Source organism: Myotis daubentonii, chromosome 15 (assembly GCF_963259705.1).
Source record: "Myotis daubentonii chromosome 15, mMyoDau2.1, whole genome shotgun sequence".
Taxonomy (NCBI): Eukaryota; Metazoa; Chordata; class Mammalia; order Chiroptera; family Vespertilionidae; genus Myotis; species Myotis daubentonii.
This window is the reverse complement of record NC_081854.1, coordinates 3,094,357-3,216,840: the sequence shown is the minus strand read 5'-3', so window position 1 is coordinate 3,216,840 and position 122,484 is coordinate 3,094,357. Positions and strand designations below refer to the sequence as shown.

The 122,484-nt window shown below is 54.1% G+C and overlaps 8 protein-coding genes across 9 annotated transcripts; all 8 read right to left on the bottom strand.

The window, feature by feature from the left end:
* Positions 1–795: 795 nt before the first annotated feature.
* Positions 796–21,261, bottom strand: LOC132217257 (leukocyte immunoglobulin-like receptor subfamily B member 4). Its single transcript, XM_059667350.1, has 17 exons — positions 21,025–21,261; positions 20,869–20,904; positions 20,398–20,685; positions 19,950–20,252; positions 19,563–19,613; positions 19,382–19,432; positions 18,502–18,618; positions 16,699–16,741; positions 16,561–16,619; positions 16,296–16,348; positions 15,906–16,049; positions 6,828–6,981; positions 6,674–6,709; positions 6,219–6,503; positions 5,768–6,070; positions 2,805–2,855; positions 796–2,660 (listed from the first exon to the last, which is right to left on the bottom strand). Exons 1-17 carry the CDS (start codon positions 21,056–21,058, stop codon positions 2,524–2,526), a joined length of 2,145 nt encoding a protein of 714 aa, XP_059523333.1. The 5' UTR covers positions 21,059–21,261; the 3' UTR covers positions 796–2,523.
* Positions 21,262–34,573: 13,312 nt separating this feature from the next.
* LOC132216501 (leukocyte immunoglobulin-like receptor subfamily B member 4) lies at positions 34,574–44,448 on the bottom strand. Its single transcript, XM_059665745.1, has 5 exons — positions 43,710–44,448; positions 43,277–43,312; positions 37,869–38,186; positions 35,988–36,308; positions 34,574–34,792 (listed from the first exon to the last, which is right to left on the bottom strand). Exons 1-5 carry the CDS (start codon positions 43,741–43,743, stop codon positions 34,656–34,658), a joined length of 846 nt encoding a protein of 281 aa, XP_059521728.1. The 5' UTR covers positions 43,744–44,448; the 3' UTR covers positions 34,574–34,655.
* A 3,227-nt stretch (positions 44,449–47,675) lies between these two features.
* On the bottom strand, positions 47,676–55,365 carry LOC132217256 (leukocyte immunoglobulin-like receptor subfamily A member 4). The gene is made up of 5 exons (XM_059667349.1): positions 55,014–55,365; positions 53,682–53,793; positions 51,852–51,898; positions 49,052–49,372; positions 47,676–47,869 (listed from the first exon to the last, which is right to left on the bottom strand). Exons 1-5 carry the CDS (start codon positions 55,363–55,365, stop codon positions 47,676–47,678), a joined length of 1,026 nt encoding a protein of 341 aa, XP_059523332.1.
* A 4,793-nt stretch (positions 55,366–60,158) lies between these two features.
* On the bottom strand, positions 60,159–72,964 carry LOC132216509 (immunoglobulin superfamily member 1-like). The gene is made up of 5 exons (XM_059665753.1): positions 72,847–72,964; positions 72,407–72,442; positions 70,141–70,314; positions 62,091–62,414; positions 60,159–60,852 (listed from the first exon to the last, which is right to left on the bottom strand). Exons 1-5 carry the CDS (start codon positions 72,878–72,880, stop codon positions 60,761–60,763), a joined length of 660 nt encoding a protein of 219 aa, XP_059521736.1. The 5' UTR covers positions 72,881–72,964; the 3' UTR covers positions 60,159–60,760.
* Positions 72,965–75,388: 2,424 nt separating this feature from the next.
* LOC132217254 (leukocyte-associated immunoglobulin-like receptor 2) lies at positions 75,389–81,771 on the bottom strand. The gene is made up of 5 exons (XM_059667348.1): positions 81,737–81,771; positions 79,741–79,829; positions 79,296–79,331; positions 76,811–77,134; positions 75,389–76,099 (listed from the first exon to the last, which is right to left on the bottom strand). Exons 1-5 carry the CDS (start codon positions 81,769–81,771, stop codon positions 75,963–75,965), a joined length of 621 nt encoding a protein of 206 aa, XP_059523331.1. The 3' UTR covers positions 75,389–75,962.
* A 1,346-nt stretch (positions 81,772–83,117) lies between these two features.
* Positions 83,118–86,776, bottom strand: LOC132216511 (leukocyte-associated immunoglobulin-like receptor 2). Its single transcript, XM_059665755.1, has 4 exons — positions 86,707–86,776; positions 86,266–86,301; positions 84,558–84,875; positions 83,118–83,838 (listed from the first exon to the last, which is right to left on the bottom strand). Exons 1-4 carry the CDS (start codon positions 86,738–86,740, stop codon positions 83,702–83,704), a joined length of 525 nt encoding a protein of 174 aa, XP_059521738.1. The 5' UTR covers positions 86,741–86,776; the 3' UTR covers positions 83,118–83,701.
* A 3,610-nt stretch (positions 86,777–90,386) lies between these two features.
* Positions 90,387–94,699, bottom strand: LOC132216510 (leukocyte-associated immunoglobulin-like receptor 2). Its single transcript, XM_059665754.1, has 4 exons — positions 94,573–94,699; positions 94,132–94,164; positions 92,460–92,783; positions 90,387–90,730 (listed from the first exon to the last, which is right to left on the bottom strand). Exons 1-4 carry the CDS (start codon positions 94,604–94,606, stop codon positions 90,594–90,596), a joined length of 528 nt encoding a protein of 175 aa, XP_059521737.1. The 5' UTR covers positions 94,607–94,699; the 3' UTR covers positions 90,387–90,593.
* A 9,004-nt stretch (positions 94,700–103,703) lies between these two features.
* LAIR1 (leukocyte associated immunoglobulin like receptor 1) lies at positions 103,704–114,238 on the bottom strand. 2 transcript variants are annotated; one of them, XM_059665751.1, is made up of 9 exons: positions 113,941–114,238; positions 113,627–113,777; positions 113,186–113,218; positions 111,021–111,338; positions 107,520–107,630; positions 107,382–107,424; positions 107,246–107,283; positions 106,680–106,732; positions 103,704–105,512 (listed from the first exon to the last, which is right to left on the bottom strand). In XM_059665751.1, exons 2-9 carry the CDS (start codon positions 113,658–113,660, stop codon positions 105,366–105,368), a joined length of 777 nt encoding a protein of 258 aa, XP_059521734.1. In that variant the 5' UTR covers positions 113,661–113,777; positions 113,941–114,238; the 3' UTR covers positions 103,704–105,365. The 2 variants fall into 2 exon arrangements, with proteins under 2 accessions (XP_059521734.1, XP_059521733.1); XM_059665750.1 differs by lacking the exons at positions 111,021–111,338; positions 113,186–113,218; positions 113,627–113,777; positions 113,941–114,238 and having other exon boundaries at positions 107,520–108,561.
* Positions 114,239–122,484: the final 8,246 nt, after the last annotated feature.

Here is a 122,484-nt window from a genome sequence, read left to right as displayed (position 1 = left end):
AGCACTCTACAGAGCAGGACTTGCTTCAGCGGGGCTTTGGTGCTCACTGAGTCTGCCCTTTAATTGCGTCTCTGATGGATCTGTAGAGCTGTAATCTGGTATTGTCTGAAGCTGTTCACTGGGAACAGTGATTCTGGGGCCTCCAGAGAGGTGTAAAGTCAGGCACTGCCTGGGCCACCTGACAGGAGCTACAGCATGATCTGTAGATGGCTGCTACTTGTGTTGGGCTTGGAAGTGCCCAGGAGAGGCCAAGCCGTCAAGTCAGGTAGGGTGCTGCTTGTGGCAGGCCTTGGGTTTCTTATTGAGTGTTATTGGGCACAGGGACACCATCTGCTTCTTGTTTCAGAGACTTTAGGAAAGCCTGAGTCCTGATCCAGGACAGGCCATTCATATGGAAAAGCTGCTGCAAACACCTTAGGTGGGACTGCAAAAAGGGTGGGGTGGGGCTACCAGGAAAACAGTATTTTATGAAGTGTTAAAGGGTCTTCTGGAAGAAGAAGAAGAAGAAGAAGAAGAAGAAGAAGAAGAAGAAGAAGAAGAAGAAGAAGAAGGAGAAGAAGAAGAAGAAGAAGAAGAAGAAGAAGAAGAAGAAGAAGAAGAAGAAGAAGAAGAAAAAGAAGAAGAAGGAGAAGAAGAAGAAGAAGAAGAAGAAGAAGAAGAAGAAGAAGAAGAAGAAGAAGAAGAAGAAATAACTATGAGTGACAAAATGGCAATAAATACATATCCATCAACAATTGAATCTAAATATCAAAATAAATTAACAAGCAGAATGGATACAAACTCATAGATTCAGAGAATAAATTTATTCTCACCAGATGAGAGGGGTATGGGGGCTGGTGAAAAAGGTGAGGGGATTAAGAAGTACAAATTGATTGTTACAGAATAGTCAAAGGATTTATGTACAGCATAAGAAATATAGTCAATAATATTCTAATATCTATGTATGGTGTCAAGATGGGTATAAGATTTATTGGGATGATCCCTTAGAAAGTTATATAATGTCTAATCACCATGGTGTACACCTGAAACTAATATTGAATTGTATATCAACTGTAGTTGAAAAATAAAAAATGATTAAAAATCTTAAAGTTCAAAAGTTACTTAACAAAAAACTCTACTTAAATAAAAGGTGGTAACAATGAAAATGTTTTAAGTTATGACCAAACATTAAAAGATTAATGGCTGGATCAAGGGTTAGATCAAAGGACACCTGCCAATAAAACCAAATGTATGCAGCCATACACTCTTATCCCAAATCATTAAAGGGTATGTTGTATGAATAAAGAATGTATTGTCATCATTTAATAAAATTGGCTGATTGCTATATAAATATTCAACAATATGATGCAATTGTGTGTTATAAAATTCATTTTAGTCTTTCAAATACTATATTAAACAGACACTCATCACATGTCCTTGAAATACATAAAGTCTGTACAAATTTGGAGACTCAACTGAACATTTATAAGATCAATGAAATGGGTGAAAAAAACTTTTAATAAGAGCAAATGACACGAATGCCTGGTCTAATATGTACAAATTATTCATCTCTCCCACAAGTGATATTAAAACATTTCTCTGTGCATCTCATCTGGATGGGTTGGGACTGTGGTCTTGTGTTTTCATGGAAACTGTGCCCCAACCTTGAAGTAGAAACCATCGTTACACATAAACTAGAAAGGACTTCGGAGCACCGTGGGGCTATCAGTGTGGTGTTAAAGGTGTCCCACATCGGCTTGTATTGTTTTGTGAGGGTCAGTTTATGCATCACCTTCCAAGTCTGCGTGAGGACCTTATATGGGCACTTGACCTTGGCCATGAAGGGGGCATATATACCAGAGAAAGTGGCAAATGCAAGGAATCAGTGATTTTTATATTAAATTCATTGGAGTGCAATCGGTGAATAGCAGGACATAGGTTTCAAGTGTGTACATCTGTAACCCATCATCTGTGTCTTGCACTTTTTTGAACAATGGGGGTTTCAGAGGCAGCACAGACCAGGGGACCCCTTCAAACAACCAGGTCTACATCCCAAGGGGTGAGGTTGCTGCAGAAAGCTCACAGGTGGCCTCAAGGGCAGGTGAGGGGCGTGTGGAGTCCATAGAGGCCATTAGGACCTCCTGTGGGTTCATCTTTAGCAGGATGGATTGTGCATCTTGTAGATTGATTACAATAGACGGCAGGCATTGGACTCAGTGCAGACATCAAGGTCCGTGTGGTTAGAAATAAATGAAAACATATTCCATGCAAGTGTAGGGAGGTGTGGACCTGTATTTGCCATGTGGGATAAATACTAATTTTACCAAAATGGGGAAAGTCAGGAACCAGTCACAGGACTCACGGGGGCCGGGAGGGAAAGGACCACAGTCCAAGGGCAGAAGGTCAAGACCTTGTCCCTGCACATGAGCGATGACTCCTCCACCTGCAAGGAGCTGCAGACAGGTCCCTCAGCATATGTCCCACATTATCTTCCAGAACCTTCCCAAGATCCCCCTCTCTGAACCATGCACTTTCCCTCCATGTTCACGTCCAGGCTGCTTCCTGGGTCCTTCTCTGGCTGTTTTGAGACCAAAGTAGCAGCACCCCAAGCACCACCAGGACCAATCCAGCCACGGCCAACCGGATGGAATTCTCCACAGTGTAGTCTTGGAAGTGGGAGGCTGGAAATTGTGGGCAAACAAGTCACAGAGGTCAGGGCAGGACAAACTCACCCAGGACCCTGAATGTCCACCCAGGCACCCCCTCCCTTAACAGGACATGACCGTCTGTGCTGAACCTTATAACATAGAATGTCTCCTACTCACCACTCTTGGGGTCTGAGTTGTTCTGTGAGGGGCTGATGGTGTCAGCTGCTCCTGAGAAGCAGAAAGAAGTGGGCTGTGTAAGGAGTTGATGCCACTCAAGCCCAGCGTTCCCATAACTTTCCCCATTCGCATGACCTAACTGCTATCAGTTCCTCCATGAACCCCTTTTCTGCTGGAGAAGGGTCCTTTCTGCTTTCATGGATTCTTTCAGGCTTCCTGGAAATTTTGAGTTTAGACTTTGCTTCTGAGTCATTTTGGAGCACCTTGGCTTTGCCCAGAGAATTCAGGATGAGAGAGAAATATGTTTTCTCATTATAGACCACTAGAGGCCCAGTGCATGAAATTTGTGCACAGGGGGAGGGTGCCCTCAGCCCATCCTGCACCCTTGCCAATCCAGGACCCCTCAGGGGATATCTGACTGCTGATTCAGGCCAGGATTGGGCCTAAACCAGCAGTCGGACATCCCTCTCACAATCCTGGACCTCTGGCTCCTAGTTGCTCACCTGCCTGCCTGCCTCGTTGCCCCTAACTGCCCCCCCACCTGCCTGATTGCCCCTCACTGCCCCCCCTGCTGGCCTGGTCACCCCTAACTGCCCCTGCTGCCAACCAGGTCATCCACAACTGCTCCCCCTGCTGGCCTGGTCATCCCCTACTGCCCCCCCCCCTCCCGCGCTGACCTGGTCACCCCACACAATGCAGCCTGCTGTTCAGTCGTTTGGTCGTCCCTCACTAACGCACCTGCTGGCCTGGTTGTAGGCAGCCATCTTGTGAGGGCGTGAGTGTTAATTTGCATATTACACCTTTATTATATGGGATAGGTACTGTTTCTTTGTTTATCTATATACTTATTTATTTTAAATCCTCAGTGGAGGATATTTTTTTCATTGATGTTCAGAGAGATTGGAGTGGAGGAAGGCAGTGGGGAGGGGAGAGAGAGAGACATAGAGACAGAGAGATGTGACAGAGACACATCAATTTGTGCCTCCTGCATAAGCCTTGACAGGGGCTGAGGATCAAGCCTGTGACCCTTGACTGGGAATCAAACCCATGGCCCTGTGGTGCATGGGCCAGTGTTCTAACAACTAGACAACCATGGCCAGGGCCATAATTAGTTATTCTAATCTCTCTGCTTATTGTGAAACTCTGTGCAAGGGAAGCTAACTCATCTGGGTATAAAAGCTTATATTTATGCAACAGTTGAGGACCCAGGATCCATGGGTTGGTTTCAAATATGCATACATGTATATATGTAGACCTTGAGCAATTCTTGAGCTATGAGTGAGGACAATTTTATGAATAAAACTGAAAAATGCATCGAAATGCAGAAATTAACATTTTGAGCCCAACCGGTGTAGCTCAGTGGTTGAGCGTCCACCTATGAACCTGCAGGTCATGGTTTGATCCCTGGTCAGGGCACATGCCTAGGTTGTGGGCTCGATCCCCTGTGTGGGGCATGCAGGAGGTAACCGATTAATAATTCTCTCTCATCATTTATGTTTCTGTATCTCTCTCCCTCTCCCTTCCTCCCTGAAATCAATAAAAACTAACTATGTGAAGCATCTTTTATAAGAAACTTCATGTAAAAAAGAAGTTATTCTTCCTAATAAATACATGGATTTAATATAACCCCAATTAAAATAGGAATAAATCCATGTTTTTGAAGTCATAAATGTTTCCAGGTTAAATTGATATATGCAAGTATTACCTACAAGTTCCCAGCAAAAGAGAAAGAATAGAGAGGTATGCATAGAAAATGCAGAGAGCAAACATGAATTTCACACAATGTTGGGGTAGGAGCCCCTAGTTCCTCATGAGCCCTCCATGGTCCTGCCTGTGTCTCAGGTGAGCACAGGGCCTTGCAGAGTGGTGCCTACAGGTGGGGACACTTCTCACGACAGCAGGGTGTCCAGTGGGTATGGCACTGTCACCCACAGCAGGTCCCACCTTGGCCAGAGCAGCCATCTCTCCTGCTCTGAGAAGGCTCAGAGACCCCACCTGTGTGGGTGAGGGCTTCCACTCAAGGGGCTCTGGAAATGAGCAGCGGAGGGAGTGTCCCCTGTCCTCTCTGCAACTCTCCCGGCCTCTCCTCCCCCATCTCCAGCCCAGCCATCTTCCCTGTGCTGCAAGCCAGGCTTGGGCACCAAAGGCTGCCAACCTGGCCCGCTCTCCATCGTCCACTCCACACACTCTCCAACCTGCTTAGGGACCGGATGCCAGGCGAACTATGCAGGGCTGCTGGCTTTTAGTGGAAAACCCCACAGATTCTGTGTGGGACCAGGAGGAGCTGAGATGCTAAGTGGGTGTTTCCAAATATTTGGTTCTTCCTCTTGCTGAGCTGAGCCCCAGGCCTGGTGGGTAATCAGTGTACCTGCCCCCTGACTCCCTCAGCTTTTCAATCCCTACAAGGTCACAATGACTGGGAGCAGCAGGACAGGCCCAGAGAGGCTGCACCCAGAGCAGGTCTAGGACAAACAAGGTGTGAGGTGCCCCAGGAAGTCAGCAATGAAAGCGCCCCTGCAGGTCATGGCAGGCAGCCCCCTTGTTCAGATGGAAAAGGTTCTCAGAGTTCACTTCCCAGGAGAGCTGAGTCCGCACACACTCAGCCCCATTTCCTGGGGTCCTGCCTGTGGGATGTGCCCCTGGGAGCAGCAATGCTCTGCTCTGAGGTGGAGCCACCAGAAGTCAGGGGGTAGGGCTTCTGTCTGGTCACTTCAGTCAAATCTCACTTCCTCTTGGTTTCATGCCAGTAGTGCCACTTCCCTCCTCCCTCAGCCCTGTCTGAGACTGCAAGGCCCGGCTTTCCCAGGGGAGGGAGGTCCTTGCCTGTGTCCACCCTTTCACAGATGACCCTCCTCTGTGAAACCACCCAGTGCTCCACCTACTTCCATCACATCTCAGACGTTGCTGGGAACAGAGACAGAGATGACCTTGGAGCCCAGAGAGGACAGGACAGGGCTGCTCACCTGAGACCAGGAGCTCCAGGGGGTCACTCGGGTGTGACCACACCTGGGGGTTGTACCTGGAACAGCCATAGCATCTGAACGTCCCCCTGTGGCTGGGGGTCACAGGGCCCACAGGGAATAGGGCCTGGTACTGACCACTGGGCTGTGGCTGTGAGTCCAGGGTCCAGGAGAGCCTGTGATCTCCTTCCTTAGTCAGAATGAATCTGTGAAATCTCTGCCTTGAGCCACACTGGAGGGTCACGTTCCCGCCTGAGGTCACGACAGGGCTGGGCAGGGCTGAGAGCCTGGGTTTGCTGTAAAATCCTAGGAGAGGAGGAGGCAGCGTGTTAAATGGGGTTCACATCTCCCTCACGTCCTCCCTGGGCTGGGCTGTGAGAGGGGAGACACGCTGAGAGCAGACCCCCTTCCTGAGGGCAGGGCCTGAGGCTGGGACCCCTGAGTGTCCTCTCACCTGTTACCACCAGCTCCAGGGGGTCACTGCGCTCTGACCAGCCGGTGGGGCTGTGATAGTAACAGTGATATGTCCTTGCATCATACTCTGTCATGTGTGTGATGGAGAAATTGGCCTTGTCCCCGGGCTCCAGTAGCTCCTGTCTTTTCCATGGTCGTGGGCTTCCCTCTTTCTCCAGAAGGTACTCCTCAGCCCCTGGGGTCCCCTGACACCAGATGGTCACGTGGCTCCCCTGGGGCATCACAGGGCCTGGCTCAGCCCAGAGGGTGGGCTTGGGGAGGGGCCCTGGAATAAATCAGAAGCTGGGTCACAGGACATTCTCACATTTGGTCCCCAGTTCTCGGTCCCAGATGGCCCCTGTCTGTTAGACAGATCTGCACCCTTTTCCCTGCTGCCTGGATGGTGGCCCTTGTCCCCAGGGAGGAGTGGGACCTGGAACACGTGGGGAGACTCACCTGCCTGCACTGGGGTCCTGAGGCCCACACTCAGCCCTGGAAGAGAGTCCCTGTGAGAGATTTGCCCTGAACCCTGAGCAGCACCCTCCTCCCCATGAGCCTCCTGAGTCCTGGGGTCCTGACAGACCAGGGTCCCCTCCCCCTTCCATCTCACCGAGGCAGAGCAGGGCTCTGAGGGTGGGAGTCATGGCATCTTCTCCCGGAGGCCTCAGCTGAGCAGATGGAGGAGGCCACAGGGCCAGCGGAATGGACAGACAGACACACAGGTGGTGGTCACTTGGAGGCTGGTCCTTCCCGTCACAGGGTTGTCACATCAGCAGCCTATAGGGGAGGGTACAGCCTCTCTAGCAGCCTGGCTCTCATTTTCATGGTGAAGCAGGTAATAGACCGGGAGCCTCCTGAGATGCCCCTTCCAGCTGAGGTGACCCAGGGCACGTCCTTCCCTGTCAGAGCCTCCCCCACGGGGTCTCCTTCCTCCTCAGCCCGTCCATCAGCACCTCCCTGGGGTCCTCACCATGGACAGTGCCACCTGGGCCCTGGAGACTCTTCAGGAAGCCATGGGTGCCTGGGGCCTGCAGATCTCAGATCAACAGGGACACGCTCACCCTCTCCCTGTGCAGCTCAGGGCGATGTCCCTGTGACAATGAGCACAGAGGGGAAATGCAGGGAAATAAGGGAAGGAAACAGGTCCCTTCTATGACACCAGACTGTGGATCCTCTTTCTAGAACATGTTTCTTCATGAAGTTCCCTTTTTTTCACAAAGACAGCCTCCAGCCCCTCTTTCCTGGAAATAAGCCCCAGCGTCATTTTCCTCTCAGGGACCCTCATTCCTCGGGCAGAGCTGTCCTCCTGGGACCATGGCTTGTCCTAGACATTAAAGGACCATAATTTGGGCTACAGCTTTGATTTGTCGAGAAAATTCATCTTTTGTGTTCTTGTTAATCCTCACCTGAAGGTATTTTTTTTGCATTGCTTTTAGATAGAGTGGAAAGGAAGGAGGCAAGGTGGGAGAAATAGCGATAGAGATAGATAAAGATAGAGATAGAGATAGAGATAGAGATAGATAGAGATAGAGAGAGCATCTGCCCCCTGTTGGTCAGTGCATGTCATAGCAACTGGGAGTTCCCCCGTTTGGTTAATTTGCATATTAGCCTTTTATTATATAGGATTTTTATTGATTTCAGAGATGAAGAGAGAGGGAGCAAGAGATAGAAACATTAGTGATCAGAAAGAATCATTGATGGGCTGCCTCCTGCACACCCCCCTCTAGGTATCAAGCCTGCAACCCAGTCATGTGGCTTGATTGGGAATCAAGCTGTGACTTCCTGGTTCATAGGTCGGCATTCAACCACTGAGCCATGCTAGCCAGGCAAACCTCGGTTCTTAATTTGTTGTGAAAGGCTGTTTGGGAAGTGATTTGTTCAAAAATGGTTCTCCCCCCTCCCCATTATAAGTAATGTAAATTGAATTAATCTGTTTCGGACCCCCCAAGTGATTCCGTTTTAACCTTTCTTAAAAACAGAACATATCTAATGTACTGTTTAATCTATAAACAAACACTTGTCTTCTTAAAGTCATCGAACCACCCTCTATTAGCCTTAAATAAATAACTTTCAGCACACGTCCTAGGGTTGTCTTTTAGGTGCTCACATATCACTGACTCCAAAAGGCTGTCACTGGCTAACTGCTTTTCCTTTATCCAAATCAACACCAGTGTTTCGACCTCTTCCATTGCCCGTGATCATTGTCTCTTTCGCCCCCTCGCAACATCCGCACTCTTGATGGCCTCTTCAAGTTTTAAAATTGTGCTAATGGCCGTTTTGTTTTTTTGTTTTTTTTTTCCAGGAACAAACGCATTCTCTCCTCTGTTTGTTGTCTGAGAGACACCTTTTGTCAGCATGAAGGGGTTGTCGGGTGGAAAACAGAAACTTGGTTCCACAGCTGAGACATTTTCCTCCTGAACAATTTGGTGGAGGATTGAGTTGTTTGAGATGGGAGATCTTGGAGAACTGAGGTTTGACCGTATTGTGAAAAGATTTCATTCTGAAATAGAACTGGAGGGTATGAAATGGAGAGTCTCACACATGGGTTGAGGTAAACTAAATTTACGGACTGAAAGAGTAATTCCCCATAAATGTCTGATCTAAAGGAAACGGAAACATTTTTGGCCAATGAACCTCCATCAAGAGCTTCTCCCCATCCTCAACAATGAACTTTCCCCTTGGACTGTAGTTTCCCACCACCTCCTTGAATTTCTTGCCCATAAATACAGCCTGCCTCAAATCCTTAGAGAACTCACCTGTAGTTTATACAGTTTTCATGTCCCGAATTGCAATTCCTCTGGTGTTCCCAAATCACCTCAATGTTTTGGTCATTGGAGCTTGTATTTAAGTTGACACTAGAGAAGTCTGTGGGATCTGTAGTGATGTCTCATTTCATTACTTATATAGGTTCTCGGTGCCATATCTCTGTCTCTTATTCAGTGCTACTGGATTTTATACATTTTAATAATATTCAATAATAAATGTTTTGGGCATTATCAATGCTATGGACTGAATGCTTGTGTCCCCACAAATTCATATGCTGAAGCCCTAACCCCCACAGCATGACTGTATTTGGGAAAGTGGGGTCTCTAAGAAAGTACGTTAAATAAGGTAATAAGGGTGAGGTCCTGATTTATTAAGATCATTTGCCTTGAAAGCAGATAAACCAGAGAGCTCATTCTGTTTCTCTCCACATTCTCACACCAAGGAAAGCCCATGGTAACACACAGGAGGAAGGGGCCGCCTGGGAGCCCAGGCACAGACCCTATGGGACACTGACCCTTCTGGCTCCTTGATCTGGGATTTCCATTCTCCAGAACGGAAAACAAATAAATATCCATTGCTTAAACCTCTCAGTCTATGATGTTTTGTTAGAGGAGCCTGAGCAGAATAATATAAAATTTGTTACCAAGACCTGGAAGCAGCGTTGGAGCTGGTAATGAGAAAAAGCTGAAGGGGTCTTGAGGTGCATGCGAGAACAAGTCTAGGTACTGTGAACGGACTGCTGGTGGCTACTGTTAGAGTCGCCAAAGGAGGAACGCATGAGGCCAAAAGGGGTAAGGAATTGTGAATTTATTAGGTCCTCTGGAAAATCAGATGGGCTGAGCACCAAAATAGCTCCCACTCCCAGGGAGAAGGAGTCACAGATTTTAAAGGACTCTAGGTGGGCTTTTTCTGGGAGAAGGATTCTCTGGGTGGGTCCGGAGGGGAAAGAGAATGGTCTTAGCAAGTGGAATGTGGTCTTAGCCAGTGAAATGTGGTTTAAGCAAAAGGGAATGTTGGTTGTGAAGTGCTGTAGACCAATTCCAGCATGTCATAATTTCAAGAGTTTCATCAAAAGGTTGATGAGACTTGGGGACTCAACAGGGTTGAGTCACACATGGAGTCACCTGTTGGGAATGGCTGAAGGCATTTCCCCCAACCTGAATAGGAAACTGATTGTGGCTGCCAGACAGTTAAAGGGCATCTTAATCTACATGTTATTGCCTCCTACTGGCCAAACACCTGAACAGCCGTAGGCTATTCCCCCATTCTGAAAATTCCTCTGTACCCTTTGAAACCTTACCCTTTGAAGTGTATTGTCTCCACCTTGCCTTAGAACAAATTGTGTTAATAAAAGCAAGGGTCCTAGGCAAGGAGGTACTCTTCAGTTCCTTTAGCTGAAGATCCTCTGACCCCCAATGCCTTTCAAAACTATATCTCATCTCCAGACTCTTTATTAGTCCCTGGATTCCTATGTCATCTACCCACAGCACCTTTTCCAGATTCCTGAACCCTTCTTGATGCTGGGACAAGAACCCCGGCAGTGAAGTGGTCTCAAGGCCAGTTCCTAGGGGAAGGGGTATGGATTCAATTATTTGATCAGACATAACAGATACATGGACCTTCATGGTCATTCTGGTGATGGCTCAGAGACATGGAGAGAAAGCCCCACCTTCTCAGAGAATGCATGATGAATGGTGAATAGAATGTTGGCACAACCACGGATGGTAATATCCATTTTGGTGAGTCTTCAGACGGAAATGGTAAAGATAGCCTTAGACAATGGAGAAGAGTTTATCATTGTTATAAAGGGGGCAAATAACTTAGATGAATTGTTTCCTAATGCTTCTAGAAGGTAGAATGTGGGACCCTAAAACTGTATATTTAGCTGAAGACATTCCTAAGCAAAATGGTGGCATGTGGCCTGGGTCCTTCCGAATGCTCATGGTCACCTTTGAGAGGAGAGAGACAAGTTGAAGAATGAACTGTGAAGCACATGGACCCACAACTTAGTGATTTGGAAAATTCTTGGCTGTTCCTGTTGCTACACATGAGAGTGGGTTTGGGGGAGAACTGCATAGGCGGGGATGGACTGTCGGTAGGCAAAGAGATGATGGGATTGTAGGAGCAGAAACACTGTTCAGATACTACAGGATGAGATGATACAGTTATCTGTCTGCAAGCGTGTGCTATGGTGGCAGGATAGTAAGAAGCAAGGGAAATTCCTTGACAAGTGGAATGAGGGAAACTGGCACAAAATATTAAACAAGGCCAAAGGATTTGAGCAATTTACAGTCAGCTCAAATCCTCTAAAACCTTGAATCACAAGGTTTTATCTTCTCTAACCAATGACACTTAAGAGCAAATGCTTTACATATTCCAGACCATCCTGGGGCAGAGTGGCCTCAGTCCCTGTCCCCCTTCAATGATGTTCTTAATGACTGTTAGGTCTGATCAAATAATAGAATCGATACCTCCCACCCCTGGGAAATGACCTTTAGACCACTTCACAACCAACATTCCCTTTTGCTTAGACCACATTCCATTTGCTAAGACTAGTATCTTTTCCCTCTGGACTTGGCCAGGATCCGGACCCACCCAGAGAATTCCCCACTGAAAAAGCCCACCTAGAGGCCTTTAAAATCTCCGACTCTGTCCCTGGGTGCTGGTGCCACTATGAGGCTCAGCCCATCTGGTTTACAGATGACCTAGTAAATTCATAATTCTTTACCCATTTTGGACTCCTATGTTCCTCCTTTGGGGACCCTAGCATTTGGTGCTGAAACCCAGGAGGGTTCCACAGATCATCCCAAGTTTGCTACTCCGAGAGCAGTAGGCAGCAGTAGCTTGTCTTGGGCTTACCTCTGAATCCTATGCTGCCTGAGGGACCCCACTCACTCCACAGATGCCCTTGGAGCAGCAGCACCCCCCAGGTGTGGTCGGGGAGGGACCACGGGAGGTAGGCTCCAGGGCATGTCCGGCTTGTCTCACCCAGTCCTGCCCCACTGGCCACCTTCTAATTAATTTCCTTTCAATGTGCATGAATTTTTGCACCGGGTCACTCGTTTTAAAAATAATGTTCTAGAAATTTCAATCTGTTCTAGGAAGGGACTTGCAAAGATTCAGAGCCGAGTTCAAACAGAAAAGTCTCAGGAGTAACAGGTATCCTGTCAGTGACACTGGGCAAGCCTAGAGTAATAGTTCCCCATGGAAGGCATCTGGCAGTAGTTCTCCCAATGTTTGTGACCCACACATTGGGGTGTTTAGGAATTACTTCCAGTGCTCAATACACACTTCAGTGAGCCATGTGCAATGTTTTAAAATCTTGCATATTGTTTGCTCTTTATTTTTAAAAATTCTAAATGGAATCTAAGACCAAACTAAACCCTACATGTATCTAGTTTTCTTAAATATTTGGCTACAGCCCCCCAGTCTAATGTCTCTTTCCTTTCACCAGACCATTTGTCATAATTATTTTTGTTCTAGCTTTTGCCCCAACAATACTAACATTTATAAAACAGATGGTCTCCACCAGGTTACAAGCCCTACTTGTCCTCAGGAAATACCACTCCTAGACACCATCACAACCTCCTTTTGTGCCCAGGCCTCATCGTCCCTCTGACAGAGAGCAAGGACTTTTGGCTCTGAAGGAAAATATCACCCCCTCTCAGCAGGAAGCAGCTATGGAAGAGACCTTGTGCGCCCCCCTCCCTTTTTCCCCCTGAAAGAATTCAGTGCCAAAAATCCTTGAGGAGGGAATTGTTAGACCCTCCCCCCAGAATATTAGACCCCCCCACCCCCTGAGCAAGGATGGTGGTCTAGATACAGAAACTCATCAGGGAAGAAAGCTCCAGATGCCTAGCAAGGGGAAAAACTAGAAAAACAAGAAACTTACCCCCAGGGGTAACCTACCTCCCCTTTCATATCACTAGTCAGGCAGTTTAGACTCCCTGAGTAACATCCCTAGAAGTTATCTCTTCTTCCCTGAAGATAACATCTAGGCCTCAGTTGAATTTCAGCTCCAGGCCCAGAAAAGCAACAAAACCAGACAAGTGACACTTGTGGCTGCCCCAGGACCAGCTTTTACTGGTACCTCCCAAGTCACTCATCAGGACTGTTTTCCGGTCTTCACCAACCAGTCTTCTCAGGGAAATCATACTGCTTCAACCCCACCACTCCAACCATGAGGAGTCTACACAGTGTTCTAGCCGACTATAATCAAAGTCCATCCCGCAACAATCTTGATGTCCCCTCAGCAGGAAGTAACTATGAAAGATATGACCACCATCCCTATTCCATAAAACAAAAAGGCTGGAATGTTAGGTCTGATTAAGTAATTGAATCGATACCTCCTCCCCTGGGAACTGACCTTTAAGACCACACTCCATTTGCTAAGATCAGTATCTTTCCCCTTCAGACTTTCCCGGAATCTGGACCTGCCCAGAGAATTTCCTGCTGAAAGAGCCCACCTAGAGTCCTTTAAAATCTCTGACTCCCCACCCCTGGGTATTGGCACCATTTCGGGGTTCAGCCCATCTGGTTTACAGATTACCTAATCTATAATAATAAAAGCGTAATATGCTAATTAAACCAGATAGTTGAATGACCTTACAGACTCCTTCTTGACGACCTCCCAGATGAAGCTGGGGCTTCAAGGGCTGAGGCAAGCCACCGTGGCTGCTAGGGCCAAGCCCCTTGCATGAATTTCGTGCACTGGACCTCTAATAAATTTATAATTCTTTACCTCTTTGACCTTGTGCATTCCTCCTTCAGTGACCCTAACAACGATGTTCTTTAAAAACGAAACGAACCAGAAAATAACCCCTGACCACCACCACCCCATGCACATTTTGCTGAACCAACATATTGAAGGACACACCTGAAAAGCTAATGAATGTTCTGTTAAGACCTTCCCCTGAGACCTCCCCTAGGAGTCCAGCCTTCCAACGAGATAAAAAGTCTCAATACAAAGGATCCAGCTCATGCTCTCTTGTTAGAGCACACTCACACCTTCTTATCTCTGCTGTTTTTCTCCGAAATTCTAAGGGACCCCAGGAAATGTGAAACCTGGGGAGCTGTGAGCAGTGGCAGCTCATCCTGGGCTTATCCTCTGAACCTGTCTCCAAGACCCCTTAGTCTCTAACTTCCTCTCTCCTGTTGCTTCTTCTGCCTTAAGTCCTGTCTTTATTTCACTGTCCCCAGCTCTAATGAACTTACTCTCAAAAGCACCTAGACTTGTGTTGTGAAATTTTTGCCTACACGGAGTCAAGAACTCACACACTACCAGTCGGCCCAAGGTAGCCTGGCTCTGGTCCCAGACCCCATCCTGTAACACTATTGTTCTTCAAGAAAGGGAAAGAATGACCCCCAAAGGCAATTCAGAGGTGATAAGGGCTGCCCCATTGACTTCAAAGTTAGAATCACTTCCTTGGTTTCAACAGGGCAGAGGGTCCCCACAGGGAGATGAAGGCACCGTGTCACCCAGCTGAGCCATGGAGGTGACGCTGCCACCCCATGTTCTGGAGGGCAGAACATCTAATCTAATCACTATGCTGAAACTCATACAAAATAATACTGAATGTAAACTGTAACTGAAAAATAGAATTTAAAAAAATTGAACCCAAAAGAGACAAAAATGATCTAAGGAAGGGTTGCCTTGCTGGTTGTTGAGCGTGCTTAGAACCCATCACTCTTGTCTTTGTGATGTTTCCCTTTCAGAATAGGAATATCTCTCCGACATCTGCTGCTGTGGTGCGTTTTGGAACTTGTCTCAGTCACAAGTTCATGACTGCAGAGGGATTCTTCCTTAAAAGGAGTCCTATCCTGAGCCTCACTCATGCCTGACGTAGACAATAGGTAGATGAGACTTTGAATTTTCAACTGGATAAGTGATGCTGGAAAGAGTGGAGATTTGGATCACTATAGAGCTGGAATGAATGCATTTTGCGTGGAAGAAGGACGCAAAATTGGGGACCGGGGGCGCTCAGAATGTTGTGGACTGAATGTTGATGTCCTCCCCCCCCGTCAAAATTCATGGTAAAGCCCTTAACCCCGCTGTGGCTGTATATGGAGATAAGGCCTATGAGGAAGTAATTAGGCTTCAATGAGATCATAAGGGTGGGACCCTGATCCGATATGTTAGTGTCCTTAACAGTAGAAACACACTGGGTCTCGCTCTCTCTCCCGCTCCCCTTCACACACACGCCAAGGAAAGACCATGTAAGCTGAAGCAATAAGGCAGCCATTCCTACCCAAGGAGAGAGGCAGTAGAGGACACCAACCCTCCTGGCACCTTGATCTCAGACTTGCAACCTCCAGAACAGCGGGAGAATGGATTTCCGTTGTTTTCTGCTCTGCCCAGACTGTGGTCCTTTGTTATGGCAGCCCGGGAAGACAAACACAATGGATTTTCTCTCTTTTTTTATTCTTTTCCATATAAATATATGTTCTTATAATTTTTATATCCTTCCATCCACTGCGGTGGGATGCATTTGTTATTCTTTAACTTTAAATGCTCACCTAGATGTCTGGGTGTCAGGCTTTCTTCTCTTTCTAGTAACTCCATTTAGGTACTTAATTTTCCCAGTTGATGTGTAACAGCTGCATTTCCATTCAAGTAAGAATATGAGTCACATTATCTTTTAAGTAAAAAAAAAAAAAAAGGTTTTATCTTCATATGTGATTTTCTTCTCTCGATCACTGGTTATGTAGCAGTGTATTGCTCTGTTTCTAAAGATATAGAGCTCATCTTTATCTTCTTCTGCAGAATTAGGTGACGTCTAAGGTCTCATGACATCCTGCTTGCTTACATAACGTCCTCAGGCTCAGGTCAGTAGCTGAGTGTCCATGGGGGCAGCTCCTACACCTTCTGGGGTCCCTGCATTTCCTCTCTCTGGAGTGTGAGGTCTGAGTCCCTCCTGGGTTAGTGGATGGCCAGAGAAGCATACACGCTGGGCTCAACTTGGAGCTGGTCTGACGGGGGAGAAGGGGGTGCAGTTGTCTGTCGTTTGAGGGTCAAGTGATTCAGCTGGGCGTAGGTCACATCCTGGGCATCCTCAGATGGAGTGTCCTGGAGGGGGCAGAGCAAGAGGCAGGTGGGTGGTTGGGGTGGCGAGAAGTCAGGGCACTGGGAGCAGAAAGGACCCACGTGACTGTCCATCTACTTGTCCTCTCCCACTTATCTGTCCTCTACATCCAGAAATTCCTCTGACAGGACGGAAGGCAAGGTGGCCACCCCCTGCCTGAGCCTGGAGTGATTCCCCTGGGGGTATTAACAAGCCTTTGCTGGGTGTCCTGGACAGGGCAGGGATCTTACCTGGCTGTTCATCTTTCTGTCCTCCTCAGGTTGGGATTCTCTTATGGGAGCATCTAAAGAATGAGAAGATCCTATCTCATGCAAGATTCCTGAAATCCCCCAATCCCACACTCTCCTTGAAATTTAGGTGGGAAAACCGAGGTTCCTTGAGGGGCGAGGATGTGCCTGGGATCACACATATTTGGGACTTTCATGCTTCCTCACCCCTAAGCCCAGAAGCCTTCCCAAGAACTCCTCCTGCCCCAATGCCCCACCAGGACCTCACCTCCTCCATGATTACCGTCACACTGGTTCTGGTCCTGGACATCAGCCATGGAGCTGGAGCTGAGCAAGGAGGGCAAGAGCATTAGACAGTGTGGAAGGATCTACAGCTAGAGGTGGGAGGGGTTTGGGAAGAAATTACCTTTTCTGCAGTGCTCTGGTCTTCACTTCAAGGTTCGAAGCACCTGTACAAAGTTGGAAATTAGCTTCCAAACTAGCCCAGAACCTGGCCCCCGGGGCTCCACTATACCTCAGAGGCTGTGATCCCCACCTTGGTTCATTTGGAATTCAACATAAACAAAGTTAAAAGGTAGTGCCTCCAACTTGCATGGTTGTTTTAAATAAAATTGTATGAACCCGAAAAAACATGTTTACAGTCTAAGTCTGTTCTTATTACATCTCTGCTCTCTCATAGAGGATCGGTGTGCTTATTTCTAGTGGGCTGTCACTATGTCTAGGTCTGAGCTAGTACACACAGTGCAAACACTTATACCTCTAACTATTTTTATGTCAAATACACACACACACACACACACACACACACACACACACACTGAGTGGCCAGATTATTATGATCACCTGACACTTGTAGGCAGGGGAGAGCAGTTAGGGGCAACCAGGCTGGCAGGGGAGGGCAGTTGGGGGCAATCAGGCGGGCAGAGAAGCAGTTAAGCATCGATTAGGCTGGCAGGGGAGTGCTTAGGGGGTGATCAGGCAGGCAGGCAGGTGAGCGGTTGGGAGCCAGCAGTCCCGGATTGTGAGAGGGATCCCAGATTGGAGAGGGTGCAGGCTGGGCTGAGGGACACCCCCCCACCCCCACCACCCAGTGCACAAATTTTGTAGGCAAATTAGTGGTGGTCATAAAAATCTGGCCACTCAGTATATATATAATTTGTCATTAGGTCACACTGTAACAGAATGAAAAGCATATAATCTTTATGCAATATTGTACTAACCAGAATTAACTGGGCTAACCAATAAACAAACCAGTCTGTTGAAACAAAAACAGGAACAACCTTTTTTCCCCCCTAACAACCTCTGTTTTAGCTTCTATTTTAGTACATTGCATCAGTTCCAGTTCCTGTTAAGAAAGGAGCAGGGTGACTGGTACTGAAAGAGTCAGCATGCTGCTACCAAGATCTTTGTTGGAACCAGCAAGAACGCTGCCTACATGTCCACACTTCCCTTCCTTCTTCTTTAAAAAGTCACCGACTTGACCAGAGATGTTAAGATGTGGGTTTTTTAAAATATATATTTTATTGATTTTTCACAGAGAGGAAGGGAGAGGGATAGAGAGTTAGAAACATCGATGAGAGAGAAACATCCATCAGCTGCCTCCTGCACACCTCCCACTGGGGATGTGGCCGCAACCAAGATACATGTCCTTGGCCGGAATCGAACCTGGGACCTTTCAGTCCGCAGGCCGACGCTCTATCCACTGAGCCAAGCTGGTTAGGGCAAGATGGTTTTTTAGGACAGGAGTCCTCCAACTTCTCAGATCGTCTGCACATGAATAAAACGTCTATCCTTTCCACCAGCACCTGTCTCACCTGCCTCAGCTTCCGTCACAGCAGGCAGCCAAACTTGTATTCAGTAACAATACTGACATCTTCAATTCCAATGGAACGCCTCCAATTTTTTCTAGCCAACTGTCTGCACATTTTTAAATTCTTCACGGGCATTTCACCCCATACCTTTACGTATTTCCTCAAAGCAATGAAGCTCCCAACCACTTCAACGCCACCCCCATTCCTCACCACCATGCCCACTCCCCACTGCTCTCGACTGCAAACTGACAAAGACACCTTCTCATGGCTCCCTCACCAGCATGGTCCCTCAGGTTCCGGGTGCACCCCTGCTACCTCCACGCAGGACCCCACCTGTCACAACTGTACTTACATGGGAATCCTCTCAGGGAGACAAGGTCTCCCCATCCTCTACTCACCTGACCTGCTGCGTTTGTTCCGATGCTTGAGGAGGAAGAAGAGGAGGAGGAGGAGGAAGAGCAGCAGGATGAAGGCCACAGAGACTCCGATCAGAATTTCATGGAAGTTTTGAAGACCTTGGACACAATGATGTCATGAATGAGCCAATGATGCCACTTAATTGAGCACCTACTGTGCGTTAGGCACGTTTTGGGGGTCTGTGAATGAATCACCTCTCACCCTCATAACAATCAAGCAACATGTGAATGCCAATCCCCCTTCCATTCATTTCACAAATGAGGAAACCAAGGCTCAGAGAGATAAATCGGATTGATTGCCTACTGCATGTGCCCCGACCAGGGCCCCGGCCAGGTAGGCGCCTGCAACTGAGGTAGAATTCAACTCAAGACCCTTCAGTGCACAGGCCGAGGCTCTATCCACCGAGTCAAACCAGGTAGGGGTGAGCATGTCTTTTTAAAAGGAAAGAAAAAGAAAGGTTCTAAAATTAGATAGTGGTGATTATTAAATTGTACAACTCTGAATGCAATAAAAACCACTGAATTGTACATTAAAAAAAATAATAATTAAAAATAATAAAATCACCATCCCAGGGAACACTGAGACCCCCGCCCCGACAGTGATGCCCACCTGTTTGAGCATCATAAGCCAAGGATGGGGAGGTGAGTCCTGGCCCTGCCTTCTCCCCATTGAAACCCAGCCGCTGCTCCCCTAAGCTGGGCCCCACATTTCCCTCCGTTTTGACTGCCACACCAGCCTCAGTCCCCAGAACACAAGCTTATCCCTGAATATGTGAGGGGCTGCTAGATCCTCTGAGAGGCTCTCTGAGCTGCCCTGGGTTGGTCTGTGCACCCCCAGAACAAAGAGGCCCCAGTGACTCACCAGTCGTGGAGGTGAGCTTTGGGGGTAGGGAGCTGGGGTCCCCAGAGGATCCTGGGAAAAAGACCAGAGAAGGGTGAGGGGTAGAGCCTATGTGAGGGGGTGCTAGATCCTCTGAGAGGCTCTCAGAGCTGCCCTGGGTTGGTCTGTGCTCCCCCAGAACAAAGAGGCCCCAGTGACTCACCAGTGGTGGAGGTGAGCTCTGGGGGTAGGGTGTTTGGGTCCACAGAGGATCCTGGGAAAAAGACCAGAGAAGGGTGAGGGGCAGAGCGCCCCCCACCCCCGGCCAGAGATGCTGTCTTTGTTCATACTTGTCTCCTGATCTTCCCGGTGGCCCTGGCAAGGTGCTCCCTCCCAGGCCCTGGGGTCCCCTGGAGAATCTGGTGATGGCCATGAGGAAGGGGCAGGGGCAGAAGGGCCCTTTGTGCTCCATCCATCACTTTGAGGGGTGGATTCCCCTGTGGATGACCCTCCCCTGAAGCCTTCACTCCTGTCCTAGGTTGGGGACCTCCTGGGAAGGATCTTTAACCAAACATAGAGACATGGAGGGGACAGGACTCGGGCTCCTTACCTGAGACCAGGAGCTCCAGGGTGTCACTGGGGTGTGACCACACCTGGGGCTTGTTCCTGTAACAGCCATAGCATCTGAACATCCAGCTGTGGCCAGGGGTCACGGGGCCCACAGGGAACAGGGCCTGGAACCGCCCACTGTGCTGTCGCTGTGAGTCCTGGGTCCAGGAGAGCCTGTGATCTCCTTCCTTAGTCAGAATGAACCTGCCAAATCCCTGCCCTGAGCCACACTGGAGGGTCACGTTCCCTCCTGAGGTCACGACAGGGCTGGGCAGGGCTGAGAGGCTGGGTTTGCTGTAGGATCCTAGGAGAGGAGGAGGCAGCGTGTTAAATGGACTCACACCTCCCTCATGTCCCCCAGGGCTGGGCTGTGAGAGGGAGACACCCTGAGAGCCAACCCCCTTCCTGAGGGCAGGGCCTGAGGCTGGGACCCCTGTGTGTTCTCTCACCTGTCACCACCACCAGCTCCAGGGGGTCACTGCGCTCTGACCAGACGTCAGGGATGTAATAGTAACAGTGAAATATCCCAGCATCACGCTCTGTCATGTGTGGGATGGAGAACATCACCTTGTCCCCGGGCTCCAGTGGCTTCTCTATTTTCCATGGTGCTGGGCTTCCCTCTTTATATAGACCATACTTCTCAGTCCTTGGGGTCCCCTGACAGGAGATGGTCACCAAGCTCCCCCAGGCGATCACAGGGCCTGGCTCAGCCCAGATGGTGGGTTTGGGGAGGGGCCCTGTAAGGAATCAGAGGCTGGGTCACAGGACATTCCCACCCCTGGTCCCAGCTCTCAGCCCTGAGCTTTTCAGATGTCCTTCATCCATCAGCCCAGAACTGCTCTCCTCCATCCCCAACTTCCCATGGGGTGGCCCCTTGTCCCCAGGGAGGAGTGAGACCTGGGACACCTGGGGAGACTCACCTGCCTGCACTGGGGTCCTGAGGCCCACACTCAGCCCTGGAAGAGAGTCCCTGTGAGAGATTCGCCCTGAACCCTGAGCAGCACCCTCCTCCCCATGAGCCTCCTGAGTCCTGGGGTCCTGACAATCCAGGGCCCCCCTCCCCACTCCCATCTCACCGAGGCAGAGCAGGGCCGTGAGGGTGGGGGTCATGGCGTCTTCTCGATCTGGTCCCGAGTGTGCAGATGGAGCCCATGGCGCTGTAAGTACTGACGCACAGGGTGTGGCCACTGAGAGGCTGGCCCTGCCGGTCTCATGGTTGTCACGGCGGCCACGTCAGCAGCCCCAAGGAAGGGGAACAACGTCTTCCCGGCAGCCTGGCTGTGGCTTCTATGACGAATCAGGAAACAGACCCGCAGCCTCCTGAGACGCCCCTGGCAGGTGAGGTGACCCAGGGCACGTCCTTCCCTGTCAGAGCCTCCCCCACGGGGTCTCCCTCCTCCTCAGCCCGTCCATCAGCACCTCCCTGGGGTCCTCACCATGGACAGTGCCACCCGGGCCTGGAGACTCGTCAGGAAGACGTGGGTCCCTGTGGCCTGCAGAGCTCAGATCAGCAGGGACATGCTCACCCTCTCCCTGTGCAGCTCAGGGCGATGTCACCTGACAATGAGCTCAGAGGGGAATGAGAAAGGAAATGTGATTCTTCTCCTGGGTGCACTTATCGTTTTTGTGGGTGGGCACTGGACTAGCCTTTTTTTTTTACAACAACATCTACCCCGCCTTGCTGGGGAAAAAGCCTCACTCATTGCTGCTCCTCATGCCTCGGACAGCATTCTCTTCCTCATTCTGGGGTCCTGCATGTAACATTTAGGGGACTTTTTTGGGAGGTCAGAGGTTTATTTTTTAAGAAAAAGATGACCTTTATGTAAATATTCGCCTCCCATCCCCTGCCTGTGTGCCCTGGACGATAGCATCTTATCTGTAGGGTGTGTTCCCCAAATGTGTACGCACGCTTTGGATAATTATGAAGGTGGCGTTGATGAAAACACGTCCTCTCATTTTCAGGATTGAGCCATCCGCTGTTGCAGTGTGAGTGCTTTTGGGGGCAGACCCTGTGTTTCTGTCCTTGTTGGGGTCAGAGGGGTTGCTGGTGGTCTGGTTCCTGATTCGTGGGAGGAAACCAGTCCCTGTTCACGTTCAGGCCAGGTGACGACGTGAGGGGCCCGTGGTGTCAGGCCCTGCGGTGAAGACATATGCTCGTCGCAGACCAATCAATGCTACTAATAATGTTTCTTGTTTTAAATATATTTTTATTGATTTCAGAGAGGGAGGGAAAGAGAGAGAAAAACATCCATGATGAGAGAGAATCATGGATCGGCTGCCTCCTGCATGCCCCACACTGGGGATGGAGCCCACAACCCAGGCATGTGCCCTTGACCGGAATCGAATCATAGCCTCCTAGTTCATAGGTCGATGCTCAACCACTGAGCCATGCTTGCTGGGCCACTGATAATATTTCTGAAATACAGGGTGTCCCCCAAAATGCATGCACACTGTACCGGCTGATAGCTCCCTTTTGAAAATGAAATGTATTTTAGCCCTAGCCAATTTGGCTCAGTGGATAGAGTGTCGGCCTGCAGACAGAAGGGCCCCGGGTTCGAGTCTAGTCAAGGGCTCATGCTTGGGTTGCGGGCTCGATCCCCAGTTGGGGGCGTGCAGGAAGCAGCCGATCCATGATTCTCTCTCATCATTGATGTTTCTGTCTCTTTCTCTCTCTCCTCTCTGAAATCAATAAAAATATATTTTTAGAAAGAAATGCATTTTAATAAACACTGCCTTCATCATGATTCTAAATGTGTGTACACATTTCTGGGGGACACCCTCTACATAGAAACAGTCATTTTCAGAAAAAGAGAAATGAAAGTTCCCCAAACAGACAGGAAACCACAAGAAAGAACGGACAGTGAGCAGCAGCCGGTGCCCGGGAACAGCAGCGGGTTGTTGACGGAGGTTCCCACTCACGCGGACACAGAGAGAGGCCCCAGGTTCTCACAGGAAGAGAGGGGGAGTCGGGGCCTCGGGAAAGGTTGGAAGCTGTGGTGCCCCCCACTTGTGTTTGTGGGTGGGCGCGGGGCTAGCTCTGCTCACTGACACCCCCTCCATGGTCAGCCCTGAGTCACCTCCCCGCGCCTGTGCGTAAGAAACAGACTGATCGCTGCTTTTGTGTGACACGAGTGTGGGTCCCACAGGTGAGCAGAGGCCAGCGCTCGCCATCCCCGCCTCGCCCAGCCCCGAGCAGGTGCTAGGTCTGACAGGGTGGGTGCCAAGGAGCGGGGGAGGCCGCAAGGATCCCCAACCCCACGCACGCACGCTGTCAGCCTGACTCCCAGGTGAGTCCGGGAGAAGCCTGTGGAAGGAAGGTCGGGTGTGCGAGGGAAGAGCCTGCCAGCAAGAACGGATGCCCCAGGAGGTAAGCCAGTCAGAGTGGTCACATGATCTCACTTCCATGTGGGATCTCATGGGCAAAATAGACAGACAGACAAAATAGGTCCAGAGACATGGCAGCACAGGACAGACTGACAGAACTCGGGGGGAAGGGGTGGGCTAGGGGGGAGAGATTAACCCAAGAACTTACATGCATCTATGCATAACCCATGGACACAGACAACAGTGCAGTGAAGGCCTTGGGCGGGGACAGGTGTGGGGTGGAGGGGGTCAGTGGGGAGGAAAGGGGGAAATCTGTAATACTTTCAACAATAAAGGAAAATTTAAAAAAAATTTTGATCCTCATCTGAGGATATTTTTTCCATTGATTTCTGGAGTGGAAGGGAGGGAGGAGGGGGAGAGAGAGGTGGGAGGGAGGGAGGAGGAGGGGAGAGCATGTGTGAAAGAGAAACGTTGATGTGAGAAAGACACATCGATTGGTTGCCTCCCGCACTTGGTTGCCTCCTGCATGAGCCCTGACCGACCGGGGACGGGGATCAAACGAACAACCCAGGTTCACTCCCTGGATCAGGAATCGAACCCGAGGCCCTTCAGTCCACAGACCGACGCTCTATCCACTGAGCCAGACCAGCTGGGGCATCATTGATGTGTCTATCTCTCTCCATCTCCCTTTCTCTCTCTGAAGTCAATATAAACATATAAAATATTTCTTTAAAAAGAAAGATAAAATAACATTATGTGTGTGTTTACTTATTCCCACATGTTCCTCGTTCACTGTGAAAACCAGAAACCGACAAAAACAGTCACCTCCGGTTCATGGGGGTCCAGGGTGAAGGGGACAGAAGGAAGAGCCCAATCGGAACGTGCCATCCCAGGCCGTTTAACTTCTGAAACCTACAGGTAGCCTACAGAGTCCAAGACCCAGTTCCGTCAGAGACGATGGGAAAAGCACACTCTGATATGAATGTGAACAAATGAAAATGCAGACAAGCTTATGTTCAACCACCACAGCCATGGGGTAAAGAAGGAAGGAAGGAAGGAAGGAAGGAAGAGAGAGAGAGAGAGAGAGAGAGAGAGAGAGAGAGAGAGAGAGAGAGAGAAAGAAAGAAAAGAAGAGGCATCTACAGGAATTAGTTAGGAACTGGCTTTTCATATGAGAAATACAAGCACAACATAAATGACCCTGTGATGTAACACGGGTGGGGGCTCCCTGTGTGGACGGACACTGTGCATCCTCCCTGATACTAAGTGGTCCCCATGGAACAAAACCCCGGTAGCCCTGGGTTCGCCTACCCCCAGGCCTTGCTGCCTAAGTATTATTCCCACTAAAAGGACCCCAAGAACTAGGAGAGGAGCTGGTCTCCTGGTCCAGGGCAGGAAGGACACAGATAAGCGAGGAGAGGAGGTGGAGAGACAAACATCGATTGGTTGCCTCCCACATGTGCCCCAAATCGGGGGTGGAACCTGCAAACCAGGAACGTGCCCTTGATGGACTGAGGGTATGAGGGTACGAGCGGAGGGACCCTGATAGGGGGACCTATAACCTGATAGATAGAGCGCCTGGATTAATCTGGAAAATAATCACAGTATTTTAAATCTTAGAACACTTATACTTAGGTGAAGAGGGGGTTCAGTTTTTCTTAAGTTTCCTTTCCAAGGCCTGTGCGAAGCGATGGGGGAGGTGACTCAGGGGTGAATCCAGCCAGCAGACCCGATAAGCAGGGTCAGGCCAGCCCACCAGGAGTCAAAACATCGTATCAGCAACATCATCGCATCAACATCATCTCATCTGCATCATCGCAGCGCCTGAGGACTAAGGGTAATAGCTGACATCTGCAGTCCCCCAGGCCTGCACGTAGCTGCCTGCCGGTCCCAGCCCCACCCCAGCCCCCTCCCCTTAATAATCCTGCCCCTGCACCCGCTGGGAGGCAGGACTTGATGCTTGCAAGCGCCCTGTCTTCTTGGCGGGCTGGCCTTCTCCATAAACGTCTATATGATGCAACCCCGCCTTCGTGATTGGACACAGCGGCAGGCAGCCCGAGCCCATGGTGCGCAGGCCGGCGCTCTGACCACTGAGCACATCCGGCCAGGGCCCCCGGGCTCCGTACAGCGGTTCTCAGCCTGTGGGTCGCCTAAGACCATCGGAAAACACATATATAATTACATATTGTTTTTGTGATGAATCACTATGCTTTCATTATGTTCAATTTGTAACAATGAAATCGGGGGTCACCACAACGTGAGGAACTGTATTAAAGGGTCGCGGCATTAGGAAGGTTGAGAACCACTGATTAGAAGCACGATGGGGCACAGCCAGCCAGTGGGGACCTCTCAGCGAGCGCAGCGGGGAGCTGGAAGGACCTGCCCCAGTGGCCAAGCTGGGGAAGCTGCGCACCAGAGCTCACAGGGAGGGCGCCTGAGCTCCCGGCTCTGAGCTCCGGGCAGGGTGCAGGGACCCCGCAGGCAGCCGGGTGCTGGAAGCGCCCCCCTCCCAGGGACTAACTTGGAGTCCAGCGCAGGGAGGACTCAGAGCGAAGGGAGACTTCCCCTTGGTCTCCCGTCTGTGCGGGTGACCGGGAGGGAGGGCACTAGGGAGGGGACAGGGGAGGAGGCAGGGGAGGGGATAGGAGAGGGGATGGGGAAGGGCTAGGGGAGGGCACTGGGGAGAAAACAGGGGAAGGGACAGGGGAGGGACTAGGGAAGGGCACAGAGGAAGAGATGGGGAGAGAATAGGGGAGGGGCCATGGGGTGGGGACAGGGAGTCGCCCCGCCCACCTCTGCCCTGCGGGAGGTGAGCTGAGCGAGGACTGGTCCTGGGTCCGCATTGCCCGCGGTGCCCAGCGCGGGTACCGCCCAGCCACGCAGCTGTGTCCTGCAGACCCTGAGACCCACGCTCCGCCCGGCTGGCTCCGGCTCTGGCGGTCAGTCTGTCGGTTGGGGTTTGGAGGAACTGTCAGGGGGAGGGGGTGGAGGTCAGAGGCGATAAGGAACTGTCCGCCCCGGTTTGCAGAAGCTTGGGGGCGTCCTGGGACCTCCGGGCGTCCGGTGCCAGGCGCAGGAGACTCCCGGCTCCGCGGTGCCAGGCTGGCACCAGCGTGTGGTTCACAGCAACATGGTGCTGGGCTCCGAAGTCCCAACTGGCCCTAGCCAGTGTGGTTCAGTGGATAGAGCGTCGGCCTGCGGACTGAAGGGTCCCGGGTTCGATTCTGGTCAAGGGCACAGGCCCGGGCTGTGGGCTCGATCCCCAGAGGGGGGCGTGCAGGAGGCAGCCGATCCATGATTCTCTCTCATCATTGGTGTTTCTATCTCTCTCTTCCTCTCCCTTCCTCCTGAAATCCATAAAAAAAATATATTTTTTTAAAAAGAAGAAGAAGTCCGAACCGGGCCTCCCTGGGCTGACATCAGGCTGCGTCCCTTCTGAGCCTCCGGGGCAGAACCCGTTCTGTGTCTGTCTGTCCGGCGCCTGGAGATACCGCGAGCTCTGTGCCTCCGTCTCCGGGCGCCACTGGGGGGGCCTCCCCCCTCCACGTCGGAGGGGCTGGCGCTGACCTGGGGGTTGGGAGTCTTGCAGGTGGACGGGAGGCACAGGGAGAGAAGCCCCGCCTTCATTTCCCCGAATTCGCACCCGAGTCGGTGGCGGGACCGCGGGGTCTCATCCTGTGTTTAACTTTGAGGAACAGCGGCTGCACCATTTGGCATCCCCGCCGAGGGGCCCAAGGGCTCCCCAACCCTCCACATCCTCTTAATCCTTTAAATTTTATTTTTTAATTTATTTCAGAGAGAAGAAGGGAGCGGGGAGAGAGAGATAGAAACATCAATGATGACAGATAAACATTGACCGGCTGCCTCCCGCACACCCCCTACTGGGGATGGAGCCCTCAACCCCGGCCTGTGCCTTGACCGGGAATCGAACCCTGACCTCCTGGTTCATAGGTCGACGCTCAACCACGGCTGGGCTTCCTTTCCTTTTATTTTAAAATTTATTTTTTCCATGACAACTGCCATACAATATATTATTTCAAGTGCGAAGCACAGGGATTAGACATGCATATGCCTTACGGAGTGATTCCCCGACTAGTTTCCTACCATTTCTATGCAAAAACTTTTTTTTAACAGCGGCCGCCCTGATGAGTGTGTGGTGGTACCAGCCGAGGTTTGGGGTTTCGTGTCCTTCCCTGGACTTTGCGGTGCAGTCAGCTGGGGCCCGAGGAGGCAGGGGAGTGGGGTGCGCCGGGCCCAGAGCAGGTGCGGGCCCACAGGTGACAGGTGTGGCTGAGACCAAGGGCCTGGAGCAGAACACGCGTTCCTTCCCGGTTCCCAGAAAGCAGCTGGGAAGTGGGGCTCCTGGAGACGAAATGGGGGTTGGGAGGGGGAGGCAGGAGATCCCAGCGTGTGTGTGGGGGGGGGGGTGGGCTCAGACCTGGGAGAGAACCCAGACACTGAGACCACCAGAGAGAGGGGCGTGAACGCTGAGAAAATGGCCTGAGCCCAGCACCTGCAGCCTCTGAAAAGAGCGGGGGAAGGGGGCGCAAAGAGCTGCAGGGACCTGGGGCCTGTGTAGAACCTGCAGAGAAGGGAGACTCAGGAAGGAGGAAGGGGGGCCGTGAGCCAGGTGAGGGTCAGACCTGGAGCCAACGCTGGAGACCTGAGAGAGGTCACAGAGGAGAGGCCTGGTCACCATTGAGAATCCCGCACTTTTAAAGGGGAAGAGGGAATACAGGCCTAAGGGCAGTCTCCTGGGAGGCAGGGAGAGAGAGGGGGACAGGGCAGGCACTGGTGTCCAGGGCTCCAGCATGAGCCTCGGGGCCATCGGGGATGTCCCTGCAGGGGCCCTGGGACCCCTCTCTCTGGGGGTCTCTGTTGTGTTTATGCCTGTGGTCCCTGTGGGGACCTGCGCTGGCTGAGTCCAGCTTCCACCACAATCGCCACCAGGATCAGCAAGACCACGCCCGCCAGGCCCATGCGGATGCTGTTCTCCACCCTGTAATCCCGGGAGGCGGGGCCTGGAAGCAGAGGGCAGAGGTCACTGAGAGGTGGACAGGGTCAGGCCAGGTCAGGACCTATGAGGCCGGAGCCCACTGCCCAGCAGAGCCCAAGGAAGGGGCGCCCCAGGCTGAGGTCCCTCCTCCCCAGCCCAGGCTCTGGGTGGGGGAGCAGAGAGCTCCAGGGGCTCCACTGTAGGGAACAGGGGAAGGGCTGAGCCCAAGTTTCTCTCTGTCTGCCCAACTCACCTGGTCCTTCCGCTCCAACAGCGCCCTCACCTGGCCTCTTTCTCTGAACTTCCCAGTAGAGAGGACACCCTGACACACACACACACACACACACACACACACACACACACACACACACACACCAGAGAGGGCACAGGGAGACTGATAACACTGGGGTGGCACTCTCTCTCCTTTAACTTGTCTGCGGGGGGATTGGTCACCCCTCAGAACGTCCCACCACCCTCCCTACATTAGCACAGGGCAGCTGGTCCTGGCCCAGGGACACACAGGGTGGGAGCCCCCTGACCTGGCCACAAGGTCACAGGGCCTGGACTCTGAGCTCACCTCACCCAGCCACTGTGCCACCCACAGTCCCCCAGGACAGGGCGGGTCACAGGGTCAGGATCAACTGGGTGGACACCCCAGGCCTGGTGGATGGGAGCCACCCCTGGGCATGTGCTCCCACCCATGGATGTCTGAGTCACTGCAGGATAAAGAGGAGAGAGAAGTCACTCAGATTTAAAGAAAGAATTTTCACTTCTTCCCTCTCCATGTCCTTGCTGGACCCTCAGTTCATCTCAGGGTCTGGCCATACCTGGCCAGGTGCAGCCTCATCCAAAAATGCCCCAAAGCACGGCCGAGCCCTGGTCAGGGACCCCATGGAGCATGGGACTTGCCCCTGGAGCGTGGACCCCAGTGGACACATTGCCTGGGCCCCACTGAGCCTGGCCAGGGGAAAGGGCAGGGCACCGCCATCCTGAGGGGAAGGACTCAGGCCCCTTGAAGGGGTCTGTCCCCACCTGGTGGCTGGAAGCTCAGGCCACACCCAGCCCAGCAGGACAGCTCTGTGTCCCCTCTGATGCGGGGCTCATTTTTCAGGCGATCCTGGTGTCCAGATGGGACCAGCCTCCAGGGCCCTGAGCCAGGGGTGAAGGCCGAGGGTCATGTGTGCAGAAGGAGGGGAGCCCCAGGGCTGGGGGTGAGCAGGAGGGCAGGGAGCCCGGACAGAGACGTGGCTGGGACAGGGTGCAGGGCCCTGGGACCAAGCTGCGGGTGGAGTGGAGTCGTCTTCCTCTGTCACCTGCAGCTCCAGGCTCTCACTGTGCCCAGACCAGATATCAAACACATGTTGGTAGAGACAGCTATAACGCCCAGTAATGTCTTCACTCACAGAGGGGAAGTGGAATCTGGCCTCTGTCCCCTGCGAACCATCCTGAGACACACTCTTCTGATCAGGGCTTACAGTTCTTCCATCTTTCTCCAGGCGGAATGACTTAGCTCCCACTGGGCCCCGGCACAGGAAGGTCACAGGCTGTCCCCTGGGGATGACAGGACCTGGCTCGGCCATGAGGAAGGGTTTGGGCAGGGCCCTGGGAGAAAGCAGAGCAGGATCTCAGGCTCCATCATGAGGAAATCTACACACCTCATTCCTCCCGTATCTTAAGCGTGCAGCCCAATGGTTATTAGCAAACTTGCAGAGCTGTGCAACCCTCACCACAGCACAATTCTAATCACTTGCACCATCCCTTCCCCAAAACCCTGCCACTTCCCCTTCCAGGAAACTGAATTCTCATCACTCCAATGACTTCTGCACGTGAAAAAAGTTCTGGTGACATCCTGGGCTTTTCTCAGGGGAACACGGGAGGTGTCAGAGCAGCCTGGGGCCCCAGGTATGTCTCCCTCCCCACGACCACTCTCCAGGGGGCCAGACAGGGCTGGGAGGGAGGCAGAGGGTGAGGATGAGCAGGACACTCAGTGAACAGGGACGCTGGAGTGGGAGATGGTGGCAATGACCTGGCCGGGTCTGCAGGCAGCTGGGGGAGAATGTGGGGACCAATGGGAGCTGCATGGCCCCATGGGAAGTCTAATGGGGGTGGAGCTCCAGCCCAGCCCAGACCTGCTCACAGGAACCCAATGGGTGAGGGACACCAGACTCCTGGGCACGTCCTCTGAGCAGCACTCACTCAGGTTCCTTCTTCATTTCCCGCCTTCCTCGCAGCCCATTCCCACTTCCTTGTGATTTATGCTCCTGAAACGCCAAGTGTCTAAACTGGACTGGGCAGGGGAAGAGAGGGTGTGCTGGGCTGCATCTCTGGCGCTTCAGCCAGGTGGGGCACGCTGTCCTAAACACATAGATAGGAAGGTACTGACATCAGGCCAGGCCTTGAGATATGGTCTCATGGCCCCTTCCCAGCACGCAGGCCTTCTTTCTCAGAAGGCCCGGAAGTCTCATTCCAAATTTGGGAGACAAAGGACTGGAAAAAGTATGAATGAAGAGAGTTTCCTCCATATTGGGGGCCCAGAATTTGGAAGACACATTTTTCTCTGGGCCTCCACAGAATTCAATAATAAAATGTAACTCCTGTAGTAGGCACTGCAGTTCAGCCTCTGCTTCGGCAGGGTGCTGTAACTGTAGTCGCTGGCCAGCTCAATAAATCCTCACTTGCTGTTTAAGACCTAATTGGAGTCGGTGGTCTTATTCTCGCGAATGTTGGTCCACAGCAAGGGCTCTAGCCCTGAAACAGGAAGAAGGCATCCAAGTTACTCAATCCCTGATAAAGGCAGAGCTGGCTGAGCCCCAGCACTCATTCCCTTGGTCGCTCATTCCCTCATTCCTTCAGCCACAGCTTAGCTCCTATGTCTCCCTTTGCTGATGCCTCCTTGTGCCACTGGCTCCACAAATAGGAGAAACACGGGAGGATCCCTGCCTTCTTGGGGGAAGGGTAGAGGGAGAACAGGGTTGAGGAGGGGAGTGTATAATCCCAGAGACACACTCTGTGATACTCGCCCAGGGATGAGTGTGGGAGGCTCAGGGGTGAGTGTGGGAGGCTCAGGGGTGAGTGTGGGAGGCTCAGGGTGAGTGTGGGAGGCTCAGGGCGAGGGGGAAGACCTGACCTCTCATCAGAGGCAGAGGGGAGAGGCCCTGAGCTGAGACCAGAGGGTCAGGTGGGAATGAGCCAAGCCCAGCACTGGAGCCCTCATCCTGGGAGGAGGCCATTGTACAGTGGGACCATAGTGTTTGTGAAAGTGAAAGACAGGATGGATTTCTGAAGGGAACTTAGCCAGAGGGCATGAGAACAGACAGATCCAGACAAAGAGAGAGGCTCGGGCTAATTCCAGCTGAAGATACACCAGGAGTGAACTCTAAGGAAAAAACAATATTTTGCCTGAACATGAAACTTGTGTGAAAAACTAAATTAAAAATGGCAAACTCACCCTCCTGCATGTGGATCATCTGACCCAGGCAGAGCACTGCAAGGGAAGCCCCAGTGAGACAAGCACTCCCTGCTTGCCAGGTGGCTTCAAACGGGGTCAAGGACTGCAACTCCCACCACCTCCAACCCCCTTGGTCAGCATGGCTCCCATGGGGTAGCTCCCTCCCCTAGAGCAGGTTTCAGACAGGTTCCAAGGAGTCCTCCCCACCAGAGCCCCCTCTGGCCGTCTTTGTTTCTGACCTGTCCCCCTCCCAGTGTCCAGCACTGCTGAGTCCCTCCCCAGCAGCTGGGACCCAGGTGACCCAAAGGAAGCAGGGCCAGCAGGCTGAGTGGGCTCCCAGGGGTTGGGCAGAGGTGGGGCCTGGGTGCCCCCACAGTCCTGCCCCTCTGCCCTGTGGCCCGCCCCCCTGTGTTCTGACTCACCCAGGCCCAGGAGGGTGGTGGGATGGGTATACATAATGGAAGTCTCTCAACAGCTTCTCTGCCCTTGTCCCGGGTGAGGCAAGCCAGGGCCCGGCCAGTCAGGAAGTGTGCAGGGGCCAAGTCAGGGCTCATTTCCATCATCTCTCAGGAAGGGAGTTCTCCTATTTGGAGAACCTGAGAGACCGTGGTTTCCGGGAGGCATTGCTAGTGAGATGTTTCCTCACCAGGCTGAGGCTGTGCCCAGATGAAAGCCACACAGAAGAAATTCATCATTGACAGACACAGACGACAGAAGGATGGATGGATGACACATAGATACTCAGACACAAAGATATACAGTAACACAGATACAGAAACGGATATTGACATAGGTAGATTCATAGATGCATAGATGGATCAAGATAGTCACATAGACCCTTAGACACATAGTTACATAGACAGATACTAACAGACATAGATATATAGGCACTTAGACACATAGAGTTGAATTGATATTTAGTTACATAGATGGATACACGGAGACATAGATATTTAGATACATAGTTACACAGATAGATAGATACATAGAAAATTAGATACATAATTACATAGATAGATATATAGATACAATGATAGATACTGAGATGCATAGAAAGGTAGACAGACAATACAGGCAGGAAAACTTAATGGCTTGTCATCCTCACAGGCTGACTGTCCTCAAACACACATTTCCTTATACATTGATTCATTTCTCACCTGCAAAGGGGAAGCCATAAAACTCTTCTGACACCTCCATGTTATTCCTGGGAGAGCACAGAGCTGAGGGGTACACTAAAAGGAGTCAGCCTGACCCCTAGTGCTCTGCAGGGCAGGCGGCACCCAGCTCAGTCTCGATGCCCATGTCTCTGGGCCCCTATGAACCCTGTTGTGTCACATCAGCATGGCTAAGGTGAACCTGAGGAGGGGCGGTGAAGGATTGAAGAAAAGACAGACAAGAGAATAGAGCTGGGACTCAGTGGATCTCTCATGGCTGGATGAGGACACAAAAGACCCAGCCTGCAAGCTGATGCTTTATTTTATAGTCAGATTAAAACAAGGGTAGATTAACATGTATACAAGTATTCTTGTTTTGGCAACACTTGCTGCACCTCATACAGCCCATTAGCTACTTGGGAAGGAATTAGGGAGGGCTACAAGGTCAGGCTTAATTATGCTAAGAGAGCTCTGCCCTACAGGCTGGGTCTTGTTTGTGGCCCTGCCACAGGTCAGCCCGAAGCTTGACCTTAGAGCCATACCCTACATCTCCCCCTTTTTTGTTTTGAAACTACTACAACTAACGTAAACTTGAACATAATTCTGGCTATTAAAACAATAACAAAACAATGCCAATGCAACACAGCAATAAGAGAGAAATCAAACTACAGACATATTAACATTTTCAGCTACAAAATGAAAGTTATCTACTCAGAATCCTCAGATTTGGCCGAGCAAGAATTTACAGAAAACTGGCAGCTCACCAAAGCTAGTCAGCACCTTGGTCCCTTGCATTTTCTTCTCTCCCATTGCTATCATTGGGTCAACATCCAGTCTTTTGACCAAAGGGACAAGGAGCCTCTCTGGGTCTCCTGCAACTCCTCCAGCTGCCGGTGCAGCTTCTCCATCTCCTTGATGAGGAGGCCCCACAACTGATGCAGGTTGTCGAGCCTCTGGGGGATGGTCTCCCATTCAGGCTTCTGCTGTCAATGACGATTCTCTGGCTCTACTCAACGATGTCGATTCCATCAATACGAAGATGTTGTCAATGCGAGGCTGGTGCTTTCAGATTTCCTTCTGGAGGGTCAGATTTTTCTTTATACTCCTAAGATTTGGAAGGTCTTAACTTCCCATGTTTTACACCAAGCTGCTACTAAAATTCGCTCCTTCCCTTAAATTTTGCTTTCTGCACGTGCTTCACTGGAGCATCCTTTCACCTTGCAATTGTAGTTCCCCCATATCAGGCCCCACGTTGGGCGCTACATGTGCCGCGCTAGTATGGACAAGGGTGAACCTGAGGAGGGGTGGTGAGGGATTGAAAAAAAGGCAGACAAGAGAATACAGCTGGGGCTCTGTGGATCTCCCCTGCCTGGATGAGGATACAAAAGACCCAGCGTGCAAGCTGATGCTTTATTTTATAGTCTGCTTAAAACAAGCCTAGATTAACATGTATACAAATGTTCTTGTTTTGGCAACACTTGCTGCACCTTCCACAGCCCATTAATTACTCAGGAAAGAATTAAGGAGGGCTACAAGGTCAGGCTTAATTATGCTAGGAGAACTCTGTCCTCCAGGCTGGGACTTGTTTGTGGCCCTGCCACGGGGCAGTTTGAGGCTTAAACATAGAGCTTCTCCCTACACCAACCATCATAACCAACATGGGTTCTCTTGTCCTTGAACAAGGGGCAGCTGTGAATCTTTGGGCTCCAGCATGAGCCTCTGGGCCCTCGGGGAGGACCTTGCTGTGGCCCTGCAGCCCCCTATCTTCGGGGGGCTCCTTTGCCTTTATTCCTGTGGTCCCTGTGGGGACCTGCGCTGGCTGAGCCCAGCTTCCACCAGAATCGCCACCAGGATCAGCAAGACCACGCCTGCCAGGCCCAAGCGGATACTGTTCTCCACCGTGTAATCCCGGGAGGCGGGGCCTGGAAGCAGATGGCAAGAGTCAATGACAAGTGGATACAAACAGCCAGATCATGACCTATGAAGCAAGAGCCAACTAACCAGGTGAGCCTGAGGAGTGACAACCCACGCTGAGGTGTGGGGGACACCCGGATGCAGGTGCGTAGGTCTCCAGGGGCTCCTTCGAAGGGGGTGGAGGCAGCACTGAGCCCAAGTTCCACTCTTCTGTGCTACTCACCTGGCCTTTCACCGCCCACAGCGCCCACACCTGGCCTCTTTCTCTGCACCTCCCAGCATAGAGGACATCCCGCACATTCCCCAAAATGGGCACAGGGAGATGAGGATACTGGGGTGGCACCCTCTCTGCTTCCACTTGTCTGAGGGGCTTGCCACCCATCAGAATGTCCCACCACCCTCCCTACATTAGCACAGAGCAGCTGGTCCTGGACTTAGACCCACAGGTTGGGTGACCCCTGACCTGGCCACAGGGTCACAGGGCCTGAACTCTGAGCTCACCTCACCCAGCCACTGTCCCACCCACTGTCCCCCAGGGCAGGGAGAGTCACAGGGTCAGGATCAACTGGGTGGACACCCCCAGGTCTGGTGGATGGGGGCCACCCTGGACATGTGCTCTCAGCCATGGGATATCTGAGTCACAGCAGGATGAAGAGAGGAGAGAGAAGACACTGATTTAAAGGAAGAATTTTCCCTCCTTTCCTTCCTCTCCATGTCCTTGCTGGACCCTCATTTCACCTCTGGGTCTGACCACACCTGGCCAGAGGCTGCCTCATCCAAAAATGCCAAAGCACATCTCAACCCTGGTCAGAGACCACATGCACCATGGAAATTCCCCAAGGAGGGTGGAACCCAGGGGACACATTACCTGGGCCCCAAGAGCCTCGGTAGTGGAAAGGGCAGGGCACCAAAATCATGAGGGAAAGGACGCTGGGCCCCTTGAAGAGGTCTGTTACCACCTGGTGGCTGGAAGCCCAGGCCCCAACAAGCCCAGCAGGGACAGCTCTGTGTCCCCTCTGATGCGGGGCTCAGGATCCAGGCCACCTTGGTGTACAGACCAGACCTCAGGGCCCATGCCAGTGTTGACAGCCGAGGGTCATGTGTATAGAGGGAGGGGAGCTACATGGCTGGGGTTGAGCAGGAGAGCAGGGTGCCCAAGGACAGAGACAGGGCTGGGACAGGGTACAGGGCCCTGGGACCAACCTGAGGGCGGAGTGAAGTCATCCTCTTCTGTCACCTGCAGCTGCAGGGGCTCACTGAGCTCAGACGAGCTGGACTGGGTAAGACAGAAACAGCGATAATGCCCAGCAGTTTCTTCACTCACCACGGGGATGAGGAATCTGGCCTCTGTCCCCTGTGAGCCACCTTGAGGCACACTGTCCTGATAATGGTGTATACGTCTTCCATCCTTCACCAGGTGGCATACCTTAGCCTCAGCGGCGACCTGGCACACGAAGGTCACAGGCCGTCCCTGGGAGATCACAGGGCCTGGCTCGGCCCTGAAGGAGGGTTTGGGCAGGGGCCCTGGGAGGAAGCAGAGCAGGATCCCGGGCTCCATCATGAGGGAATTGCCACACCTCACACCTCACACCTCCCGGGTTTTAAGTGGGTATGTCAATGATTCTTAACGAACTTGCAGAGTTGTGCTACCACAACCTCAGCTCAAATCTAGACCATTTGCACCATCCCTTCCTCAAGTGACCACCCCTCTGCCCCCTCCAGGGGACTGAGTACTCATCCCTTCAGTGACTTCCTCACGTGACACAAGTTCTGGTGACATCATGGACTTTTTCAGGAGGACATGGGAGGAGTCAGAGCAGCCTGGGGCCCTGGGCAGGTCCCCCTCCTCATGGCACTCCCTAAGGGCACAGACCGGGTTGGGAGGGAGGCAGAAGGAGAGGTGATTCATGGGGACAGGGACGCTAGAGTGGGAGATGGTGGGTATGACCTGGCTGGGTCAAAGGCAGCAGAAGGAGATTGTGGGGACCAATGGGGGCTGCAGGGCTCCATGGGAAGTCTAATGGGTTTGGGGGTACAGTTCCAGCCCAGACTTGTGCACAGAACCCGAGTGGCTGAGAACCCCTAACTCCAGGGCACGACCTCTGAGCAGCACTCACTCAGGTTCGCTCTGCATTTCCCACCTTCCTCTCAACCCATTTCCTCTTCCTTCTGATTGAGGCTCCTGAAACCCCAAGTGTCTAAAGTGGGCTGGGGAGGGGAGGAGAGGGCTCTAGCACTGAAGCAGGAAGAAGGCATCCAAGTTATCAAATTCCCACAGAGGCAGGAGCTGGCTGAGCCCCAGCACACATTCCCTCATTCCTTCGGCCACAGCTAAGCTCCCATCTTTCCCTTTAGAGTCGCCTCCTTTTGCCACTGGTTCCACAGTCTCCTAAGACAGTGAGGATCACAGGGTCAGGGTCAACTGGTGGACACCCCCAGGCCTCAATATTGGGGGCCAACTCAGGGCTTGTGCTCCTACTCAGGGCTTATACTCCACTATTGAGATGGCTTAATAATAGAAAGATAGAGGAGAGAGGAGACAGTCAGTGTTAAAGGAAGAATTTTCCGTCTCTCCCTCCCTCCCTCTCGATGTCCTTGTTGGACCCTCAGTGCATCTCACAGTCTGACCACACCTGGCCAGGGGCAGCCTCATCCAAAAATGCCCCAAAGAACCACCCAGCCCTGGTCAGGGACCCATGGGGCACGGGACTTGCCCATGGACGGTGGACCCCAGCGGACACATTGCCTGGGCTCCACAGGGCCTGGCCAGGAGAACGGGCAGGGCACCACCATCCTGAGGGGAAGAACTCAGGCCCCTTGAAGGTGTCTGTCCCCACCTGGTGCCTGGATGCTCAGGCCCCACCCGGCCCAGCAGACAGCTCTGTGTCCCCCCTGATCCTGGGATCAGGATCCAGGTGACCTTGGTGTCCAGATGGGACCAGCCTCCAGGGCCCTGAGCCAGGGGTGAAGGCTGAGGGTCATGTGTGCAGAGGGAGGGCAGCCCAGGGATGGGGGTGAGCAGGAGGGCAGGGAGCAGGAGGACAGAGAAGCAGCTGGGACAGGGTGCAGGGCCCTGGGACCCACCTGAGGACCGAGTGGCATCCTCCTCTGTCACCTGCAGCTGCAGGGGCTCACTGCGCTCAGACAAGCCGAACTGGGTCAGACAGAGGCAGCGGTAACTCCCAGCAGTGTCTTCACTCGCCACAGGGAAGAAGAACCTGGCCTCTGTCTCCTGTGAGCCATCTAGTGGCACACTGTCCTGAAAATTGTGTATACGTCTTCCATCCTTGTCCAGGAGACATACCTTAGCCTCAGCTGGGCCCTGGCACACGAAGGTCACAGGCCGTTTCCAGGGGACCACAGGGCCTGGTTCAGCCCTGAGGGAGGGTTTGGGCAGGGCCCCTGGGAGGAAGCAGAGCAGGATCTCAGGCTCCATCATGAGGAAATCTCCAACCTCACACCTCCCGTGTCTTGTGCGTGCAGCTCAATGGCTCTTAGCAAATTTGCAGATCTGTGCAATCCTCATCACAGCCCAATTCTAGACCATTTACACCATCCCTTCTCCAACAGACCACCCCTTCCCCCTCCAGGAAACTGAATTCTCATCACTCCAATGACCTCATCATGTGACACAAGTTCTGGTGACATCGTGGGCTTTTCTCAGGGGGACACAGGAGGTGTCAGAGCTGCCTGGGGCCCTGGGCATGTCTCCCTCCCCACAGTCACTCTCTAGGGGGACAGGCAGTACTGGGTGTGAGGCAGAGGGTGAGGATGAGCAGGTCACTCGGGGAACAGGGACGCTGGTGTGGAGAGGGTGGAAATGACCTGGCCGGGTCTGAAAGCAGCTGGGGAAGGTTGTGGGGACCAATGGGTGCTGCAGGGCCCCATGGGAAGTCTAATTTGTTTTGGGGTGGAGCACCAGCCCAGACCTGCTCCCAGGACCCCAGTGTGTGAGGACCCCAGACTCCTGGGCACGTCCTCTGAGCAGCACTCACTCAGCTTCCCTCTGCATCTTCCTCCTCCCTCTCAGCCCATTTCCACTTCTTTGTGCCTGAGGCTCCTGAAACCCCAAGTGTCTAAACTGGGCTGGGCAGGGAGAGAGGGCTCTAGCCCTGAAACAGGAAGAAGGCATCCCAGTTACTCAATCCCTGATGGAGGCAGAGCTGGCTGAGCCCCAGCACTCATTCCCTGAATCCTTCGGCCACAGCTCAGCTCCCATCTTTCCCTATAGAGTCACCTCCTTTTGCCACTGGTTCCACAGTCTCCTAAGACACTGAGGATCACAGGGTCAGGATCAACTGGTGGACACCCCCAGGCCTCAATATTGGGGGCCAACTCAGGGCTTGTGCTCCTACTCAGGGCTTATACTCCACTATTGAGATGGCTTAGTCATAGAGAGGTAACGAGGAAAGAGGAGACAATCGGTGTTAAAGGAAGAATTTTCCGTCTCTCCCTTCCTCCCTCTCGATGTCCTTTCTGGACCCTCAGTGCATCTCACGATCTGACCACACCTGGCCAGGGGCAGCCTCATCCAAAAATGCCCCAAAGAATGACCCAGCCCTGGTCAGGGACCCATGGAGCATGGGACTTGCCCATGGAGGGTGGACCCCAGGAGACACATTGCCTGGGCCCCACAGAGCCTGGCCAGGGGAACGGGCAGGGCACCACCATCCTGAGGGGAAGGACTCACGCCTCTTGAAGAGGTCTGTCCCCACCTGGTGGCTGGAAACTCAGGTCCCACCCAGCCCAGCAGGAGAGCTCTGTGTCCCCTCTGATGCGGGCCTCAGGGTCCAGGCCACCTTGGTGTCCAGATGGGACCAGACTCCAGGGCCCTGAGCCAGAGGTGAAGGCTGAGGGTCATGTGTGCAGAGGGAGGGGAGCCCAGGGATGGGGGTGAGCAGGTGGGCAGGGAGCAGGAGGACAGAGAAGCAGCTGGGACCGGGTGCAGGGTCCTGGGACCCACCTGAGGACAGAGTGGCATTCTCCTCTGTCACCTGCAGCTGCAGGGGCTCACTGCGCTCAGACAAGCCGAACTGGGTGAGACAGAGGCAGCGGTAACTCCCAGCAGTGTCTTCACTCGCCACAGGGAAGAAGAACCTGGCCTCTGTCCCCTGTGAGTCTTCTTGAAGCACCCTGTCATGATAACGGCGTACACGTCTTCCATCCTTCTCCAGGAGACATACCTTAACCTCAGCTGGGCCCTGGCACACGAGGGTCACAGGCCGTCCCCGGGGGACCACAGGGCCTGGTTCAGCCCTGAGGGAGGGTTTGGGCTGGGCCCCTGGGAGGAAGCAGAGCAGGATCTCAGGCTCCATCATGAGGAAATCTCCAACCTCACACCTCCCGTGTCTTGTGCGTGCAGCTCAGTGGTTCTTAGCAAATTTGCAGATCTGTGCAATCCTCATCACAGCCCAATTCTAGACCATTTACACCATCCCTTCTCCAACAGACCACCCCTTCCCCCTCCAGGAAACTGAATTCTCATCACTCCAATGACCTCATCATGTGACACAAGTTCCGGTGACATCGTGGGCTTTTCTCAGGGGGACACAGGAGGTGTCAGAGCAGCCTGGGGCCCTGGGCATGTCTCCCTCCCCACAGTCACTCTCTAGGGGGACAGGCAGTACTGGGTGTGAGGCAGAGGGTGAGGATGAGCAGGTCACTCGGGGAACAGGGACGCTGGTGTGGAGAGGGTGGAAATGACCTGGCCGGGTCTGAAAGCAGCTGGGGAAGGTTGTGGGGACCAATGGGTGCTGCAGGGCCCCATGGGAAGTCTAATTTGTTTTGGGGTGGAGCACCAGCCCAGACCTGCTCCCAGGACCCCAGTGTGTGAGGACCCCAGGCTCCTGGGCACGTCCTCTGAGCATCACTCACTCAGGTTCCCTCTGCATTTCCCACCTCCCTCTCAGCCCATTTCCACTTCCCTGTGCCTGAGGCTCCTGAAACCCCAAGTGTCTAAACTGGGCTGGGCAGGGGAAGAGAGGGCTCTAGCCCTGAAACAGGAAGAAGGCATCCCAGTTACTCAATCCCTGATGGAGGCAGAGCTGGCCGAGCCCCAGCACTCATTCCCTCATTCCTTCGGACACAGCTCAGCTCCCATCTTTCCCTTTAGAGTCGCCTCCTTTTGCCACTGGTTCCACAGTCTCCTAAGACACTGAGGATCACAGGGTCAGGATCAACTGGTGGACACCCCCAGGCCTCAATATTGGGGGCCAACTCAGGGCTTGTGCTCCTACTCAGGGCTTATACTCCACTATTGAGATGGCTTAGTCATAGAGAGGTAACGAGGAAAGAGGAGACAATCGGTGTTAAAGGAAGAATTTTCCGTCTCTCCCTTCCTCCCTCTCGATGTCCTTTCTGGACCCTCAGTGCATCTCACGATCTGACCACACCTGGCCAGGGGCAGCCTCATCCAAAAATGCCCCAAAGAATGACCCAGCCCTGGTCAGGGACCCATGGAGCATGGGACTTGCCCGTGGAGGGTGGACCCCAGCGGACACATTGCCTGGGCCCCACAGGGCCTGGCCAGGGGAACGGGCAGGGCACCACCATCCTGAGGGGAAGGACTCACACCTCTTGAAGAGGTCTGTCCCCACCTGGTGGCTGGAAACTCAGGCCCCACCCAGCCCAGCAGACAGCTCTGTGTCCCCTCTGATGCGGGCCTCAGGGTCCAGGCCACCTTGGTGTCCAGATGGGACCAGCCTCCAGGGCCCTGAGCCAGGGGTGAAGGCTGAGGGTCATGTGTGCAGGGGGAGGGGAGGCCCAGGGCTGGGGGTGAGCAGGAGGGCAGGGAGACCTAGGACAGAGACGGGGCTGGGACAGGGTGCAGGGCCCTGGGACCCACCTGAGGACAGAGTGGCATTCTCCTCTGTCACCTGCAGCTGCAGGGGCTCACTGCGCTCAGACAAGCCGAACTGGGTGAGACAGAAGCAACGGTAACTCCCAGCAATGTCTTCACTCGCCACAGGGAAGAAGAACCTGGCCTCTGTCCCCTGTGAGTCTTCTTGAAGCACCCTGTCATGATAACGGCTTACACGTCTTCCATCCTTGTCCAGGAGACATACCTTAACCTCAGCTGGGCCCTGGCACACGAGGGTCACAGGCCGTCCCCGGGGGACCACAGGGCCTGGTTCAGCCCTGAGGGAGGGTTTGGGCTGGGCCCCTGGGAGGAAGCAGAGCAGGATCTCAGGCTCCATCATGAGGAAATCTCCAACCTCACACCTCCCGTGCCTTGTGCGTGCAGCTCAATGGTTCTTAGCAAATTAGCAGATCTGTGCAACCCTCACCACAGCCCAATTCTAGACCATTTGCACCATCCCTCCTCCAACAGACCACCTCTTCCCCCTCCAGGAAACTGAATTCTCATCACTCCAATGACCTCATCATGTGACACAAGTTCTGGTGACATCGTGGGCTTTTCTCAGGGGGACACAGGAGGTGTCAGAGCAGCCTGGGGCCCTGGGCATGTCTCCCTCCCCACAGTCACTCTCTAGGGGGACAGACAGTACTGGGTGTGAGGCAGAGGGTGAGAATGAGCAGGTCACTCGGGGGACAGGGACGCTGGTGTGGAGAGGGTGGAAATGACCTGGCCGGGTCTGAAAGCAGCTGGGGAAGGTTGTGGGGACCAATGGGTGCTGCAGGGCCCCATGGGAAGTCTAATTTGTTTTGGGGTGGAGCACCAGCCCAGACCTGCTCCCAGGACCCCAGTGGGTGAGGACCCCAGACTCCTGGGCACATCCTTGAGCATCACTCACTCAGGTTCCCTCTGCATTTCCCACCTCCCTCTCAGCCCATTTCCTCTTCCCTGTGCCTGAGGCTCCTGAAACCCCAAGTGTCTAAACTGGGCTGGGCAGGGGAAGAGAGGGCTCTAGCCCTGAAACAGGAAGAAGGCATCCCAGTTACCCAATCCCTGATGGAGGCAGAGCTGGCCGAGCCCCAGCACTCATTCCCTCCTTCCTTCAGCCACAGCTCAGCTCCCATCTCTCCCTTATCAGAGGCCTCCTTGTGCCACTGGCTCCACAAATAGGAGACACACATGAGGGTCCCTGCCTTTTTGGGGGAAGGGTAGAGGGAGCACAGGGCTGAGGAGGGAGTGTGCAAACCACATACACACGCTCTGATACTCTCCCAGTGTTTACTGTGGGAGGCTCAGGGTGAGGGGGGCAGACCCGACCTCTCATCAGAGGCAGACGGGGGAGGCCCTGAGCTGAGACCAGAGGGTCAGGTGGGAATGAGCCAAGCCCAGCACAGGAGCCCTCAGCCTGGGAGGAGGCCATGGTACATTGGGAAATTAGTGTTTGTGAAAGTGAAAGACACGCTGGATTTCTGAAGGGAACTTAGCCAGAGGGCATGAAAGCTGACAGCTGCAGAAAAAGAGAGGCTCAGGGCTCATCCCAGGTGAAGATACACCAGGTGCGGGCTCTAAGGAAAAAACAATATTTTGCCTGAACATGAAACTTTTGTGAAAAACTAAATTAAAAAGACAAACTCACCCTCCTGCATGTGGATCACCTGGCCCAGACAGAGCCCTGCAAGGGAAGCCCCAGTGAGACAAGTGCCCTCCTGCTCTCGCGGTGACCTTAAATAGAGTCAAGGACTGCATTTCCCACCACCTCCAACACCCCTGGTCAGCATGGCTCCCATGGGGTAGCTCCCTCTCCTATAGCGGGTTCCAGACAGCTTCCCAGGAGGCCTCCCCACCAGAGCACGCCCCCCCCCCCCGGCCGTGTTTGTGTCTGACCTGTCCCCCTCCCAGTGTCTAGAACAGCCTGGGACCCTCCCCTGGAGCTGGGGCCCAGGTGACACAAAGGAAGCAGGGCCAGCAGGCTGAGTGGGCTCCCAGGCACTGGGTGGAGGTGGGGCCTGGGCGCCCCCCACAGTCCCGCCCCTCTGCCCCGTGGCCCTCCCCCCTGCGTTCTGACTCACCCAGGCCCAGGAGGGTGGTGAGATGGGGGTACATGAGCGCCAGCCTCTCAACCGCTTCTCTGCCCTTGTGCCCGGTGAGGCAAGCCAGGGCTCGGCCAGTCAGGAAGTGTGCAGGGGCCAGGTCAGGGGCTCATTTCCGTGGTCTGCCAGGAAGGGAGTGTGGCTGCTCCCAGGCCCATGTTCCCCAATTTGAAGAACCTGAGAGGCCATCATTTCCGGGAGGCATTGCTAGTGAGATGTTTCCTCACCAGGCTGAGGCCGTGCCCAGATGAAAGCCACATACAAGTAATTCATCATTGACAGACACAGACGACAGAATGATGGATGGATGACATATAGATACTCAGAAATATAGAAGTACAGTAGCACAGATACACAAACAGATATTGTCATAGGTAGATACATAGATGCATAGATGGATATCAAGATAGTCACATAGACACTTAGAGACATAGAGACATACACAGATACTAACATACATAGATATATAGATGCTTAAACATATAGAGTTGAATTGATACTTAGTTACATAGATGGATACATAGATAGCTAGATAGTTACATATATAGATGGATACATAGATAAATACGTAGTTACATAGATAGATGGATACAATGGTAGAGACATAGAAACGTGGATAGACAATATGACATGGAATCTTCTTGCCTTGTCATGTGGTCCTCACAGGCTGACTCTCCCCAAACACACATTTCCTCATGCAAATGCTTCAGTTTCTCACCTACAAATGGAAAACCATAGAACTCTTCTGACACCTCCATGTTATTCCAGGGAGAGCACAGAGCAGAAGGGAACACTGGAAGGACTCAGCCTGCCCCTCCGCCCCCCACTGCTGGGATCCAACCCCAGCAGGTCCAGGGGTCCCCAAAGGTGTGGACGGAGTCGGCGAAGAAGGAATGACACGGAGACAGCGTTCAGTTGATCAGCAGCCTAGCCAGGATCTCTAGCCAAGTTCTGTTCAGGATCTACAGTGAAGTTCTGGTTAGGATCTCCAGCCAGGTTCTGTGTCCATGTTCTCTCGCTAGGTTCTCCAGCCAGGTTCTCCAGGTTCTCCAGCCAGGTTCTGTAGCCATGTTCCCTCGCTAGGTTCTCCAGCCAGGTTCTGTCCAGGTTCTCCAGCCAGGTTCAGTCACCAGGTTCTAGTCAGGTTCTCTTGCCATGTTCTATCCAGGTTCTGTCTCTAGGTTCTGTGGCCAGTTTCTGTCCAGGATCTTTTGCCATGTTCTCTCCAGCGAAGTTCTTCTGTCTCTTGGTTCTGTGTCTAGGTTCTGTCCCCAGTTGTCTTGTTACATCTGTATTTATACCAGTTGATTCCAATCCTATCAATCTCTATTCCGAAGGTTAGGGCGTTTCTTATCTCCATTCCAGGGAGTAAAGATTATGTAGCTTAAGCATGGTTGTTCATAGTTAAAGTGATTAATTACCCGCCTGGCACTTAGTTAAGGGGTTTTATTCCCTCCCTAACTTCAGGGGAAAATCCCTACCTGGGGAAACAACCTTTCTCAGAGAGGTGACCTTAGTTAAAACACATAGTGCCAAGAAGGTGAGCAAACATATTGAGAACAGTATGCCATATATGCCAGGTCCCTTGAAACAGCAAGGATGGACCAGCTCCCGGCACCCCACCTCATGCTCTGCATAGCAGGCAGCATCCAGCTCAGGATCCATACCTCTGTCTCTAGGCCCCTCTGGGCCCTGTAACCCTGGGCTGCAATCTGCACACTCCCCCCGCCTCCCAGCTGCCTCTGGCTATTTCTAAACTGAAAGCCCTTGAGACCATAGAAGCAAATGCACTAAAGAAAGAGTCAAGTTGGTGGGCGGGGCATCTGGGAAGGTGGAGAATGCACAGAAGGGTCTTGGCTGGTGATTGGATTCCCTTCCAGATGCCGATAGGCCTTCGTGCATCCATTTAGGGCACAGAACACAGACACTGTCCTAGGGAAGGTGGTCCCATAGCCTCCCCCCTCACAACACTGAGGTGCATCCTCGTGACCTCCCAGGGGAGGGGCCATCCCAGGAGGAGGAGACAGAGGAGAGTCAGGACCTGCAGGGAAAGGCCTGAGACTCCTCAGCTCCCAGCCAAGGGAGGGCTGTGGAGGCTGCAGCCCCAGGCAGGCCCCAGGCAGAGCTGTGCCATCAGGAGGGCAAAGGAAGGGGAGCAGAGGATGGAAAACTTCTCTAATAGTGTCAACAATACAGACAAGATCAGCAGAAGGGGGAAACGTGTACTATTCAGTGTGATTTCATACATTCACCATCTTCTGCGACCGTTGCTTCTACCTTGTTCCAAATTATTTTCATCACCCTCCAAACCCCCAAAGAAATGGTGTACCCACTGTATGCAGGCTGGTCTGTCACAGACACAGGACCAGCAGGACGCATATATACAGAGAGATGTCTGTGGCAGGATTGGCTCGCACAATCCAGGAGTCTGGCAAGTGCAAAATCTGCAGGGAGGGCTGGTGGCTGGAGACCAGGGGAGCTGCTGTTGCAGCTCAAGCCCCAGGGAGCCTGCCCCCAGCATCCAGGGTCAGTCCTGTTCTCCTCAGCCCATGTGAGGAGGCCCACCCACCTGATGGAGGGCGGTTTGGTTCCCTCCATGTCTTAGCGGCCCTGGGTGGCTGGGCTGGGGATCATGGTGATACGCTGAACAGCGAGCTGAGGTTTGTCTCCCCCCCCCCCCCCCAGATTGTATCTAATGACCCTGAACAATGAAATCTTGCACCACAAGATTGAAACAAAAGCATGGAAACTTTATTGCAAGCAGATTCAGACTCCCATGTGGGAAGAGGCTCAGTCATGGCTGCCACTGAAGCCTGAGGTCTAGGGGTACATATTTGCTACAAACCTGCTCTCTGTCTCCCCCTGTGGCCGCCTGATGGATTCTCTCAATTGTTCTTGCCCAGAAGCAGACCTGACCCTTCCTGGTTCCTATGCCTCAGCTCACCTTCCTGTTGCAGCCCCTCCCTAGTTTCACGTGTCTCCCCTCTGCGTCTAAATCATCCTGTTATTTCTGCGCGGGTGGCTACCGTGGTTAGGCTGGCTCACGTGGCCGTGTCTGCTCTGCCTTCATTCGACCTGCCTTTGTTTCCCATGTGCACTGCCCTGTCTGCCTGCTTGTCAATCAAGCTCAGTCCTCTCAATGGGCCTGGTGTTATACTGGAATTCAGCGAGTCAAACAGAAGATGCCATAGCCAGAGGGTCGAATTTGAAGTCTTTATTTCAAAAGCTGGTGGCTGTGAAGGGCTCATGCCTCTCCAAACCTCGCGGCCTCAAAATGAAGTTAAGGGTTAGCTTATAAAGGCGAAAAGAAAACACACACAGAAACTCTGGGATTGGTGCAGTGAGACCGTAGCTCAAAGCCTGGCTGGGTACCAGCACTGACAACTCTGTCTGGGGGTTATATGTTTTATGGCCTTTCCAACATGGGAGCAGTGCTCAAGTAAACGGGTCCCGCAAGATGGACGATTAAGAGGGAGCAGTGACCAGACCGTAGACTGATAAGGATGTACATTGGATTACCTTCACAGACTCCGATTGCCCGACCCCAACCCCCAATCCCACCACTACCCTGCAATTTCCAAAAATGTCTTATTTTCCCATTATTTAAGCAAGCTAAATATAACACTACAGAAGCTAAAAATAACATCGTTACTTATCTGGTTTAGTTACATCCTGGAATTAACAGAAGAAAGGACCATCTGTGCTCGTAGGAAAACCCTAAAAGGCAGTTCTTACAAAATTTATGGAAATAAAATGGAGTGCCGGTGGGTCAGTTAGAGGGCAGGAGACAGGATGGACTCAGTTCTTTCAAGGTTCATTTTTCACTGGGAGGATGAGGGGGTTGAGGACAAGCATCCTAACCTGCATAGGCCTTCGTTATCTTGTCCTTGCACAACCATGGGGGTGGCTCTGGTCTCCTGGGCTCCAGCATGAGCCTCGGGACCCTCAGGCAGCTCCCATCTGGGGCCATGGAGTCCCTCTCTCTGGGGGGCTCCCTTGTGTATATTCCTGTGGTCCCTGTGGGGCCCTGCGCTGGCTGAGCCCAGCTTCCACCAGGATTGCCACCAGGATCAGCAAGACCACGCCCGCCAGGCCCATGCGGATGCTGTTCTCCACCGTGTAATCCCGGGAGGCGGGCCCTGGAAGCAGAGGGCAGAGGTCACTGAGAGGTGGACACGACCCGGTCAGGCCATGACCTATGAGGCTGGATCCCAATGCTCAGCAGAGCCCGAGGAGGGGACGCCCCAGGCTGAGGTATGGGGCACACCTGGGTGGGGGAGCGGAGGTCCCCAGTGTCTCCTGTGAAGGGGGTGGGGATGCACTGAGCCCAAGTTCCACTAAGTCTGCCGGACACACCTGGCCCTTCCCCGCCCACAGCGCCCACACCAGGCCTCTTTCTCTGCACCTCCCAGTAGAAAGGACGCCCCAATACTCCCAGAAGGGCAGAAGGAGACAGAAGGGCAGAAGGACACCGGGTGGCACCCTCTCTGCTTCCACTGGTCTGCGGGGCTGGTCACCCCTCAGAACGTCCCGCCGCCCTCCCTACATTAGCACAGGGCAGCTGGTCCTGGCCCATGGACACAGAGGGTGGGAGCCCCCTGACCAGGCCACAGGGTCAAAGGGCCTGGACTCTGAGCTCACCTCACCCAGACACTGTGCCACCCACAGTCCCCCAGAGCAGGGAGGGTCACAGGGTCAGGATGAACTGGGTGGACACGCCCAGGCCTGGTGGATGGGGGTCACCACAGGGTATGTGCTCCCACCCATGGGATTCCCGAGTCACAGCAGGATGGAGAGAGAGCAGAGAGAAGTCACTTGGTGTTAAAGGAAGAATTTATCCTCCCTCTCTTCTATGTTTTGGCTGGACCCTGAATCCTGTTTTTTTCAGGGTCTGTCCACACCAGGCCATGGGCAGCCTTATCCAAAAAGTGCCCCTAAGCACCATCCCGTTATGGTCAGGACTCCAAGGAGACCAAGGCACTTGGAGGGTGGACCCCAGGGCCCCACAGAGCCTGGCCAGGGGAAGGGGCAGGGTACCACCATCGGGAGGGGAAAGACTCAGGCCCCTTGAAGGGCTCTGTCCGCACCTGGAGACTAGAAGCTCACTGTGTCCCCTCTGATGCGGGGATCAGTGTCCAGGCCAGCGTGGTGTCCAGATGGGACTAGACCTATCTCTTCCTTCCAGGGCCCTGAGCCAGGGGTGAAGGCAGAGGGCCATGTGTGCAGAGGGAGGTGAGCCCCAGGGCTGGGGGTGAGCAGGAGGGCAGGGAGCCCCAGGTCAGAGACGTGGCTGGGACAGGGTGCAGGGCCCTGGGACCCACCTGAGGATGAAGTGAAGTCCTCCTCTCTCACCTTCAGCTCCAGGGGCTCACTGCGCTCAGACCAGCTATTAGGCGCTTGTTCATAGAGGCAGCGGTAACTCCCCGCAGTGACCTCACTCGCCACAGGGAAGAGGAATCTGGCCTCTGTTCCCTTCATACCCCCTGGAGATGCACGTTTCTCATAAGGGTATACAGGTCTTCCATCCTTCTCCAGGTAGAATGAATGAACCCCAGCTGGGCCCTGGCACACGAGTGTCACAGGCCGTCCCCAAGGGATCACAGGGCCTGGCATAGCAAAGAAGGAGGGTTTGGGCAGGGGCCCTGGGAGGAAGCAGAGCAGGATCTCAGGCTCCATCATGAGGAAATCTCTACACCTCACACCTCCCGTGTCTTGTGCGTGCAGCTCTATGGTTCTTAGCAAACTCACAGAGCTGTGCAACCCTCAACACAGCCCAATTCTAGACCATTGCCACCATCCCTTCCCCAAAACCTTGCATCTTCCCCCTCCAGGAAACTGAATTGTCATCACTCCGATGACTTCTCCACGTGACACAAGTTCTGGTGACATCGTGCGCTTTTCTCAGGGGGACACGGGAGGTGTCAGAGAGCATGGGGCCCTGGGAATGTCTCCATCTCCACGGCCACTCTCCAGGAGGGCAGACAGGCTGGGTGCGAGGCAGGGGGTGAGGATGAGCAGGTCACTCGGGGGACAGGGACGCTGGGGTGGGAGAGGGTGGGAACGACCTGGCTGGGTCTGAAGGCAGCAGGGAGAGACTGTGGGGACCAGTGAGGGCTGAAGCCCCCCATGGGAGGTCTAGTGGGGGTGGGGGTGAGGGTGGGGGTGGACACCAGCCAGGACCTGGTCCCAGGACCCCAGTGGGTGAGGACCCCAGACTCCTGAGCATGTCCTCTGAGCAGCACTCACTCAGGTTCCCTCTGCATCTTCCACCTCCCTCTCAGCCCATTTCCTCTTCCCTGTGCCTGAGGCTCCTGAAACCCCAAGTGTCTAAACTGGGCTGGGCAGGGGAAGAGAGGGCTCTAGCCCTGAAACAGGAAGAAGGCATCCAAGTTACTCAATCCCTGATGGAGACAGAGCTGGCCGAGCCCCAGCACTCATTCCCTCCTTCCTTCAGCCACAGCTCAGCTCCCATCTCTCCCTTTATAGTCGCCTCCTTGTGCCACTGGCTCCACAAATAGGAGACACACAGGAGGGTCCCTGACTTCTTGGGGGAAGGGTAGAGGGAGCACAGGGCTGAGGAAGGAGTGTGCAAACCACAGCCACGCGCTGTGATACTCGCCCAGGGCTGAGAGTGGGAGGCTCAGGGCGAGGAGGGCAGACCCGACCTCTCATCAGAGGCAGAGGGGGGAGGCCCTGAGCTGGGACCAGAGGGTCAGGTGGGAATGAGCCAAGCCCAGCACAGGAGCCCTCAGCCTGGGAGGAGGCCGTGGTACATCGGGAAAATAGTGTTTGTGAAAGTGAAAGACAGGATGGATTTCTGAAGGGAACTTAGCCAGAGGGCGTCAAAACAGACACATCCAGAAAAACAGAGAGGCTCGGGCTCATCCCAGGTGAAGATACACCAGGTGCGGACTCTAAGGAAAAAACAATATTTTGCCTGAACACGAAACTTGTGTGAAAAACTAAATTAAAAAAGGCAAACTCACCCTCCTGCATGTGGATCACCTGGCACAGGCAGAGCCCTGCAAGGGAAGCCCCAGTGAGACAAGTGCCCTCCTGCTCTCGCGTTCACCTTAAACGGGGTCAAGGACTGCATTTCCCACCACCTCCAACACCCCTGGCTCCCATGGGGTAGCTCCCTCCCTTATAGAGGGTTCCAGACAGGTTCACAGGAGGCCTCCCCACCAGAGTACCCCCCCCCTGGCCGTGTTTGTGTCTGACCTGTCCCCCTCCCAGTGTCTAGAACAGCCTGGGACCCTCCCCTGGAGCTGGGGCCCAGGTGACACAAGGAAGCAGGGCCTGCAGGCTGAGTGGGCTCCCAGGCACTGGGTGGAGGTGGTGCCTGGGCGCCCCCCACAGTCCCGCCCCTCTGCCCAGTGGCCCTCCCCACTGCATTCTGACTCACCCAGGCCCAGGAGGGTGGTGAGATGGGGGTACATGAGCGCCAGCCTCTCAACCATTGCTCTGCCCTTGTCCCGGGTGAGGCAGGCACGGCTCGGCCAGTCAGGAAGTGTGCAGGGGCCAGGTCAGGGGCTCATTTCCGTGGTCTCTCAGGAAGGGAGTGTGGCGGCTCCCAGACCCACATTCTCCTATTTGGAGAACCTGAGAGGCCGTGGTTTCCGGGAGGCATTGCTAGTGAGATGTTTCCTCACCAGGTTGAGGCCGTGTCCAGATGAAAGCCACACAGAAGTAATTCATCAGAGACAGACACAGATGACAGAAGGATGAATGGATGCCACGTAGATACTCAGACACATAGATATATAGCAACACAGTAGATATGTGCACAGTAGATGCATAGATGGATATGGAGATAGTCACATAGACAGAGACATCGATACATAGACAGATACTAACATACATAGATATATAGACACTTAGACACATAGAGTTGAATTGATACTTAGTTACATTGATAGATGGATACATAGATATACAGATAGATAGATAAATAGATAATTAGATAGGTACATAGTTACATAGATAGATATATAGATACAATGATATAGATAGTGAGATGCATAGAAACGTGGACAGACAATACAGGCTTGTCAACTGGTCATCAGAGGCTGATTGTCCCCAAACACACATTTTTTTTATGCAAATGTTTCAGTTTCTCACCGGCAAACAGGAAACTGTAAAACTCTTCTGACACCTCCATGTTATTACTGGGAGAACAAAGAGCTGAGGGGGACACTAAAGGACTAAGCCTGCCCCTTCATGCTCTCCAGGGTAGGTGGCACCCAGCTCAGGCTCAAAGCCCATGTCTCTGGGCGCCTCTGGGCCCTGTTGTGCCACGCAAGCATGGCCAAGGGTGAACCTGAGCAGGGGTGGTGAAGTATTGAAGAAAAGACAGAGAAGAGAATACAGCTGGGGCTCAGTTGATCTCTTATGCCTGGATGAGGACACAAAAGACCCAGCCTGCAAGCTGATGCTTCATTTTATAGTCTGATAAAAACAAGGGTAGATTAACATATATACAAATGTTCTTGTTTTGGCAATACTTGCTGCACCTCCCACAGACCATTAGCTACTTAGGAAGGAATTAGACAGGCTACAAGGTCAGGCTTAATTATGCTAGGAGAGCTCTGCCCTCCAGGCTGGGACTTGTTTGTAACCCTGTCACAGGTCAGCCCAAGGCTTGACCCTAGAGCCGCTCCCTGCATCTCACCCTTTTTTGTTTTTAGCTACTACAATAAAAGTGAACTTGAACATAACTCTGGCTATTAAAACAATAACAAAACAATGCCGACGCAACATAGCAATACGAGAATAACCAAACTACAGACATGTTAACATTTTCAGCTACAAAATAAAAATTTCAGCTGCAAAATGAAGGTTATCTACTCAGAGTCCTCAGATTTGGCCATGCAAGACTTTACAGAAAACTGACAGATCACCAAAGCTGCCCTTGCGTAGCCTTCATTTATTTTCTTCTCCTCCATTGCTATCATCGGAACAATGCTCAGACTTTTGACCGAAGGGACAAGGAGCTCCTCTGGGTCCCCTGTACCTCTTCCAGCTGCTAGTGCAGCTTCTCCATCTCCTTGATGAGAAGGCCCCACAGCTAATGCAGGTTGGCGAGCCTCTGGGGGATGGTCTCAGCATTCAGGCTTCTGCTGACAGTGACGATACTCTGGCTCCTCTCAAAGATGCCGATGCCCTTGATGCGAAGATGTTGTCAATGTGAGGCGGGCTCTGTCGGATTTCCATCTGGAGGGTCTGATTTTTCTTTATACTCCTAAGATTTGGAAGGTCTTAACATCCCATGTTTTACACCAAGCTGCTACCTAAATTCACTCCTTGCCTTAATTTTTGCTTTCTGCACATGCTTCACTGGAGCATCCTTTCACCTTGCAATTGTAGTTCCCCCATATCAGGCCCCAAGTTGGGCGCCACATGTGCTGCACCAGTATGGACAAGGGTGAACCTGAGTAGGTCCGGTGAAGGATTGAAGAAAAGACAAACAAGAGAATACAACTGTGGCTCTGTGGATCTCCCCTGCCTGGATGAGGATACAAAAGACCCAGCGTGCAAGCTGATGCTTTATTTTATAATCTGCTTAAAATAAGCGTAGATTAACATGTATACAAATGTTCTTGTTTTGGCAACACTAGCTGCACCTTCCACAGCCCATTCATTACTCGGGAAAGAATTAAGGAGGGCTACAAGGTCAGACTTAATTATGCTAGGAGAGCTCTTACCTCCAGGCTGGGACTTGTCTGTGGCCCTGCCATTGGGAAGTCCAAGGCTTAACCACAAAGCCGCTCCCTACACCAAGCATCATAACCCACGTGGATTCTCTTGTCCTTGAACAACAGCAGGAGTGGCTGTGAACCTCTTGGGCTCCAGCGTGAGCCTCTGGCTCCTCGGGGAGGTCCCTGCTGTGGCCCTCGGGCCCCCTATCTCTGGTGGCTCCATTGTCTTTATTCCTGTGGTCCCTGTGGGGACCTGCGCTGGCTGAGCCCAGCTTCCATCAGAATCGCCACCAGGATCAGCAAGACCACGCCCGCCAGGCCCAAGCGGATACTGTTCTCCACAGTGTAATCCCGGGAGGCGGGGCCTGGAAGCAGAAGGCAGAAGTCACTGATAGGTGGATATGACCCCGCCAGATCATGACCTATGATAGGCAGGAGCCACTGCCCAGGTGAGCCCGAGAAGGGGACATCCCAAGCTGAGGCATGGGAGACACCCGGGTGGGGGAGCAGAGGTCTCCAGGGGCTCCTTTGCAGGGGGTGAGAGCAGCACTGAGCCCAAGTTCTAAACCTCTGCGCCACTCACCTGGCCCTTCACCGTCCACAGCGCCCACACCTGGCCTCTTTCTGTGCATCTCCCAGCATAGAGGACATCCCCCACATGACCCAGAATGGGCTCAAGGAGATAAGGATACTGGGGTGGCACCCACTCTGCTTCCACTTGTCTGAGGGGCTGGCCACCCCTCTGAATGTCCCACCACCCTCCATACATTAGCACAGAGCAGCTGGTCCTGGTCCATGGACCAATAGGGTGGGAGCCCCCTGACCTGGTCACAGGGTCACAGGGCCTGGACTCAGCTCACCTCACCTGGCCACTGTGTCACCCACAGTCCCCCGGGACAGGGAGGGTCACAGGGTCAGGATCCACTGGGTGGACACCCCCAGGCCTCGTGGATGGGGGCCACCACAGGGCATGTGCTCCCACCCATGGATGTCTGAGTCCCAACAGGATGAAGAGAGAGGAGAGAGAAGACACTCGGATTTAAAGGAAGAATTTTCCCTCCTTTTCTCCTTCCCACCCTCTCCATGTCCTTGCTGGACCCTCACTCCACTGCATCTCAGGGTCTGACCACAATAGGCCAGGGACAGCCTCATCCTAAAATGCCCCAAAACACTGTCCAGCCCTGGTCCGGTACCCTAAGGACCACAGCACTTGCCTATGGAGGGTGCTCCCCAGGGGACATATTGCCTGGGCCCCACTGAGCCTGGCCAGGGGAAAGGGCAGAGCACCACCATCCTGAGGAACATGAGTCGGAGCTCCTCAAAGGCATCTGTCCCCACCTGATGGCTGGGAGCTCAGGACCCACCCAGTCTAGCAGGACAGCTCCGTGTCCCCTCTGATGCTGGGCTCAGGTTCCAGACCATCTTGGTGTCCAGGTGGACTAGACTCCAGGGCCCTGAGCCAGGGTGAAGGCCGAGGGTGACGTGTGCAGAGGGAGGGGAGCCCCAGGGCTGGGGGTGACCAGGAGCGCACGGAGCCCGAGGACAGAGACGGGGCTGGGACAGGGCGCAGGACACTGGGACCCACCTGAGGGTGGTGTGGCATCCTCCTCTGTCACCTGCAGCTCCAGGGGCTCACTGCGCTCAGACCAGCCATACACATGTCGATAGACGCAGGTATAATTCCCGGCAGTGTCTTCACTCACCGCGGGGATGTTGAATGTGGCCTGCGTCCTCTGGGAACCATCTTGAGGCCCACTTATCTGATCAGGGTGTACAGGTCTTCCATCCTTCTCCAGGAGGAATGACTGAGCCCAAACTACGGAACTGCACAGGAAGGTCACAGGCCGTCCCCGGGGGAGCAGAGGGCCAGGTTCGGCCCTGAGGGAGGGTTTGGGCAGGGCCCCTGGGAGGAAGCAGAGCAGGATCTCAGGCTCCATCATGAGGAAATCTCCACACCTCACACCTCACACCTCCCGTGTTTCAAGTGTGTATGTCAATGATTCTTCAGAAGCTTGCGGAGTTGTGCAACCACCACCACAGCCCAAATCTAGACCATTTGCACCATCCTTTCCTCAAGAGACCACCCCTCTGCCCCCTCCAGGGGACTGAGTACTCATCCCTCCAGGGACTTCCTCACGTGACACAAGTTCTGGTGACATCATGGCTCTTCTCAGGGGGACATGGGAGGAGTCAGAGCAGCCTGGGGCCCTGGGCAGGTCCCCCTCCCCATGGCCACTCTCTAGGGGGACAGACAGGGCTGGGAGGGAGGCAGAGGGTGAGGATGAGGAGGTGATTCATGGGGACAGGGATGCTAGAGTGGGAGATGGTGGGTATGACCTGGCTGGGTCTGAAGGCACCAGAGGGAGATTGTGGGGACTAATGGGGGCTGCAGGGCTCCATGGGAAGTCTAATGGGTTTGGGGATGCAGTACCAGCCCAGACCTGTTCAAAGACCCAGAGTGGGCGAGAACCCCTAACTCCTGGGCACGGCCCCTGAGCAGCACTCACTCAGGTTCCCTCTGCATTTCTGACCTTCCTCTCAGAACATTTCCTCTTCCTTGTGATTGAGGCTCCTGAAACCCCAAGTGTCTAAACTGGGCTGGGCAAGGGGGAGAGAGGGTTCTGGTCCTGAAACAGGAAGACGGCATCCAAGTTACCCAAACCCCATAGAGGCAGAGCTAGCTGAGCCCCACCCCTCATTCCCTCATTCCTTGAGCCACAGCTTAGCTCCCATCTCTTCCTTTACAGACGCCTCCTTGTGCCACTGGCTCCACAGCCTCCTAAGACAGTGAGGGCCACAGGGTCAGGATCAACTGGTGGACACCCCCAGGCCTCAATGTTGGGGGCCGCCTCAGGGCTGTGCTCACACCCATGGGATGTCTGAGTCACCCCAGGATAAAGAGAGAGGAGGGACGAATTTTTCCTCCATCCTTCCCTCCCTCCCTCCCTCTCTCCCTCCCTCCCTCTCCATGTCCTTGCTGGACCTGACTCCAGTTCATCTCAGAGTCTGACCACATCAGGCCAGGGGCAGCCTCATCCAAAAATGACCCAAAGCACCGTCCCGCCCTCTTCATGGACCCCATGGACCACAGCACTTGCCCATGGAGGGTGGATTCTAGGGGACACATTGCCTGGGCCCCATAGAGCCTGGCCAAGAGAAAGGGCAGCTCAAAGTCTGGCAAATACACCTGCAGCCCCTTTCCTATGTCTGCCTTTGTCGTCCAGTCTGAAGGCACATGCAATGGCCGGAGCCTTGGCAGCCATCTCGCTTCAGGAGGTCCCGTTAGAGCTGGTGGCCCAGCACTCCAGCTGTGGAGCAGAATGAGGGAGCTGCCTCCCTGAGGTCCCTCTGGGGGAGGGGGCCATGCTGTGTCTGGCAAAACCCCACAGAGCTGGCCTCTCTGTGAGTGAGACCGAATAGCGGCTGAGATGTTGTCTGTCCTGTGCAGCGATGTTGGGGACGGGGGGGTAACGTGGGGGGAAGAGAAAGGACTAGACCCCAGGCAGACCTGTGATGCACGCCCACAGGTGTGAGGAGAGTGCAGGCTGAGGAGACCCCGGCCCCTCTGAGCTGAGATGTGAGAGACACGCAGGAAGCAGGTCAGCTGAGCGGTCAGGGGAGGCTGGGGCGTGGGTGGGGGAGACGGACCTGAGTGAGGGTTGAGCTCAGCGTGTGTGTGAAAAGGAAAGAAAACCAATGCTTCTGGAGAAGAGGGAGGCAGACAGAGCAGGCAGGACGTGGCTGAGGGAGACGCGATGTTAAGGGATCTGATGTGACCTCAATTCAGCCAGGGAAGGGTTTTGGGTGAGAAGTCCAGTCATCAGATTGGATTTTTCTAAATTCACCCTCAGGAGAGGGTGGGCGGAGCAGGTGGGGGGAGGCCCCTGGAGGGCCCAGGAGCTGCCATGGAAGTGAGAGCCCAGCTGGGACATGGGCTCACATGAGGACATGGGAGGACATGGGTGACACCACAGGGTGTGGGATGGAGTAACACGGGGAAGGGGGAGGGGAGGGCGTCAGGATGACTGTGGCATCCAGTCCTGGACTGAGGCCCGTCTCTGAGGACACAGGAGGCAGGGGAGGGGGAGTCAGGTGAGAGGGGGTGAGAATCAGGGTCCAGTTTTGCATTTCCTGGATCTCAGGCGTCAGGAAATCAGTGCTGATGTCCAGTGGGTGTGGGCGGCTGTCAGGATTCATAGGAGGCACTTTTGTTGGTGCCACTTGGGTTTGCATCCCCCCAGGAATCCACAGGACATCCTTGGGGTGGGGGTGGGGATGGGGATGGGGGGTGGAGCAGGAGTGACTCACCCTCCTGCGTGTGGATCCCCTGGCCCAGGCAGAGCCCTGCAAGGGAAGCCCCAGTGAGACAGGTGCCCACCGCCAGGCTGATGACCTTAAACAGGGTCAAGGACTGCATTTCCCACCGCCTCCAACCCCCCTGGTCAGCATGGCTCCCAAGGGCTAGCTCCCCTCCTCTACAGCAGGTTCCAGACAGGTTCCCAGGAGGCCTCCCCACCAGAGCCACCTGTGGCTGTGTTTGTGTCTGACCTGTCCCCCTCCCAGTGTCTAGAAAAGCCAGGTCCCTCCCCTGGAGCTGGGGCCCAGGTGACACAAAGGAAGCAGGGCCTGCAGGCTGAGTGGGCTCCCAGGCACTGGGTGGAGGTGGGGCCTGGGCGCCCCCCACAGTCCCGCCCCTCTGCCCCGTGGCCCTCCCCCCTGCGTTCTGACTCACCCAGGCCCAGGAGGGTGGTGAGATGGGGGTACATGAGCGCCAGCCTCTCAACCGCTTCTCTGCCCTTGTGCCCGGTGAGGCAAGCCAGGGCTTGGCCAGTCAGGAAGTGTGCTGGGGCCAGGTCAGGGGCTCATTTCCGTGGTCTGCCAGGAAGGGAGTGTGGCTGCTCCCAGACCCATGTTCCCCAATTTGGAGAAGCTGAGAGGCTGTGGTTTCCCGGAGGCATTGCTAGTGAGATGTTTCCTCACCAGGCTGAGGCCATGCCCAGATGAAAGCCACATAGAAGTAATTCATCATTGACAGACACAGACGACAGAAGGATGGATGGATGACACATAGATACTCAGACACATAGATATATAGCAACACAGATACACAAAGGGATATTGACATAGCTAGATACATAGACGCATTGATGGATATGGAGATAGTCACATAGACAGAGACATCGATACATAGACAGATACTAACATACATAGATATATAGACGCTAAGACACATAGACTGGATTGATAGTTACATAGATGGATTCATAGATACATAGATAGTTAGATACATAGATAGTTACATAGATACATAGATAGATACATATATACATGGATAGTTACATAAATAGATGGATACATAGATAAATACCTAGTTACATAGATAGATGGATACAATGGTAGAGACATAGAAACCTATCTAGACAATACGACATGGAAACTTCTTGGCTTGTCATCTGGTCCTCACAGGCTGACTCTCCCCAAACACACATTTCCTTATGCAAATGCTTCAGTTTCTCATCTACAAATGGAAAACCATAGAACTCTTCTGACAACTCCATGTTATTCCAGGCAGAGCACAGAGCAGAGGGGGACACTGGAAGGACCCAGTCTGCCCCCCACCTCATGCTCTGCACAGCAGGCAGCATCCAGCTCAGGATCCATACCCATGTCTCTAGGCCCCTCTGGGCCCTGTAACCCTGGGCTGCAATCTGCACACTCCCCCCGCCTCCCAGCTGCCTCTGGCTATTTCTAAACTGAAAGCCCGTGAGACCATAGAAGCAAATGCACTAAAGAAAGAGTCAAGTTGGTGGGCGGGGCATCTGGGAAGGTGGAGAATGCACAGAAGGGTCTTGGCTGGTGATTGGATTCCCTTCCAGATGCCGATAGGCCTTCGTGCATCCATTCAGGGCACAGAACACAGACTGTCCTAGGGAAGGTGGTCCCATAGCCTCCCCCCTCACAACACTGAGGTGCATCCTCGTGACCTCCCAGGGGAGGGGCCCCCCAAGAGGAGGCGACAGAGGAGAGTCAGGACCTGGAGGGAAAGGCCTGAGACTCCTCAGCTCCCAGCCAAGGGAGGGCTGTGGAGGCTGCAGCCCCAGGCAGGCCCCAGGCAGAGCTGTGCCATCAGGAGGGCAAAGGAAGGGGAGCAGAGGATGGAAAACTTCTCTAATAGTGTCAACAATACAGACAAGATCAGCAGAAGGGGGAAACGTGTACTATTCAGTGCGATTTCATACATTCACCATCTTCTGCGACCGTTGCTTCTACCGTGTTCCAAATTATTTTCATCACCCTCCAAACCCCCAAAGAAATGGTGTACCCACTGTATGCAGGCTGGTCTGTCACAGGCACAGGACCAGCAGGACGCATATATACAGAGGGATGTCTGTGGCAGGATTGGCTCGCACAATCCAGGAGTCTGGCAAGTGCAAAATCTGCAGGGAGGGCTGGTGGCTGGAGACCAGGGGAGCTGCTGTTGCAGCTCAAGCCCCAGGGAGCCTGCCCCCAGCATCCAGGGTCAGTCCTGTTCTCCTCAGCCCATGTGAGGAGGCTCATCCACCTGATGGAGGCCGGTTTACTTCCCTCCCAATTCTTAGCGGCCCTGGGTCGCTGGGCTGGGGATCATGGTGATACCAGGAGCAGCGAGCTGAGGTTTGTCCCCCGCCCCCCCACCACCACCAGATTGTATCTAATGACACTGAACAATGAAATCCTGCACCACAAGATAGAAGCAAAAGCATGGAAACTTTATTGCAAGCAGATTCAGACACCCACATGGGAAGAGGCTCAGTCATGGTGGCCACTGTAGCCAGTGGTCTAGGGGTACATATTTGCTAGAAACCTGCTCTCTGTCTCCCGCTGTGGCCGCCTGATGGATTCTCTCAATTGTTCTTGCCCAGAAGCAGACCTGACCCTTCCTGGTTCCTATGCCTCAGCTCATCTTCGTGTTGCAGCCCCTTCCTAGTTTCATGTGTCTCCCCTCCGAGTCTAAAATCATCCTGTTATTTCTGCGCGGTTGGCGTCCATGCTTAGGCTGGCTCACGTGGCCATGCCTGCCCTGCTTCCGTTCCACCTGCCTTGGTTTCCCATGGGGCACTGCCCTCTCTGCCTGCCTGGCAATCGAGATGACTCCTCTCACTGGTCCTGGGAAGATGAGGGGTTGAGGTGGACCCTGCTAACCCACGTGGGCCAGGGGTCTCTTGTCCTTGAACAACAGCGGGCAGGGCTCTGGGAGCTCCCTGCTGGGGCCCTGGGGCCCCCTCTCTCTGGGGGGCTCCCTTGTGTATATTCCCGTGGTCCCTGTGGGGCCCTGCGCTGGCTGAGCCCAGCTTACACCAGAATCGCCAGCAGGATCAGCAAGGCCACGCCCATCAGGCCCAAGCAGATGCTGTTCTCCACCATGTAGTCCTGGGAGGTGTGGCCTGGAAGCAGAGGGCAGGGGTCACTGACAGGTGGACACAACCCAGCCAGATTGTGACCTTTGAGGCAGAAGCCCACTGCCCAGGTGAGCTCGAGGAGGGGACACCCCAGGTAGAAGTCCCTCCTCCCTAGGCCAGGCTCTGGAATGGGGAGCAGAGGTCTCCAGGGGCTCCTGTGAAGTAGGTGGGGTAAGCACTGAGCCCAACTTCCTCTCTGTCTGCCCCACTCACCTGGTCCTTCCGCTCCCACAGCGCCCTCACCTGGCCTCTTTCTCTGCACCTCTCAGTAGAGAGAACGCTCCGACACCCCCCAAAAAAGGCACAAGGAGACGGGGTACCCCGGGTGGCACACTCTCTGCTTCCAGTTCTCTGCGGGGCTGGTCACCCCTCAGAATATCCCAGCACCCTCCCTACATTAGCACAGGGCAGCTGGTCCTGGCCCAGGGACACACAGGGTGGGAGCCCCTGACCCGGCCACAGGGTCACAGGGACTGGACTCTGAGCTCACCTCACCCGGCCACTGTGCCACTCACAGTCCCCCAGGGCAGGGAGGGTCCACAGGGTCAGGATGAACTAGTGGACACCCCCAAGCCTGGTGGATGGGGGTCACCCCAGGGCATGTGCTCCCACCCATGGGATGTCTGAGTCACAGCAGGATGAAGAGAGAGGAGAGAGAAGACACTCAGTTTTCAAGGAAGGATTGTCCCTCCCTCCCTCCCTCTCTCCCGCCCTTCCTCTCGCTGTCCTTGCTGGACCCTGACTCCAGTTCACCTCAGGGTCTGATCACACCAGACCAGGGGCAGCCTCATCCAAAAATTGCCCAAAGCACTGCTCAAACCTGGTCAGGGACCCCATAGAGCATGGGACTTGCCCATGGAGGGTGGACCCCAGGGGACACATTGTCTGGGCCCCACTGAGCCTGGCCAGGGGAAAGGGCAGGGCACCGCCATCCTGAGGGGAAGGACTCAGGCCCTTGAAGGGGTCTGTCCACACCTGGTAGCTGGAAGCTCAGGCCCCACCCAGCCCAGCAGGACAGCTCTGTGTCCCCTCTGATACGGGCTCAGGGTCCAGGCCACCCTGGTGTCCAGATGGGACCAGAGTCCAGGGCCCTGAGCCAGGGGTGAAGGCCGAGGGTCCTGTGTGCAGAGGGAGGGGAGCCCCAGGGCTGGGGGTGAGCAGGAGGGCAGGGAGCCCGAGGACAGAGACGTGGCTGGGACAGGGAACAGGGCCCTGGGACCCACCTGAGTGCAGAGTGGAGAAGTCCTCCTTTGTCACCTTCAGCTCCAGGGGCTCACTGGGCTGAGATGGCCTCTCATCCACCTGTTCATAGAGGCAGCGGTAACTCCCTGCAGTCATATCACTCACCACGGGAATGTGGAATCTGGCCTCTGTCACAGGCAGACCATCTTGAGACACACCTTTGTGATAAAGGAAGACGCGCCTTCCTTCCTTCTCCAGGTGGTAGAACTCAGCCCCAGCTGGGCCCCGGCACACGAAGGTCACAGGCCGTCCCCGGGGGACCACAGGGCCTGGCTCGGACCTGAGGGAGGGTTTGGGCAGGGCCCCTGGGAGGAAGCAGAGCAGGATCTCAGGCTCCATCATGAGGAAATCTCCAACCTCACACCTCCCGGGTTGTAAGCGTGCAGCTCAGTGGTTCTTAGCAGACTCACAGAGCTGTGCACCCCTCACCACAGCCCAATTCTACACCATGTGCACCATCCCTTCCCCAAGAGACCACCCATCTACCCCCTCCAGGGACTCAGTTCTCATCAATACAATGACTTCTCCACATGACACAAGTTCTGGTGACATCCTGGGCTTTTCTCAGGGGGACATGGGAGAAGTCTCAGAGGCCTGGGGCCCCAGGCACATCCCCCTCCCCACGGCTGCTCTCCAGGGGGGCAGACAGGGCTGGGTGTGAGGCAGAGGGTGAGGATGAGCAGGTCCCTCGGGGGACAGGGACGCTGGAGTGGGAGAGGGTGGGAATGACCTGACTGGGTCTGGGGGCAGCTGGGGGACGTTGTTGGGTCCATAGGGGCCTCTAGGACAAAATGGAAAGGATAGTGGCTGGGAGAGAGGAAAACCAGCCGAGACCTGCTCACAGAACCCCAGTGTGTGAGGTCCCCGGACTCCTAGCACGTCCTCTGAGCAGCACTCACTCAGGTTCCCTCCGCAATTCTGGCAACCCTCTCAGCCCATTTCCACTTCCTTGTGATTTAGTCTCCTGACACCCCACGTGTCTAAACTGGGCTGGGCAGGGGAAGAGAGGGCTCTAGCCCTGAAACAGGAAGAAGGCATCCAAGTTACCCAATCCTGATAGAGGCAGAGCTGGCCGAGCCCCAGAACTCATTCCCTCGGTCAGTCGTCCCCTCATTTTTTCAGCCACAGCTCAGCTCCCATCTCTCCCTTTACAGATGCCTCCTTGTGCCACTGGCTCCACAAACTGGAGAAAAACAGGAGGGTCCCTGCCTTTTTGGGGGAAGGGTACAGGGAGCACAGGGTGAGGGGTAAGTGTGCAAACCACATCTGTGCGCTGTGATACTAGCCCAGGGCTGAGTGTGGGAGGCTCAGGGTGAGTGTGGGGGGCTCAGAGCTGAGTGTGGGAGGCTCAGGGTGAGTGTGGGAGGCTCAGGGTGAGTGTGGGAGGCTCAGAGCTGAGTGTGGGAGGCTCAGGGTGAGTGTGGGAGGCTCAGGGTGAGTGTGGGAGGCTCAGAGCTGAGTGTGGGAGGCTCTGGGCGAGGAGGGCAGCGCTCACCTCTCATCCGAGGCAGAGCGGGGAGGCCCTGAGCTAAGACCAGAGGGTCAGGTGGGAATGAGCCAAGCCCAGCACAGGAGCCCTCAGCCTGGGAGGTGGTCATGGTAGAGACAGAACATGGTGTGTGTGAAAGTGAAGGAAAGGCTGGTTTCTGAAGGGAGCTTAGCCAGAGGGCGTGAGAACAGACAGATCCAGACAAAGAGAGAGGCTGGGGGCTCATTCCAGCTGAAGATACACCTGGAGAGGACGCTAAGGAAAAGCAATGTTTTGCCTGAAGATGAAACTTGCATGAAAAACTCCATTTAAAAAGGCAGACTCACCCTCCTGCATGTGGATCGTCTGGCCCAGGCAGAGCACTGCAAGGGAAGGTCTGGTGAGAACAACGCCCAGCAGCCGGGTCCTCCTTGGGCTGCAATCAGGGGGCCTTCCTGGAGGCAGTGGGCTTGGCCCCAAGAATATCCCAGGCTCCCTCCTGGGCATTCCCTCTGAGCACAATCCTGCTTCCTGCTCTGAGTTTCCAGACAAACCCCCCACCCCCCCTCTTCCAATCAGGTCCTCAGTCAGAACCTGTCCCCACGCCCAGGCACCTGCTTCTAGGACTGACCCTCCCATGGTCACACTTAGGTTGGGACCAGAGCTGAGGGGCCAAGCCCCCAGGAAGGACCTGTGTCCCCTGGGCTGGAGTCAGACGGAGCAGGGATGTGGTTGCCTCCCCAGCTCCCACCCCTCGGTCCCTGGGATGCGGTCCCTCCATCCAGGACTCACCGAGGCCCAGGAGGGTGGAGGGCCGGGGGCTCATGGCCAGCCTCTCCCAGTCTCCTCTGTCCTTGTCCACAGGGAGGAATCTGAGTCTGTCTGGGTGAGGGAGGACAGGGCCCCGAAGGTCAGAAAGTGCAGGACGGGCTCACAAGGGCCGAGTCATGTGCCTCATTTCCGTGGTTTCTCATGAAGGGAGGCGGGTGCTTCTAACACCACATCTAGTTTCCCCTTTTTGGGTCCAGAGAGGCCTTGGTGAAACTCTATGAAAAATTAGATTTCTAATTTGTTCACGCACCAATTTCTAGCGATACATGTCCTCACCAGAGTCAACATCTGACCAGATGAAATCTACATTGTATTAATTCACCAGTGATAGACAGATAGATATAGATGTAGATATAGATGTAGATATAGATGTAGATATAGATATCCCAGATAGATCCTAGATAACTGGATAGTCAGATACATAGATGTATAAGTTGTTATACAGATACACAAATTTATAGTTACATAAATAAATACATAGATGCACACATGGAAATAGAGATAGTTACAAAGATACTTAGTTCCATAAACCCATACTGGGTGCATAGATAGATATACACATTGTCAGATACATCTACACTAATAAAAGACAAAGATGCTAATTGACTGTACCTTCGCTATGCCCCAAGCCACACCCACCAGCCAATCAGAGCGACTATATGCAAATTAACCCAACCAAGATGGCGGCTGGCAGCCAGGGAGCTGGAGTAAGCAGGAGGCTTGGTTGCCCTGGCAATGGAGGAATCCAAGCTTCCCGCCTGCCGTGGCCGGCTGTGGCCTCTGCAAAAGGCAACAAAATTTCAATTATAGAAGCTAAATAAATCCCAGATACCTGCTTCCAGCCAGCCTCCACTGGGAGCTTAAGTGGCTGGGGGCTGTGGCCAGCCTGCAAACAGCCATCAGCCCCTCTCCCAGACTGGCCACACCCTCATGGGGTAAGGGTCCCCGCTGGGCAGCTTGGCCAGTCTGCAAACAGCCATCAGCCCCTCACCCAGGCTGGCCAGGTACCCTAGCAGTTATCCCCACCCTGAAGGGGCTGTGACCACCCTGCAAACAGTCATCAGCCACTCACCAAGGCTGGCCAGGCACACCAGTGGGATGCCCACCCAGAAGGGGGTGTGGCCAGCCAGCAAATGGCCCTCATCCCCTCACCAGGCTGGCCAGGCACCCCAGGGTTGACCCTTGCCCCCCCCCGAAGGAGCTGTGGCCAGCCTTCAAACAGCCATTAGCCACTCACCCATGCTGGCCAGGCACCCCAGCAGGAGGCCCCTCCCTGAATGGGTTGTGGCCAGCCTGAAAACAGCCCTCAGCCCCTACCCAGGCTGTCCAGGCACCCAAGCGGGACCCCCACCATGATCCAGGACACCCTTCAGGGCAAACCAGCCACACCCCCCCAATGCACCAGGCCTCTATCCTATATAATAAAAGGGTAATATGCAAATTGACCCTAACAGCAGAAAGACTGGGGATAACTGGTCACTATGACACACACTGACCACCAGGGGGCAGACGCTCAATGCAGAAGCTGCCCCCTGGTGGTCAGTGTGCTCCCACAGGGGGAGCTCTGCTCAGCCACAAGCCAGGCTGATGGCTGCCAGTACAGCGGTGTTGGTGGGAGCCTCTCCAGCCTCCTCAGCAGCGCTAAGGATGTCCGACTGCAGCTAGGCCTGTTCCCCGCTGGCAAGTGGACATCCCCTGAGGGCTCCCAGGCTGCCAGAGGGTTGTCTGACTGCCAGCTTAGGCCCAGTCCCCTGAGGAGTGGGCCTAAGCCAGCAGGTGGTCATTCCCCAAGAGGTCCCAGACTGTGAGAGGGCACAGGCCAGGCTAAGGGACCCTCCCAAGTGCACAAATTTTTGTGCACCAGGCCTCTAGTAAGTATATAAATACAGAGAGTTGAGTAGATATATAGATAGATACAAAAATCTATATTAATAAAAGGTTAATATGTTAATTAGACCAGGTCGACCAGACACCTTCCGGAAGTCCAACATTCTTCTGGACAACTAGGGGGTGACCAGGCCAGCAGAGTGGCAGTTCGGGGCGACCTAGCCATTAGGGGACCAGTTAGGCGGCAATCAGGCCAGCAAGCAGAGGTACTTAAGGGCGATCAGGCAGGAAGGCGGAGTGGTTAGGGGCAATCAAACAGGCAGGCATGGGAGCGGTTAGGAGCCAGCAGTCTCGGATTGTGAGAGGGATATCCGACTGCCCTCAAGGGGTCCCAGATTGGAGATGTTGCAGGCGTGCTGAGGGACTCCCCACCCATGCATAAAATTTGTGCACCAGGCCTCCAGTTCTTATGTAAATATATCGCTATTTAGACACATCGTTACATATGTAGGTAGATAATAGTTAATTAGATAAATAGTTACATAGGGCGTCTGGGAAGGTGGACTTTCAAAGAACCAGAAGGGTCTGGGTTGGTGCCTGGATTTCCTTCAAGACCCTGATGAATCAATGGGTCCATTTAGGGCACAGAACACAGACACTCTGATTAGGGAAGGTGGTCGCATAGCCTCCCTCCCCCCCAACTCTGAGGCATATCATTGTGACTTCCCAGGAGGAGGAGACAGAGGAGAGTCAGGACCTGGAGGGAAAGGCCTGAGACTCCTCAGCTCCCAGCCCAGGGAGGGCCGTGGAGGCTGCAGCCCCAGGCAGAGCTGGGCCATCAGAAGGTCAATGGTGGGGGAGGGGAGGATGGGGAACTTTTCTAATACTGTCAACAATACACATAAGATCAGCAGAAGGGGGAAATGTGTATTATCCAGTGGCATTTTGTCCATTCACCATCTTGTGGGCCATGGCTTCTCCTTCATTTTAAATTACTTTCATCACCCCCAAACCCCACAAAAGAAATGGGGTGCCCATGGTATCCGTGCAGGTCTGTCACAGACACAGGACCAACAGGCGTGTATGTACAGAGGGATGTCTGTGGCAGGATTGGCTCGCACAATCCAGGAGTCTGGCAAGTGCAAAATCTGCAGGGAGGGCTGGTGGCTGGAGACCAGGGGAGCAGCTGTTGCATCTCAAGCCCCAGCAAGTTTGTCTACAGCATCCCGGGCCAGTCCTGTTCTCTTCAGCCGCTGTGAGGAGGCTCATCCACCTGATAGAGGGCACGTTGCTTCCCTCCCATGTCTTAGAGGCCCTGGTTGGCTGGGCTGGGGATCGTGTTGAAACCCAGAGCAACGAGCTGAGATTTGATAGCCCCCAGATGGTGTCTCACGGACCCAAAGAATGAAATCTCAGAGGAGAAGATTGAAGCAAACGTGGGGAAACTTTATTGCAAGCAGATTCAGACTCCCTGCATGGGGAGAGGGCTCAGTCATGGCTGCCACTGAAGCCTGAGGTCTAGGGGTACATATTTGCTACAAACCTGCTCTCTGTCTCCCCCTGTGGCCGCCTGATGGATTCTCTCAATTGTTCTTGCCCAGAAGCAGACCTGACCCTTCCTGGTTCCTATGCCTCAGCTCACCTTCCTGTTGCAGCCCCTTCCTAGTTTCACGTGGCTCCCCTCTGAGTCTAAATCACCCTGTTATTTCTGTGGTTGGGTTCTGTGGTCAGGCTAGCTCACGTGGCTGTGTCTGCCCTGCCTCATCCACATGCCTTTCTTTCTTCTGGACGCTGGCCTGTTGCCTGCCTGTCAATCAAGCTGAGTCCTCTCCATGGTCCTGGGAAGATGAAGGTTGAGGCCAAGCATCCTAACCCACGTGGGCCGGGTGCTCTTGTCCTTGAACAACAGCGGGGGCGGCTCTGGTCATGTGGGCTCTGGGGTGAGTCTCGGACCCTCAGGGAGGTCCCTGCTGGGGCCCTGGGGTCCCCTCTCTCTGGGGGGCTCCCTTGTGTTTATGCCTGTGGTCCCTGTGGGGTCCTCCGCTGGCTGAGCGCAGCTTCCACCAGGATCGCCACCAGGATCAGCAAGACCACGCCCGCCAGGCCCAAGCGGATGCTGTTCTCCACCCTGTAATCCCGGGAGGTGGGGCCTGGAAGCAGAGGGCAGGGGTCACTGACAGGTGGACACGACCCAGCCAGGCCCTAGGAGGCGGGACCTGCCCCTCCCTCTACCCCCCTGTGCACACTCCCCGATGGCTGACCTGTCTGGGAGGCCGTGTCTGTGGGTGCAGCTGTCACTTCTGCGGGTGGGAGGGTGAGGGCAGGGCGTGTTGCTAGGAGACAGGAAGGGGTGACAGACGTCTCAGGCAGCTGCTCCCCTTCTCTGGACGCCCTGCCTCCTGATTCCCAGAGGGAACTTTCCTCCATGGGGAGCACCCAGGCCCCCCCCCCCAGGAATACCTCCACCTGCAGCACCTCAGGAGCCCTGGGTGCAGGTCCCCAGGGGCCACAGCCAGTCACCTAGAGGACCCAGGGCGGGCCCAGCTGCAAAGAGTAAACCTGCATTTCATCAAACTCCAGCAGCGAGCGAGGGCGCTCCTGGATCTCAACCCACCCGGGGTGAACCGGCCTCTTGCTGTTGAAGATGTAAATGTCACTGCCTCCCTGTGTGCCCCACCGAGAGAGACGCAAAGCCCCTGCCCACGGCCACCCCACTGCCCACTGCCCAGCAGAGTCCGAGGAGGGAACGCCCAGGCTTTGGTCCCCCATCCGGCCCACGTTCAGGGTGAGAGTTCAGGTCTCCAGGGGCTCCCCTGAAAGGGGCAGGGCAGGCAATGAACCCAAGGTCCACTTTGCCTGCCCCACTCACCTGGCCCTTCACTGCCCACAGCGCCCTCATCTGGCCTCTTTGTCTGCACCTCCCAGTATAGACGACGCCCCCGACACCCCCCAAAAGGGCACAGGGAGAGGAGGACACTGGGGTGGCACCCTCTCTGCTTCCACTTGTCTGTGGGGCTGGTCACCCCCAGAACGTCCCGCCACCCTCCCTACATTAGCATAGGGCAGCTGGCCCTGGCCCATGGACACACAGGGTGGGAGCCCCCTGACCCGGCTACAGGCTCACCGGGCCTGGACTCTGAGCTCACCTCACGCGGCCACTGTGCCACCCACAGTCCCCAGGGCAGGGAGGGTCACAGGGTCAGAATCAAGTAGTGGACATCCCCAGGCCTGGTGGATGGGGGCCACCCCTGGGCATGTGCTCCCACCCATGGGATGTCTGAGTCACCACAGGAAGAAGAGAGAGGAGAGAGAAGACACTTGGTTTTCAAGGAAGGATTTTCCCTCCCTCCCTCCCTGCATCCTACCTCCCTCGATTCCTCCCTCCTTCCCTCCCTCCCTCCCTCTCCATGTCTTTTTGCACACTGACTCCATTACATCTCAGGGTCTGAACACACCTGGCCAGGGGCAGCCTCCTCCTAAAATGCCCCAAAGCACCGCTGAACCCTGATCAGGGACCCCATGGAGCACAGGACTTGCCCCTGGAGGGTGGACCCCAGGGACACATTGCCTGGGCCCCACTGAGCCCGGCCAGGGGAAAGGGCAGGGCACCGCCATCCTGAGGGGAAGAACTCAGGCCCTTGAAGGGGTCTGTCCCCACCTGGTGGCTGGAAGCTCAGGCCCCACCCAGCCCAGCAGGACAGCTCTGTGTTCCCTCTGATGCGGGGCTCAGGGTCCAGGCCACCGTGGTGTCCAGATGGGACCAGAGTCCAGGGCCCTGAGCCAGGGGTGACGGCCGCGGTTCATGTGTGCGGAGGGAGGGGAGCCCAGGGCTGGGTTGAGCAGGAGGGCAGGGAGCCCGAGGACAGAGATGGGACTGGGACAGGATGCAGGGCCCTGGGACCCACCTGAGGGCAGAGTGGAGTCCTCCTCTGTCACCTGCAGGTGCAGGGCCTCACTGAGCTCAGACCACCTGTCAAACACATCGTGATAGCGGCAGCGGTAACTCCCAGCCACATATTCACTCACTGCGGGGATGTGGAATCTGGCCTCTGCCGCCTGCGAACCATCTTGAGACACACCTTTCTGACTGTAATATGCACGTTTTCCATCCTTCTCCAGGAGGAAATACTCAGCCCAAACTGGGCCCTTGCACAGGAAGGTCACAGGCCGTCCCCGGGGGATCACAGGGCCTGGCTTGGCCCTGAGGGAGGGTTTGGGCAGGGGCCCTGGGAGGAAGCAGAGCAGGATCTCAGGCTCCATCATGAGGAAATCTCCAACCTCACACCGCCCGGGTTTTAAGCGTGCAGCTCAGTGGTTCTTAGCAAACTCACAGAGCTGTGCAACCCTCACCACAGCCCAATTCTACACCATGTGCACCATCCCTTCCCTAAGAGACCACCCCATCTGCCGTTCCAGGAAACTGAATTCTCATCACTCCAGTAACTTCACCACCTGCGTGACATGTGAACCGAGTCATGGTGACATCGTGGGCTTTTCCCCCGGGGAACCCAGGAGGTGTCAGAGCAGCCTGAAGCCCCGGGCACATCTCCTTACCCACAGCCACTCTACCGGGAGACATGGAGGGCTGAGAGGGAGGCAGAGGGTGAGGATGAGCAGGTCACTCATGGTGAGAGGGTAGGAGTCTGAGGGGGTGTTTCTGAGTGTCCCCAGCTTGGCTCAGCCAAACGGGAGCGAATGCAATGGGCTATGAAGGACACAATCTGATCCCACAATGCCCTGGGGTCTGTTTCTTGGTGATTCCAGGAGACTCAAATGCAAAGCCCTCCCCCCAAGTCACTGCACTTAGCCCACTGCACTCCTCTTGCTGGGCTTGGTCTGCAGGCAGCTGGGGGAGATTGTGGGGACCAATGGGGGCTGCAGGGCCCCATGGGAAGACTAGTGGGGGTGGAGGTGGAGCTCCAGCCCAGACCTGCTCACAGGACCCCAGTTGGTGAGGACCCCTGACTCTTGGGAACATCCTCTGAGCAGCACTCACTCAGGTTCCCTCTGCATTTCCCGCCACATTCTCAACCCATTTCCACTTCCTTGTGATTGAGGATCCTGAAACCCCAGTGTCTAAACTGGGCTGAGCAGGGAGAGAGGACTCTAGCCCTGAAACAGGAAGAAGGCATCCCAGTTACCCAATCCCCATAGAGGCAGAGCTGGCCGCGCCCCAGCACTCATTCCCTGAATCCTTCAGCCACAGCTCAGCTCCCATCTCTCCCTTTACAGAGGCCTCCTTGTGCCACTGGCTCCACAAATAGGAGAAACACAGGAGGGTCTCTGCCTTCTTGGGGGAAGGGTAGAGGGAGCACAGGGTGAGGGGAGAGTGTGCAAACCACAGCCACGTGCTGTGATACTCGCCCAGGGCTGAGTGTGTGAGGCTCAGGGTGAGTGAGGGAGGCTCAGGGTGAGTGTGGGAGGCTCAGGGTGAGTGTGGGAGGCTCAGGGTGAGTGTGGGGGGCTCAGGGTGAGTGTGGGAGGCTCAGGGTGAGTGTGTGAGGCTCAGGGTGAGTGAGGGAGGCTCAGGGTGAGTGTGGGAGGCTCAGGGTGAGTGAGGGAGGCTCAGGGTGAGTGTGGGAGGCTCAGGGTGAGTGTGGGAGGCTCAGGGTGAGTGTGGGAGGCTCAGGGCTGAGTGTGGGCGGCTCAGGGTGAGTGTGGGAGCCTCAGGGTGAGTGTGGGAGCCTCAGGGTGAGTTTGGAAGGTTCAGGGCTGAGTGTGGGAGGCTCAGGGTGAGTGTGGGAGGCTCAGGGTGAGTGTGGGTGGCTGAGGGGTGAGTGTGGGAGGCTGAGGGGTGAGTGTGGGTGGCTGAGGGGTGAGTGTGGGAGGCTCACGGCTAGGGGAGCAGAGCTGACCTTTCAGAGTCACAGGGGGGAGGCCCTGAGCTGAGACCAAAGGCCAAATAGGAATGAGCCAAGCTGAGCTATATGAGCCTCAGCCCGGGGATTGGCAGGGGTCTAGCCGGAACATGGTGTTTGTGAAAGTGAAGGAAAGGCTGGTTTCTGAAGGGAACTTAGCCAGAGGGCGTGAGAACAGACAGATCCAGACAAAGAGAGAGGCTGGGGGCTCATTCCAGCTGAAGATACACCAGGGGAGGACTCTGAGGAAAAACAACATTTTGCCTGAAGATGAAACTTGCATGAAAAACTGCATTTAAAAAGGCGGACTCACCCTCCTGCATGTGGATCGTCTGGCCCAGGCAGAGCACTGCAAGGGAAGGTCTGGTGAGAACAACGCCCAACACCCGGTTCCTCTAAAGGCTGCAATCAGGGCGCCTTCCTGGAGGCAGCCAGCTGGTCATGGAGAAATCCCCAGGCTCCCCCCTCGGCATCCCCTCTGAGCACAATCCTACTTTCTGCTCTGAGTTTCCATGCAACCCCACCCCCTCTTCCAATCAGGTCCTCAGTCAGCACCTGTCCCAACGCCCAGGCACCTGCTTCTAGGACTGACCCTCCCATGGTCACACTTAGGTTGGGACCAGAGCTGAGGGGCCAAGCCCCCAGGAAGGACCTGTGTCCCCTGGGCTGGAGTCAGACAGAGCAGGGATGTGGTTGCCTCCCCAGCTCCCACCCCTCGGTCCCTGGAATGCGGTCCCTCCATCCAGGACTCACCGAGGCCCAGGAGGGTGGAGGGCCGGGGGCTCATGGCCAGCTTCTCCCAGTCTCCTCTGTCCTTGTCCACCTGGAGGAGGTGAGTCTGCCTGGGTGAGGGAGGACAGGCTCCTGCAGGTCAGTGAAGGTGCAGGGCGGCTTTAAAGGGGCCGTGTCATGTGCGTCATTTCTGTGGTTTCTCATGAAGGGAGGCAGGTGCTCCTAACCCCAAATCCAGTTTCCTCTTTTGGGGTCCAGAGAGGCCTTGGTGAAACTCTATGAAAAAGTAAATTTCTAGTTTCTTCATGAAGCAGCTTCTAGTGAGATATGTCTTAACCAGGCTAAACCCATGACCTGATGAAACCCACATGGTGTTAATTCACTAAATGGACAGACATAGATGATAGATTATAGATAGATAGATAGATAGATAGATAGATAGATAGATAGATAGATAGATAGATAATAGATAGATGGAGATGGATAGATAGATCCTAGATAGATCCTGTTAGCTGGATACTCAGATACATAGATGTATAAGTTGTTACATAGATAAATACATAGATGGAAACATGGATATAAAAATAGTTACAATGATACTTAGATACATAAACAGATATGGGAAACATAGATATACAGATAGTAAGGTAGGTAATTATACAAGTTACAGTGTTGAATAGATATTTAGACAGATACACAGATAGTTATGTAAATACATAGATATTTAGATACATAGTCCATAGATAGATATATAGGTACATGATAGATACTGAGATACATAGAATCAGAGACAGACAGTACAGGCAGGGAAACTGAATGGCTCACCTTCTGGCCCTCACAAGCTGACTGTCCCCAAACCACACATTTCCTTCTGCAAACTCTTCAGTTTCTCAGTGCAAAGGGGAAACCATAGAACTCTCTGACACCTCCATGCTGTCACTGGGGCAGCACAGGGAGCTGAACAAGACACTGGAAGGGCTCAGCCTGCTCCCCCCGCCCCCATGCTCCCCAGGGCAGGCAGCACCGGGCTCAGGCCCCGTGCCCTTGTCTCTGTGCCAGGTGACCCTGGGCTGCCACCCGCACACGCCCCTGCCTCCCAGCTGCCTCTGGTTATTTCAGACTGAAAGCCCCCAAGTCCACAGGAGCAAATGCACTGAGAAATAGTGATGTTGTCCACATGTTGGTGGCAGGGCTTCCGGGATGGTTGAGTTTTCCCAGAACCACAGGGGTCTGGGCTGGTGGCCAGATTCCCATCTGGGTGCCGATGGGCGTCCATGGGTCCATTTAGGATACAGAACACAGACACTGTCCTAGGGAAGGTGGTCCCATAGCCTCCACCCTCACAACACTGAGGTGCATCCTTGTGACCCCCCAGGGGAAGGGCCCCCCAGGAGAGGAGACAGAGGAGAGTCGGGACCTGGAGGGAAAGGCCTGAGACTCCTCAGGTCCCAGCCCAGGGAGGGCTGTGGAGGCTGCAGCCCCAGGCAGGCCCCAGGCAGAGCTGGGCCATCAGAAGGGCAAAGAAGGGTGAGCAGAGGATGGAAAACTTCTCTAATAGTGTCAACAATACAGACAAGATCAGCAGAAGGGGGAATGTGTACTATCCAGTGACATTTCCTACATTTACCATCGTGTGCAACCATTGCCTATAACTTGTTCCAAATTATTTGCATCACCCCCAAATAAATGGTGTGCCCATTGTATTCATGTGCTGGGGGCTAGCTCCAGCAGGTCCTAAATGCAAGAAGTTCATCAAAAGGTTGATGGGCTTCTATATTCTGGGAGAGCACAGAGCTGGGCTGGACATTGGAGGGGCTGAGTCATATTACCTGCTGCTGAAATAGCTGGAAGCATTTCCCCAAACCTGAAAATCTACATGTTATTACCTGCTGCTGGCCGAACAGCTAAACAGCTGAAGGCAGCTCCCCCAACCTGACAATGCCTACTGCATACCAAACCTTACCTTTGATATGTATATCTGCTTTGCTGTAGAGCAATTTGTGTTAAGAAGATAGGGGTCCAGAGATTCAGAGAACGTGGTTACTGAAGCTAGGTCTCCACTGGCTCCCCAAAATGCCTTCCAAATTTATAGTTCATGTCTCTTTATTAAATTACCTGCAGCCCTTCTCCAGATTTCTGAACCGTTCTAGATTCAGGGAAAGACCCCGGGACCAGGAAGGTCTGTCCCAGACACAGGACCAACAGGCGTGTATGTACAGAGGGATGACTGTGGCAGGATTGGCTCACACAATTCAGGAGTCTGGCAAGTGCAAAATCTGCAGGGAGGGCTGGCGGCTGGAGGCCAGGGGAGCTGCTGTTGCAGCTCAAGCCCCAGCAAGTTTGTCCACAGCATCCCGGGCCAGTCCTGTTCTCTTCAGCCGCTGTGAGGAGGCTCATCCACCTGATGGAGGGCACGTTGCTTCCCTCCCATGTCTTAGAGGCCCTGGGTGGCTGGGCTGGGGATCATGTTGAACCCAGAACAGTGAGCTGAGATTTGATAGCCCCCAGATGGTGTCTCATGCACCCAAAGAATGAAATCTCAGACAAGAAGATTGAAGCAAAAGAGGGGAAACTTTATTGCTAGCAGATTCAGACTCCCTGCATGGGGAGAGGGCTCAGTCATGGCTGCCACTGAAGCCTGTGGTCTAGGGGTACATATTTGCTACAAACCTGCTCCCTGTCTCCCCCTGTGGCCGCCTGATGGATTCTCTCAATTGTTCTTGCCCAGAAGCACAACTGACCCTTCCTGGTTCCTATGCCTCAGCTCACCTTCCTGTTGCAGCCCCTTCCTAGTTTCACGTGTCTCCCCTCTGAGTCTAAAGCATTGTTATTTCTGTGGGTTTGGCTTCGTGGTCAGGCTGGATAACATGGTCGTATCTGCCCTGCCTCCGCCTGCCTTTCTTTCCCCTGGACCTTGGCCTGTCTGTCTGCCTGTTAATCAAGATGACTTCTCTCCATGGTCCTGGGAAGATGAAGGTTGAGGCCAAGCATCCTAACCCACATGGGCCAGGTTCTCTTGTCCTTGAACAACAGCGGAGGCGGCTCTGGCCATCTCGGCTCCAGCGGGAGCCTCAGGCCCTCGGTGAGGTCCCTGCTGGTGCCCTGGGGTCACCTCTCTCTGGGGGGCTCCTTTGTGTTTACTCCTGTGGTCCCTGTGGGGACCTGCGCCTGCTGAGCCCAGCTTCCACCAGAATCGCCACCAGGGTCAGCAAGACCACGCCCGCCAGGCCCAAGCGGATGCTGTTCTCCACTGTGTAATCCCGGGAGGCGGGGCCTAGAACCAAAAGGCAGTGGTCACTGACAGGTGGACACGACCCAGCCAGGCCAGGCTCTAGGAGGTAGGAATCCACTGCAGAGCCCAAAGAGGGGGCACCCGAGTCTAACGTCCCCCTTTCCCTGCCCAGTCTCTGGGTGGGGTAGCGGAGGTCTCCAGGGGCTCCAGTGAAGGGGGAAAGGGAAGCACTGAGCCCAAGTTCCTCTCTGTCTGCCCCACTCACCTGGCCTTCCCCGTCCACAGCGCCCTCACCTGTCCTCTTTCTCTGCACCTCCCAGTGTAGAGGACCCTCCCGACACACCCCAGACGGAGGACAGGAGGATGAGGACACAGGGATGGCACCCTCTCTGCATCCACTTGTCTGAGGGGCTGGCCACCCCTCCGAACATCCCACCACCCTCCATTCATTAGCAGAGCATCCTGAGGGGAAGGACAAGGGGCCCCTTGAAGGGGTCTGTCCCCACCTGGTGGCTGGGAGCTCAGGCCCCACCCAGCCCAGCAGGACAGCTCTGTGTCCCTCTGATGCGGGGCTCAGGGTCCAGGCCACCGTGGTGTCCAGATGGGACCACACTCCAGGGCCCTGAGCCAGGGGTGTAGGCTGAGGGTCATGTGTGCAGAGGGAGGGGAGCCCCATGACCTGGGTGAGCAGGAGGGCAGGGAGCCCGAGGACAGAGATGGGGCTGGGACAGGGAGCAGGGCCCAGGGACCCACCTGAGGGCGGAGTGGAGACGTCCTCCTCTCTCACCTGCACCTGCAGGCGCTCACTGGGCTCAGACCACGTGTTGGACACATCGTAATAGAGGCAGCGGTAACTCCCAGCCATGGCTTCACGCACTGAGGAGATGTGGAATCTGGCCTCTGTCGCCTGCGAACCATCTTGAGACACACCTTTCTGAATGTGATATTCACTTCTTCCTTCCTTCTCCAGGCGGAAGAACTTAGGCCAAACTGGGGAACGGCACACGAGGGTCACAGGCCGTCCCCGGGGGATCACAGGGCCTGGCTCAGCCCTGAGGGAGGGTTTGGGCGGGAGCCCTGGGAGGAAGCAGAGCAGGATCTCAGGCTCCATCATGAGGAAATCACAACTCACACCTCCCCTGTCTTCAGCGTGCAGCTCAGTGGAACATAGCAAACTCACAGAGCTGTGCAACCCTCACCACAGCCCAATTCTACACCATGTGCACCATCCCTTCCCCAGAGACCACCCCGTCTGCCCTTCCAGGACACTGAATTCTCATCACTCCAGTAACTTCACCACCTGCGTGACATGCGACCCGAGTCCTGGTGACATCGTGGGCTTTTCTCCCGGGAACACAGGAGGTGTCAGAGCAGCCTGAGGCCCCGGACATGTCTCCCTCCCCACAGCCACTCTCCAGAGGGACATGGAGGCTGGGAGGGAGGCAGAGGGTGAGGATGAGCAGGTCACTCATGGTGAGAGGGTAGGAGTCTGAGGGGGTGTTTCTGAGTGTCCCCAGGTTGGCTCAGCCAAACGGGAGCGTCTGCAATGGCCTCTAAGGGACAGAGTCTGATCCCACAATGCCCTGGGGTCTGTTTCCTGGTGATTCCAGGAGACTCAAATGCAAAGGCCTCCCCCCAAGTCACTGCACTTAGCCCACTGCACTCCTCTTGCTGGGCCGGGTCTGCAGGCAGCTGGGGGAGATTGTGGGGACCAATGGGGGCGGCACGGCCCCATGGGAAGTCTAGTGGGGGTGAGTGTGGACATCAGCTCAGACCTGTTCATAGGACCCCAGTGGACGTGGACCCGACTCCTAGCACGTCCTCTGAGCAGCACTCACTCAGGTTCCCTCTGCATTTCCCGCCACCCTCTCAGCCTATTTCCACTTCCTTGTGATTGAGGATCCTGAAACCCCAAGTGTCTAAACTGGGCTGGGCAGGGGACAGAGGGCTCTAGACCTGAAACAGGAAAAAGACATCCCAGTTACTCAATCCCCATAGAGGCAGAGCTGGCCGCGCCCCAGCACTCATTCCCTCCTTCCTTCAGCCACAGCTCAGCTCCCATCTCTCCCTTTACAGATGCCTCCTTGTGTCACTGGCTCCACAAATAGGAGAAATGCAGGAGGCTCCCTGCCTTCTTGGGGGAAGGGTAGAGGGAGCACAGGGTGAGGGGGAAGTGTGCAAACCACAGCCACGCGCTGTGATACTCGCCCAGGGCTGAGTGTGGGAGGCTCAGGGTAAGTGTGGGAGGCTCAGGGTGAGTGTGGGGGGCTCAGGGTGAGTGTGGGAGGCTCAGGGTGAGTGAGGGAGGCTCAGGGTGAGTGAGGGAGGCTCAGGGTGTGTGTGGGAGGCTCACGGTGAGTGAGGGAGGCTCAGGGGTGAGTGTGGGGGGCTCAGGGTGAGTGTGGGGGGCTCAGGGTGAGTGAGGGAGGCTCAGGGTGAGTGAGGGAGGCTCAGGTGTGTGTGTGGGAGGCTCAGGGTGAGTGAGGGAGGCTCAGGGTGAGTGTGGGAGGCTCAGGGTGAGTGAGGGAGGCTCAGGGTGAGTGTGGGAGGCTCAGGGTGAGTGAGGGAGGCTCAGGGTGAGTGTGGGAGGCTCAGGGTGAGTGAGGGAGGCTCAGGGTGTGTGTGGGAGGCTCAGGGTTACTGTGGGAGGCTCAGGGTGAGTGTGGGAGGCTCAGGGATGAGTGTGGGATGCTCAGGGTGAGTGAGGGAGGCTCAGGGGTGTGTGTGGGAGGCTGAGGGTGAGTGTGGGAGGCTCAGGGTTACTGTGGGAGGCTCAGGGATGAGTGTGGGAGGCTCAGGGATGAGTGTGGGATGCTCAGGGTGAGTGAGGGAGGCTCAGGGGTGTGTGTGGGAGGCTCAGGGGTGTGTGTGGGAGGCTCAGGGTGAGTGTGGGCAGCTCAGGTGCTAGGGGAGCAGAACTGACCTCTCAGAGTCACGTGAGGGAGGCCCTGTGCTGAGACCAGAGGACAAATATTAATGACCGAAGCTGAGCTACATGAGCCTCAGCCTGGGAGATGGTCATGGTAGAGACAGAACATGGTGCTTGTGAAAGTGAAGAAAAGGCTGGTTTCTGAAGGTAACTTAGCCAGAGGGCGTGAGAACAGACAGATCCAGACAAAGAGAGAGGCTGGGGGCTCATTGCAGCTGAAGATACACCTGGAGAGGATGCTAAGAAAAATCAATATTTTGCCTGAAAATGAAACTTGTATGAAAAACTGCATTTAAAAGGTGTACTCACCCTCCTGCATGTGGATCGTCTGGCCCAGGCAGAGCACTGCAAGGGAAGGTCTGGTGAGAACAACGCCCAGAACCCGGGTCCTCCTTGGGCTGCAATCAGGAGGCCTTCCTGGAGGCAGCGGGCTGGGCACCCAGAATATCCCAGGGTCCCTCCTCAGCATTCCCTCTGAGCACAATCCTGCTTCCTGCTCTGAGTTTCCAGGCAGCCCCACCCCCACCCCTTTCCAATCAGGTCCTCAGTCAGAACCTGTCCCCACACCCCTGCAGCTGCTTCTAGGACTGACCCTCCCATGGTCACTCTTAGGTCAGGGCCAGAGCTGATGGCCAGGCCCCCGGGAGGGACCATGAGTCTCCTGGGCTGGAGTCAGACGGAGCAGGGATGGCGACACCTCCCTCAGCTCCCACCCCTCAGTACCTGGGATGCGGTCCCTCCATCCAGGACTCACCGAGGCCCAGGAGGGCGGAGGGCCGGGGGCTCATGGCCAGCCTCTCCCAGTCTCCTCTGTCCTTGTACACCTGGAGGAGGTGAGTCTGCCTGGGGGAGGGAGGACAGTGAAGGTGCAGGGCAGCTTTAAAAGGACCGAGTCAAGTGCGTTATTTCCGTGGTTTCTTATGAAAGGAGGTGGGGTGCTCCAAACCCCAAATCTAGTTTCCCCTTTTTGGGTACAGAGTGGTGTTGGTGAAAGTATACAAAATATTGCATTTCTAATTTGTTCAGGCAGCAGTTTCTAGCGATATACATCCTAGCCAGGCTAAACCCCTGACCAGATGAAACCCACATGGTATTAATTCACCAGCGATGGACAGACATAGATGATAGATAGATAGATCCAAGATAGATCCTAGATAACTGGATACTCAGATACCTAGATGTATAAGTTGTTACACAGATACACAAATTCATAGTCACATAGGTAAATACATAGATGCAAACATGGATATAGAGATAGTTACAAAGATACTTAGTTACATAAACCCATACTGGGCTACATACATAGATATGCAGATTGTCAGGTACATAATTATATACATACAGAGAGTTGAAGAGATATATAGACAGACACACAGATCTATACTAATAAAAGGGTAATATGCTAATTAGACCGGGTCTACCAGATATCTTCCAGATGTCCAACTTCCTTTCTGACAGTTTGGGGCCGACCAGGCCAGCAGGGTGGCAGTTCAGGGGCAATCTAGCCATTCAGGGACCAGTTAGGCGGCGATCGGGTCAGCAAGCAGAGATAGTTAGGGGCAATCAGGCAGGCAGGCAGGTGAGTGGTTAGGAGTCAGCAGTCTTGGATTTCATATCAGTTCCATTTTGAGTCCTCTCCTGGTGGATCCTCAGCTAGAATGAGGGGATGAGTGCTGGGGCTTGGCCAGCTCGGCCTATCGGGATTTGATAACTTAGATGCCTTCTTCCTGTTTCAGGGTTAGAGCCCTCTCTCCCCCATGCCCAGGCCAGTTTAGACAATTCAGGTTTCAGGTGCCTCAATAACAAGGAAGTGGGAATGGGCTGAGAGGAAGGCAGGAAATGCAGAGGGAACCTGAGTGAGTGCTGCTCAGAGGACGTGCTAAGAGTCAGGGGACCTCACACACTAGGGTTCTGTGAGCAGGTCTGGGCTGGTTTCCCCCTCCCAAGTGACAAAAGAGGACTCCACTCTGCCCGCAGGTTGGTCCTCCCCATATGGGATGGGGCCTAAACCAGCAGTCGGACATCCCCCAAGGGGTCCCAGATTGGAGATGGTGCAGGCGGGCTGAGGGACTCCCCACCCATACATTAATTTTGTGCACCAGGCCTCTAGTAGTTGTATAAATATATCAATATTTAGAGACATAGTCACATATAGAGATAGATACATAGATAATTAGATAAATAGTTACATAGATACATATATAGATACAATGATAGATACTTGGATACATAGAAAGGTATACAGACAGTACAGGCAGGAAAACTTCCTGGCTTGTGAAGGCTGTCCTTTAAACCAGTGTCTTCTCTCCCCTCTCTTGTTGTCCTGCTGTGACTCAGACATCCCATGGGAGGGAGGGAGGACAGGGCCAGAAGTGGCCCCATCGTCCAGGCCTGGGGGTGTCCACCTAGTTGATCCTGACACTCGGTTTTAAAGGACAGTCCTCACAGACAGACTGTCCCCAATCCACCCATTTCCTTATGCAAATGCTTCAGTTTCTCAGGGCAAAGGGGAAACCATAGAACTCTCCTGACACCTCCATGTTATTCCTGGGAGAGCACAGAGCTGAGCGGGACAGTGGAAGGACTCAACCCCCACACCCCACACCCTCCATCCCCATGCTCCCAGGGCAGGCGGCACCTGGCTCAGGCTCCATGCCTGTGCCTCCCTGTGTCCTGTGAACCTGGGCTGCCACCCGCACACTCCCCTGCCTCGCAGCTGCCTCTGACTATTTCTAAACTGAAAGCCCTACGTCCACAGGAGCAGACGCACAAAAGAAACAGTCATGTTGTCCACAGGTTGGCGGGCGGGGCATCTGGGAAGGTGGACTTTCAAAGAACCAGAAGGGTCTGGGCTGGTGCCTGGATTCCGGCTGGACCCTGATGAATCAATGGGTCCATTTAGGGCACAGAACACAGACACTCTGATTAGGGAAGGTGGTCGCATAGCCTCCCTCCCCCCCAACTCTGAGGCACATCATTGTGACTTCCCAGGGAGGAGGCGACAGAGGAGAGCCAGGACCTGGAGGGAAAGGCCTGAGACTCCTCAGCTCCTAGCCCCAGGGAGGGCTGTGGGGGCTGCAGACCCAGGCAGAGCTGGGCCATCAGGAGGGCAAAGTCTAGGAGGGGAGGATCGTGAATTTCTCTAATAGTGTCAACAATACACATAAGATCATCGGAAGGGGCAAATGTGTACTATTCAATGGGATTTTGTACATTCGCCATCTTGTACAACCATTGCCTCTACTTTGTTCCAAATTATTTTCATCACCCCCAAAAGAAATGGTGTGCCCATTGTATCCATGTGCTGGGGGCATATTCCAGCAGGTCCTAAATGCAAGAACTTGATCAAGAGGTTGATGAGCTTCTATATTCAGCACTACCGAATCATATTACCTGCTGCTGAAATAGCTGGAAGCATTTCCCCAAACCTGAAAATATACATGTTAATACCTGCTGCTGGCCAAAGAGCTGAACAGCTGAAGGCAGCTCCCCCAACCTGACAATGCCTACTGTATAGCAAACTTTACCTTTGATATGTATATCTGCTTTGCTGTAGAGCAATTTGTGTTAATAAAAAGCTAGGGGTCCAGAGATTCAGAGAACTTGGTTACTGAAGTTACGTCTCCTCTGGCTCCCAAAAATGCCTTCCAAATTTATATTTCTAGTCTCTTTATTAATTTACTTGCAGCCCTTCTCCAGATTCACGAACCGTTCTAGATTCAGAGAAAGACCCCGGTACCATGAAGGTCTGTCCCAGGCACAGGACAAAAAGGCGTGTATGTGCAGAGAGATGCATGTAGCAGGATTGGCTCACACAATCCAGGAGTCTGGCAAGTGCAAAATCTGCATGGAGGGCTGGCGGCTGGAGACCAGGGGAGCTGCTGTTGCAGCTCAAGCCCCAGCAAGTTTGTCCACAGCATCCCGGGCCAGTCCTGTTCTCTTCAGCCGCTGTGAGGAGGCTCATCCACCTGATGGAGGGCACGTTGCTTCCCTCCCATGTCTTAGAGGCCCTGGTTGGCTGGGCTGGGGATCATGGGGATACCCGGAACAGTGAGCTGAGGTTTGTTCCTCCCAAGATTGTGTCTCACGCACCCAAAGAATGAAATCTTGGACCACAAGATTGAAGCAAAAATGTGGAAAATTTATTGCAAGCAGACTGAGAGTCCCACATGGGGAGAGGCTCAGTCATGGTGGCCACAGAAGCCTGTGGTCTAGGGGTACATATTTGCTACAAACCTGCTCTCTGTCTCCCCCTGTGGCCGCCTGATGGATTCTCTCAATTGTGCTTGCCCAGAAGCACAACTGACCCTTCCTGGTTCCTATACCTCAGCTCACCTTAGTGTTGCAGCCCCTCCTAGTTTCACGTGTCTCCCCTCTGAGTCTAAAATCATCCTGTTATTTCTGCGTGGTTGGCTTCCGTGGTCAGGCTGGCTCACGTGGCCGTGTCTGCCCTGCCTCCGTTCCACCTGCCTTTGTTTCCCCTGGGGCGCTGCCCCGTCTGCCTGCCTGTCAGTCAAGCTGAGTCCTCTCCATGGTCCTGGGAAGATGAGGGGTTGAGGCCAAGCATCCTAACCCACGTGGGCCTGGGTTCTCTTGTCCTCGAACAACTGCAGGGGCGACTCTAGGTTTCCTGAGCTCCAGCGTGAGCCTCGGGCCCTCTGAGAGCTCCCTGTGCGGGCTCTGGGGTCCCCTCTCTCTGGGGGGCTCCCTTGTGTTTATTCCTGTGGTCCCTGTGGAGTCCTATGCTCGCTGTGCCCAGCTTCCACCAGAATCGCCACCAGGATCAGCAAGACCACGCCCGCCAGGCCCATGCGGATCCTGTTCTCCACCGTGTAATCCCGGGAGGCAGGGCCTGGAAGCAGAGGGCAGAGGTCACTGAGAGGTGGACACAACCTGGCCAGGCCAGGCCCTAGGAGGCTGGAGCCCACCGCCCAGCAGAGCCCGAGGAGGAGTCGCCCCAGGCTGAGCTCTCCCCTCCCCAGGCCAGGCATCAGGTAGAAGCGGAGGTCTCCAGGGCTCCTGTGAAGGGACTGGGGAAGCACTGAACCCAAGGTCCACTCCATCTTCCCAACAAACCTGGCCCTTCACCACCACAGCGCCTTCACCTGGCCTCTTTCTCTGCACCTCTCACTATAGAATAGAGGACGCCCCACACACGCCGCAGAAACGGCTCAGGGAGACGAGGACATCAGGATGCACGCTCTCTGCTTCCACTTGTCTGAAGGGCTGGCCGCCCCTCAGAACGTCCCACCACCCTCCAAACATTAGCACAGGGCAGCTGGTCCTGGCCCATGGACACACAGCATCCTGAGGGGAAGGACACCTGGCCCCTTGCAGGGGTCTGCCTCCACCTGGTGGCTGGAAGCTCACTGGGTCCCCTGTGATGCAGGACTCAGGGTCCAGGCCACCGTGGTGTCCAGATGAGACCAGATTCCACGGCGCTGAGCCAGGGGTGAAGGCCGAGGGTCGTGTGTGCAGAGGGAGGGGAGCCCAGGGCTGGGGGTGGCAGGAGGGCAGGGAGCCCAAGGACAGAGACGGGGCTGGGACAGGATGCAGGGCCCTGGGACCCACCTGAGGGCGGAGTGGAGTCCTCCTCTGCCACCTGCAGCTGCAGGGGCTCACTGCGCTCAGACCAGCCATACGGAAGTCGATAGAGGCAGGTGTAATTCCCGGCAGTGTCTTCACGCACCCCGGGGATGTGGAATCTGGTCTCTGTCACTGGCAAACCATCTTGAGACACAGTTTTCTGATTCTCATATACAGGTCTTCCATCTTTCTCCAGGCGGAAGAACTCAGCCCAAGCTGGGCCCCAGCACACGAAGGTCACAGGCCGTCCCCGGGGGACCACAGGGCCTGGCTCAGCCCGGAGGGAGGGGATGGGCAGGACCCCTGGGAGGAAGCAGAGCAGGATCTCAGGCTCCATCATGAGGAAATCTCCAGCCTCACACCCCCGTGTTTTAAGCGTGCAGCTCAGTGGCTCTTAGCAAACTCACAGAGCTGTGCAACCCTCACCACAGCCCAATTCTTGTCTATTTGCAGCGTCCCTTCTCCAAGAGACCACCCCTCTGCCCCCTCCAGGTGACTCAGTTCTCATCACTCCAATGACTTCTCCACGTGACACAAGCTCTGGTGACATCATGGGCTTTTCTCAGGGGGACATGGGAGGAGTCAGAGCAGCCTGAGGCCCGAGACACATCCCCCTCCCCACGGCTGCTCTCCAGGGGGACAGACAGGGCTGGGAGGGAGGCAGAGGGTGAGGATGAGCTGGTCACTGGTAGGGACAGGGACGCTGTTGGGAGAGGGGGTGGGAATGACCTGACCGGGCCTGAAAGCAGCTGGGGGAGAAAGTGGGGGCAAATGGGGGCTGCAGGGCCCCATGGGAAGTCTAGAGGATGTGGGAAAAGACACCAGCTCAGACCTGCTCCCAGGACCCCAGTGGGTGAAGACCCCCACTCCAGTGCACGTCCTCTGAGCAGCACTCACTCAGGTTCCCTCTGCATTTCCCGTCACCCTCTCAGCCTATTTCCTCTTCCTTGTGATTGAGGCCCCTGAAACCCCAAGTGTCTAAACTGGGCTGGGCAGGGGGACAGAGGGCTCTAGCCCTGAAACAGGAAGAAGGCATCCCAGTTACCCAATCCCCATAGAGGCAGAGCTGGCCGAGCCCCAGCACTCATTCCCTCCTTCCTTCAGCCACAGCTCAGCTCCCATCTCTCCCTTTACAGACGCCTCCTTGTGCCACTGGCTCCACAAATAGGAGAAACACAGAAGGGTCCCTGCCTTCTTGGGGGAAGGGTAGAGGGAGCACAGGGCTGAGGAGGGAGTGTGCAAACCACAGCCACGCGCTGTGATACTCGCCCAGGGCTGAGAGTGGGAGGCTCAGGGTGAGTGTGGGAGGCTCAGGGTGAGTGTGGGAGGCTCAGGGGTGAGTGTGGGAGGCTCAGGGCGAGGGGGGAAGCACTGACCTCTCATCAGAGGCAGATGGGGGAGACCCTGAGCTGGGACCAGAGGGTCAGGTGGGAATGAGCCAAGCCCAGCACAGGAGCCCTCAGCCTGGGAGAAGGCAGAGGTAGAGGGAACATGGTCTTTCTGAAAGTGAAAGGAAGGCTGGTTTCTGAAGGGAACTTAGCCAGAGGGCGTGAGAACAGACAGATCCAGACAAAGAGAGAGGCTGGGGGCTCATTCCAGCTGAAGATACACCTGGAGAGGATGCTAAGGGAAATCAATATTTTGCCTGAAAATGAAACTTGTATGAAAAACTCCATTTAAAAGGCGGACTCACTCAGCTGCATGTGGATCGTCTGGCCCAGGCAGAGCACTGCAAGGGAAGGTCTGGTGAGAACAACGCCCAGAACCCGGTCCTCCCCAGGCTGCAATCAGGGGGCCTTCCTGGAGGCAGCGGGCTGGGCACGGAGAATTTCCCAGGCTCCCTCCTGGGCATTCCCTCTGAGCACAATCCTGCTTCCTGCTCTGAGTTTCCAGACACACCCCCACCCCCTCTTCCAATCAGGTCCTCAGTCAGAACCTGTCCCCACGCCCAGGCACCTGCTTCTAGGACTGACCCTCCCATGGTCACACTTAGGTCAGGGCCAGCGCTGAGGGGCCAGGCCCCCAGGAGGGACCTGAGTCTCCTGGGCTGGAGTCAGACGGAGCATGGATGTGGTTGCCTCCCCAGCTCCCACCCCTCAGTACCTGGGATGCAGTCCCTCCATCCAGGACTCACCAAGGCCCAGGAGGGTGGAGGGCTGGGGGCTCATGGCCAGCCTCTCCCAGTCTCCTCTGTCCACCTGGAGGAGGTGAGTCTGCCTGGGTGAGGGAGGACAGTGAATGTGCAGGGCGGCTTTAAAGGGGCCGAGTCATGTGCCTCATTTCCGTGGTTTCTCTTGAAGGGAGGCGGGTGCTCCTAGCCCCACATCTAGTTTCCCCTTTTTGGGTCCAGGAAGGCCTTGGTGAAACTCTATGAAAAAGTAAATTTCTAATTTGTCACACAGCAGTTTCTAGCGATACACGTCCTCACCAGGCTAAACCCATGACCAGATGAAACCCACATGGTATTAATTCACCAGCGATAGACAGACATAGATGATAGATATAGATAGACTAGTAGCCCTGTGCATGAAATTCGTGCACATAAGAAGGAAATTAATTGCCCTACACAGTTTGGCTCAGTGGATAGAGCATTGGCCTGTGGACTCAAGGGTCCCAGATTCGATTCTGGTCAAGGGCATGCACCTTGGTTGCAGGCACATCCTCAGTGGGGAGGTGTGCAGAATGCAGCTGATCAATGTTTCTCTCTCATCGATGTTTCTAACTCTCTAGCTCTCTCCCTTCCTCTCTGTAAAAATTCAATAAAATATATTTTCATAAAAAGGGGATTAATTAGCAGAGATATTTTAATATTGCTATTTGCCCTTTCTCTATAATAGAAGTGTGAGAGATGAAAGGAAATTAGTAAAATGTATATGGAAATAATATATAAATTTATTGAAAAATGAACAGTAACAAAACGATATGACAACAACAGAGGCATGATATAAAAACAACAAAAACATATGAAAAGAACAAAAGCATGATATAAAAACAAGAGTGATGCAAACAATGACTGATAAAGTGATTAAACTTATTCTAGTATCTGCCTGTACACCACATTAAGGGTGAAAACACTTTCAGAGTGCTTGACTAATTTCCCTTGTGATGAAGTACTTAGAACTTTAACTGTAACATCACATGCTCTTCAAACTCGAGAGAAAGCAACATATAACTGACCATGTGCAAAACCGGGTTCAGGTAGGAACATGCCTGCTCTGTCTAGAGTTTGTCCTTGTGATTTATTAATAGTCATCACAAATGCTGGCATCACGGAAACCGTCGTCAAATCAATTTAAATGGGAGGCCAGTGTCAGGTGGGGACAAATTAATTCTTGGAATCAGAACAGCCTCTCCCTCTTCAGATCCTGTTAATACTTCAGCTTCCATAATGTTAGGTCGTAATCTTTTGATAATAAATCTGGTACCATTACAAACACCCCATTTACTATTTTACTATTGAGATTTCTCAATAGCATGATGATTGCACCCACTTTCAATTTTAATTTATATCACGGTATTCCCGAGAGAGTAATATTATTCAGAAATTCGATGGGGAAATTTTCCTTTGTTTCTTTGTTATGGGGTGGGGCCACAACGTTAGTAACCAAGAAACAGAATTAAAACTTTATTGTGGGGAGCCGCTACCGTGTTTTGGACAGGTTCAAGCCTTGGACTGATGAGAGGGCACCGTCCTCTCATGCCACGTGCAAGTTCCAGCTTGGAGGGCAGGGCCCTCCCAGCACAATTATAGCCAACAGCTGTAGTTGTAAGCGTGAACCTATGGTCCGAACACGTGGCCCCACGCGCCTGAGTGATGTGGGCTCGATAGGGTTCAGGTGCATGTGGTTGAGTAGGATTGAATCCCAGGAGAATGTTGTAAACATCTTGGTCACGCCCTTACTTTGCCTCCTAGCATCTTCTATAAAATAAAGGCATGGCTGTGGGCGTGTCACTGTCTCTCAGAGAAGCAGCGTCCCACCGAGACCAGGCTTTCATTCTCTTGTTATTATTGTTATTTCATTCTCTTGAAAGCTTTTCTAAGTCTTTCAGCCGCCCCACTCAGGTTCACCCCGTGCTGGCACAGCGCACTTTAGAAAGATCTGCCTCCAAGCTCCCAGGGCGGGTTCCTGCCTCAAACTCCGCCCTTACAGGAAACAGCTTGGGGGAGGGCCCAGCCGTTGCCGAGACAACCCCTGTAGGACTGACTGCCTTCCACTCGGTTGCTTCAGTTCTCACCTGCAAACAGGAAACCATAGACTCTCCTGACACCTCCATGCTGCTACTGGGGCAGCGCAGGGAGTGGAGGGGGACACTGGAAGCACTCAGCCCTCCCCTCATGCTCTGCAAGGCAGGTGGAGGCACCTGGCTCAGGCTCGATGCCTTTGTATCAGTGACCCTCTGTGCCCTGTGACCCTGAGCTGCCACCCTCACACCCCCCTGCCTCCCAGCTGCCTCTGGCTATTTCTAAACTGAAAGCCACCAAATCCACGGAAGCAAAAGCACTGAAGAAAGAGTCAGGTTGGTGGGCGGGGCTTCTGGGAAGGTTGAGTTTGCAAAGACCCAGATGGGTCCGGGCTGGTGGCTGGATACCTGTCTTTATGCTGGTGGGCCTTCATGGTCACAGCATTTAGGGCACAGAACTCAGACACTGTCCTAGGGAAGGTGGTCCCATAGCCTCCCCCCTCACAACACTGAGGCGCATCCTTGTGACCTCCCAGGGGAGGGGCCCCCCAGGAGGAGGAGACAGAGGAGAGTCAGGACCTGGAGGGAAAGGCCTGAGACTCCTCAGCTCCCAGCCCTGGGAGGGCTGTGGAGGCTGCAGCCCCAGGCAGGCCCCAGGCAGGGCTGGGCCCTCAGGAGGGCAATGGTGGGGGAGGGGAGGATGAGGAACTTCTGTCATAGTGTCAACAATACAGACAAGATCATCAGAAGGAGGAATGTATACTATTCAGTGGCATTTTGTACATCCACCATCTTTTGCAACCATTGCTTCTACTTCATTTTAAATTATTTTCATCACCCCCAAAAGAAATGGGGTGCCCATGGTATCCGTGCAGGTCTGTCACAGACACAGGACCAACAGGACGCGTATATACAGAGAGATGACTGTGGCAGGATTGACTCACACAGTTCAGGAGTCTGGCAAGTGCAAAATCTGCAGGGAGGGCTGGCGGCTGGAGACCAGGGGAGCTGCGGCTACAGCTCAAGCCCCAGCAAGTTTTCCGAGCAGAATCCGGGGTCAGTCCTGTTCTCTTCAGCCGCTGTGAGGAGGCTCATCCACCTGATGGAGGGCAGTTTGCTTCCCTCCCATGTCTTAGTGGCCCTGGGTGGCCGGGCTGGGCTCCGAATTGCGGTGATATTCGGAGCAGTGAGCCCAAGTTTAATTCACAGGATCGAGTCTCAGGGACCCTAAGAATAAAATCTCGGACCAGAACATTGAAGCAAACGTGGGGAAACTTTATTGCAAGCAGATTCAGACTCCCATGTGGGAAGAGGCTCAGTCATGGCTGCCACTGAAGCCAGAGGTCTAGGGGTACATATTTGCTACAAACCTGCTCTCTGTCTCCCCCTGTGGCCGCCTGATGCATTCTCTCAATTGTTCTTGCCCAGAAGCACACTGACCCTTCCTGGTTCCTATGCCTCAGCTCACCTTCCTGTTGCAGCCCCTTCCTAGTTTCACGTGGCTCCCCTCTGAGTCTAAATCACCCTGTTATTTCTGTGGTTGGGTTCTGTGGTCAGGCTGGCTCACGTGGCCGTGTCTGCCCTGCCTCGTCCACATGCCTTTGTTTCTTCTGGACGCTGGCCTGTTGCCTGCCTGTTAATCAAGATGACTTCTCTCCATGGTCCTGGGAAGATGAAGGTTGAGGCCAAGCATCCTAACCCACGTGGGCCTGGGTGCTCTTGTCCTTGAACAACAGCGGGGACGGCTCTGGTCATGTGGGCTCCGGGGTGAGTCTCGGACCCTCAGGGAGGTCCCTGCTGGGGCCCTGGGGTCCCCTCTCTCTGGGGGCTCCCTTGTGTTTATGCCTGTGGTCCCTGTGGGGTCCTCCGCTGGCTGAGCGCAGCTTCCACCAGGATCGCCACCAGGATCAGCAACACCACGCCCGCCAGGCCCAAGCGGATGCTGTTCTCCACCGTGTAATCCCGGGAGGCGGGCCCTGGAAGCAGAGGGCAGGGGTCACTGACAGGTGGACACGACCCGGCCAGGCCAGGCCCTAGGAGGCTGGACCTGCCCCTCCCTCTCCACCCCTGTGCACACTCCCCGATGGCTGACCTGTCTGGGAGGCCGTGTCTGTGGGTGCAGCTGTCACTTCTGCGGGTGGGAGGGTGAGGGCAGGGCGTGTTGCTAGGAGACAGGAAGGGGTGACAGACGTCTCAGGCAGCTGCTCCCCTTCTCTGGACGCCCTGCCTCCTGATTCCCGCAGGGAACCTCCCTCCATGGGGAGCACCCAGGCCCCGCCCCAGGAATACCTCCACCTGCAGCACCTCAGGGCCCCTAGGTGCACGTCCCCAGGGGCCACAGCCAGTCACCTAGAGGACCCAGGGCGGGCCCAGCTGCAAAGAGTAAACCTGCATTTCATCACACTCCAGCGGGGAGCGAGGGCGTCTCCCTCCTGGATCTCAACCCACCCGGGGTGAACCGGCCTCTTGCTGTTGAGGATGTAAACATCACTGCCCTCTGTGTGTGCCCCACCATGAGAGAGGCAGAGCCCCTGCCCACGGCCGCTCCACTGCCCACTGCCCAGCAGAGTCCGAGGAGGGGACGCTCAGGCTTTGGTCCCCTCCCAGCACACGTTCAGGGTGAGAGTTGAGGTCCCCAGGGGCTCCCCTGAAAGGGGCAGGGCATGCACTGAGCCCAAGGTCCACTTTGCCTGCCCCACTCACCTGGCCCTTCACTGCCCACAGCGCCCTCATCTGGCCTCTTTCTCTGCACCTCCCAGTAAGAGGATGCCCCTGACACCCCTCAGAAAGGGCACAAGGAGAGGAGGACACTGGGGTGGCACCCTCTCTGCTTCCAGTTCTCTGCGGGGCTGCTCACCCCTCAGAATATCCCAGCACCCTCCCTACATTAGCACAGGGCAGCTGGTCCTGGCCCAGGGACACACAGGGTGGGAGCCCCTGACCCGGCCACAGGGTCACAGAGCCTGGACTCTGAGCTCACCTCACCCAGCCACTGTGCCACCCACAGTCCCCCAGGGCAGGGAGGGTCACAGGGTCAGGATGAACTAGTGGACACCCCCAAGCCTGGTGGATGGGGGTCACCCCAGGGCATGTGCTCCCACCCATGGATGTCTGAGTCACAGGAGAATAAGGAGAGGAGAGAGAAGACACTCAGATTTAAAGTAAGAATTTTCCCTCCCTTCCTCTCTCCTCCCTCCCACCCTCCCTCCCCATGTCCTTGCTGGACCCTGACTCCAGTTCATCTCAGGGTCTGACCCGGTCCGGGGCAGCCTCATCCAAAAATTCCCCAAAGCACCGTGCAGCCCTGGTCATGCCCGACAGACCATGCCACTTGCCCATGGATGGTGGTCCCCAGGGGACACATTGCCTGGGCCCCACAGAGCCTGGGCAGGGGAAGGGGCAGGGCACCGCCATCCAGAGGGGAAGGACTCAGGCCCTTGAAGGGGTCTGTCCCCACCTGGTGGCTAGAAGCTCAGGTCCCACCCAGCCCAGCAGACAGCTCTGTGTCCCCTCAGATGCGGGGCTCAGTGTCCAGGCCACCATGGTGTCCAGATGGGACCAGACTCCAGGGCCCTGAGCCAGGGGTGAAGGCCGAGGGTCCTGTGTGCAGGGGGAGGGGAGGCCCATGGCTGGGGGTGAGCAGGTGGGCAGGGAGCCCGAGGACAGAGACGGGGCTGGGACAGGGTGCAGGGCCCTGGGACCCACCTGAGGTTGGAGTGGAGACGTCCTCCCCTGTCACCTGCAGTTCCAGGGGCTCACTGCGCTCAGACCGGATCTCATACGGATGTTCATACAGGCAGCGGTAACTCCCCGCAGTCACTTTACTCACCTCGGGGATGTGGAATCTGGCCTCTGTCACAGGCAGACCATCTTGAGACACACCTTTGTGATAAAGAAAGACGCGCCTTCCTTCCTTCTCCAGGTGGTAGAACTCAGCCCAAGCTGGGCCCCGGCACACGAAGGTCACAGGCCGTCCCCGGGGGACCACAGGGCCTGGTTCGGCCCTGAGGGAGGGTTTGGGCAGGGCCCCTGGGAGGAAGCAGAGCAGGATCTCAGGCTCCATCATGAAAAAATCACAATTCACACCTCCCGGCTTTTAAGCGTGCAGCTCAATGGTTCTTAGCAAACTCACAGAGCTGTGCACCCCTCACCACAGCCCAATTCTAGACCATGTGCACCATCCCTTCCCCCAGAGACCACCCCTCTACCCCCTCCAGGGACTCAGTTCTCATCAATACAATGACTTCTCCACATGACACAAGTTCTGGTGACAGCATTGGCTTTTGTCAGGGGGACATGGGAGGTGTCAGAGCAGCCTGGGGCCCTGGGCATGTCCCCCTCCCCACAGTCACTCTCCAGGGGGACAGGCAGTACTGGGTGTGAGGCAGAGGGTGAGGATGAGCAGGTCCCTTGGGGGACAGGGGCACTGGAGTGGGAGAGGGTGGGCATGACCTGGCTGGGTCTGCAGGCAGCCGGGAGACATTGTGGGGTCCATAGGGGCCTCTAGGGCCTCATGGAAATGATAGTGGCATTTGGGGGGAGAGGGAAACCAGCCCAGACCTGCTCACAGGACACAAGTGTGTGAGATTCCCCAACTGCTAGCACGTCCTCTGAGCAGCACTCACTCAGGTTCCCTCTGCATTTCCCACCTTTTTCTCAGCCCATTTCCACTTCCCTTTTAATGAGGCCCCTGAAACCACAAGTGTCTAAACTGGGCTGGGCAGGGGGAGAGAGGGCTCTAGCCCTGAAACAGGAAGAAGGCATCCCAGTTACCCAATCCCCATAGAGGCAGAGCTGGCCGAGCCCCAGCACTCATTCCCTTCTTCCTTCAGCCACAGCTCAGCTCCCATCTCTCCCTTTACAGACGCCTCCTTGTGCCACTGGCTCCACAAGTAGGAGAAACACAGGAGGGTCTCTGCCTTCTTGGGGGAAGGGTAGAGGGAGCACAGGGTGAGGGGGGAGTGTGCAAACCACAGCCACGCGCTGTGATACTCGCCCAGGGCTGAGTGTGGGAGGCTCAGGGTGAGTGTGGGAGGCTCAGGGCGAGGAGGGCAGACCCGACCTCTCATCAGAGGCGGAGGGGGGAGGCCCTGAGCTGGGACCAGAGGGTCAGGTGTCAATGAGCCAAGCCCAGCACAGGAGCCTCAGCCTGGGAGAAGACAGAGGTAGAGGGAACATGGTGTTTGTGAAAGTGAAGGAAAGGCTGGTTTCTGAAGGGAACTTAGCCAGAGGGCGTGAGAACAGACAGATCCAGACAAAGAGAGAGGCTGGGGCTCATTCCAGCTGAAGACACACCTGGAGAGGATGCTAAGGGAAATCAATATTTTGCCTGAAAATGAAACTTGTATGAAAAACTGCATTTAGAAGGCGGACTCACCCTGCATGTGGATCGTCTGGCCCAGGCAGAGCACTGCAAGGGAAGGTCTGGTGAGAACAACACCCAGAACCCGGTCCTCCCCAACTTGCAAACAGGGGGCCTTCCTGGAGGCAGCAGACTCAGCCTCGAGACTACCCCAGGTTCCCTCCTGGGCATCCCCTCTGAGCACAATCCTGCTTCCTGCTCTGAGTTTCCAGACACACCCCCACCCCCTCTTCCAATCAGGTCCTCAGTCAGAACCTGTCCCCACGCCCAGGCACCTGCTTCTAGGACTGACCCTCCCATGGTCACACTTAGGTCAGGGCCAGCGCTGAGGGGCCAGGCCCCCAGGAGGGACCATGGGTCTCCTGGGCTGGAGTCAGACGGAGCAGGGATGGCGACACCTCCCTCACCTCCCAGCCCCTCGGTCCCTGGGATGCGGTCCCTCCATCCAGGACTCACCGAGGCCCAGGAGGGTGAGGGGCCGGGGGCTCATGGCCAGCCTCTCCCCGTCTCCTCTGTCTTTGTCCACCTGGAGGAGGTGAGTCTGCCTGGGTGAGGGAGGACAGTGAAGGTGCAGGACGGGCTCACAAGGGCCGAGTCATGTGCCTCATTTCCGTGGTTTCTCATGAAGGGAGGCGGGGTGCTTCTAACACCACATCTAGTTTCCCCTTTTTGGGTCCAGAGAGGCCTTGGTGAAACTCTATGAAGAATTAAATTTCTAATTGGTTCACGCACCAATTTCTAGCGATACATGTCCTCACCAGGCTCAACCTCTGACCAGATGAAACCCACATGGTATTAATTCACCAGCGACAGACAGATAGATAGATATAGATATAGATGTAGATGTAGATGTAGATGTAGATGTAGATGTAGATATATGATATATATAGATAGATATAGATATAGATATAGATATAGATATAGATATAGATATAGATATAGATATAGATATAGATAGGTCCTAGATCAGGGGTGGGCAACCCCTGGCACACGTGCCAAACATGGCATGCCAGTAACTTTTGCTGGCACGCAAAACCCTCTCTTATAATCTTCCATTTACAATTTTTTTCTTAATATTCACTCTTTTATTTTTCAGATAAATTCAGTGTAGGTGCATCTTAGATAAATAAATAATTTTAGATAACAAGTTATCTTAAAGATCGTAGACATGGATTGAGGAGAGAGGAGGGGAAGAGCAATTTCTATGCCTCTGCCTTAACTCTCCCTGCCTTCCTAGATCCGACCAGTGTTTTGGTTTCATCCACATACACTTGTGAATCTTTGTTCTCAGTGATGAATTTTGTTAAGTCTCGTAATAGGAGCAGCCTGACGGATGAAAGCAGTAACTCGTGCATATCTCTGAAGGTCACAAAATATAAACCTGATGTAAAATCTCTGTCATCAGTGATGCAGCAGCAAAAATCCCACCGATAATATCAAACGGAGTCATAAAGTTTTCTGTCGGACTATCAGTGTACATGTATACATTAAAAAATAAATGTATTTTTCATCATCATATACTGTGTTTTTGTCGCTCGAATGGATTTTATTATTTCTTCAAGGTCTTCACATACATACACCTTAAGAGATATCAAGTAGGCGTCACATGTTCTCAAAAAATTAGGGTTGGCATGCAGAAGAATTTTGAGTCAGAGACTTTGCTGGTTTTGGCACGCACTCACAACAAGGTTGCCCGCCCCTGTCCTAGATGGATCCTAGATCACTGGATACTCAGATACGTAGGTGTATAAGTTGTTACAGAGATACACAAATTCATAGTTACATAGATAAATACATAGATGCACACATGGATACAGAGATAGTTACAAAGATACTTAGTTACATAAACCCATACTGGGTACATAGATAGATATACAGGTTGTCAGATACATAATTAGATAAATACAGAGAGTTGGAAGATATTTAGATAGATACACAGATAGTTATGTAAATACATCAATATTTAGATACACAGTTACACAGATAGATACATACATAGATAATCAGATAGATACATAGTTCCATAGATAGATATAGAGATGCAATGATAGATACATACATAGATATTTAGATAAATAGTTACATATGTGGACAGATACATAGATAATTAGATAGATACATATTACATAGATAATGACATAGATATTTAGATACATATTTGCATAGATAGATAGATAATTAGATAGATACATAGTTACATAGATATATAGGTACAATGATAGATACTTAGATACATACTTAGATACATATTTAGATACATAGTAACATAGATACATAGATAATTAGATACATAGTTACATAGATAGATACATAGGTACAATGATAGGTACTTAGATACATACTTAGATACATATTTAGATACATAGTAGCATAGATAGATACATAGATAATTAGATAGATACATAGTTACATAGATAGATACATAGGTACAATGATAGATACTTAGATACATAGAAACGTAGATAGACCACACAGGCAGGGAAACTTCTTGGCTCGCCTTCTGGCCCTCACAAGCTGACTGTCCCCAAACCACACATTTCCTTATGCAAATGCTTCAGTTTCTCACCTGCAAACGGGAAACCATAGAACTGTCCTGACACCTCCATGTTATTCCTGGGAGAGCACAGAGCTGAGGGGCACATTGGATGGACTCAGCCTGCCCCCCCCCTCACCCCCGCTCCAGATGGCAGATGGCACAGGGCTCAGGCTTGATGCCCATGTCTCTGTGCCCGGTGACGCTGGGCTGCCAGCTGCCTCTGGTTATTTCAACCTGAAAGCCCCCAAGTCCACAGGAGCAAATGCACCAAAGAAACAGTTCCGTGGTCCACACGTTGGTGGGCGGGGCTTCTGGGAAGGTTGAGTTTGCACAGAACCACATGGGTCTGGGCTGGTGGCTGGATTGCCATCTGGGTGCTGATGGGCGTCCATGGGTCCATTTAGGGCACAGAATCCTTGGCCTCAACCCCCACCGCCCAGATCTGCAGGCCCCCAGCCCAGCTGACCCAGCGCCTCTGAGAACAGAAGGTGCAGCCCGTGGCTCCGTGTGGGGACAGGGTGCAGGAGGCGCCCTGTGGACTCGGGGCGGGCGGTGTGGCCACCGCGGGTGGCGTCCCCCACCAGCTGCAGGGACCTGGGGTCTGTGGTCGCAGCCACTCTCCTCGGGGAGCAGTTCTCTCCTGGTGAGAACAATCCCCCTCATTCCCACAAAGCACCCCCTCCACGGAGCCCCGCCCCCGTGCAAAGGCAGACACAGCGGCCGGCCGCCTGCTGTCACTCACAGCCCATCACGCAGTCACACGTGTTTACACGGGGTTCCCCGGGTGGGAAAGCGGGGGAGGGGGAGCAGGACAAAGCAACGCCCCCCCCAGAGAGGCTGGGCTCACAGACGGGCTGCAGCCGTGAGCGAGGCTGTGGGTGCAGAACGTGCCAGGGCGCCTTCGGTGGGTGCCATGCGGCCCAGCCTGTCTCTGCTCCTCAGGACATAGGGACCCTGTGGCATCATCTCAACACCCGCTTTGCCCCCGGGCATCAGTGGACGCGTCTGAGCGTCCGCTCCTGCCCCGTCGGGTCCAGGTGGGATCTCCCCTCCCACCACACGGGCCCCCTAAGGCTCCCTGGTGGTCAGCCCCCGGCACACCTGGGGGATTGGAGGGAGTCCTAGTGCAAGGTCGGCCCCTCTCCACCTGCCAGCAAGAGTGCTAAAGGTGACCCGGCCTGCAGGTGGTCTCTTGGGGCCCAAAAGCAAGAGGGGTGCCCTTCGAGGCAGGGGTGTCCCTGCACCCCATGGCCCTGTCCTGGGCCCTGCATCCCCCAGGTCGGCAGTCGGAGGTTCAAGAAGAAAAGACTCACCCTGGCTGGTGTCGCTCAGTGGTTAGAGCAGCAGCCCAGGTTCCAAAGGGTTTTAGGTTCGACTCCCGGTCAAGGGCAGGTGCCTGGGTTGCAGGTGCCATGCCCGGTCAGGGTGAGTTCGGGAGGCACCCAGTCCATGTGTCTCTCTCTTTAAAAAAAAAAATAAATATATATATATATATATATATATATATATATATATATATATTTATTATTGATTTTTTACAGAGAGGAAGGGAGCGGGATAGAGAGTTAGAAACATCGATGAGAGAGAAACATCGATCAGCTGCCTCCTGCACACCTCCTACTGGGGATGTGCCCGCCACCACAGTACATGCCCTTGACTGGAATCGAACCTGGGACCCTTCAGTCCGCAGGCCGAGCTCTATCCACTGAGCCACACCGGTCAGGGCCATGTGTCTCTCTTACATCAAGTTTCTCTCTCTTTCTCTCTCTCTCCTTCCCTCCCTTCTAGTCCTGTAAAAATCAATGGGAAAAAATATCCTCAGGTGAGGATTAATCAAAAAAATAAAAAATGAAGAAGAAGGAGGAGGAGGAGGAGGAGATGGAGAAGGAGGAGGAGGAGGAGGAGGGGAGGGGGAGGGGGAGGGGGAGGGGGAGGGGGAGGAGGGAGGGGAGGAGGAGGAGGAGGAGGGACTAGCCTTGATGTCTGCTCTTCTGTCCTCTCCCTGAGCCCCCTCCTTGTCCAATAATCCCTGAGATGGAAAGGTTTTTGTTTTATTTACTTATATTTATTTTTATATTTTTATTGATTTCAGAGAGCAAGGGAGATGGAGGGAGAGATCAAAGCATCAATGTTGAGAGAGAATCATGGATGGCCTGCTTCCTACACGCCCCACACTGGGAATCCAACCTGCACCCCCGGCAGGTGCCCTTGACCAGAATCGAACCATGACCTCCTGGTTCCTAGGTCGATGCCCCCACCACTGAGCCTCCCTGGCCGGGCTTGTTTTACGTGTCATTTCCCCCAAAGGGTGTCTCTCCCCACGGGGCTGCACTGCCTGGACTCACAGGGGCAGCCCTGGGCCTGGTCCGCTGTCCCTGCTCAGGGCGAGGGCGGGGTCACTGAAGGGGAGGAGCTGTCAATCAGGGGACTGTGTGACCCGCCCTCCCGCTGTGGGCGGCACCACCCAACCTCAGAACCAGAAGGGAAGGAAGGGCTCATTCTCCCGGAGCTGGGGCGCCTCCCTGTCTCGCCTGCCCTCGGACGGACATCGGACCTCGGAGCTCCTGGTTCTCTCACCCCCGCGGCCCTCCGGTTCCGGGCTTTGGACTTGGGCTGGACTGTGCCGCCGGCTCTCCTGGGTCTCCGTGCAGAAGGCGGATGGGGACGTCCAGCTTCCATAGCGGGTGAGCTATTTCTGTGCCAAACCCCCTCCTTATCTCTCTGTGCCCCATATCTCAGAAACTATAGGTTCTGTTTACCTGAAGGACCCAGACTAATGCAGTAATAGGGGTTAAGTAACAAAGAGAGAAAGGGGGAGGAAGAGGGAGGGAGGGAGGGAGGGAGGGAGGGAGGGAGAGAGAGAGAGAGAGAGAGAGAGAGAGAGAGAGAGAGAGAGAGAGAGAGAGAGAGAGAGATTGAGATTCAGAAATTCAGTACAGGATGTAACCCCAAGAAAACGAAGATGAAAACTATAGGGTTAGGCCCCAGCTGGTTTGGCTCAGTGGACAGAGCATTGGCCTGCTGGCTGCAAGGTTCTGGGTTCGAATCCTGGACAAGGCATATGACGGGTTTGGGGGCTCAAACTCTGGTTTGGGGAGTGCAGGAGGCAGCTGGTCAATGATTCTCTCTCATCATTGATGTTTCTATCTCCCCCTCCCTCTCCCTTCCGCTCTGAAATCATTAAAGATATTTTTTTTTTAAATAAAATGAAATTGAGTAGGAAGGCTGGGGACCCAGCCTCTCTGAGGTGCATGGCCTGTGACTTAGAGTGACTCAGCCCCCAATGCAGACCTGTGTCCCCGGCCACTTAGAGCTCCTCGCCCACCTTTGGCAGCTTAGGGAATGTTTCGCTCCCTAGTTTTTCCAAGAAAAACGGAGAAAGGACTAGAACATACCTTAGAGCAGCGGTTCTCAACCTTCCTAATCCGCGACCCTTTCATACAGTTCCTCATGTTGTGGGGACTCCCAACCATAAAATTATTTGCGTTGCTACTTCATCGCTGTAATTTTGCTACTGTTATGAATCATCATGTAAATACCTGATATGCGGGATGTATTTTCATTGTTACAAATTGAACATAATTAAAGCATAGTGATTAATCACAAAAACAATATGGAATTATAGATGTGTTTTCCGAAGGTCTTAGGCGACCCCTGTGAAAGGGTCGTTCAACCCCCAAAGGGGCCGCGACCCACAGGTTGAGAACCGCTGCCCTAGAGGGTTTGGCCCAGGATTCAATGTGTAACGTTCGACAGAGCGAAAATAGCAGTTGCGCCCTTGTAAACGCTGGCTGAGTCTTGGTTGAACTTTTAAAAAAATATTATTTTAATGTAGAATAAAATGTTTAATGCCTGCAACAGGAATGCAAGCTTCTTACCTTTTCTATTAAAACAGCAACAAAAACTCGCAAAATTAATCCGAACGAGACGCGGGCGCCCCCTAGCGGTTCTCAGGGTAACATCTCATTTTAACCTGATGGGGCAGTGGGTCTGACCCCACAAGAGGCAGGAATTTGGACCTGTCCCCCCAACAGGGGGGCTCTGTCTCCCAGCTCTCCTGGCGAGGGGTCCCGCTCTGGGGTCGGGGTGCCTCAGACCCCAAATGTTTCTTTGTGGAGACAGCGCTGGGCAGCGACCTTTGCAAGCCCAGCGGCCATCAGCAACCTTGCTAAGCAGCCCAGTGGGCAGTCCTGAACAGACATTGGAATAACAGAGGGGCCTGGCCGGTGTTTCTCAGTGGTTAGAGCGGACCCCGCGCATCAGAGGCTCTCGGGTTCGATTCAAGGGCACGTTCCTGGGTTGCAGGTTCGATCCTCAACCCGGTCGGGGTGTGTGTGTGAGGCAACCAATCCATGTGTCTCACGCCCATCTCTCTCTCTCTCTCTCTCTCTCTCTCTCTCTCTCTCCCTCCCTCCCTCCCTCCCTCCCTTCCACTCTTTCTAAAACTCAATGGAAAAATTATCCTGGGGTGAGGATGGAAATAATGAGGAGGGGAGAGGTCTATGGGGAGAAAAGGAGACGTATGAAAAACTTTAAACAATAAAGATTTTTTTAAAAAAAAAAAAAGAAAGAAAGAAAGAACGAGGGGACCCAGGAACGAGGATGGATGTGTTCACATAACTGATTCCTGAGATCTGCCCCCCGTGGCCAGTGACCCCGGGGTCAGGGAGGCGTGGGGGTGCCTGCCACCGGTGGCGTTTGAGAAAACTGGGGGACTCGACCCCACGGGGGGAGGGACAGAAGAGGAAGAGCAGGTTCAGGAAAACAGGGTGCACAGCACAAGTGTGTGTGTGGGGGGGTGCCTCTGGGGCAACAGCCACCACAGGGCCACGCCCCTGCCCTGGGCAAAGACCAGCTGTCAGAATGTGTGTGATCAGGGGCGTGTGACCTTCACCGCCAACAGGCCCCGAGGTGTGAGGACTCACCTGGATGGAAGGCAATTTCCCACCGGTGTCAACAGGTGAGGGTCATCAGCTCCCAGGAGGCGTGGCCTAAATCCTGCGGCCAACAACAGGAAGTGTGAGGGGCAGCACGGCCCACAGGCAAGGAGATGCCGGCCACTGGAGACAGGCTGTCACTCAGAGTGCCTGGGGGAGGGGCACCCAGGAAGCCCCAGGCTGGTCAGAGCAGAGGGGTGGGGGTGGGGGGATCCCAGGCAAGGTTCCCACTGGGAGGAATTGGGGCGACAGGGTGAGCAGCTTAGCAATGGCTGCTTTGATGCTTGCAGTGGGCCCCTGGGTGGAGGGGATGGTGTGAGCTGCCTGGCCCCTGGTCCGGGGGTGATAATAGGGCAGGGGGGTCAGGGCCCAGAGTGTGAAAGCCCCACAAAAGGGGTGGCGGGGTGTGGGCTCAGGATGGCTGGTTTTATCTGAAGGGTGGCCCCAGCAAGAGGATTCCTATATATATTTTTAATCCTCACCCGAGGATATTTTCCCATTGATTTTTAGAGAGAGTGAGAGAGAGAAAGAAAGATAGAAACATCGATGTGGGAGAAACACATTGATTGGTTGCCTCCCGCTAGAGCCCCGACCAGGGCCCAGGCCGGGGAGGAGCCTGCAACCGAGGTACCTGCCCTTGACCTCACTCGAAACCGGGACCCTTTGGTTTGCAGGCTGATGCTCTATCCATTGAGCCACACCGACTAGGGCAGGAAGAGGACTCTTGCTCAGGGCTTGGGGCAGCCGTGAGGGGGGCAGGAGGCCAATGCCAGGGGGCTCAGGCATCTACAGGGTCGTTGAGGACAAGCTGTGCCCGACGGACTCCTGTGGGACGGATGTGAAAGCGTCAGGTTTACAGACCCTGACACCTGGCCAATACAAGGAGGCACAGCAGGCTCTGCTCCGTGCAGTCAGGCTGGGAGCCAGGGCCACCTTCAGGGTGTGGCGTCCAAGGTCATCCAGGACGTCAGTATCCAGCAGCGAAGGGGAGAGCCCACCAGGGGCCCAGAGAAAGCCCACGGACAGAACGGTGCTGAGGACAGAATAAGAGCCCCCAGCGATGCCCACGTCCTATTCCCTGGAACTATCTGGTATCTGGGGATCGGAAGATGATCCAGGGGTCCAGGTGGACCCATGTCATCCCAAGGGCCCTGCTCAGAGGGAGGCAGGAGGGTCAGAGACTGAGGGAAGGAGACGTCCCCGGTCAGAGAGCGGGATTTGAAGAAGCTGCCGCGCTCCCTGACGATGGAGGAAGGGGCCGCAAGCCAAGGAGGGCAGGCGACCCCTCGACGACGCTGCCCAAGGTAATGAGATGGATTCTCCTTTACTGCCCTCCCCCCACCCCCACCCCCCTGAGGGAGGGCAGCCCTGCCAGCGCCTTGATCTTAGCCAATGAAACAGACTTCAGGCTTCTGGCGTCCTGACCTGTAAGATAATACACTGTCTTGTTTGAAGCCAGGAAGTGTGTGGTGATTGGTTACAGCAGCAACAGGAAGCTAATACTCTCACTTTAGGGGAGGAGTCCATGCAAACGTACTGGGAAAAACAGCACCCACTCCCAGTCTTGAGGGCATGAGCTAGGGGAGGGTAGGAAGGTCGGACCAAGGACACAGCTGGAGAGCTGGGTAGGTCCAATTCGTTTGGAGAATGCATGGTGTCCAGTGGGGATGAGCCTGGGGTGGGCATGGGAAGTGGGAACGCGCCATGTCCCTCAGAGGGGACTAACAGCCCTAGGGACTCTCCCGTGCCACCACGGCCTCGCCAAACCTGTGCCCAGTCCACACGTGTGTCCACGATGTGGGCGTAGGCATGTATATGCGTCTGTACCAATGTGTGCATGAGTGTGTACGTGTGCATTTGTGCCTTCACGAGCATGTGTGTGCATGTGGTGTGGGTGTGGGTGTGGGTGAGGGTGTACGCTCTGCACCCTCACGCAGCCAAGCGGCCCCTAGATGTCTGCTCACTCATGACTAAGAACCTCACTCAGATCAGAAATCATCAATGCCCCTTTTTTTCCCTGTCTTTTCCCCTTACTAAGTATTGAGCATCTGTGGAGGCAGAGACTGGGGACCAGGTACCTCTGTACCCCAGCTCCTCATGCAGGGCTGCTGTAGTTGGTTGTGTGAAAACATTTATTGATGTACAAGGTGAAGCAGGATTCAGAGACAATGAGGCATCAGAGATTCGCTGCATAAATATGGCCCAAGTTCCAGGTCAATATGTGGAAAGTCTTTAGAGTCGGCTAAGAAGATGGTTCCAACAGTCTCTGGGGGGAAGGTGGGGATTCACAGGACATGCCTGGAATGAGCTGGGTGACTGTAGGACTGTAGCTGGGTCTCCAGAAACAGCCCACCAACTGTAGCTGGGTCTCTGGAAACTGCTGGACAACTGTAGCTGAGTTGTTAGATACTGCTGGGCAGTTGTAGCTGGGTCTCTGAAAACTGCTGGGCAACCATGGTTGGGTCTCTGGAAACTGCTGGACAACTGTAGCTGAGTTGTTAGAAACTGCTGGGCAGTTGTAGCTGGGTGTCTGAAAACTGCTGGACAACTGTGGCTGGGTCTCTGGAAATTGTTGGACAACTGTAGCTGGGTTGTTAGAAACTGCTGGACAACTGTAGCTGGGTGTCTGAAAACTGCTGGACAACTGTGGCTGGGTCTCTGGAAATTGTTGGACAACTGTAGCTGGGTTGTTAGAAACTGCTGGACAACTGTGGCTGGGTCTCTGGAAATTGTTGGACAACTGTAGCTGGGTTGTTAGAAACTGCTGGACAACTGTGGCTGGGTCTCTGGAAATTGTTGGACAACTGTAGCTGGGTTGTTAGAAACTGCTGGACAACTGTGGCTGGGTCTCTGGAAACTGCTGGACAACTGTAGCTGGGTTGTTAGAAACTGCTGGACAACTGTGGCTGGGTCTCTGGAAATTGTTGGACAACTGTAGCTGGGTTGTTAGAAACTGCTGGACAACTGTGGCTGGGTCTCTGGAAATTGTTGGACAACTGTAGCTGGGTTGTTAGAAACTGCTGGACAACTGTGGCTGGGTCTCTGGAAATTGTTGGACAACTGTAGCTGGGTTGTTAGAAACTGCTGGACAACTGTGGCTGGGTCTCTGGAAATTGTTGGACAACTGTAGCTGGGTTGTTAGAAACTGCTGGACAACTGTGGCTGGGTCTCTGGAAACTGCTGGACAACTGTAGCTGGGTTGTTAGAAACTGCTGGACAACTGTGGCTGGGTCTCTGGAAATTGTTGGACAACTGTAGCTGGGTTGTTAGAAACTGCTGGACAACTGTGGCTGGGTCTCTGGAAATTGTTGGACAACTGTAGCTGGGTTGTTAGAAACTGCTGGACAACTGTGGCTGGGTCTCTGGAAATTGTTGGACAACTGTAGCTGGGTTGTTAGATACTGCTGGGCAGTTGTAGCTGGGTCTCTGGAAACAAGTGTTACATGGGTGCTCCAAGCAGCTGGTGGATTGTAGGGGGCGGCCCTGGTGAATGAACCTCCTAGGTGTTGAGTAGGGGCCCCCCGACTCCAGCTCTCGCCTCCAGGAGAATGAATAGATGGCTGTGAAGAATGGGGTGATTGCACAGGGAAGTCCTCTTCATGGTGCTTCAGGCCTTTGCAAGAGTGACTTGTGTTGTGGGTGGTGGCGACCAGGAAGAGGTCAACGGGGGAGGGAAAAAGAGACTTATGTAATACTTTAAACAATAAAGAATTTAAATTAAAAAAAAAAAGAAAGGTGACTTGTGTCTGTGGGTGCAGAGGCCAGGGGGTGCCGAGTCAGCGTCTGGGGAGCTCTGCGTATGTGCTGCTGTCAGCGGTGGGCTCCGTGGGCTGTGGGGACACAGCTTGCGCTGCCCTGAGGGTGAGGGCCCGCGGGTCCAGCTGGGCGTATGTCACCTCCTGGGCGTCTCCCGCATCAGGGCTCTGAGGGAGAGAGCCAGGGCTGGTTAGTGTGGCCGGGGCAGAGGAGAGGGGGCTGTGGGAAGGACAGACTAGGGCGGCCGGCTTCCACATGGCCCCTGTGATCCCACCTCCCGAATCCCCATTGTGGAGTTCCCGTCCCCATAGCATCAGGGTTGGTCTGTGCAACAGGTAAAGGGTGTCCCAAAATTCACGCAAGATTTGAATTTTGTGTGAGCATTAACAACAACAACAATAAAAATAAAAGCCTAATTTTACTTGGTTTATTGAATCAGATTCTAATATCTGTTGCCCTTTGATTTCAATCCCTTCAATTTGATAAGCATTACCAAGTACCAATGATGGCCCAGGAGCAGGGACAATGAAGACCAATGAAGACCACAGCTTTGTGTAATGTGCCAGCAAAGCCGTGGAGGCCATTTACCCGATGGGCTATTCCATACATAACCCTATACTATATACTTTATGAATCAATAAAACATTTACAATTTTTATTTATAAACCTGTGTTTTCTATCTAAATTACTTCTTGTGTGAATTTTGGGACACCCTTTAGACTATGACAGAAGGGAGGGCATGCCACCTCCATGGAGAGGCCTCAAGACACATTGGGCTCCTGCCTTCCGTCCCTGGGGCCCCGCCCTCTGGGGGAGGCGGCTGCCACGGAGAAGCCCGAGTGTGGAGGAACTGAGGCCTCCCGCCCTCCGCCTAGGAGAGTGCCATCTTGCACATGGAACTGCAGCCCCAGTCAAGCCTTCGGATGAATGCAGCCCATCATCATGACAGCAGCCTGGTGAGAGTGCTCGAGCCAGAACCACCCAGCAGATTCAATCTGCTTCCAAATTCCGACCCAAGACACTGAGATACTTGTGTGACACTGTTAAAGCGGGGGCAGTTTGGCCCCGGCTGGTGTCTCTCAGTGGTTAGAGCATTGGCTGCAGACCGAAGGGTCACAGGTTCAATCCCGGCCCTGGTTGAGGCACGTGTGGGAGATAACCAGTCGATGTGTCTCTGTCACATCGATGTTTCTCTCTCTCTCTTTCTCCCCCTCCCTCTTTCCCCTCCCCTCTCTCTGAAAAATCAATGAAAGGAATATCCCCAGGTGAGGATTAAAAAAACGAAGTTGGTATACGTGGCTACACAGAAATAGGTGACTAATCCAAGGACTTACTGGGCTCTGCGTCTCCCTGTTTTTCTCAGGAGGTTCACAGACTGCGGCCTCGTCTGGGGGTGGGGGGAGAACAGTGGTCAGTTCTTTAAGGTGAACCTTTGCAGCAAATTTGCCTGAAACCTCACGGGTTTCGGTTTCAACCTCCAGCTAGAACAGCGGTTCTCAACCTGTGGGTCGTGACCCCTTTGGGGGTCAAACGACCCTTTCACAGGGGTCGCCTAAGACCATCGGAAAACACACATATAATCACATATTGTTTTTGTGGTTCATCACTACGCTTTCATTATGTTTACTTTGTAATAATGAAAAAACATCCTGCATGTCAGATATTTACATTATGACTCATAACAATAGCAAAATTACAGTGATGAAGTAGCAACAAAAATAATTTTATGGTTGGGGGTCCCCACAACATGGGGAACTGTATTAAAGGGTCACGGCATGAGGAAGGTTGAGAACCACTGGGCTAGAACATCGAACACTATTGCCCCCTCCCCATTACATCCTCAATGGCACTCAATGCCCGGTTCCCTTTCCCCAAGGGGTTCCCTCTCCTTGTCCCTTACCTGGGGTGCCCTCTGTGATGTCAGCTGCTGGGTTGAGCCTGAGGAGAAAGAACAAGTGAGCATGGGGCAGAGGGGAGGGAGGGCCTGGAGGCAGAGAACTGGCAGGGGGACTGTGGGTCATTCTGGGGGTCCTCACCTCTCCTGGGGCCTCTGCTCCTCGCCTTTGCTGTGAAGGGACTCTGAGGACAATCGGGGTATGGATTAGGAGGGAGGCCATCTCCCCAGCACCCCAAACAGCCTTCCCAGGTCGCCCCACCCTGGCTCTGAGACTTACTGTGTTTTCTCTGACGCTGGCGACGGACTAAGAGGAGGACCAGCAGGAGGAGGCAGAGGAGAAAGGCCACGGAGGTCCCAACAAGGATATAAACGTATTTGCTCGACAGGCCTGGGAGAGCAGGGAAGGTGGAACCAAAGTGTGCGCAGGATGCACGTTTGAGCACCAACTGCATACCACGCATAGGCTGGTGCCTGTCGTGTTCACGCTTATGTATCGAATCTCCCACATGCCTAGAAGCCCTGTGGCACGGAACCATCATCCCCATTTCACTAAACCAGGGTCCCGAGCGCGGACGCCCTCTGTCCACAGGACGTTCCCAGAGCTGAGGTGTGAGCAGCGCCCATGCCCATTCTCTTCCCTTCCCCCCGAGGCAGGCTCCGGGCCCAGGTCCTCGGTCCCCATTGCTCACCGCGATTGCTACCATCCTGTGCACGGGCCTGTGTGTCTCCTGGGAGCGAGGAGCCAGGCGGACATGCGTCCAAGGCCCGAGCTGGACAGAGGAGGCTCGGAGTGTCCAGGTGCCCCCAGGGCGGTCTCCCTGCTCGGGGACCCTCACCTGCTCCCCCCAGGACTGCTCTGCCTGCAGGACTTTCTGTGAGGATGGAAATGCCCTACGTCTGTCCTGTCCAAATTGGTAACCACGCGTCACTGTATCCACTGACATTTCATTGAAATAAAAGCCAGATTCTCAGCCCGGCCTGCGTGGCTCAGTGGTTGTCGCCCTATGAACCCGGAGGTCACAGGTTCAAATCCCGATCAGGGCACATGCCTGGGTTGCAGGCTCGGTCCCCAGCAGGGGGCGTGCAGGAGGCCACTGATCAATGATGCTCTCTCATCATGGATGTTTCTCTCTCTCTCCCTCTTTCCTCCTCTCTGAACTCAATAAAAATACATTTTTTAGACCCTCAGCTGCACTAGCCACATTCCCAGGGCTCAGTGGCCACACCTGGCGAACGGTGCGCGCACTGGATGCAGGTACATCAGACCCACTAAGAACAGGAAGTGCCGACCTCCTTCTGGGCCCCACCCCCAGGGTAGGAACCCCCATCCCTGATTCTTCTTGCTTTCTCACTCCAGCCTCTGCTAGGCGTGGAAGGGCGAGGAGGCCGAGCCCCGAGCTCCTCCTGCTGCCTGGAGCCCTGCAGTGCGCGGGCGAGTGGATGGAGCACCAGCCCGGGTCCGGGCTTGGCGCATGCGCTGTGCGTCCATCGCGCCTTTGCCGGTGACCTGCTCTGCGCATGCGCACAGCGCCGCCTATTTCACAGGCGGTCAGACTGAGGTCCAAGGGCTCGTCCACGCACAGGGTGCGAGTCTCCCTGTTTCTTCTTCTGGAACCAGGAGGACATGCCTCCTCATGTCCTCAACTTCCCTTAAGAAAGCAGGAAGCGTCCCCTCCCGGATCCTCCCTCCCCAACACCTGTGACAGCCCAGGACCCAGGCCCCGCCCCCTGTTCTGCACGCGGCTGCCTGTCCTTCCCTTTAAGACATTTAGCACAATTTAAACTTATGTGTGTCATGTGTGTGCTATGTGTAACGTAACCTATTTATATATTTGTAACAAAATTATGTAATTATAACCTAAGTATAGTGGGTGTAAACATATCTTTAAAATTATGTGATTTCACTTATAAATGTACAACTTGAACTACATCAATATTTAAAAATATAAATTTAAAAGAACTTATACTATATAAGGTATATATGAATTATACGGGTTATTATATCACATAGGGTGCGTATTTATGTTCACATTTGCATATACTGATTGTAGTAATACATGGTATAATTGATCATACTGTATTGTGTATTCATTTGTAATGTGCTCATTATATTAATCATATTATTTATATATCTTATATAATAAAAGGGCAATATGCAAATTGACCCTAAGGGCGGAATGACCAGAACGACCGCTTGACCAGTCCCTATGAGGAGCACTGGCCACCTCTCGGTCCCTTTCCAGGCTCTGATCGCCTGATGCCGAATGGGGAACCAGGGGTGGGTGGCGGCGGGGGCAGGGTGGATGCAGGCAGCTGGGGAAGATGGCCCTGATCGCAGGCCAGGCCTGGGGACCATGGCCCCCACACACGAATATCTAATGTATAATCAACTATATACACTAACATAAATTATAGATCTGAAACTTTACCTTGTAAATTATATATTTATATTTGCACATATAGACATACTAGAGGCCCAGTGCATGAAATTTGTGCACTGGGGTGGAGGGTGGTCCCTCAGCCAGGCCTGTGCCCTCTCACAGTCCCAGATCCCTCGGGGGATGTCCAACTGCCACAGAGGCGGGAGAGGGTCCTGCCACCACCATTGTGCTCACCAGCCATGAGCCTGGCTTCATGAGCCTGTGGGAGCGCACTGACCACCAGGGGGCAGCTCCTGTGTTGAGTGTCTGCCCCCTGGTGGTCAGTGTCCATCATAGCGACCAGTTGTTCCACTGTTTGGTTGATTTGCATATTAGCCTTTTATTATATAGGATATGCATTTTTGTTGTTCATTCTAATTAATTCTCCCCATTAGAGTTGGGAGGATGGAGCCTGAGCCCCAGCACAGAGCCCCCCCAAAACCCCTCCAAGCTGAGGTCTCTACTCACCAGCTGAGAGGGGCTTTGTGTCTGTGACGGGGGTGGAGCTGGGGGCGGAGCTGGGAGTGGAGCTGGGAGTGGAACTGGGGGTGGAGCTGAGAACTCGGGGGCCTCCTGTGAACAGGGCAGGGGAAGGGCTGATGCTCTGAGGGGTCTGCCTGGGTTCCTCCCACTTGACATGGCCCCCTTCCACCCTGAGCGTCCACCCACAGGCCACATCTGTCCATCACTCAGTCCCAGACGGCACCCTGAGCTATGGGGGTGGGGGGGACTGGAGAGCCCTGCTCCACTCTGCTGGGGGTTCACTCCTCTCAGCTCCCCATACCAGTGCCTCTTGGCTTCACAGAATCAGCAGGGAGCAGCTCCCCTGAGGCCCCGGGACATGGGGAGGGGGACAATGATGGACTCGGAGTCCAGGAGGTCTCAGGGGCTGACCACACACACGGAAGGACAGCTTCATCCCCCAAACCCCTCTACCACCGTCCCGCCCTGGTCATGCCCTGGCCCCTGCCAGGACTATGCCACTTGTCCATGGAGGATGGACCCCACGGGACACATTGCCTGGGGTCCACTGAACCCAGCCAGGGGAAGGGGCAGGGCACCACCATCCTGAGGGGAAGGACTCAGGCCCTTGAAGGGCTCTGTCCCCACCTGGTGGCTGGAAGCTCAGGCCCCACCCAGCCCAGCAGACAGCTCTGTGTCCCCTATGATGCGGGGCTCAGGGTCCAGGCCACCCTGGTGTCCAGATGGGACCAGAGTCCAGGGCCCTGAGCCAGGGGTGAAAGCCAAGGGTCATGTGTGCAGAGGGAGGGGAGCCCCAGGGTTGGGGGTGAGCAGGAGGGCAGAGAGCCCGAGGACAGAGACGGGGCTGGGACAGGGTGCAGGGCCCTGGGACCCACCTGAGGGCGGAGTGGAGTCCTCCTCTGTCACCTGCAGCTGCAGGGGCTCACTGCGCTCAGACCAGCCAGACTTTTGTTCATAGAGGCAGCGGTAACTCCCTACAGTGTCGTCACTCATCGCGGGGATGTGGAATCTGGCCTCTGTCTCCTGCGAACCATCTTGAGACACACTTTTCTGATCAGGGCGTAATTGTTTTTCACCCTTCTCCAGTCGGAATAGCTCAGCCCCAGCTGGGCCCCGGCACACGAAGGTCACAGGCCGCCCCCGGGGGACCACAGGGCCTGGCTTGGCCCTGAGGGAGGGTTTGGGCAGGAGCCCTGGGAGGAAGCAGAGCAGGATCTCAGGCTCCATCATGAGGAAATCTCCAGCCTCACACCCCCGTGTCTTAAGCCTGCAGCTCAATGGTTCTTAGCAAACTCACAGAGCTGTGCAACCCTCACCACAGCCCAATTCTAGACCATGTGCAGCATCCCTTACCCCAGAGACCACCCATCTGCCCCCTCCAGGAAACTGAATTCTCATCACCCCAGTAACTGCCCCACGTGACACATGGACTTGAGTTGTGGTGACATCCTGGCCTTTTCTCGGGGGACATGGGAGGTGTCGGAGCAGCCTGGGGGCCCGGGCACATCTCCCTCCCATGGCCACTCTGCAGGGGGGCAGACAAGGCTGGGAGGGAGGCAGAGGGTGAGGATGAGCAGGTCACTCTGGTGAGAGGGGGCAGGAGTCTGAGAGGGTGTTTCTGAGTGTCCCCAGCTTGGCTCAGCCAAACGGGAGCGTCTGCAATGGGCTCTAAGGGACAGAGCCTGATCCCACAATGCCCCGGGGTCTGTTTCTTGGTGATTCCAGGAGACTCAAATTCAAAGCCCTCCCCCCAAGTCACTGCACTTAGCCCACTGCACTCCTCTTTCTGGGCCGGGTGTGCAGGCAGCTGGGGGAGAATGTGGGGACCAATGGGGGCTGCAGGGCCCCATGGGAAGTCTAGTGGCGGTGGGAGTGGACACCAGCCAGACCTGCTCATAGGACCCCAGTGGTGAGGACCCCAGACTCCAGGGCACGTACTCTGAGCAGCACTCACTCAGGTTCCCTCTGCATTTCCTGCCTTCCTCTCAGCCCATTTCCATTTCCTTGTGACTGAGGCTCCTGACACCCCCAGTGTCTAAACTGGGCTGGGCAGGGGGAGAGAGGGCTCTAGCCCTGAAACAGGAAGAAGGCATCCCAGTTACTCAATCCCTGATGGAGGCAGAGCTGGCCGAGCCCCAGCACTCATTCCCTCCTTCCTTCAGCCACAGCTCAGCTCCCATCTCTCCCTTTACAGACGCCTCCTTGTACCACTGGCTCCACAAATAGGAGAAACACACGAATATCCTTGCCTTCTTGGGGGAAGGGAAGAGGGAGCACAGGGGGAGGGGGGAGGGGGGCGGTAAACCCAGAGCCATGCCCTGTGATACTCGCCCAGGGCTGAGTGTGGGAGGCTCAGGGGTGAGTGTGGGAGGCTCAGGGTGAGTGTGGGAGGCTCAGGGTGAGTGTGGGTGGCTCAGGGCCGAGTGTGGGAGGCTCAGGGTGAGTGTGGGAGGCTCAGGGTGAGTGTGGGAGGCTCAGGGTGAGTGTGGGTGGCTCAGGGCCGAGTGTGGGAGGCTCAGGGTGAGTGTGGGAGGCTCAGGGTGAGTGTGGGAGACTCAGGGTGAGTGTGGGTGGCTCAGGGCCGAGTGTGGGAGGCTCAGGGTGAGTGTGGGAGGCTCAGGGTGAGTGTGGGAGACTCAGGGTGAGTGTGGGAGGCTCAAGGTGAGTGTAGGAGGCTCAGGGTGAGTGTGGGAGGCTCGGGGTGAAGGGGGCAGAGCTCACCTTTCATCAGAGGCAGAGGGGGGAGGCCCTGAGCTGGGACCAGAGGGTCAGGTGGGAATGAGCCAAGCCCAGCACAGGAGCCTCAGCCTGGGAGGAGGCCGAGGTCCAGCAGGAAGAAGGTGTTTGTGAAAGTGAAAGGAAGGCTGGTTTCTGAAGGTAACTTAGCCAGAGGGCGTGAGAACAGACAGATCCAGACAAAGAGAGAGGCTGGGGGCTCTTTCCAGCTGAAGATACACCTGGAGAGGACTCTAAGGGAAATCAGTATTTTGCCAGAACATGAACCTTGTATGAAAAACTCCATAGAAAAAGGCAGACTCACCCTGCATGTGGATCGTCTGGCCCAGGCAGAGCACTGCAAGGGAAGGTCTGGTGAGAACATCGCCCAGCACCCGGTCCTCCTTGGGCTGCAATCAGGGGGCCTTCCTGGAGGCAGCGGGCTGGGCACTGAGAATATCCGAGGCTCCCTCCTCGGCATTCCCTCTGAGCACAATCCTGCTTCCTGCTCTGAGTTTCCAGACACACCCCCACCCCCTCTTCCAATCAGGTCCTCAGTCAGAACCTGTCCCCACGCCCAGGCACCTGCTTCTAGGACTGACCCTCCCATGGTCACACTTAGGTCAGGGCCAGCGCTGAGGGGCCAGGCCCCCAGGAGGGACCAGGAGTCTCCTGGGCTGGAGTCAGGCTGAGCAGAGATGTAGATGCCTCCCCCAGCTCCCACCCCCTCGGTCCCTGGGTTGGGGTCCCTCCATCCAGGACTCACCGAGGCCCAGGAGGGTGGAGGGCCGGGGGCTCATGGCCAGCCCGCAGCCTGCGCAGCCCCGGAGTCAGGAGGTGGGAGGGTGGAGCCTGCAGCTGGCACCGGGCACAGGATGTGTGGGTCAGGCGGTCCTGTCGTTGCTACATCAACGTCCCTGCCCAAAGGGGAAGAGCTTTCTCCAGGCCTTTCCACTGCTCCCCGCTTGAGAGAGGGGAGGGCCGTGGCTTCCCCAAGTATTTCTCCCCACACCTCATCCCTTCCCCACTGCCCCGCCCCATCCCCGGCTACCCAGCCGCGATGGATGGGGCTGAGCTGACCTGCAGATGAACCCCTGAGCGCTGACCACACTCTGATCTGCAGGACGAGGCCGAGCTGGGTTTGTGCAGCTACCTGACTTCAGCGTGGGTTCCAGCGCCGCTAACGGACTCTGTGCTTGTGCAAGGCCTTACTCCACTTCACGCGGCCATGTCCTCATGTCGAAAATGGGAAGCCGACACTCTCCCTCCAAGTATGTGAAGATATGTTTACCTTCCCAGCCCGGCCGGCGTGGCTCAGTGGTTGAGCATCAGCCTGTGAACCAGGAGGTATCGGTTCGATTCCCAGTCAAGGGCACAGGCCCAGGTTGTGGGCTCGATCCCCAGTGGGGGGCGTGCAGGAGGCAGCCGACCCATGATTCTCTCTATCATGGATGTTCCTCTTTCCCTCCCTCTTCTTTCCTCTCTGAAATCAATAAAAATACATTTTGAAAAGAAACAAAGAGAGAAACCAAGAGGGCGGCATAGGTAAACACTGGAAATTGCTGCCTCCCACAACAACTTCAAAAATACAACGAAAAGACAAAAGGGACATCATCCAGAACTACAGGAAGGCTGGCTGAGTGGAAATTCTACAACTAGAAGGAAAGAGAAAAGCACACTGAGACCCAGAGGAGCTGCAGAAGTAAAGTGCAGAGGTACGGAGGCTCGGGTGGGCGCGTGGAAAGGGGCTGGCATCTGAGGACTCGGCTGTCTTTTTGAATCAGGAGGGAGTCACAAGCCCCCAACTGCTCTGAACTCTGGTTCCGGGAAGTCTCTGGGGACCCAGACTCATACAGGGAGAAACTGGACTGTCTGGCAGCAGGCAGAACTCGGAACTTGAGGGCGGCTTTCCCTCAGAGGTGCTTGCAGCGATTACCAGGACACTGAGACTCGGACCCCTTAGGGCAGGGCTGAGGATCAGCCATAGCTGCTTGCTCCACCCTGTTGATTCCGAGACCCTGCCCCACCCAGGCTGGGGCAGAGGCTTTTGCATATGAATGCCCTGGCCCTTTGCAATCTGAAAATTACCTAACAAACTGCAGCCGGGCCAGACAGACCCAGAACTTCCAAGAGAAGGCCCAAGGTCCCACAGCAGCTTGCATTGCTTCACAGCTGGGCCTCATATGGGCACCTCCAAACCCCAAAAAAGAAAGGGGAATCTGCAGATCTCTTCATAGCTCCAGCTGGGCAGTCTCAGGCAGAGGCTATATTAGCACCTCCTTAGATCCAAGAGCCAGTGTACCCAGTGGTCAGAGTGGGACCATCCATATTACAACTCCTCAGATCCATAAGGGACACACTCAGGGGGCAGAATCAGTGAGCACCAAAGCCCCACTGAAGCAAGCCTTGCCCCATAAGGGTGTCTCCAGCACAGAAGTTCTCCCACCATAGATAGAGCTGATTCTCACAGCCAATTGGCCTGGAGGTCAATTCCTCCCAGTGATACCTACAACAATCAAGGCTTAACTACAACAAGACTGTGCACAAAGCCCACAAAGGGGTGCACCAAGAGTGTCCACCTCAGGTAATTGGGGAGGCTGAGCCACTGGGCCCTATAGGACACCTAGCACACAAAGCCACTCTACCAACACATGGAAGCATAAAAAATGTGGAGACAAAGAAACAGGTCACAAATGACAGAAATGGAGGAAAGCAAACTACTGGATATAGAGTTCAAAACCACACTTATAAGGTTTTTCAAGAATTTTATGGAAACCGCCGATAAATTTAGTGAGACCCTGGAGGATATGAAAAAAGACCAACTAGAAATTAAGCATACACTGACTGAAATAAAGAATAATATACAGAGATCCAACAGCAGACAAGAGGATCCCAAGAATCAAGTCAAAGATTTGAAATACGAAGAAACAAAAAAATACCCAACCGGGAGAGCAAAAAGAAAAAAGAATCCCAAAATATGAAGATAGTGTAAGGAGCCTCTGGGACAACTTCAAGCGTACCAACATCCGAATTATAGGGGTGCCAGAAGAAGAGAGAGGGAAAGATATTGAAAACATATTTGAAGAAATAATGACAGAAAACTTCCCCTACCTGGTGAAAGAAATAGACTTACAAGTCCAGGAAGCCAGAGAACCCCAAACAAAAGGAATCCAAAGAGGACCACACCAAGACACATCATCATTAAAATGCCAAGAGCAAAAGACAAAGAGAGAATCTTAAAAGCAGCAAGAGAAAGAAACTCAGTTACCTACAAGGGAGTACCCATACGACTGTCAGCTGATTTCTCAACAGAAACTATGCAGGCCAGAAGGGAGTGGCAAGAAATATTCAAAGTGATGAATGCCAAGAACCTACAACCAAGATTACTTTATCCAGCAAAGCTATCATTCAGAAATGAAGGTCAGATAAAGAGCTTCACAGATAAGGAAAAGCTAAAGGAGTTCATCACCACCAAACCAGTATTATATGAAATGCTGAAAGGTGTCCCTTAAGAAGAGGAAGAAAAAAAAAGGTAAAGATACAAATTATGAACAACAAATACGCATCTATCAACAAGTGAATCTAAAAACCAAGTGAATAAAAAATCTGTTGAACAGAGTAAACTGGTGATTATAATAGAATCAGGGGCATAGAAAGGGAGTGGACTGACAATTCTTGGGGGGAAAGGGGTGTGGGGGTGCAGGAAGAGACTGGAAAAAATCGTACACCTATGGATGAGGACAGTGGGAGGGGTTAAGGGCAGAGGGTGGGGTGGGAACTGGGTGGAGGAGAGTTATGGGGGGAAAAAAAAGAGGAACAACTGTAATAATCTGAACAATAAAGATTTAATTTAAAAAAAAAAAACACAAAACAAAAACAAAGATATGTTAAATTCCCAGTAAGGTACTGAGCGCATCCAAAATATACTGCACCCTGGCCCCTGCGGATCAATGGTTAGAGCAGCTGCCCAGGAACCGAAGTTGGATTCCCCATCAAGGGCGGGCACCTGGGTAAGTGGTTCCATCCCCAGTCCGGGTCCGGGGGGCATGTGGGAGGCAACCAATGCATGTTTCCCCTTCACATCGATGTCTCCCTCTCTCTCTCCCCTCCCCCACTTTCACTCTCTCTAACAAAATCATGGAAACAACTATCCTCGGGTGAGGATTAACAACAACAAAAAATTTAAAAAAAAACACACAAAACATATCCTGCTAACAAGAGTTCTCTTCCCATCTCCCCACCACCCCCAGGGACCCATGGGCAAATGTAAAATCCTAAAGCAGCGGTTCTCAGCCTTCTGGCCCTTTAAATACAGCTCCTCATGCGGTGACCCAGCCATGAAACTATTTTCGTGGCTACTTCATCACGGTCATGCTGCTACTGTGACGAACCGTCATGCAAATATCTGAGATGCAGGAGGGTCTTAGGCGGCCCCTGTGAAAGGGTCGTTCGACCGCCAGAGGGGTCGCGACCCACAGGTTGAGAACCGCTGTAGGGATGGGTCAGGAGAGAGACTGAGGGAGCTGGGCCTGAGGGTGGGGCCTCATGGGGGTCCCCCCCCCTCCTCCGCTGGGCGCTGGGAGAAAGGGCGGGGCCGGGGGGGGGAGGGGTTCGTGCCCCTGCAAGGGCAACTCCATTGCCATAGAAGTGCATCAAATTAACACTCGGTGCAATTTAAACTTACACAATGTTCTATGTCGATTGCATCTCAGTTTTAAGAAGAGAGATGTGTTTGCATCAGAATACTTGGCATATTGAAACACCCCAGTGTGGGCCCCGCACTGAGCGGCCCTCCTCGGGGACTGCGATGGGGTCAGGACCCCCATGGAGAGACCGGGGCGCTGCCCATGGACCCGGGCCCATCCGCATGCTGCAGCCCGGGGTCTGGCCCTCACGCACCGAGCAGCCCCCCAGAGCTCAAAGAGTCCTGCTTCCTTTTTGTAAAATGTATTTTTATTGCTTTCAGAGAGGAAGCGAGAGGGGGAGAGAAAGAGAGAGAGAGAGAGAAACATCCAGAATGAGAGAGAACCATGCATCGGCTGCCTCCTGCGCCCCCCCACTGGGGACCGAGCCTGCACCCGGGCCTGTGCCCTGACGGGGAATCGAACCGTGACCTCCCGGTTCGTGGGGTCCACGCTCAACCGCCGAGCAGAGACCCCTGTTTCTGCGCGTCCCCGCGGGGCTCAGCCCAATGGGGGCGTCTGCAGTGGGCAGAGTCCGGCCCCACAAGGCCCAGGGGTCTCTGTGTCTTGGTGATTCCAGGAGACGCACATGCAAAGCGCCCCTGCCCCCCACCCCGCGCCCCAAGTCATCCGTATGAGCCCGCTCCTCCACGTCACCCTCCTCCTGGGAGAACCGGTGCGCCCAGCCTTGAAAGCAACCTCGGGGTGACAGGAGGGTATGAGGGTGTTTTGTAGGGGGGGGGCGTGGATTCACCCACTTGCATCCGAATCCCCCTCACCTACCCGCCCCCACCCCACCCCACCCCACCCACCCCTCACGCCTCGATGGAACCAGGAAGGAAGCCCTCACCACCGCGCACTCACCTTCGTCTGCGGCCCAGGCTCCGGGGGTGGGCAGCCCGGCCCAGCTTCCCACGGGCTCCCACCTGCAGCTCTGGGCGGTGCAAGGCCAGGTGCTCAGGACACGGTTTTCCACCCGACCCCCCTCCTTCCTTCGTCTCCCTGACTCCCGCAGACACGCAGGCCCCGGGTGGGCGGGCCTTGGGGTGCCAAATGCTTCTGCGCAGCGAGCAAGTGGGCAGGATGTGGTGCGCCCTCGGCTTCAGCAGAACTCGCACCCGCAGGGAGCGGCTTCCTCCCCACCTAACAAGAGTTCTCTTCCCACCTTCCCCCACCCGGGCCAGTCCCTGGGCCAGTCCCTGCGCCTCCCCGACAGGCCGAGCAAGGGCCCCGCTTCCTGGACAGTAATCCCTGCTCTTCTAAGGGGGCCTCACAGGGGGCAGCTCTGTCCCAGCCCATCTCCCCATGGGCACGGCGTGGTTTCATCACGCGCTGAACTCATATCAAAACAATTTTAAAATATATATATATATATATATATTTTATTGATTTCAGAGAGGAAGGGAGAGGGAGAGAGAAACATCCATGATGAGAGAGAATCATGGATCGGTTGCCTCCTGCACGCCCCACACTGGGCATGTGCCCAGATTGGGAATCGAACCCGGGACCACTTGGTTCATGGATTGATGCTCAACCACTGAGTCACACTGACCAAGCTGAATACCTTAATACATATTTCTCAATAAGCATATATGTGCATTTCTGCTGGTATGAATCTGGGCGTGTAATTGTTTTTTCTGATGCTGTGCATTTATTCAACTTTTGTGGGTACCGCCAAACGCTTTTCAAAGGGATGGTATCCCCCTGGCTGGCGTGGCTCAGTGGGTTGGGCGTCATCCCGTGCGCCCAACGGTCACCGGTTCAATTCCCGATCAGGGCACAGGCCCGGGTTGCTGGCTGGAATCCGGGTAGGGGGTGTGCAGGAGGCAGCCCATCCATGTTCAGCTCTCACATTGATGCTTCTCTCTCTCTCTCCCCCTCCCTTCCACCCTCTAAAAGTCAATTTTTAAAAAAAATGTATTTTATTGATTTTTTACAGAGAGGAAGGGAGAGGGAGAGGGATAGAGAGTTAGAAACATCGATGAGAGAGAAACATCGATTCAGCTGCCTCCTGCACACCCCCTATTGGGGATGTGCCCGCAACCAAGGTACATGCCCTTGACCAGAATCAAACCCGGGACCCTTCAGTCCCCAGGCTGACGCTCTATCCACTGAGCCACACCGGTTAGGGCTAAAAATCAATTTTTAAAAATCTGAAAACAAGCAAGGGAGGGAAGTGATGGTATCCGTTCACACTCTGTGCCTCTCAGTGTCCTGGTTACATTCCACCAACCTCCTCAGGTCTCCACCCCTTGGTTTTAGCAACAGTGTGTGGGTAGAGGCGTGTGGCGCCTTTAGTTTGCATTTCTCTGATGACTAAGGCTCCTGGGGACATTTTCATGAGGTTTGGGTTAACTGGAGGTCCCTTTTATTTCTGTGAACTGTCTGTTGGGAGCTTGTTCTCACTTCCTCATTCCAATGGGCTAGCGTTTTTTTACATTTAATTTAATTTCTTTTGGTAGAGAGCTTTCTACTTCCCTGCTTTGCATGTGAGTTCTTTTCTCAGAAACATCCTCACTGTCAGTATCTACTCATCTAGCTGAGGTTTCACTGTCTGGCTGGTGTATTTTGAAGAACAGAATGTCGAAATCTCATTATAATCCGGTTGATCTATATTTTTATTTATTTATTTTAGAGAGTGTTAATGTAAAAAAACCATTGAAACCTGTAAAGAATTCTGTGAGTTTATTTGAGCCAAACTGTCGACATAGGCCGGGAAGCAGAACCTCAACGAATTGAGATAGTGCTCCGGAGAATGGCGGGGTTACATCTGTGTTTATACATGAAATTCATTGGTGACAGATTTAAGGAGGTGGGGGGGGGGGAACCTCTGTGATAGGATAAAAAATAAAATGATGGACACACACTTAGGTGGGTGCAGGATCAATTCACATGATAATGAAGGAATTTGTAGTATCTGTCCTGGCGCCCAGAACATTTGGTTGTGCCCCAGGGGCTCCAGAAAAAGGGAAGTTACAAGTCACCCAGACATTTCAAGGGAATGTTATCTTAGAGGCAGAAAGGCAAATGGGCTCAGTCAGGATCAAAGTTGATCTTGTCAGTGAAGATACTGGCCTAGGACATAACTGCCCACCATCACTGCTTTTAGTTAAAGTTTAATTTCAGACCATCCTTTGTGGTTATTTTGGGTCTCTGAGTCTGCTAGGCTGCCACGCAGGCCTTCCCTGAGCTTGTCAGGTCAGCGTGTGGCCCCTTTCGTCCCCAAGAGGGAGGGAGGGGGGGAGAGAGAGAGAGAGAGAGAGAGAGAGAGAGAGAGAGAGAGAGAAAGAGATGAGATACATGAATCGGTTGCCTCCCATACCTGCCCAGACTGGGGGATCAAACCTGAAACCTGGGCCTGTGCCCTGACTGGGGATCGAACCCATGACCTTCCGGAACATGCAACGATGCTCCCACCAACTGAGCCACACTGGCCAGGGCTTTATTTTTTTATTGTGGACACTATTACAGATGTCCCCCATTCCCCGAACCCTTTGCTCCCCTCCACCCAGCCCCTGCCCCACCCCAGGCCTTCCCCACACCATTGCGTGTGTGTCCATGGGCTATGCGTGTACGTATACAAGCTCTTTGGTTAATCTCTTCCCATCCCCCGACCACCTCCCCTCTGAGATCTGTCTGTCTGTCCCATGCATCCATGCCTGGGACCTATTTTGTTCGTCAGTTCATTTTGTCCATAAGATCCCACATATGAGTGAGGTCATGTGACGCTTGTCTTTCTGGCTTGCTTCACCCGGCATCATACTCTCCAGGTCCCTCCATGCTGTCTCGCAGGGTAAGAGATCTTTTTTTTTTTTACAGCTGCATAGTATTCCCTGGTGTAAATGAACCTCGGCTTTTTCATCCACCCATCTGCTGAGGGGCACCTGGGCTGTTTCCAGATCTTAGCCATTGTGAATAATGCTGCTCTGCCTTTTCATTGTTAATATTGATGCTACTATTAGATCTATTATTCAAAGAGAGAGAGAGAGAGAGAGAGAGAGAGAGAGAGAGAGAGAGAGAGAGAAAGCTTCCTTTATGTATTTCTCATTAAATGAAATAAATATAGGGTGTCCCAAAAAATCTATACACACTTTTTGTGTATAATCAGATTTTTGTCTAAAATATACCCGCACGACCACTTCATGGAGAAGAATTGAGGAAGCAATGAAAACCATAGCAAACACGTCATGAGCACTTGCCAGACGCCAGATGCCATCCTGAATCCTCCATGTGGACGGTTTACTTAATTCTCACAAGGATTCTCTGAAGGAGTTTTCTGTATTAGACCCATTTTGCAGATGAGAAGACTGAGGCTCAGAGGGTAAACTCATTGGATTCGTGCTGCAGGTCAAGTAAGGTGTGGAGCTGGATTGCAGCCTGGGTGGACCCCATTTCTCTCCTATAATATATTGTTGCTTTATTATTATATTTAGCAGGAATAGAATAAAATAGCCTGACTGGTGTGGCTCGGTGGTTGAGTGTCAACCTATGATGCAGGAGGTCACGGTTCGATTCCCGGTCAGGGCACATGGCTGGGTTGCAGGCTCCATCCCCAGTGGGGGCCATGCAGGAGGCAGCCAATCAATGATTCTCATCGTTGGTGTTTCTATCTCTCGCTCTCCTTCTCCCTTCCTCTCCGAAATCAATAAAAACGTATTTTTTTAAAAGAATAGAATAAAATACACATATGGCGTGGGTTGGCCAGTTCCGGAGCTCTGCCCTCCAGCTGGGTGATGAGTGGCTGGGACCGAAGAGGCTTAAGTAAATGAACTGGGAAGTGCGCTCAAAAATGCCGGTGAAAGTTGGGTTCCCCCAGTATTATATGAAATGCTGAAAGGTATCCTTTAAGAAGAGGAAGAAGAAGAAAAAGGTGAAGATACAAATTATGAACAACAAATACGCATCTATCAACAAGTGAATCTAAGAATCAAGTGAATAAATA

Coding starts and splice junctions, on each gene's coding strand:
- LAIR1 (XM_059665750.1), bottom strand. CDS start 108,186: ATGTCAGTGGATACAGTGACGCGTGGTTACCAATTTGGACAGGACAGA. Junction 107,425..107,519: donor CCAGCGTCAGAGAAAACACA/GTAAGTCTCAGA, acceptor GATTGTCCTCAG/AGTCCCTTCACAGCAAAGGC. Junction 106,733..107,245: donor CATCACAGAGGGCACCCCAG/GTAAGGGACAAG, acceptor CCCCACCCCCAG/ACGAGGCCGCAGTCTGTGAA.
- LOC132216510 (XM_059665754.1), bottom strand. CDS start 94,606: ATGAGCCCCCGGCCCCTCACCCTCCTGGGCCTCG. Junction 92,784..94,131: donor CCAGACGATCCACATGCAGG/GTGAGTCCGCCT, acceptor GCTTCCTCCCAG/GGGCCCTGCCCAAACCCTCC. Junction 90,731..92,459: donor CGTCTCCACTCCAACCTCAG/GTGGGTCCCAGG, acceptor CTCTGCTTCCAG/GGCCCGCCTCCCGGGATTAC.
- LOC132216501 (XM_059665745.1), bottom strand. CDS start 43,743: ATGTACCCCCATCTCACCACCCTCCTGGGCCTGG. Junction 36,309..37,868: donor GGATGCCACTCGGTCCTCAG/GTGGGTCCCAGG, acceptor GCTTCCTCCCAG/GGCCCCTGCCCAAACCCTCC. Junction 34,793..35,987: donor TGACTTCACTCCGCCCTCAG/GTTGGTCCCAGG, acceptor ATCTGCTTCCAG/GCCCCGCCTCCCGGGATTAC.
- LOC132217254 (XM_059667348.1), bottom strand. CDS start 81,771: ATGACTGTTTCTTTTGTGCGTCTGCTCCTGTGGAC. Junction 79,332..79,740: donor CTCCGCCCTCCTGGGCCTCG/GTGAGTCCTGGA, acceptor CTTCCCTTGCAG/TGCTCTGCCTGGGCCAGACG. Junction 76,100..76,810: donor CGTCTCCACTCCGCCCTCAG/GTGGGTCCCTGG, acceptor TTTTGGTTCTAG/GCCCCGCCTCCCGGGATTAC.
- LOC132216511 (XM_059665755.1), bottom strand. CDS start 86,740: ATGAGCCCCCAGCCCTCCACCCTCCTGGGCCTTG. Junction 86,302..86,706: donor CTCCACCCTCCTGGGCCTTG/GTGAGTCCTGGA, acceptor CTTCCCTTGCAG/TGCTCTGCCTGGGCCAGACG. Junction 84,876..86,265: donor GACGATCCACATGCAGCTGA/GTGAGTCCGCCT, acceptor GCTTCCTCCCAG/GGGTCCTGCCCATCCCCTCC.
- LOC132217256 (XM_059667349.1), bottom strand. CDS start 55,365: ATGGAGCCTGAGATCCTGCTCTGCTTCCTCCCAGGGGCCCTGCCCAAA. Junction 51,899..53,681: donor GCTGGGCTCAGCCAGCGCAG/GTCCCCACAGGG, acceptor TTGTTCTCCCAG/TAATAACATGGAGGTGTCAG. Junction 47,870..49,051: donor GGACTTCACTTCATCCTCAG/GTGGGTCCCAGG, acceptor CTCTGCTTCCAG/GGCCCGCCTCCCGGGATTAC.
- LOC132216509 (XM_059665753.1), bottom strand. CDS start 72,880: ATGAGCCCCCGGCCCTCCACCCTCCTGGGCCTCG. Junction 72,443..72,846: donor CTCCACCCTCCTGGGCCTCG/GTGAGTCCTGGA, acceptor CTTCCCTTGCAG/TGCTCTGCCTGGGCCAGACG. Junction 62,415..70,140: donor GGACTCCACTCTGCCCTCAG/GTGGGTCCCAGG, acceptor GCTTCCTCCCAG/GGGCCCTGCCCAAACCCTCC.
- LOC132217257 (XM_059667350.1), bottom strand. CDS start 21,058: ATGACCCCCACCCTCACGGCCCTGCTCTGCCTCG. Junction 16,742..18,501: donor GAACAAACGCAGCAGGTCAG/GTGAGTAGAGGA, acceptor AACTTTGTACAG/GTGCTTCGAACCTTGAAGTG. Junction 16,620..16,698: donor ACCAGAGCACTGCAGAAAAG/GTAATTTCTTCC, acceptor CTCCTTGCTCAG/CTCCAGCTCCATGGCTGATG.